Source organism: Triturus cristatus, chromosome 2_2, assembly GCF_964204655.1.
Source record: "Triturus cristatus chromosome 2_2, aTriCri1.1, whole genome shotgun sequence".
NCBI lineage: Eukaryota > Metazoa > Chordata > Amphibia > Caudata > Salamandridae > Triturus > Triturus cristatus.
The window spans coordinates 942,034,762-942,178,940 of NC_140582.1; the positions used below are offsets into that span (position 1 = coordinate 942,034,762).

Below are 144,179 nucleotides of genomic sequence, written 5' to 3' on the forward strand. Positions count from 1 at the left end.
AGGAATTGTTTGAAATTAAAAATCAAATTGCCTTCTGTTCCGTGAGTGCGAGGGGCAACCCGGTGCGGGAAAAGATGAATGAATATATATATATATATATATATTACCTACTGGCAGTCGCCAGTAGGTAGTTATAGTTAGGACCACGTTTCCATAGGAAAACCTCAACATTCTATTTTGAATAACTTTGGCGCCGGTCGACGAATCCTCGCGAATTTTTCAAAATAGGTGGGGCGCTACGCTCCGCTCCTACCCTGAAAGTCTCGGGGGGATTCGTCAAGCGGGGGCTGAGAAAAAAGGGGGGTCCCAAAACGCGTTTTCCCCATGCATTTTTCCATAGGACCTTTAGACAGGGCTACAGCCCGAACGGCTGAACAGAATTACTAGAAATTTGGCAGAGAGGTAGTCCCCAGGTCAAGGAAGTGCCTTTTGTAGGTTTGGTGTAAATCTGTTCAGTAGATTATGAGAAAATAGCCTTTAAATCAATATATATATATCTAAGCGCGCTCCGTGCGCGCTGGGTGCGCGCACCTCGCCGTGCGCGAGCGCAATTCTGATTGGTTGTTAGATCTTAGTAAACATTCGAATCGGTGGAAATCAGGAAGCGGCGGCCGCCATTTTGTCTATCGCATAAAGAGGGGGTGATAAACAAAGGGGGAGAACTTGAAAAGGGGGCAGAGTGGGTAGAAATAGACCCAGTAGGCATTGTAAGGGGGTCAAAGTAGGACCTTGTAGGGCAAAAAAAAAGATTAATATTTTGTTAAAAAATATCGCCGAGTGCGCGCACCCAGCGCGCACCCGAAAAAAAACTTAATAAAACAAATTAAAAATATATATATATATATTCACTGAAAAAACCATAGGTTTCACACACGTTATAGTTAGGAATTAGCATTTAAAAAACCTTGCAAATTCACTGAAAAAACCATAGGTTTCACACATGTTATAGTTAGCGGAAATTTTACTGATAAAAAACCAATGAAATTCCCCCGTTATAGTTAGTGCAGGCAACTATAACTCACGCGACCGCAATCCTCTGCTGATGCTAATACTGTATTTAGACACTTATTTGCCCATGTCTTCTTCCATACATTTTTAGCTATACATATATTACAAATATTTTTTTTTCATAAAGACACATATGTCATCAGCAGAAGATTGCGGTCGCGTGAGTTATAGTTGCCTGCACTAACTATAACGGGGGAATTTCATTGGTTTTTTATCAGTAAAATTTCCGCTAACTATAACATGTGTGAAACCTATGGTTTTTTCAGTGAATATATATATATATATATATATATATATATATTACCTACTGGCAGTCGCCAGTAGGTAGTTATAGTTAGGACCCTCTTACCATAGGAAATCTGCAACATTCTATTTTGAATAACTTTGGCGCCGGTCGACGAATCCTCGCGAAATTTTCAAAATAGGTGGGGCGTTGAGCTCCGCTCCTACCCTGAAAGTCTCGGGGGGATTCGTCAAGCGGGGGCTGAGACAAAAGGGGGGTCCCAAAACGCGTTTTTCCCATGCATTTTTCCATAGGACCTTTAGACAGAGCTACAGCCCGAACGGCTGAACAGAATTTAATGAAATTTGGCAGAGAGGTAGTCCTCAGGTCAAGGAAGTGCCTTTTGTAGGTTTGGTGTAAATCTGTTCAGTAGATTCTGAGAAAATAGCCTTTAAATCAATATATATATCTGAGCCAGCTTACGGTGCGCTTACCGTACGCGTACGGTGACGTGCGCGAGCGCGATTCTGATTGGCTCTTAGATCTTAGTAAACATTCGAATCGGTCGAAACCAGGAAGCGGCGGCCGCCATTTTGTGTGTTTCACTCAGGAAAAAAAGGGTGATAACTTGAAAAGGGGGCAAGGAATAGAGTTACAGACCCCATAACATTTAAAAGGGGGTCAAAGAAGGACAGAAAAGTACAAAAAAAACATTTATTAATTTTAAAAAAAATCGCGGGGTACGCGTACGGTAAGCTCAACGTACGCGTATGGTAAAAAAAAAAAAAAAAGAAATGAAATGCAGATTTAAGTGTTTAGATATTAGGGGGCTCTAAAAAGAGCCGTTGTGTTTATGAAGTGATTTTTTATTGGTACCTACAAGTAAGTACCGATGCAGAGTCTAAGGTTCAAGAGGAAGACTCTGTTCCCTTCATTATTGAAGTGCACACCATCTCCTCTATAAATGTCTTGCATGTCGTAACGCAAGTTGTTGTGGTAAATGGAACCCATACCATAGTCTCAGAGGAAAGCAGAAACAGATTTGTTGACGTGCTTTCTTGCTTTGTCAATCTGTGGACAGAAATGATTGGACCAGTTCCATTTTTGCCTTTGGCATATGTTAGAAAACACAAAGGCAGTTTTAGGGAAAAGTGAAAACAGTTGTGCAAAGGTCTCCTTCATAAGCATTTCCAGACCTACCCCAGTCAAAGTGCCTAGGTCATTGCCACCACAGTGCACTATTATGAGGTCAGGGTGTTGGATTTGCATGAAGGATTTCACCAATGGCATCAATTGGTGCCACTTTAACCCTCTCTGACCAATCCATTTAATGTCTACATTTGGCAAAGCAAGGTCTCTCACCATACCTGTTTTCTCTGCATACTTTTCACTCCAGAAGACATAGCTGTGCCCTACAATCCACACTGTGAACATCTTCAAAGGAGAACTGGATGCACTCAGGAGGTGTAATTCAGTAGAATGGTAAAAAGAAATGAAAGACAGTTTGGAAATGGAGGCATACATATTTTTTTTTTTTTTAAATGATTGGCTGTTTCATACCATTCTAGAATAAAAACTAGGCTGTATGTGTAAATTTATAGAAGCATGTTTTGTATTGGTACAGAAAAATGTGTTACCAAAGAACAGTACTATGGATTTGCTGTTAGGTTTGAAAAGTCAAGCACTCCTGCTCTTTGGAAATGAAACATTGTTTGGTGAACTTCTGACCTAACTCTGCACAGCAGTGTTTCAAGAGCTGTTGCTATGGTAGCAGGCAGAAGTCAAGTTGGGGGAAGGGTACTAGGCAGAAGTCAAGTTGGGGGAAGGGTACTTTTGGAAAAGGGTTGGTTTTCAACCAATAGAAATGTGTGATTACATTTGAAAAAAAGGGGGAAGCACTGAGATTTGAAACTTACATGTATATGTGTGGAAAAAGAGAGGGAAAGTTTGCCATTATCTGGTTCTGCTGAGAGGAGAGAGGTGTACAGAACAGAGATCCTGGCTCTGATAATCTGCTGTTTGAGTGCCACATTTCTTTCACAACTAACTAATTTTAAAGGTGAGTTTAGAGTTTGAGAGGGGATGTATATGGTAAATTAAGAAATTAATAATAGAATTGGAATTCGTTTTGTTGAAGTTGTGTTTATCATTTTCTGTTTTGGGAGAAATTTAAATGTGAGGAACATGTAAAATAATATGGACTATGTTTTCACGATAAATTAAGGTGTACTGGTATAAATAAGGAATACTTTAAGGGTTTGAGGTTGCACTCAGTAATGCAAATACATTCAGCATCAGTAAGGCTGGTTGCCCTTGCTGGAGTGTAGTCAGTCACCCAGGCTACACATGTTGTTGGTCTCAGAAAGCTGTTTGGTATTGCTCTGGTGATTTTACATTTGCATTAGATGGAAAGGGGGAGGTATTTTTTTCTGCAGAAGCAGACTCTTAGCACACAGCCAGCTGAATATCCTGTGGAATCATGCATAGTATTCACAACCGAGTGGGGTTTGAGGTTTCAGTCAGTAATGCAAATACATTCAGCATCACTAAGGCTGGTTGCCCTTGCTGGAGTGTAGTCAGTCACCCAGGTTACACATGTTGCTGGTCTGAAAATGTTGTTTGGACATGTTGTTTTTTAAGAATCTGAAAAGTGGATTCATAATGTGTCAGACTGTAAAAGTACTTATCACTTGCCAAAAAAAAGAGTAGTAAGTGTGGTTTCAAATTGGCAAAGAAATTACGTTTTCAGACTAATATGAAAACATGACTCTGTGTGCAAATAGGAATTATAGGCAGAGATTTATTGCGTATTGCTCTGGTGATTTTACATTTGCATTAGATGTAAAGGGGGAGCATTTTTTTATGCAGTAGCAGACTCTTAGCACACACCCAGCTGCTTATCCTGTGGAATCATGCACAGTATTCACAACCGAGTGGGGTTTGAGGTTGCACTTAGTAATGCAAATACATTCAGCATCACTAAGGCTGGTTGCCCTTGCTGGAGTGTACTCAGTCACCCAGGTTACACATGTTGCTGGTCTGAAAAAGCAGTTTGGACATGTGCTTTTTTAAGAATCTGAAAAGTGGATTTAAAATGTGTCAGACTGTAAAAGTATTTATCACTTGCCAAAAAAAAGAGTAGTAAGTGTGGTTTCAAATTGGTAAAGAAATTACGTTTTCAGACTAATATGAAAACATGACTCTGTGTGGAAAGAGGAATTACAGGCTGAGATTTATTGCGTTATGCTCTGGTGATTTAACATTTGCATTAGATGTTAAGGGGGAGCTATTTTTTTGTGCAGAAGCAGACTCTTAGCACACAGCCAGCTGCTTATCCTGTGGAATCATGCCAGTATTCACAACCGAGTGGGGTTTGAGGTTGCAGTCAGTAATGCAAATACATTCAGCATCACTAAGGCTGGTTGCCCTTGCTGGAGTGTACTCAGTCACCCAGGTTACACATGTTGCTGGTCTCAGAAAGCTGTTTGGTATTGCTCTGGTGATTTTACATTTGCATTAGATGGAAAGGGGGTGTTATTTTTTTATGCAGAAGCAGACTCTTAGCACACAACCAGCTGCTTATCCTATGGAATCATGCACAGTATTCACAACCGAGTGGGGTTTGAGGTTGCAGTCAGTAATGCAAATACATTCAGCTTCACTAAGGCTGGTTGCCCTTGCTGGAGTGTACTCAGTCACCCAGGTTACACATGTTGCTGGTCTGAAAATGTTGTTTGGACATGTGCTTTTTTTAAAATCTAAAAAGTGGATTCATAATGTGTCAGACTGTAAAAGTACTTATCATTTGCCAAAAAAAAGAGTAGTAAGTGTGCTTTCAAATTGGCAAAGAAATTACGTTTTCAGACTAATATGAAAACATGACTCTGTGTGCAAAGAGGAATTACAGGCAGAGATTTATTGCATTATGGTCTGGTAATTTTACAGTTGCATTAGTAGGAAAGGGGGAGCTATTTTTTTATGCAGAAGCAGACTTTTAGCACACACCCAGCTGCTTATCCTGTGGAATTATGCACAGTATTCATAACTGAGTGGGGTTTGAGGTTGCACTTAATAATGCAAATAAAAACATGTAAAATAATATGGACTATGTTTTCACCATAAATTAAGGTGTAGTGGTATAAATGAGGAATACTTTTAGGGTTTGAGGTTGCACTTAGTAATGCAAATACATTTAGCATCACTAAGGCTGGTTGCCCTTGCTGGAGTGTAGTCAGTCACCCAGGTTACACATGGTGCTGGTCTCAAAAAGCAGTTTGGACATGTGCTTTTATCAGAATCTGAAAAGTGGATTCAAAATGTGTCAGACTGTAAAAGTACTTATTACTTGCCAAAAAAGTAGTAGAATGTGTGCTTTCCAATTGGCAAAGAAATTTCGTTTTTTGCCTAATTTCAAAGCATGACTCTGTGTGCACACAGGAATTGTTTTTAGATATTTAATTTGTGAATGTGTTATTGTGATTTTCACTTCTAGTAAAGGGGTACTTAGTATTTTAAGATTTGAAAAGATCATAAAAAATGTAGTAATATATTTAAATATAAAAAAGGAATTTTTTTAAAGTTTTTTTCAGGTATTGCTGAAGAGCAGTGAACAAAATTTAAGATGCCTACAAAATCCAGAGTAACGAAAAACCACAAAAAAAAAACTATATTTGAAGACAACTGGAGGACCTAAGTTAGTTGGAGATGCTCATGTTGGGAAAAAGAGAAAGTCTTCTGGTAAGCAGACAAAAGATTTTTTAAAGAACATCTTCAAAAAAAGGAAAAATGTACAAAATGTCTGTACTGGAAAGAATGTTTTCAAAAGAAAAGAACAGGAAAAAATTGAGAATTTAGTTAATGCAAATATACCTTCTGCAATAACAAAGATTAACTTAAACAGAAAATTAGCGTTTAAAGAGATACGTAGAAAAATGTTTCAGAGAAAAGTTATGTCCAATTTGATAAAGGATGTGAAGAAATATAAGAAAAAGGCAAAATATTACAAGAGAAAAAAAGAAATTGAAGCCATTGCAGCAAAGGCATTAGAATTAAAAAGGAAACTATTCATTTTAATTTTGAATAGGATGCGTACATTAGATAAAATGGTTAATGTACTGAAATCACAAAGCAAAAGGAAAAGAGTAGTGAAAAGAACAAACTTTTGTAAAGTGTTTTTAGGAAAATGGATGCATAGTTCAAGTAGTGAACCTTTTTTTAATGAAGAGAGTTATTTTCAAAGTAATAGTTTGCTGCATGCAGTTGACACCAGAGGTCGTGCTTATGAAGTGAAAAATGGTTGCATAATGGAGAAGGAGATAATGGTTCCAAGAGATGAGGTACAAGTGATGGCGGATGAGGCTATGGGGAGACGTCATAAAGCCCCAGTGTACACTTGGAATTGTGGTAGTATTTGCACTGTGTGTCAGGAATCTATTGATAAATTTCGTGAGTTTCTAAGAGAATATAGTAAAAAAAAGTGTAAAACAGAAGATTAAGGTGCTTCAAAGTCTAGATCCATGCAGAGTGAGAGAGAATACTGGTTTGCAGGGTCATTCTCTGGCTTGTCTATTTAGAAAAGTGTGTAATAGTGTTTTCCATCATTTTAGGATGCTGGCTGTTCATCATACTGAAATGAGAAAGTTTGTGAGACGGTTGTATTTTGCTAAAAGTCCAGCAATAAAGTTAGAAGAATTGAATAGGGCTCTGTTCCGTGGATCGGTATCAGATGTAGAGAAGGTTTTTGATGAAATTCAGTTTTGTTACTTTGGTCCTGAACAAGACAGTGCAGAAAAGGACACAGTAAATGAGGAAGAAGTGGAAGAGAATGTAGAACCCTCTGTAAGTAAAACATTTAATGATCACATAACAAAATTTGCAATAATCTCTAATGAAAGACCAAATATAACTTGTATTTGTTGCCGCAGAACTCATTATAGAAAACAAACTAGGAATGTTGATCTCTACAGAAAGAGTGAAAATGAAGATAATTATAAGTGGAAGGATTTTGCCACATATATATTTCTTGAAAATTGTTTTGAATTGGGTGAAGATCAGAGTATTTTTAAATACTGTTACAACAAGTTAGAGGAAAATAGAATGCCAACCAGATCTGTACATAATAATTTAGAATTGGATGCTATTCCTGCCGAACTTTCTGAATTAAATACATATGAGTCTATACTTATTCAATGTGTTCATCCGTTCCAGACCATAGTACGTATGGAGCCCAAAACTGGTAAATTACCTCCTTCAGATTTACTGAGAGGTTTAAAAGGTAGAGTGGTGTATTTGCCCTTGGATTTGAAAAAAAATATGGAAACTATTGATGCAGATACTTTGGAAACTGAACCATTAGTTATTCTGGTTAATGGTGTACCTACAAAGAATAAGAAGATTTGGCAGGAGCTGGTAGATGTACGGAAAGTACAAAGAGCAAATTTGTATTTGAAAAGGAATAACAAATGGTATGAATCAATTTATATAGAAGAAGAAGAAGAAGAAGATTTACAAGAAGACACAGAAACACCAACTGGACAAATTGAAAAAGTGGACAAGTCAAAGGAAGAAGAAATTTATGAACATTTTAGCATACATCCTCTACATTCAAAAGAAGTTTTGGGAGACAATATTGATGTGTTTCAGATGAAGAAAGCAAAAGGAACGCCCGTGAGTGTATGGGAGGAGAGCTTGGAAGCTCGATGTTTTCCCCAGCTGTTTCCTAAAGGAAAAGGAGGACGATACGATGAACGTCCAGAACAGATTCCAGCTTCTGAGTATCGGACCACAAGACTATATGCAGAAGATCCCAGATTTCGACAAAGTATTCCTTATTTGTTCCATCTTTTATTTGAAAGCGACTTGTCTGCACTATCTTATGCAGTAAATCACATTTTAAAAAGTGGAGTACATTTACAAAATGTGTCTGCTAAGGTTTGTATGGAGAAAGTGCAGCACCGAGATGATCATTTGGAAACACAACTGATCAATCTGATGGCTTGTCAGCGTGGGACAAATGAATATTGGTACCGACGCCATGGTGAATTAAAATGCATGTTACGGAATTTAGGAACACCAACATGGTTCCTTACCCTAAGCTGTGCTGAGTACGCTTGGGATGATTTACTGGATTTTCTACGAGAGGCAAATTCAAACATTAAAAACATTGAATACAAGACAGCAGGAGAACTGTGCTCATTGGATCCGGTTAATGTTTGCAGATATTTCAATCATAGATTTGAGGCTATGATGTCCTTCATCTGCAATAAAAAAAATCCACCCCTTGGAGAAGTAGTGGATTTCTTTTGGAGAAAAGAGTACCAGACAAGAGGTGCTCCTCATATTCATATGCTGTTGTGGATCAAGGATGCCCCAAAGTTTGGAACAGATACTGATGAAGCAGTGTTATCTTACATTGAAGAATATGCAACATGTGCTATACCAAAAAGCACAGAAGAGAAAAAGTTAAAGAGCAAGTTTTACATTTCCAAAGTCATCGGTGTGGAAAATACTGTCGACGGAAATACAAGAGCAAAGATAAATACTACACTAAATGTCGATTTGGATTTCCTAGACCTGTTCTTTCAAATGGAAGAGTAAACAGTTTTATGTCATCTGTCAGACATACTATCACAAGAAAATCACCTAAGAATACCTACAACCTTAAAAGAAAAGAAGAATCAAAAAATATAAATGACTACAACCCAGTCATTTTATCCATGTGGAATGCTAACATGGATATACAGTATGTAGCTGACAATTTCATTGCTGTTGCTCGATATGTAACGTCTTACATTACTAAATCTGAAAAAACTGAATTGAAAGAAATGTGGGAAGAGATTTCTCACGAGAAGACTGTCAGTAAGAAGCTGTACAGTTTCAGTTTAAATATGTTATCGCATCGAGAAATTGGATCCTACGAATGTTCAGATAGGTTATCTTCTGCAAGTCTCTACTCGAAATCAAGAAGAATAATTTGGGCAAGTTTAGGCCTTGCAGCAATGAGAAATCGAGTACTGAAATCTGTTGGAGAAATTGAATATTTGGCCGAGAATGACCCAGAAAGTACAGATATTTTGAAATCAAACATGTTGGACACATATTATCCAAAAAGAAGTCATCATCTGGAGAACATGTGTCTCTATGAAGTGCTGCAGAACTACATTTATTCACGGAAAGCCGCAGAAGACATCAACAATGGAAAATATAAAGTCATTGGTGAGGAAGGATGTTTGGTGAAGCAAACAAAAGGAAGTTTGATAAATCACAGGAAGCTGAGTTGCGACACAACTGACAAAAAGGAATTTTACTACTTGGCTCTTTTACAGCTGTTTAAACCATGGCGTACAGAGGATGAACTACTGGGAGAATTTCAAAGCTATGAAGATTCTTTTAATGCTTGCAAAGACAGCATACAATGCAGTACATTCTCAACTTATCTGCAAATGTTAAATGAAGAAATTGAACAGGAAACTACAATTGCAGCTGAAGTAGCTAGAGACAGTTCTCAAGACAGCCAAAGTTCAGGAACACTCAGTCAAGATCCCCTAGGACAACCAATCGTTGAAAATGAAGCATCAATAGCCATGAATGAAGTGGAAACGGCTATGAATCAAGCTCAAGAAGAATTTATAGACTTACAAAATTTGGAAAGACAACTGAATGAAGAGCAGCAACAAATTTATGAAGAGATCAGAAGCAAAATTGATCACGGATTTCTACATGAAAAAAAAGAGTGCTCATGCACATCATTTCATCCAATCAGGATGTATGTAAGCGGACAAGCTGGAACTGGAAAAAGTTTCCTAATAAAAGTCATCAGAAGCTACCTACAGCAAAAAACGGATTCTACTTTGTCTTGTGTGGTTACTGCTCCAACTGGGTTAGCAGCATATAACATTAAAGGAATCACCTTACATCGTTTGCTAATGTTACCAGTGGAGCATGAGAACAAAATACAATACAACAAGCTAACTGGAGAAGCATGCTTGGAAGTTTCAAGAGTATTGAAGAAGATGCAAGTTCTCATTATTGATGAGTTGAGCATGGTATCAAACTTAATGCTTGCCTTTGTGCATTTAAGAATGCAGCAAATTCTAAGGACAGACTATGACGTGTTATTTGGTGGAAAACATGTCATAGTTTTTGGAGATCTTCTACAACTTACTCCAGTTAAAGGACAACCAGTGTTTAATACTGTGACACATGAAGACACAAAGAAGTCATTGGGAAGCATCGGTAATGCAAATATTTGGTCTTTCTTTGAGTACAAGGAACTTACTACTAATATGAGGCAAGCAAACGATGAAGAATATGGAAGTATTCTGAAAGATATCAGAATTGGACTACTCACAGAAGTTGGCAAAAAAGCATTACAGAGTCGGCTGCTACATAATTTATTTCCAAAGGAAGAAATAGTTGCAGAGAAGATATACAAGAACATTGCAGAAAAGAAAAGTGTCATCTGCTTAATGCCAACTCTACGTGAATGCTCAATATTCAATGAGGAGCTTTTAAAATTGGAAAAGGAAGATATCAGGAAATTGGAAGCAGTGGACAAAATTGAGGATGGAAGAATTACTATCACATTAACAGGCACACTGAAAAATAAATTGGATTCACTAGAGAAGAACATTTCCAAAACAGCTGGATTAGAAAAAAATCTATATGTTTGCATGAACTGTAGAGTATTTTTAAGGAGAAATTTGGATGTTGAAAAAGGTTTAGTTAATGGAGCTATGGGAAGAGTTGTGGGTTTTATTAATTATCAGAAAAAAGATGGAATTGAATGTTTAAAAATAAAATTTGATCAGATAGAAGAAGTTAAAGACATTTGTCGTTGTTCAGTTCGTTTCATGCTTGTGAAAGACTTATATGTACGTAGGAAGCAGTTTCCGTTTTCTCTAGCATATGCTGTAACTATTCACAAGTCTCAAGGATTGACTGTAGATTGTGCTTTTATAAACATTGGTTCAACTGTGTTCAAAGAAGGTATGGCTTATGTAGCTTTGTCACGAGTGAAAACATTATCTGGTTTATTCATGATAGACTTTGATGACTCAAAAGTTAGTGCTGATACAAATTGTGTAAAGGAGTATAATAGATTAAGAAGAACCTATGCTCCTCATTTAGGTCAGTATCCTGTGTTGGAGAAACGTGTAGTTTCTCGTAAAAGGAGAAATGAGAATATCTGTAATGAAGATGTAGAGAGGAGGAAAAAAAAGAGGAGTGATGTAATTGCAAGCAAAAAGAAAAAGGAAAATGTTGAAGAGGTTGTAGGTTGTCATTTTGAAAATAGCTCTGGTGTCAACTGCTACGCTAATGTAGTGCTGAATGTTGCATTTTATCTGGAAAGTGTGCAAGAGCAGATAATAGTAAATCAGAGAAAAAGATTCTGTTCTGAGTTGAGTCTCCTTTTTCAAAAGCTGAGTAATGATAAAACTCAAATAGAAAGTGCTGCTGAAATTAGAAAACTTTTAGATGTATGTTCAGGACGAACACAGTTTTCTCAAAATGTACAGCAAGACGCACAGGAATTCTTGATGTTTTTTCTTCAGATACTGGAAGAAGAAGGGGTTCCCATTGAAAATATGTTTGGTGTCTCTTATAAATGGGAACATAGTTGTGAAAATGGTTACAATACATGTGGCTCTAATGTTGATTCTGAAAGGTTTATTTATTTAACATTGCCAGAAAGTAAAACAGTTACTTTTGCTAAATTAGTTAAAGATGCTAATCATAGCATGGAATGCGGTGAATGTCAATCTGAAATGTTTTCAACGTTAATTTTAAAGGAATACGGACAGTATGTAATTTTAATGATGCAACGATGTAAAGCTGATGGTTCAAAATTGGATACTTTAATAAAGAAGTTTACAGTACAGCAATTATCAATTTCAGGGAAAACTTTTGTAACAGTTGCAATAATTTTCCATGAAGGACCTACTGTTACTTCTGGACATTACACAGTTTATCTTAAATGTGAAAAAGGCTGGACACTGTGTAATGATTCAAAATTGATTTTCAAGCAACGTTTGCCTTTTGATTTAGCAAATTCCTATCTAATCTTCCTGAAACCAAAATTTTAGAGAGACTTGGCAAGATCTGTACAAAACAATTTTATCATTTTTTTGGATTAGCATTGGAATTTTCAAAAAAAAAGATTTTTCAAATTATCATTTGGCCTAAGGGAAAGGTAACCAATTGTAATGTGGACTTTTTTAATTTTTAATGAAACTTTCGAAAACCAAAAATTTAGAGAAAATCGGTAACATCTGCACAATTTAAATTTTGGAATGTTATTGGATTACCATTGGAAATTTATTCAAAAAAGATTTTTTAAATTACTATTTGGCCATGAGGAAAGGTAAACAATTGTATTGTGGACTTATTTAATTATTAATTAATCTTTCGGAAACCAAAATGTTACAGAGAATCGGTGAGATTTGTACAATTTAAATTTTGGAATTTTATTGGAATAACATTGGAAATTTAATCAAAAAAGAATTTTAAAATTACTATTTGGCATAAAGGAAATGGAACCAGATGTATTGTGGAGTTATTTGAGATATATTTTTGTGATTATACTTCTGAAACAAAAATGTCAGACGGTATTTTAAAGAAATAAGTATTGATATTAGATGATATTTTTTTAGAATATTATGGATTTCTATAATGTTATGTTTAAGTGAGAAGAGATTCTGGGCTTTTTTAAAACAATCTTTGAGATTGCTATTTTTTTTTTGCCCGCTGTTAAATGATGAATGCAATTGCTTTCACAATTTATAGTGAAATGCAATATATTCTGAAAACAGCAAAAAAAAGGCAAAAAATTTTTTGGGGAAAATATGTAAATATGTGTACTGTATTATAAAATGTTTTATTAAATATTAATACTTTTTTCTTTTTTTTCAGATTGAGATAGAAAATTTTCGAAAACTTGAACCATTTTTAAAGCAATAAAAATTAAATTTTAATTAATAAATAATTTTTTGAGTGGGTATGGTAAGTCAAAAATTTCATGGTCCCTTTTTTCTACTTCTCCACAATCACATTTTCAGTTTATCATTGTAGTCTCTCAAGGACCTTGTAATGTGATAATTGATTTTTAGTGTTTTTTAAAAAAAATAATAATAAATTACGCGTACGGTAAAAAAAAAAAAAAAAAAAGTTTTAAAAAATATATAAAAAAAAGTTAAAAGGTAAGGTTGGCTCTTAAAAGAGCCGTTGTGTTCATGCAGGGACAGAGGAAAGAAAGAATGGGAATTTTAGTCGGTACGACAAATGTGCTGATCTATTAAATTGTTCACTAGGGCAACACTGGTCTCCCTATGACAAATTAGATCATGACAAGTGGCGCACCGAATTAAAACCCTCGCAAACCGATGGTTGGTTTCCAGAGGACGAGAAAAAGGAGATGCTCCCCCCACAGATGAAGGGCTCAGCTGACCTACCGAAGATGGACTCGGCCCTGCAGATGATGGACCAGGCTGAGCTGCTGTGGATGTGCTTGGTTGACTTACTGAAGGGTTACCTTCAGTATGTCGAGCATGTGTCCTACCATGTACATCTTGAAGGTGTCTCAACATGGTGTGATTCCCGAAGGAATACTTCTTGTTGGGATTCCCTCTTGAAAGTACACGGCCACAAAGCTTACAAGTCACTAAGGGTGCATTTACCTTTTTCTTGCCCTCTGGAAAAGAAAAATACTCCCATATGAAAGAGCTCTTTTGTTTCCTCCTTCTCTGCCTCAAGGTAGTGCTGCTAGCCTCACTCTCAGAAGAGTTCTGCTGTTCTGCCATCGTATCACAAAGACAACTCAGCTCCTTCTCCTAAGGGATCACAAGCAGAAATGAGGGGAATGGGTGTGGTGTAGGAGAGTTCTAGAACTGAAAGTAGTTTCAACCAATCAAAAGTTGTGTTTCTTGATCACATGACCCACCGTGCTCGTACGTTACGCTTACGGTGCGCTTACGGAGCGCTTACGGCAAAAGTACGCTTGCGCGTAAAAAAGACACGCGCACGCACGCATGCGCAAAACAGGCACGCCCCTTCACTTCCGCGTAACATGCGCGTGCAGCGTACGCGTTACGCACTGCGCGCGCGTGACTTACGTCTACGCAAATTGCGTAAATGAACGCAAACAGCGTAGAAATCTAACGTTATAAAAGCAAGACGTGCGCTTACCGTACGCGCACGTTAAAAAAATAATTAAAAAAAAAAAAAAAAAAGGGAAAAAAAAACCACTATGTTATACTAATAAATCTTACCTGTTTAGTTTAAAAAAATGGAAAAAATAAAAAATATATTGTAGAATTTTTAAAATTTAACCATAGTCTTTAAAAAAGGATAGAAAACTAAAATAAAAATATATTAAAAAAATTGAAAAAAAAAAGGAAAAAAAAGAATTAGCATTTAAAAAACCTTGCAAATTCACTGAAAAAAACATGGGTTTCACACACGTTATAGTTAGGAATTAGCATTTGATAAACCTTAGAAATTCAATGAAAAAACCAAAGGTTTCACACATGTTATAGTTAGCTGGACATTTCACTCGTAAAAAAACAATGAAATTCCCCCGTTATAGTTAGTTCAGCTAACTATAACTCGCGCGCCTGCAATGCACTACTGATGACGTCACATATTACATCACTCATGACATGGTCACTGACATCACTCATGACATCACTGATGACATCTCAAATGACATCACTGATGACATCACTGATGACATCATCCAGTGAATGTGTGTTTTTCTGAAAATTAAATATGTTTTATATATGTATATCTCAAGGTCAATGGAAGAATAAATGGGTATATAAGTGTCTAAATGGATGCTTTGTTTTTGAAAAATTTATTGTGTAACTGACTGATTAAGTGTATCATAGTGAATACATGGCTTACTGAGTAATGTTTAAATATGAAAATATCTGTATCAGTCTCTCACTTTGTGTATAAGTGGCTGCATGGGTTGGTGATTAGCTTCATGGGTGTCTATATAGGTTATTAGTTGTTTTTTTGAGTATCAGTCTGAGTGTCTGTATGGTTCGGTGGGGGGTATTACGTAGTGCATAGGTGCATGAATGAGTGATTCACTCTTTGTATGTGTTGAAGACAGCATGTGTGCAGGACTGTATGGGTGGATGAGTGTGTGTATGGGTGTGTTAGTGAGTGAATGACTGTCTCAATAGTGTCTTTATGAGTAACTACATATCTATTAAACTAGTATATGTGACTATTGGTGTATATAAGTGAGTATATGTGAGAGTGAGAGATTGAAGGAGTTCCTGTATGAATAAGTATGTGTTTCTATAAGTGATTGTTTTAAAGACTAAGTATGTGTAAGTTTCTGTAGAAGTAAGTGTGGTGGTGTGTGTATAACTGTATATGCAAGTAAATGTATGTTTGATTCTTTATTAGCATGAGTGACTATGTGTGTGAGTAACTCTATGGATGAGGGGCATTGTGTAACAGGATGTATAGGTGTATGAGTACATATGATGAGTGAGTACATGTATGAGTGACTGTATAGGACTGTTGGTGAATGAGTGGATGTGTATGTGGATCTTAGAATTACTGAAGAGGTTGTTGTAACTGGTATTGGTATGTCCATTGTTTTGAAAATTTTAGTCTCTATTTTTGAATGTGTGTATCAAAGGTTATATTAGGGGAAGAGGAGGTCTGCCACTCTGTCACAAGGAAGATGTCATCAGTGATGTCATCAGTGATTTCATTTGAGATGTCATCAGTGATGTCATGAGTGATGTCAGTGACCATGTCATAAGTGATGTAATATGTGACGTCATCAGTAGTGCATTGCGGGCGCGCGAGGTATAGTTAGCTGAACTAACTATAACGGGGGAATTTCATTGGTTTTTTACGAGTGAAATGTCCAGCTAACTATAACATGTGTGAAACCTTTGGTTTTTTCATTGAATTTCTAAGGTTTTTTAAATGCTAATTCCTAACTATAACGTGTGTGAAACCCATGGTTTTTTCAGTGAATATATATATATATATATATATATATATATATATATATATATATAGTCCACAAATGGATGGGAACACCCGTTGCCTCCAGAACGAAGGGCGCGTCGATGAAGAGACCTCCCAAACGCGGTCACAAATATTATCCAAAACTTCTCCAAGTTGAAGAAAAGCAATCGACGCCGTGTCTGTGCTGAAAGTTATTTATTGCCAGCCGAAAAAGCTAGACGCGTTTCGCCTGTCCTGCAGGCTTGTTCACTAGCAGTTTGGTAAAGTTTTCAAAGGCAATTTAAAACAGTGAGTGACGATCAACGCACGTGATGGACTACAAGTATAGAAATAAACAAAAGACTCGTAGTTCACTAAACTGCAATAGATAAACAGTCCAGGCAAGTGCCACAAAGTGTAAGACCAATTCATTACGGTCAGTCAAACATAATATGAACTCATAAATTATTTGATAACATTCATCAAATTAGGAATGACAGTGAATGCACGGTACCTATGAAGTACTGCCCAAGTGGGCTAATGCAAACATCAACAGAGAGTCAATTACAGTTAAAGCTATCCCGTGGCCCGGCATTTTGACAGATGTCACAACAAAGACCCTGAAGGTCTTCTCTATAATGTAATTGATGCAGTTCCATCTGGCAGCCGAGGTGGAAACCGGGAAAAGAAGCTCCGCAAACTAGAGTCCTGCTATATTATTAGACTCAATACCAAGACACCACATGGTCTTAATATGGAAGAAGACTTACACACGCATTTATAGAATCCTCCCGTCCTTTTTCTACTTGGTTTTATCTGCATTTTGTTTATTGTGCGATCTGGTCACTGTTTTGGACTAAAAACAGGTATTTTTAACTGTAATTGACTCTCTGTTGATGTTTGCATTAGCCCACTTGGGCAGTACTTCATAGGTACCGTGCATTCACTGTCATTCCTAATTTGATCTGCTAAATCATGTTTTGACACAATGGCTGAAATTATATTCAGCGCGACTGATCACTTGATCTAATCACCCATGTAATGCATTAACCTTGCCAGCTAAATAGTGACTTGGTTTTCTATGTTTCATGATAGGACCACTTGGTTAAACAATTGTGTCATAATTGATGAATGTTATCAAATAATTTATGAGTTCATATTATGTTTGACTGACCGTAATGAATTGGTCTTACACTTTGTGGCACTTGCCTGGACTGTTTATCTATTGCAGTTTAGTGAACTACGAGTCTTTTGTTTATTTCTATACTTGTAGTCCATCACGTGCGTTGATCGTCACTCACTGTTTTAAATTGCCTTTGAAAACTTTACCAAACTGCTAGTGAACAAGCCTGCAGGACAGGCGAAACGCGTCTAGCTTTTTCGGCTGGCAATAAATAACTTTCAACACAGACACGGCGTCGATTGCTTTTCTTCAACTTGGAGAAGTTTTGGATAATATATATATATATATATATATATTATCTACTGGCGGTCGCCAGTAGATAGTTATAGTTAGGATCGTGTTTCCATAGGAAATCTGAAAATTCTATTTTGAATAACTTTGGCGCCGGTTGACGAATCCTCGCAAAATTTTCAAAACTAATGGGGCACTCCGCTCAGCTCCTACCCTGAAAGTCTCGGGGTGATTCGTCAAGCGGGGGCCGAGAAAAAAGGGGGGTCCCAAAACGCGTTTTCCCCATGCATTTTCCCATAGGACCTTTAGTCGAAGGTACAGCTCGAACGGCTGAACAGAATTACTTGAAATTTGGCAAAGAGGTAGTCCTCAGGTCAGGGAAGTGCCTTTTGCATATATGGAGTCAATCTGTTCAGTATTTCCTGAGAAAATTGCATTTAAAAGCATATAAATATCTATTGGCGCGCACCGTGCGCGCATGGTGCGCGCACCGTGCCGTGCGCGAGCGTAAATCTTATTGGTGGTTAGATGTCAGTCAACGTTCAAATCGGTTGAAATCAGGAAGTGTCGGCCGCCATTTTGTCTGTGACTTGTGTGAGAGAGAAAAACAAAGGTGGAGAACGTGAAAAGGGGGCAGGGTAGAGAGTTCCTGACCCCCTAGCCTTTGTCAGGGGGTCCCTGAAGGACCCCGAAGGGTTAAAAAAACATTTTATTTTTTTTTCAAAAAATCGCGGGGTGCGCGCACCCTGCGCACACCGTGCGAGCACCGTGCGCGCACGGTGAAAAACCTTAAAAAAAAGAAAAAAAACATTTTAGACGAGCCATTCCATATTAAAGGATACAGTCAATCTATAACTATATACTTAGGTAGTTTATTGTAAAATCACCATATACAAAATATAATAATACATACATAACTTAGCATTTAAACACCTTACAAATTCACTTAAAAAACCATAGGTTTGACACACGTTATAGTTAGGAATTAGCATTTAAAAAACCTTGCAAATTCACTTAAAAAACCATAGGTTTCACACATGTTATAGTTAGCTGGACATTTCACTCGTAAAAAACCATTGAAATTCCCCCGTTATAGTTAATTCAGATAACTATAACTCGCGCGACCGCCACTCTATCACAAGGATGATGTCATCAGTGATGTCATGAGTGATGCCACTGACCATGTCATGAGTGATGTAATATGTGACGTCATGAGCAGTGGATTGCGGGCGTTATCTGAATTAACTATAACGGGGGAATTTCAATGGCTTTTTACGAGTGAAATGTCCAGCTAACTATAACATGTGTGAAACCTATGGTTTTTTAAGTGAATATATATATATATATATATATATACTGGAGGCCTTGTGACCAAGGCCTCCAGTAGGTCGAAACGCGTCATGGCGGTGGTGCAGGTTACGGAGTAAAATAAAAAATTAAGAGCACCTATTCCTGGGTCCGTGTTCGTCTCTGGCGTTTTCATGCAGCGCATCCTGTGAGGCGATTCCTTGTGGCATATATATATATATATATATATATATATATATATATATATATTATCTACTGGCGGTCGCCAGTAGATCGTTATAGTTAGGATCGTGTTTCCATAGGAAATCTCAAAATTCTATTTTGAATAACTTTGGCGCCGGTTGACGAATCCTCGCAAAATTTTCAAAACAAATGGGGCGCTCCGTTCAGCTCCTACCCTGAAAGTCTGGGGTTGATTCGTCAAGCGGGGGCCGAGAAAAAAGGGGGGTCCCAAAACGCGTTTTCCCCATGCATTTTTCCATAGGACCTTTAGTCGAAAGTACAGCCCGAACGGCTGAACAGAATTACTTGAAATTTGGCAGAGAAGTAGTCCCCAGGTCAGGGAAGTGCCTTTTGAAGGTCTGGTGTCAAACTGTTCAGTAGTTCCTGAGAAAATTGCATTTAAAAGCATATAAATATCTATAAGCGCGTACCATGCGCGCACCGTAAGTGCACGCTGCGCGCACCCTAATGTGCGCGAGCGAAATTCTGATTTGTTGTTACATGTCTGTAAACATTCGAATCGGTCAAAATCAGGAAGTGTCGGCCACCATTTTGTCTGTCACACTGAAAAGGAAAGGTGGAAAACGTGAACAGGGAGCAGGGTAGGGAGTTCCTGACCCCCTAGCGTTTGTCAGGGGGTCACAGTGGGACCCCGAAGGGCCAAACAAAATATTTTAATTTTTTTTTAAATTCGCGAGGTGTGCGCACCGTGCGCGCACGGCAAAAAATTAAAAAAAAAGTTTAAAAAAAGAAGATTAAGTGTTTGGATGTTGGTTGGCTCTAAAAAGAGCCGTTGTGTTTATTGAGTGTTTTTTTGTACCTACAAGTAAGTACCGATGCAGAGTCTAAAGTTCAAGAGGAAGACTCTGTTCCCTTCCTCATTGAAATGTACACCGTCTCCTCTATAAATGCCTTGCATGTTGTAACACAAGTTGTTGTGGTATATAGAACCCATACCATAGTCTCTAAAGGAAAGCAGAAACAAACTTATTGACGTGCTTTCTTGCTTTGTCAATCTGCGGACAATGTTGGTTGGACCAGTTCCACTTTTGCCTTTGGCATATATTAGAATATACAAAGGCAGTTTGTGGAAAAAGTGAAATCAATTGCACAAAGGTGTCCTTAATAAGCATTTCCAGACCTACGCCAGTTAAAGTGCCTAGGTCATTTCCACCACAGTGCACAATAATAAGGTTAGGCTGTGGGAGATGTAGAAAGGTTTTCACCAAAGGCATTAATTGGTGCCACTTTAACCCTCTCTGACCAATCCATTTAATGTCTACATTTGGCAAAGCAAGATCTTTCACAATACCTCTTTTTTCTGCAAATCTTTCACTCCAGAAGACATAGCTGTGACCTATAATCCACACTGTGAGCATCTTCCAAGGAGATCTGGATGCGCTCAGAAGGTGTCTTTCAGTAGAATGGCAATATGAAAAGAAAGATAGTTGTAAAATGGAGGCTTACATACTTTTTTTAAAATAAAAAGAAATCATTGGCTGTTTCAGACCATTCAACAGTAAAAACTAGGCTGTATGTTTAAATTATTAAAAGCATGTTTTGTATTGGTTCTTAAAAATGTGTTCCCACAGAACATTAGTTTGGATTTGCTGTTAGGTTTGAAAAGTCAAGCACTCTTGCTATTTCGATTTGAAACATTGTGTGCTGAACTTCTGACCTCTCTGCTCACACCAGTGTTCCATGACCTGTTGCTATGGTAGCAGGCAGAAGTCATGTTGGGGGAAGGGATCATTTGGAAAGGGTTGAAATTTGCAACCAATAGAAATGTGTGATTGCATTTGAAAAAATGTGGGAAACACTGTGATTTGAAGTTAACATGTATATGTGTGAAAAAAGAGAGGGAAACATTGCCATTTACTGGTTCTGCTGAGAGGTGTACAGTTCAGAGGTTCTGGCTCTGATAATCTGCTGTGTGAGGGGCACATTTCTTTCTCAACTAACTACTTTTAAAAGGTGAGTTATGAATTTGAGAGGGGATGTATGTGGTGTATTTGGATAAAAATAATAGAAATGTGATTCTTCTTTTAAAGTTGTGTTTTACATTTTCTGAAAAGGAAGATATTTAACTACCTTGAACATGTCAGATATTATGGAGTATGTCTTCACCATAAGTTAAGGTGTATTGGTATCACCCAGAAATACTGTTTTGTGTCTAGAATCACACCATGAGTCTGTGTGCACACATGAATTCTTCTCAGAGATTTAATTTGTGTTGCTCTTGCTCTGTTAGACTTGCACTCGCAGGAAAGGGGCAGCTTGTTTTCAAGAACTGTGATGGTTAGCTTTCAGCAGAAATCACTTTCTCACAAATGAGAGGCAAATGCTAACACATTTGAAATTAACATAGTACATTTTCCTTCCACTTTTAAAATTGTGTTTTACATTTTATGTAAAGGAAGATATTTGAGTGCCTTGAACTTGAAAGATATTATGGAGTATGTCTTCACCATAAGTTAAGGTGTACTAGTATCACCCAGGAATACTGGTTTGTGCCTAGAATCATATCATGAGTCTGTGTGCACACAGGAATTCTTTTCAGAGATTTAATTTGTGTTGCTCTTGCTCTGTTAGCCTTGCACTCGCAGGAAAGGGGCAGCTTGTTTTCTTGAACTGTGATGGTTAGCATTCAGCAGAAATCACTTTTTCACAAATGAGAGGCAAATGCTAACACATTTGAAATTAACATGGTACATTTTCCTTCCACTTTTAAAATTGTGTTTTACATTTTATGAAAAGGAAGATATTTAACTGCCTTAAACAGGTCAGATAGTATGGAGTATGTCTTCACCATAAGTTAAGGTGTATTGGTATCACCCAGGAATACTGTTTTGTGCCTAGAATCACACCATGAGTCTGTGTGCACACATGAATTCTTATCAGAGATTTAATTTGTGTTGCTCTTGCTCTGTTAGCCTTGCACTCACAGGAAAGGGGCAGCTTGTTTTCAAGAACTGTGATGGTTAGCATTCAGCAGAAAACACTTTCTCACAAATGGGAGGCAAATGCTAACACATTTGAAATTAGCATGGTACATTTTCCTTCCACTTTTAAAGTTGTGTTTTACATTTTATGTAAAGGAAGATATTTGAGTGCCTTGAACTTGAAAGATATTATGGAGTATATCTTCACCATAAGTTAAGGTGTACTGGTATCACCCAGAGATACTGTTTGTGTCTAGAATCACACCATGAGTCTGTGTGCACACAGGAATTCTTATCAGAGACTTAATTCATGTTGCTCTTGCTCTGTTAGCCTTGCACTCGTAGGAAAAGGGCAGCTTGTTTTCTTGAACTGTGATGGTTAGCATTCAGCAGAAATCACTTTCTCACAATTGAGAGGCAAATGCTAACACATTTGAAATTAACATGGTACATTTTCCTTCCACTTTTAAAATTGTGTTTTACATTTTATGTTAAGGAAGATATTTGACTGCTTTGAACATGTCAGATATTATGGAGTATGTCTTCACCATAAGTTAAGGTGTACTGGTATCACCGAGGAATACTGTGTTGTGCCTAGAATCACACCATGAGTCTGTGTGCACACAGGAACTGTTATCAGAGATTTAATTTGTGTTGCTCTTGCTCTGTTAGCCTTGCACTTGCAGGAAAGGGGCAGCTTGTTTTCTTGAACTGTGATGGTTAGCATTTAGCAGAAATCACTTTGTCACAAATGAGAGGCAAATGCTAACACATTTGAAATTAGCATGGTACATTTTCCTTCCACTTTTAAAGTTGTGTTTTACATTTTATGTTAAGGAAGATATTTAACTGCCTTGAACATGTCAGATATTATGGAGTATGTTTTCACCATAAGGTAAGGTGTACTGGTATCACCCAGGAATACTGTTTTGTGCCTAGAATCACACTATGAGTCTGTGTGCACACAGGAATTCTTCTCAGAGATTTAATCCATGTTGCTCTTGCTCTGTTAGCCTTGCACTCGCAGGAAAGGGACAGCTTGTTTTCTTGAACTGTGATGGTTAGCATTCAGCAGAAATCACTTTCTTACAAATGAGAGGCAAATGCTAACACATTTGAAATTAGCATGGTACATTTTCCTTCCACTTTTAAAGTTGTGTTTTACATTTTGTGTAAAGGAAGATATTTGAGTGCCTTGAACTTGAAAGATATTATGGAGTATATCTTCACCATAAGTTAAGGTGTACTGGTATCACCCAGAGATACTGTTTTGTGTCTAGAATCACACCATGAGTCTGTGTGCACACAGGAATTCTTATCAGAGATTTAATTCGTGTTGCTCTTGCTCTGTTAGCCTTGCACTCGCAGGAAAAGGGCAGCTTGTTTTCTTGAACTGTGATGGTTAGCATTCAGCAGAAATCACTTTCTCACAAATGAGAGTCAAATGCTAACACATTTGAAATTAACATGGTACATTTTCCTTCCACTTTTAAAATTGTGTTTTACATTTTATGTTAAGGAAGATATTTAACTGCTTTGAACATGTCAGATATTATGGAGTATGTCTTCACCATAAGTTAAGGTGTACTGGTATCACCCAGGAATACTGTGTTGTGCCTAGAATCACACCATGAGTCTGTGTGCACACAGGAACTGTTATCAGAGATTTAATTTGTGTTGCTCTTGCTCTGTTAGCCTTGCACTCGCAGAAAAGGGGCAGCTTGTTTTCTTGAACTGTGATGGTTTGCATTCAGCAGAAATCACTTTGTCACAAATGAGAGGCAAATGCTAACACATTTGAAATCAGCATGGTACATTTTCCTTCCACTTTTAAAGTTGTGTTTTACATTTTATGTTAAGGAAGATATTTAACTGCCTTGAACATGTCAGATATTATGGAGTATGTCTTCACCATAAGTTAAGGTGTACTGGTATCACCCAGGAATACTGTTTTGTGTCTAGAATCACACTATGAGTCTGTGTGCACACAGGAATTCTTCTCAGAGATTTAATCCATGTTGCTCTTGCTCTGTTAGCCTTGCACTCGCAGGAAAGGGGCAGCTTGTTTTCTTGAACTGTGATGGTTAGCATTCAGCAGAAATCACTTTGTCACAAATGAGAGGCAAATGCTAACACATTTGAAATTAGCATGGTACATTTTCCTTCCACTTTTAAAGTTGTGTTTTACATTTTATGTTAAGGAAGATATTTAACTGCCTTGAACTTGTCAGATATTATGGAGTATGTTTTCACCATAAGTTAAGGTGTACTGGTATCACCCAGGAATACTGTTTTGTGCCTAGAATCACACCTTGAGTCTGTGTGCACACAGGAATTGTTCTCAGAGATTTACTTTGTGTTGCTGTTTTTGTGTAAGATTTGCACTCGCAGGAAAGGGCCAGCTTGTTTTCTTCAACTGTGATGGATAGTATTGAGCAGAAATCACTATCTCAAAAATGAGAGGCAAATGCTAACACATTTGAAATCAACATGGTAGATTTTACTTCCACTCCCGCAATGGGTGAGGTAGTTTTTACATGTTGACAATTCCAATTAACCTTTACCACACATGTACTCTTACATACATCTGTGCAGTCTTTATGCAGTTGTGCAAGTGTCCATGCAGATCTGCCTTGCACCAGACAATAATCGGTCTCCAGAAGCACGCTCTTAGCACACAGACAGGTGCTTATCCTGCACTCCCATGCTTACTACTCAGCTCTGTGCGGTATTTTAGATAGCAGTGTGTAATGCTAATACATTCAACGTCACCAAGGCTCATTTCCTTTGCTCTACTCTAATCATTCACTCTGTAACACATGCTGATGGTCTCAAGTACCTGTTAGGACATGTGCTCTTTTCTGCCTCTCTAAAATATAAGAAAAATGTGTCAGGCTGCCATAGTATTTATCACTTACTCTACCACAGTAGTAAATGTGCTTTGAAATTGCCAAACAAAAATTGTTGTGTGCCCAGAATCACACCATGAGTCTGTGTGCACACAGGAATTGTTCTCAGAGATTTAATTTGTGTTGCTGTTGTTTTGTTAGATTTGCACTCGCAGGAAAGGGCCAGCTTGTTTTCTTCAACTGTGATGGATAGCATTGAGCAGAAATCACTATCTCACAAATGAGAGTCAAATGCTAACACATTTGAAATCAACATGGTAGATTTTACTTCCACTCCCCCAATTGGTGAGTTAGTTTTTACATGTTCAAAATTCCAATTAACCTTTACCACACATGTACTCTTACATACATCTGTGCAGTCTTCATGCAGTTGTGCAAGCGTCCATGCAGATCTGTCTTGCACCAGACAATAATCGGTCTCCAGAAGCACGCTCTTAGCACACAGACAGGTGCTTCTCCTGGACTCCCATGCTTACTACTCAGCTCTGTGTGGTATTTTAGATAGCAGTGTGTAATGCTAATACATTCAACGTCACCAAGGCTCATTTCCTTTGCTCTACTCTAATCATTCACCCTGTAACACATGCTGATGGTCTCAAGTACCTGTTAGGACATGTGCTCTTTTCTGCCTCTCTAAAATATAAGGAAAATGTGTCAGGCTGCCATAGTAATTATCACGTACTCTACCACAGTAGTAAATGTGCTTTGAAATTGCCAAACAAAAATTGTTGTGTGCCTAGAATCACACCATGAATCTGTGTGCACACAGGAATTGATGTTAGAGATTTAATATGTGTTGGTATTGTTCTGTCAGACTTGCAGTTGTAGGAAAGGGACAGCTCATATGATAGGATTTGAAAAGCTCAAATAAAAAATCATAATGTATTAAAATTACATAAAGGTATTTTTTTTTTAGTGTCGTTCAGGTATTGCTGAACAACAGTGAAATTAATTAAAGATGTCTATAAAGTCAAGAAAGAGAAAAGAACAGCAACAACATCTACATTTGAAGAAAACTGGACAAAAAAAACTAGTTGAAGAACCTCATGTTGGAAAAAAGAAAAAACCTTCTGGTAAGCAGACTAAGGATTTTTTTTAAAATATCTTCAAACAAAGAAAAAATGTTAAAAATATACCCACTGCAAATAGTGTTTCAAGTACAAAAGAACAAAAGAGTCGACAGAAAATACTAAAAGCTAATGTCGAATCAGAAGTAAGAGTGATTTAACACGAAAAATAGATTTTAAAAACATTCGTTGAAAAATGTTTCAGAGAAGAGTGATGTTAAATTTGCTAAAGGATGTGAAAAAATATAAGAAGAAAACCAAATTTTATAAAAAAAAAAGAAATACATTGAAACAATTGTTGCAAAGGCTTTGGAAATAAAAAGAAAACTATTCATTTTAATTTTGAACAGGATGCGTAGATTAGAAAAATTAGTTAAAGCAATGAAGTCGCAAAGCAAAAGGAAAAGAGTACTGAAAAAAAATAACTTTTGTAAAGTGTTCTTAGGAGAATGGAAGCATAGTTCAAGCACTAAACCATTTTTTAATGAAGAGAGTTATCTTCAAAGTAATAGTTTTTTGCATGCAGTTGACACCAATGGTCGAGCTTATGAAGTTAAAGATGGTTGTATAATGGAAAAGGAGAAAATGGTTCCAAGAAATGAGGAAGAAGTGTTAGCTGATGAGGTTATGGGGAGACGTCCTAAAGCCCCAGTGTACACTTGGAATTGTAGTAGTATTTGCACTGTGCGACAGGAATCTATTGATAAATTACGTGACATTCTAAGAGAATATAGTAAAAAGAGTGTTAAACAGAAGATTAAGGTGCTTCAAAGACTAGACCCATGCAGAGTGAGAGAGAATACTGGTTTGCAAGGACATTCTCTTGCTTGTCTATCTAGGAAAGTTTGCCAAAGTGTTTTTCACCATTTTAGGATGCTGGCTGTTCATCATACTGGAATGAGAAAGTTTGTGAGAAGATTGTATTTTGCGAAAAGTCCAGCACTAAAGATAAATGAGTTGAATAATGCTCTGTTCCGTGGATCTGTATCAGATGTAGTGAAGGTTACTGATGATATTCAGTTTTGTTACTTTGGTCCAGAGCAAGAAACTGCAGGAAATGACACAGTTATGGAGGAAAATGTGGAAGAGAATGTAGAACTCACTGTTAGTAAAAATTTGAAGATGAAATGACAAAATTTACTATCATGTCTAATGAAAGACCAAATATTACTTGTAATTGTTGCCGGAGAAGCCATTACAAAATTCAAACAAGGAATGTTGATCTCTATAAAAAAAGTGAAAATGAAGATAATTATAAGTGGAAGGATTTTGCAACATATATACTTCTGGAAAATTGTTTTGATTTGGGTGAAGATCAGCGTATTTGTAAATACTGTTATAACAAGTTAGAAGAAAATAGAATGCCAGCTAGAGCTGTACATAATAATTTAGAATTGGTTGATATTCCTGCAGAACTTTCTGATTTAAATACCTATGAGTCTATACTCATTCAATGGATCCATCCATTTCAGACCATAGTGCGTATGGAGCCCAAAACAGGTAAATTACCTCCTTCGGATTTACAAAGAGGTTTAAAAGGAAGAGTGGTGTATTTGCCCTTGGATTTGAAAAAAAATATGGAAACAATTGATGCAGATAGATTGGAAACTGAACCATTAGTTATTCTGGTTAATGGTGTACCAACAAAGAATAAGAACATTTGGCAGGAGCTGATAGATGTACGAAAACTACAAAGAGCAAATTTATATTTGAAAAGAAATAATAAATGGTATGAAACAATTTATATGGATGAAGATGAAGAAGAATTACTAGCAGACACAGGAATACCAACTGGGCAAATTGAAAAAGTGGATAAGTCAAAAGAAGAAGAAATTTATGAACATTTCAGCATACATCCTCTTCATTCTAAAGAAGTTATGGGAAACACTATTGATCTGTTTCAGATGAAAAAAGCACAAGGAACTCCCGTGAGTGTATGGGAGGAGACCTTGGAAGCTCATTGTTTTCCCCAGCTGTTTCCTACAGGAAAAGGTGGACGATATGATGAACGTCCAGTACAGATTCCTGCTTCTGAGTATCGGACTACAAGACTATATGCAGAAGATCCGAGATTCCGTCAAAGTATTCCTTATTTGTTCCATCTTTTATTTGAAAGTGACTTGTCTGCACTATTTTATGCAGTAAATCACATTTTGAAAACTGGAGTACATCTACATAATGTGTCTGCAAAGGATTTTATGAACAAAGTGCAACAGCGAGATGATCATTTGGAATCTCAATTGATTAATTTAATGGCTTGTCAGCGTGGGACTAATGAATATTGGTACCGACGCCATGGAGAATTGAAATGTATGTTACGGAATTTAGGAACTCCTACATGGTTCCTTACCCTAAGCTGTGCAGAGTACGCTTGGGATGATTTACTGGATTTTCTTCGAGAGGCAAATTCAAATATTGAAAACATCCAATACAAGACAGCAGGAGAATTGTGCTCATTGGATCCAGGAAATGTTTGCAGATATTTCAATCATAGATTTCTTTTGGAGAAAAGAGTACCAAGCAAGAGGTGCTCCACATATTCATATGCTGTTGTGGATCAAGGATGCACCCAAATTTGGAACAGATGCTGATGAAGCAGTTTTATCTTTCATTGAAGAATATGCAACATGTGATATACCTAAAAGCACAGAAGAAAAAAACTTAAAAGAGCAAGTTTTACGTTTCCAAAGTCATCGGTGTGGAAAATACTGTCGACGAAAGTACAAAAGTAAAGATAAATTCTACACAAAATATCGATTTGGATTTCCACGACCTGTTCCTTCAAAAGGAAGAGTAAACAGTTTTATGTCAGCTGTGCGACATACTATTACAAGAAAATCGCCTAAGAATACCTACAACCTTAGAAGAAAAGAAGAGTCAAAATATATAAATGACTACAACCCAGTCATTTTATCCATGTGGAATGCTAACATGGATATACAGTATGTTGCTGACAATTCTATTGCTGTTGCTCGGTATGTCACATCTTACATCACTAAATCTGAGAAAACGGAATCGAAAGAAATGTGGGAAGAGATTTCTCATGAGAAGACTGTCAGTAAAAAGCTATACAGTTTCAGTTTAAAGATGTTATCGCATCGAGAAATTGGATCCTACGAATGCTCAGATAGGTTATCATCTGCAAGTCTGTACTCCAAATCCAGAAGAATAATTTGGGTAAGTTTAGGCCTTGCAGGAATGAGAAATCGGGTACTGAAATCTATTCGAGAAATTGAATATTTAGCAGAGTACGAACCAGAAAATACAGACATTTTAAGAACAAACATGTTGGACACATATTACCCACAAAGAAGTCATCATCTTGAGAACATGTGTCTCTATGAAGTGCTGCAGAACTACATTTATAAACTGAATGCCACAGAAGACATCAACAATGGAAAATATAAAGTCACTGGTGAGGAAGGATGTTTGGTAAAATAAACAAAAGGAAGTTTGATTAATCATCGGAAGCTGAGTTGCGACACTACTGACAAAAAGGAATTTTATTACTTGGCACTTTTACAGCTCTTTAAACCATGGCGTTCAGAGGACGAACTACTTGGAGATTTTCAGAGCTATGAAGATTCCTTTAATGCTTGCAAAGATAGCATAGAATGCAGTACTTTCACAACTTATGTTCAAATGTTAAATGAAGAAATTGAACAAGAAGCAACAATTGCATCTGAAGTAGCTAGAGACAGTTCTCAAGACAGTCAAAGTTCTGGGACATTCAGTCAAGATCCTCTAGGACAACCAATCGTAGAAAATGAAGCTGCAATAGCCATGACTGAAGTGGAAACAGCTATGAATCAAGCTCAGGAAGATTTAATAAACTTACCAAATATGGAACAACAACTGAATGATGAACAACAACAAATTTATGAGGAAGTCAGAAAAACAATTGATCACGGATTACTACATGAAAATAAAGAGTGCTCATGCACATCTTTTAAACCAATCAGAAAGTATGTGAGTGGACAAGCAGGAACTGGAAAAAGTTTCTTAATTAAAGTAATTAGAAGCTACCTACAGAACAAAAAGGATTCAACTTTGTCTTGTGTTGTTACTGCTCCAACTGGGTTAGCAGCATATAACATAAAAGGAGTTACCTGACATCATTTGCTAATGTTACCAGTAGAGCATGAGAACAAAATACAATACCATAAGCTAACAGGAGAAGCATGTTTTGAAGTTTCAAGAGTATTGAAGAAAATGAAAGTGCTCATTATTGATGAGGTAAGCATGGTATCAAACTTAATGCTTGCCTTTGTGCATTTAAGAATGCAGCAAATTCTAAAGACAGACTATGACGTGTTATTCGGAGGAAAACACGTCATAGTTTTTGGGGATCTTTTGCAGCTCACTCCAGTTAAAGGACAACCAGTATCCCATACACTTACACATGAAGACACGAAAAAGATGTTAGGAAGTATAGGTAATGTGAATATTTGGACATACTTTGAGTATAAAGAACTCATTACCAATATGAGACAAGCCAATGATGAGGATTATGCAAGTATTCTCAAAGATATCAGAATTGGACTACTCACAGAACATGGCAGAAAAGCTTTACAGAGTTGATTGCTATGTAATGTGTTTCCAACAGAACAAACAGTTCCAGAGAAAATATACAAGAAAATTGCTGAAAAAAATACTGTAATCTGCTTAATGCCAACACTACATGAATGCTCTATATTCAATCAAGAACTTTTGAAATTGGAAAATGAAGAGATTATAAAACTGGAAGCTGTGGATAAAATACAGCCTGAAGGAATAACTATTATATTGACAAGCAAATTGACAAGTAAATTGGATTCTCTAGAGAAAAACATATCAAAAACAGCTGGTTTGGAAAAGAATCTTTATGTATGTATGAACTGTCGAGTAATTTTAAGATGTAATTTGGATGTAGAAAAAGGTTTAGTGAACGGAGCTATGGGTAAAGTTGTGGGTTTTGTAAAGTACCAGAAAAAAGATGGAATTGAATTCTTAAAAATAAACTTTGATCAGATTGAAGAGGTTAAAGACATTTGTCGTTGTTCAGTTCGTTTCTTGCTTGTGAAAGACTTATATGTACGTAGGAAGCAGTTTCCGTTTTCTCTAGCATATGCTGTAACTATTCACAAATCTCAAGGATTAACTGTAGATAGTGCTTTTGTAAATATTGGATCTAGTGTGTTTAAAGAAGGTATGGCATATGTTGCTTTGTCACGCGTGAAAAAAATATCTGGTTTATTCATGATAGACTTTGATGACTCAAAAGTTAGTGCTGATGCAAACTGTGTAAAGGAGTATAATAGATTAAGAAGAAGCTATGCTCCTCATTTAGGTCAGTATCCTGTGTTTGAAAAACGTGTTGTTTGTCGGAAAAGGAGAATTGAGAATATCTGTAATGAGGATGTACAGAAGGGAAAACAAAAGGAGAGTGATGTGATTCCAAGCAAAAAGAAAAAGGACAGAGTTGAAGAGGTTGTTGGTTGTCATTTTGAAAATAGCTCTGGTGTCAACTGCTATGCAAATGTAGTGCTGAATGTTTTTTTTTTTTTTTTTTTTGTCCTCATTTTGCCCTCGGAAGGTCACATAAGAGCATTAGGAGAGAGAAAATGAACCGTACTGTCACAGATGAACTGGTAGTGCCATCATGAACCAGAATGGTACTCAATATAGTTCATACTCTCCAAGGATGCGCCTCAAGACACCAACCATAGAAAGCAATATAGCTGCTAATAAATGCCCAATACAAAATCTGGAAAATCCTGATTTTGAGTAAGTTTAGGGAGGAGAGCCGACCAAGCAGCGTTAATCATTGGACAGTGGAAAAAAAAAAAAAAAAAAAAAGGGGACACCTAGGCCCAATTCAAAAGGCGCCAAAAGTCTCGTTTTTCAGGGTTACCCGATCTTGCTAGGTCAATTTTTGAGGTTTGCAGAACTGACATACGCTAATCTAGCAAGGTGGGAGGTAAAGGATCCTTCAATTTTCTACAGATCTCTCTCCTTGCTAATAAAATGCAATAAAAGAGGAGTTTTTTAACCGGACCTTGGACTTCCAGTGATGTTCCGAATATAGCAAGCAATGCGTTAATTGAGATTTGATACCCCAAAGATGTTGACAACAGAGTACTAATGGAGTCCCAAAAAGGTAGCAAAAATGAACATTCATAGAACATGTGTAAGTCCGAGGCTGCAAGCAGCCCACACTTAGGGCATGCCACAGTGGAGTCAGTCGAAAATTTCGATAAACGCTGTGGGGAATAATACGCCCTGTGTAGCGTAAAAAGATGGTTCCTACGCAGCCATGCCGGCTTCACTATGTCCCACAAGATCTTAAAAGAGGAATACCAAATATTCTCAAGGTCTTTTCCGGAAAAGGAGGAGCTCCATAAAAACTCAGGTAAGACAAACTCCCCATCAACCTCTTCTAATAGCATATTATACCAGAGCAAAATCTCCTTAGGTGCTGGGGGTTTGTCCATCATCAGGGTTAGCATGCTGCTGTCTCCTCCCAATTGGAATCTACTCCTAATCAAGCTCTCAGTATGGGCCCAACTCGCTATCTGTAGGTATTTAAATCTCGAAAGACCCCACCCCACTCTGGCTGATAGATTGTTCCAAGATAACAAAATACCATCGAAAAAAAGATCGCCCCATACCTCCAGTCCAGCCTCTCTCAAGGGTGTTGCCAAGCTGTCGAGGAGCCATGCCGGACTACCCGGCGAGTCCCACAGTGGCGACCTACTTGTGAAATAACCTACTTTTATGGCTCCTCTTAATTTGACCCATGTCTTTATGAAACCCAACAAGATCTTTAGCTTAATTTTTTGTAAAAACTTAGGATCCCCAAATTTAAACAAAAAACCCTGCTGGCCTACTCCCTCTCCTCTCAGTAAGGCAGCAAACATGCTACCTACTCCCACATTTGTCGGCATCCTGAGCAGCATCCTTGAATGGGAGAGTTGGAAAGCCCATGCGTATAGTTGTAGGTCAGGTGCTGCCAGACCCCCCTTTTCTCTACGGTGCCTAATTTTTTTCCATGCTATCCGAGGTATGTGATCGTTCCAAATAAAAGAACTAATGTGGCCTTGCAACTTTGTTAGGATAGAGGGCTCAAAGTATAATGGAACAGTATTGAACAGAAAGGAGATTTTAGGTAAAATAAACATCTTGATCAGATTAGCCGTACCCAGGATGGAGAGAGGGAGTAGAGACCAAGACCTCATGAGCTTTCTACAATCTTTCGCCACGATGTCAAGGTTCAACTGCACAATTTTATCTATATCCTTAACTATGGTGAGTCCTAGAAAACGCATAGAGTGGCTTAGCCGAGCCCCTGCCACTGGCTCAGCCCCATTCCACATCATCATCTCCGTTTTTGATGCATTAATCTGGTATCCAGAGATCCTACCATAGTCATGAGCTAGTGTGATGACCGCGGGGAGTGCCGTGCCCAGATCTGATGAAAAAACGAGAATATCATCCGCGTACAGGGCTACTTTCCTCTCCCATCCCCCATACATAAAGGGCTTGATATTAACATTGTCCCTCAACCGCTGAGCAAAGGGCTCAATATATAAATCAAATAGGAGAGGGGAGAGGGGGCAGCCCTGCCTGGTACCCCGAGTGATGTTAAAAGGGTCTGACAATTCGCCATTGACCAACAAAGAAGCCGTGGGGTTCCGATACAATAAGCCCACGGCTCCACGGAATCTCTCACCTATATTAAACTTCCCCAAGACCTCTGACAGGAATATCCAATTCACCCTGTCGAAGGCCTTGGTGGCGTCCAACGTAATGACAGCTAGAGGCAAAGAGTCCGCTGTCGCCATGTCAATGGCTCCTAATAGGTCGTAAGTCAACTCAAAGAGCTGGCGGCCCTTCACAAAACCTCGTTGGTCCTGGTGTAAAATAGAAGGTGCCACCTCCCCCAATCTTCTAGCAAGGATGGATGTGAAAAGCTTATAGTCCGAATTTAGAATGGAAATCGGTCTATATGAACCGCAACTATCAGCTGGTTTGCCAGGCTTCAATATCAAAGTAATGGAGGTATCATTCCAAGAGTCAGGAGGGTACAACCCCTCCTGAAAAATCTGATTGAACTGCTGGGTTAAAAAGGGGACTATTATTGATAATAGGGCCCGATAGACCTCTGAAGGGAGGCCGTCGGGGCCTGATGCCTTACCCTTCTTACTATCTAAGATAGCTCTAGTAACCTCATCGTTCGTTATCTGTCTATCTAAGATAGCTTTCTGATCGAACGAAAGAGAAGGGAGAGTTACTCCATTCAGCCAGTCCTCAACTTGCCTCGCCTCAATGTTCTTATCTTCATGATAGATGTCCTTAAAGAAGTCGCGAAAAGCACTTCTGATGTCTCTATCTGCCGAATAAGCCACTCCTTCTACCGTAATATGGTCTATGTTATTTCTAAGACGGTCTGTTTTAGCTTTCCAGGCCAGGAGCTTCCCTGCACCCTCTCCATACTCGAAATGGGCCATCTTACTGGCCTCCCATCTCTGGAGAACTCGTAGGTTCAAAATCGAGCCCAGTTCCCCTTTTAATGTAATTAACTTGTTTTGCCAATCTTTTAGAATTTCTGGTGAAGCGGCAGGATGTAACGAAATACTCTCCTGTACACTAGCCATGTCAGCTTCCAACGAGGTAACCGAATTTCTATAGATCTTCCTTCTATACGATACCCTGTTGGTAATTAGGCCCCGCAGAAAAGCCTTAAATGTATCCCATACACAGCCTGAGGAAGCCGACCCGAAGTTATTGTCGAAGAAACTCTGTACTTCAGTTTTTAAAAAGGAAATATCGTCTGGAGCATTAAGGAGTGAGCGATCAAAAGACCATGTTCTAGATATGGGTTTTGATAATCCGGCCAGTTCCATGCACAAAGCAGCATGGTCAGAAAGATGGAAAGGAAGATAATAAACGTTTTGTACCAATTTAACTAATTCCTGACTGACCAGCGCTAAGTCTATCCTTGACTGATGGTGGTATTTATAATTGCGGAAAGAGATGCCTTGTTTTAACCCAGATTTAAATCTCCATATGTCCACATAGCTATACTCCTTCATTCTTTCAAGTAGAAAGACCCTAGTTTTGGATACAGGTATAGGTCTATTCGATGGTGATTTGTCGAGAATACGGTCCAAAACCACATTGAAGTCTCCGGCCAAAACAATTGGTTCAGGGTATAAAAGGAGGTGGGAGAACACAGAACTTAAAGCTGACGGATCGTCCTGGTTAGGCCCATAGTAGCCTGATATCGTGATTGGGGCCCCGGCTATAACTACCGAGACAATAAGCCATCTGCCCCCTGAGTCTACAAGTTTGTCAACTAGCCTTGCTTTTAATGATTTTTTAAAGAGAATCGCGACCCCTCTAGTACTAGAAGTTTGTGTGGTGGAAACGCAAAAGTCAACCCAGTCGGAGGGAAACATTGCGGCAGCTAGGTGAGCTGTCGCGGTGCTCTGTGCTGAGTTCCTGTCCGTGCACTGCAGTGAGGCGGGGCGAGAGATTGGGCGTTCTGCGGCTATGCGGACCTGACCCGGTCTGGTAGCATCACAAGTATTTTTGCTTTTTTGGCTCCCGATGTGCGGGGACGAGGTGCGTCCTTACGGTCCGAGAGACGTTGCCGGTACTGTTGCTTCGTGGCAAGACTGTGCCAGAGTTTCTGCCACCAGGTGTTCAGATGGGCTTGCGTCTCCCCTTAACCCGAAGTCGACTGAGACTGTGACGGAGAGGCGGCCAGGGCTGCTGCTCGATTGTCGAAGTCCGCGGCAGGCTGTTCCTGTTCCTGGCTTGCAGCTCTGGGGTCTGGCCGCGCTGGAGCTCCGCCGCAGCAGGAAGATTCGTAGCCTTCTTCTGGGTCAAAGAAGCTTGGAGGGATCCCGTTTCAGCACCCCCCTGGTTACTGGTAGGAGGTGTAGGGGGGGTGAGGAGAAGGGAGAAGATATTAAGGGCGCTCTGAGACATTTAAAGTCTGCTGCAGAGATCACCGCTGAAGCTGTTGAAACACCCCGGGGGGCTCACAGTAGGCTGGGCGATTTTGGGGGACAGAAAACAATACCTGTGGTAGCTGTGCCTGTGACTCTGGAGGTCCCAGATAGTAGCCCTGTTCCCGGTCTGCCGCAGCCTCCACAAGGCAGAGTGCGAAATCCAGCCGTTAATCGGAAACATGGAGGCAGAGGAGGGGGGAGAAGTGCTCTAAGTAAAGCTAAAGCCGCTGGAGGGTCCATTGATCTGGGTGAGGGAATTGAGGTAGATTTGAGCCCACAGGGGTTACCGGATATAAGTCGGGGGGTCCTCCTAAAAAAAAAGGTCTCCTCATATCTATCCGGCGAGGTTAAAGCAAAGCGTGCTTTTACATGTAAAGGCTCCAAAGCTACAAAAAACGTAAAAGCGGCTAATAACACAGGGTCAAGGATAGTGCCGTCCCTGCGGTCTTATTTTAAGGTTGCTCCACAAATTCTCCTTCTTCCTGATCAACAACTATTGGAAGGCACTTCTTTGGCAATGACATCGATATCGCTGGAACATAATGAACTTACTGTATCAGACCCAGCTATTCCATTCTCAGGATCTGCTTCTACTAAATCAAGCACCTTGCAGTTCCCGGCAGAGGGAGTGGTCGCAAATACACACAGATTCAAAGCCGGGGCTGAGGTTGAAGTTGGGTTAAAGGCTAGTATGGATAGCCTTCCAGCTCTTTCAGTTCAGAATGTTAGGTCTCTGGGATTACCGACTGCCCCCCTGCCTGATACCCTAGCACAAAATTTAAGTCTTGTTTCATCTCATATGGTACCTTCAATGGTCGTCTCATCGGCTACCCCTCTACAAAATTTAACAGATCTAATACACCCCACTGAGCTGTTAACTCCTTTGTTACCCTCAACGGGCCTGGCTACAGAGTCATTGGTACTGTCATCAGGGATACAGGAGAAGGAAGTGCAGGGGCCTATGGCCTCCGATACAAATCCGGGCAATGGGGTTGATCCACTTTTAGCTTCATATCTCCAGTCGATGTTTTCCTCTCTATCGGCAGACATCAAGAAAGGCTTTGAGGCTTCGGCGATTATCCAATCCGAAATTCGGAACGTCTGTGAGTCCTTAGATAGTAAAGTGGATAGCCTAGCCACAAGAACGGAAAGATTAGAGGATAAAGTGACAGGCATGTCTTTATATCTGGACGAAGCTAAACTGGATATTGTCAAACTCAAAAAAGAAGACCTGTTGTTGGCTGAGAGAATGGAGTCTTTGGAAAATAATGCCCGTCGCAGTAACCTCCGAATTCTTAATATCCCGGAAGGCAGTGAGGGGTCGAATATTAAGAACTATATTATCCAACTACTAAAGGAATCCCTGAGACTGGATCAATCGGTCGAGGAGTTATCTCTGGATATCCAACGTATCCATAGAGACCCTCTCAGAAGGAACCCCCAAAGAACAAAGCCGAGAAAAATATTAGTAAATTTCCATACTTACACTCTAAAAGAGTCCATCCTGAATTTGGCCCTAAAGCAGAAATCATTGAGTGGGAGGGGCTTCAATTTTCAAATCAGATCAGATCTCTCAAGGGCCACGCTGGACAAACAGTGGGAACTTGGGAGTAGGCTTGAAGCCTTTAGGAGCCTAGGGGCAGTAGCCCAGTTAGTTTTCCCAGCTGCCCTGAAAGTCATGCATAATAATACAATGCACAATATTCGGTCAGTGCAGGCAGCGGATGAACTTCTAATTTCTTTGGGGAGAAGCAAGGATAAGGCTGGCCCAACTTGAGTAGCAGAGTAGGATCTCCTTATGAAGAGGAGGAGGGTTGGGAAAGGGTTGGGAAAGGAGAGGATGGAATGGGGAAGAGAAGGAAGAGATCTAGATAAATGCCACGAGTAGAATTAGAGGGGACGTGGGAGGGACGTCGATTCTCAGAATAATTCTCAGAACAATTTCTAGACTATTTAGTGAAGCGACATAATGAGATCTTCGTCCTGAATTAGGATATCATAAAAAGGAAGGAATAAAAAAAAAGGGAAAAAAAAAAAAAGTGGGAAAGAGTTAAATGAATAGGGGAGGGGGAGAGGAGGGGGGAAAGGAAAAAAAAAAAGAGGAAAAAAAGGGAAGGGGAAAGGGGAAAAAAGTGAAAAGGATAAAGGAGAGAAACTAAGGAAGAAAAAGAATACTTTATAATCAATGCCCTGTTCCTCTTCTTGGAATAATTATTATTATTATTATTATTTTTTTTTTTTTCTCTCCCATCTCTTTCCTACCTGTTTCTCAACCCTCCTTTTCTTTTTCACTTTCACTTATGTAAATGTAAAAGGTGATGGTTAGTTGGGACAGGAACTCAGCAGGAGTGCCATCTACTGGTATTTCCAGATAGATAGAGCAAGGGTTTCCCATGGGGTGGTGGGTGGTTTAGGGGGGCACGTGGGGGGGGGGTGTTAGTAATAATTGAAAAAAAAGTCCTCTTTTTTTGCCTATTTTTATTATCTTTGGTAATGGAGAGTTATAGGTCTGGAGGTAAAAGCTGGCATGACCGATATAGATCTTTTTTTTGTTTATGTGGTGATTATTTGGACGATAGGGAGTGGAAATTGTTTCCATGGATAATTTGAAAATTCTTTCATGGAATGTTAACGGCCTGCGTACTAGTCCAAGAAAGTGGAATATCATGCAGTACCTTCGTGATTCTGACGCCCAGGTACTCATAATACAAGAGACCCATCTCACAGAAAACGAGATTTTTTCCCTAGTTAAAAATAACAGCTGGGTTGACTTTTGCGTTTCCACCACACAAACTTCTAGTACTATGTAGTGCTGAATGTTGTATTTTATCTTGAAATTTTGCAAGAGCAGATAATAGTAAATCATGAAAAAAGATTCTGTTCTCTGCTGAGTCTCCTTTATGAGAAGCTGAGTAATGATAAAACTAAAATAGAAAGTGCTTCTGATGTTAGAAATCTTTTAGATGTATGTTCAGGATGTACACAGTTTACTCAAAATGTCCGGCAAGATGCACAGGAATTCTTAATGTATATGCTTATGGTACTGGAAGATGAAGGGGTCGAAATAGAAAACATATTTTGTGTCTCATATAAATGGGAACATTGTTGTGAAAACTGTATGAACACATGCAGCAGTAATGTTGATTCTGAAAGGTTTATATATTTAACATTACCAGAGAGTAAATCAGTGACTTTTAGTAAATTAGTTAAAGATGCTAATCACAATATGGAATGTTCTCAATGTAAATCAGACATGTTATCAACGTTATTTTTTAAGAAATATGGACAGTATATAATTTTAATGATACAACGTTGTAGAGCAGATGGAAGTAAATTGCAAACTTTACTAAAGAAGTTTATAGCAAATCAATGATCAATATCAGTTAAAACTTTTGTTGCAGTTGCAATAATTTTTCATGATGGACCTTCTATAACTTCTGGTCATTACACACTTTATCTGAAATGTGAAAAAGGATGGACACTCTATAATGATTCTCAATTGATTTTCAAGCACTGTTTGCCTTATGATTTACCAAATTGTTACTTATTTTTTCTGAAACCAAAATTTTAGATACAAATTTCAGCATCTGAAGAAACCATTATTTCAATTTTATAGGATTAACATTGGATATTTCACTTAAAAAGGATTTTAAAATTACCATTTGGCCTCATGGAAAGGTAAAGGTAACAATTGTGGACTTCTTTGACAGATATTATTTTGGTGTACGTGCTTAAGCAGCAAGATTTTCAGACGTTATTTATTGCAAATAGTTATTGTTGTTAGAAGGTATTTTTAATATATTTGTGACATTTCTATCAAGGTCTGTTTTAGTGAGAAGAGTTTCAGTGATGTCATTTGAGATGTCATCAGTGATGTCATGAGTGATGTCACTGACCATGTCATGAGTGATGTAATATGTGACGTCATCAGCAGTGCATTGCGGGCGTGCGAGTTATAGTTAGCTGAACTAACTATAACGGGGGAATTTCATTGGTTTTGTATGAGAGAAATGTCCAGCTAACTATAACATGTGTGAAACCTATGGTTTTTTCAGTGAATTTGCAAGGTTTTTTAAATGCTAATTCCTAACTATAACGTGTGTGAAACCTTTGGTTTTTTCAGTGAATTTGTACAGTTTTTTAAATGCTAATTTTTGAATTATTTAATTAAATATTTTTTTTTTTTATAATAAAAATAAAATTCCTATGTATTCATTTATACATTATCTGTATCCTTTTATTTGTTTTTGCTCTTTTTGTTAAATTTCAATTAGGATAAAGTTGAAAAGTTTATTTAATTTTTGCAATTAATTTTTCTCCACTTTTTTTTTTATATATAAATTCCTGGGGTGCGCGCTCTGAGCGCGCTCCTAGTACAATTTCGTGAGTTTTTTATGAATACCGTCGTACGTTATTTACGTACGCATATATACGTCATAGTGCGCGCTGGGAGTGCGCACCCAGTACGTATGCGTACGTACGTACGCATGCGTGCGTGCGTCCTACGCGCTCCACGCGGTTCACTTCCGCATACGCTTAAATTAAGCGCAATAACGTTCGCGTATACGCGTGTTCAACGTATGCGCGTTACGTACGCGCATATGACGTATGCACATGCGCTCCTACGCGTTCGCGCATGCGTAATCACAAGGTGCGCGCTCGGAGCTTGCGCAGTGCGCGCACCTCGGGTTATATGCTTAATAAAACAACACTTCTTATTGGTTATCATTACTTTCAGTTTCTGATTGTTTCAACACCACACCCAATCCCCTCATGGCAAGTCATGTGATCAAGAATCATCACTTTTGATTGGTTTGAAGTACTTTCAGTTCCAGATTCTTCCCAAACCACACCTACTCCCCTCATTATTAGTTCTCACTCCTTTGGAGAAGGAGCTATTCTGTTGTTGAGAGACAATGGCTGAACAGCAACCATCTTCAGACAGTGACCAGGACACTCTTGAGAGGCAGAGGAGCAGGAAGCAGAAAGACAGCTTTATATGGCAGTTTTTCACTTTTCCAGAGGGACAAAAAAAGGTAAATGCACCTAAAGTTACTTGTGTACTTTGTCAAAAAGTCTTGTCACGTGGGAATCCTAACAAGAAGTATTCTTTTAGCATTCACACTAAGTTGAGGCATGTTGACAAAATGCATCATCCAGTGACTTTTCGTCGAGCTTCTGGAGCAAACCCTCCACCTGCTCAACCGACGACATCTGCAGCAGCTCAGCCGAGCACATCTTCGGCAGCTCAGGCGAGCACTTCTTCTGCAGTGGTGCCTTTGCCTTCTTCCACACCTCGTTTTGGACCACCTTGTTTTGCGAGGTTGTCCACATGCTGCACTGATTGCGGTCGACTTATTTCTGTGTGTGAGACCAGTCTTGATCTCATTCAGAGAAAATTTGATGCGCATGAGTGCAGTAGGCCATAGATGTTTTTTCTTTTTTTTCGTTTTTCTCTTCCTGTTTCCCTCCATTAACTCAAGGGCTCTTTTAAGAACCACTTAAAAACTAAACCCCAAAAATATTTGGGGGGATTTATTTATTTATTCTTTTTTTTGGGTGCGCGCACCCTGCGCGCACCCAAGGATGTTTTTTAAATGTTTTTTTTTTTTTTTTTTAAATTTAATGTACAAAAAGAGGTGAAGAAATGGAAGCATGAAAAGGGAGGATTGAGAAATACAAATATTTTTCACTTATTTTTTTAAAAAAATAAATTATTTTGAAAAATTTTTTTTTTAGTATTTTGCAAGGGAACAGATTTTTTTTTTTTTTCTTTCTAGTTCTGCAAAACAAGAAAAAAAGTATTAATATTCAATCATACATTACAAAAAGCATTACATGTTTTTACATATTTTACAAAGCAATTTTTTGCCCTTTTTTTGCTGTTCTCAGAATTTTTTAATTTTCACTTAAAATAGTGAAAACAATTGTATTCATCATTTAACAGCGGGCAAAAAAAAAACAATCTGAAAGATTGTTTAAAAAAAGCCCAAAAACTATCCTCACTAAAATATACCTTGTTAGAAATATTACATATATATTACAAGTACTTTTCTAGATGAATAAAATTTTTCTAGATAAACCGTCTTTAAACCTTGTCGCAAAAGCACACATGCCAAAATAATTTCTGTCAAAGGAGTCCACAATTGTTTTTATTACTTTTCCTTTAGGCCAAATAGTAATTTCAAAATCCTTTTTAAGTGATATCTTCAATTATAATCCTTTAAAATTACAAAAAATGCTTTCTTCAGATGCAGTTTTTAGTTTTCAAAATTTAGGTTTCAGAAAAATTAAATAAGAATTGGGTAAATCATAAGGCAAACGTTGCTTGAAAATCAATTGGGAATCATTACACAGTGTCCAGCCTTTTTCACATTTAAGATAAACTGTGTAATGTCCAGAAGTTACAGTAGGTCCTTCATGAAAAATTATTGCAACTGTAACAAAAGTTTTTCCAGAAATTGATAATTGTTGTCCTGTAAACTTCTTTATTAAAGTATCCAATTTTGAACCATCAGCTCTACAACGTTGCATCATTAAAATTACATACTGACCATATTTCTGTAAAAATAACGTGGAAAACATGTCAGATTTACATTCAGAAAATTCCATGTTGTGATTGGCATCTTTAACTAATTTACTAAAAGTCACTGATTTACTTTGTGGTAATGGTAAAAATATGAACCTTTCTGAATCAACATTACTACTACATGTGTTCATACAGTTTTCACAGCAATGTTCCCATTTGTAAGAGACACCAAATACGTTTTCTACTTCTACTCCTTCATCTTCAAGTACACTCAAAATATATATTAAGAATTCCTGTGCATCTTGCTGGACATTTTCTTTAAACTGTGTAGAACCACAACATACATCTAAAAGATTTCTAACATCAGTAGCACTTTCTATTTCAGTTTTATCATTACTCAGCTTCTCATAAAGGAGACTCAGCAGAGAACACAATCTTTTTCCGTGATTTACTATTATCTGTTCTAGCAACTTTTCAAGATAAAATACAACATTCAGCACTACTTTTGCATAGCAGTTGACACCAGAGCTATATTCAAAATGGCAACCAACAACCTCTTCAACACTGTCCTTTTTCTTTTTCCTTGCTGTCACATCACTGTCCTTTTTTTGTTGTTCTGTTCATCCACATTACAGATATTTTCAAATCTCCTTTTCCGAGAAACAACATGTTTTTCAATCACAGGATACTGACCTAAATGAGGAGCATAGGTTCTTCTTAATCTATTTTACTCCTTTACACAGTTTGTATCAGCACTAACTTTTGAGTCATCAAAGTCTATCATAAATAAACCAGATAATGTTTTCACTCGTGACAAAGCAACATATGCCATACCTTCTTTGAACACAGTAGAACCAATGTTTACAAAAGCACTATCTATAGTCAATCCTTGAGACTTGTGAATAGTTACAGCATATGCTAGAGAAAATGGAAACTGCTTCCTACGTACATATAAGTCTTTCACAAGCATGAAACGAACTGAACAACGACAAATGTCTTTAACTTCTTCTATCTGATCAAATTTTAATTTTTAGACATTCAATTCCTTCTTTTTTCTGATAATTAATAAAACCCACAACTCTTCCCATAGCTCCATTCACTAAACCTTTTTCTACATCCAAATTTCTCCTTAAAATCACTCAACAATTCATGCAAACATATAGATTTTTTTCTAATCCAGCTGTTTTGGAAATGTTCTTCTCTAGTGAATCCAATTTATTTTTCAGTTTGCCTGTTAATGTAAAAGTAATTCTTTCATGCTGAATTTTGTCCTCTGCTTCCATTTTCTTAATCTCTTCCTTTTCCAATTTCAAAAGTTCCTCATTGAATATTGAGCACTCACGTAGTGTTGGCATTAAGCAGATTACAGTATTTTTTCAGCAATGTTCTTGTATATTTTCTCTGCAACTATTTCTTCATTTGGAAATAAATTATGTAGCAATCGACTCTGTAATGCTTTTTTGCCAACTTCTGTGAGTAGTCCAATTCTGATATCTTTCAGATTACTTGCATAATCTTCGTCGTTTGCTTGTCTCATATTGGTAGTGAGTTCTTTGTACTCAAAGAACGACCAAATATTCGCATTACCAATGCTTCCTAATGACTTCTTCGTGTCTTCATGTGTCACAGTATTAAACACTGGTTGTCCTTTAACTGGAGTGAGCTGTAAAAGATCTCTAAAAACTAGGATGTGTTTACCTCCAAATAACACGTCATAGTCTCTCTTAAGAATTTGTTGCATTCTTAAATGCACAAAGGCAAGCATTAAGTTTGAAACCATGCTTACCTCATCAATAATGAGAACTTGCATCTTCTTCAACACTCTTGAAACTTCGAAGCATGCTTCTCCAATTAGCTTGTGGTATTCTATTTTGTTCTCATGCTCCACTGGTAACATTAGCAAGCGATGTAAGGTAATTCCTTTTATGTTATAGGCTGCTAACCCAGTTGGAGCAGTTACCACACAAGACAAATTTGAAGCTGTTTTTTGCTGTAGGTAGCTTCTGATGACTTTTATTAAGAAACTTTTACCAGTTCCAGCTTGTCCACTCACATACATCCTGATTGGTTCAAATGATGTGCATGAGCACTCTTTCTTTTCATGTAGTAATCCATGATCAATTTGTTTTGTGACTTCTTCATAAATTTGTTTTTGTTCTTCATTCAGTTGTTGTTCCAGATTTAGTAAGTCGATTGAATCTTCCTGTGCTTGATTCATAGCAGTTTCTACTTCAGTCATGGCTACTGCAGCTTCATTTTCTATAATTGGTTGTCCTAGGGGATCTTGACTAAGTGTTCCTGAACTTTGGCTGTCTTGAGAACTGTCTCTAGCTACTTCAGCTGCAATTTTTGCTTCCTGTTCATTTTCTTCATTTAACATTTGGACATAAGTTGTGAAAGTACTGCATTCTATGCTTACTTTGCTAGCATTAAAAGAATCTTCATAGCTTTGAAATTCTCCCAGTAGTTCGTCCTCTGAACGCCATGGTTTAAACAGCTGTAAAAGAGCCAAGTAGTAAAATTCCTTTTTGTCAGTAGTGTCGCAACTCAGCTTCCTGTGATTTATCAAACTTCCTTTTGTTTGCTTCACCAAACATCCATCCTCACCAATGACTTTATATTTTCCATTGTTGATGTCTTCTGTGGCTTTCCGTGAAAAAATGTAGTTCTGCAGCACTTCATAGAGACACATGTTCTAAAGATGATGACTTCTTTTTGGGTAATATGTGTCCAACATGTTTGTTTTCAAAATATCTGTACTTTCTGGGTCATTCTCGGCAAAATATTCAATTTCTCCAACAGATTTCAGTACCCGATTTCTCATTCCTGCAAGGCCTAAGCTTACCCAAATTATTCTTCTGGATTTCAAGTAAAGACTTGCAGATGATAACCTATCTGAGCATTCGTAGGATCGAATTTCTCGATGCGATAACATCTTTAAACTGAAACTGTACAGCTTCTTACTGACAGTCTTCTCGTGAGAAATCTCTTCCCACATTTCCTTCAATTCTGTTTTCTCAGATTTAGTGATGTAAGATGTGACATACCGAGCAACAGCAATAGAATTGTCTGCCACATAGTGAATATCCATGTTAGCATTCCACATGGATAAAACGACTGGGTTGAAGTCATTTATACATTTTGACTCTTCTTTTCTTTTTAGGTTGTATGTATTTTTGGGAGATTTTCTGGTTATAGTATGTCGCACAGCTGACATAAAACTGTTGACTCTTCCTTTTGAAAGAACAGGTCTAGGAAATCCAAATCGACACTTTGTGTAGAATTTATCTTTGGTCTTGTACTTCCGTCGACAGTATTTTCCACACCGATGACTTTGGAAACGTAAAACTTGTTCTTTTAACTTTTTCTCTTCTGTGCTATTAGGTATAGCACATGTTGCATATTCTTCAATGAAAGATAACACTGCTTCATCAGCATCTGTTCCAAATTTTGGGGCATCCTTGATCCACAACAGCATATGAATATGAGGAGCACCTCTTGCCTGGTACTCTTTTCTCCAAAAGAAATCCACTACTTCTCCAAGAGGTGGATTTTTTTAATTGCAGATGAAGGACATCATAGCCTCAAATCTATGATTGAAATATCTGCAAACATTAACCGGATCCAATGAGCACAGTTCTCCTGCTGTCTTGTATTCAATGTTTTTAATGTTTGAATATGCCTCTCGTAGAAAATCCAATAAATCATCCCAAGCGTACTCGGCACAGCTTAGGGTTACAAACCATGTAGGAGTTCCTAAATTCCGTAACATGCATTTTAATTCACCCTGGCGTCGGCACCAATATTCATTTGTCCCACGCTGATAAGCCATCAGATTGATCAGTTGTGTTTCCAAATGATCATCTCGGTGCTGCACTTTCTCCATAAAATCCTTAGCAGACACATTTTGTAAATGTACTCCACTTTTTAAAATGTGATTTACTGCATAAGATAATGCAGACAAGTCGCTTTCAAATAAAAGATGAAACAAATAAGGAATACTTTGACGAAATCTTGAATCTTCAGCATATAGTCTTGTAGTCCGATACTCAGAGGCTGGAATCTGTTCTGGGCGTTCATCGTATCGTCCACCTTTTCCTGTAGGAAACAGCTGAGGAAAACATCGAGCTTCCAAGCTCTTCTCCCATACACTCACGGGAGTTCCTTTTTCTTTCTTCATCTGAAACAGATCAATAGTGTCTCCCATAACTTCTTTTGAATGAAGAGGATGTATGCTAAAATGTTCATAAATTTCTTCTTCCTTTGACTTGTCCACTTTTTCAATTTGACCAGTTGGTGTTTCTGTGTCTTCTTGTAAATCTTCTTCTTCTTCATCTATATAAATTGATTCATACCATTTAATATTCCTTTTCAAATATAAATTTGCTCTTTGTACTTTCCGTACATCTACCAGCTCCTGCCAAATCTTCTTATTCTTTGTAGGTACACCATTAACCAGAATAACTAATGGTTCAGTTTCCAAAGTATCTGCATCAATAGTTTCCAGATTTTTTTTCAAATCCAAGGGCAAATACACCACTCTTCCTTTTAAACCTCTCAGTAAATCTGAAGGAGGTAATTTACCAGTTTTGGGCTCCATACGTACTGTGGTCTGGAACGGATGAACACATTGAATGAGTATAGACTCATATGTATTTAAATCAGAAAGTTCGGCAGGAATAGCATCCAATTCTAAATTATTATGTACAGCTCTGGTCGGCATTCTATTTTCTTCTAACTTGTTATAACAGTATTTACAAATACGCTGATCTTCACCCAATTCAAAACAATTTTCAAGAAATATATATGTTGCAAAATCTTTCCACTTATAATTATCTTCATTTTCACTTTTTTTATACAGATCAACATTCCTTGTTTGAATTTTATAATGGCTTCTGCGGCAACAAATACAAGTAATATTTGGTCTTTCATTAGAGATGATAGTAAATTTTGTCATTTCATCCTCAAAATTTTTAGTAATAATGAGTTCTACATTCTGTTCCTCATTTTCCTCATTAACTGTGTCCTTTTCTGCACTTTCTTGTGCTGGACCAAAGTAACAAAACTGAATCTCATCAGTAACCTTCACTACATCTGATTCAGATCCACGGAACAGAGCATTATTCAACTCATTTAACTTTACTGCTGGACTTTTAGCAAAATACAATGTTCTCACAAACTTTCTCATTTCAGTATGATGAACAGCCAGCATCCTAAAATGATGAAAAACACTTTTACACACTTTTCTAGATAGACAAGCCAGAGAATGTCCCTGCAAACCAGTATTCTCTCTCACTCTGCATGGATCTAGTGTTTGAAGCACCTTTATCTTCTGTTTTACACTCTTTTTACTATATTCTCTTAGAAAGTCACGTAATGTATCAATAGATTCCTGACGCACAGTACAAATACTACTACAGTTCCAAGTGTACACTGGGGCTTTTGGACGTCTCCCTATAGCCTCAGCAGCCATTACTTCTTCCTCATTTCTTGGGACCATTTTCTCTTTTTCCATCACACAACCATCCTTAACTTCATATGCTCTACCATTGGTGTCAACTGCATGCAACAAACTATTACTTTGAAGATAACTCTCTTCATTAAAAAATGGTTCAGTACTTGAACTGTGTTTCCATTCTCCCATGAACACTTTACAAAAGTTACTTTTTTTCACTTCTCTTTTCCTTTTGCTTTGTGACTTCATTGCATTGACTAATTTATCTAATCTATGCATCCTATTCAAAATTAGAATAAAAAGTTTTCTTTTTATTTCCAAAGCCTTACTTACAATATTTTCTATAAAAAAAAATTTCTTAATAAATTTTGATTTTTTCTTATATTTTTTCACATCCTTTAGCAAATTTAACATCACTCTTCTCTGAAACATTTTTCGACGAATGTTTTTAAAATCTAATTTTCGTGTTAAATCAGTTTTACATTCTTCTGATTGTACATTAGCTTTTGTTTTTTGCTGTTGACTCTGTTGTTGCTTTGTACATAAAACACTGTTTGTTTTACATTTATTTTTGTCATTTTCTTTTTTTTTGAAGATATTTTTAAAGAAGACTTTAGTTTTCTTACCAGTAGAGTTTTTCTTTTTTCCATCACATGCTTCTCCTCCTATTTTTTTTTCCCAGTTTTGTCCAGATATACTTGTTGTTGCTTTTCTTTCCTCTTTCTTGTCCTTAAAGGCATTTTTTAATGTTTACACTGTTGCTCAGCAATACCTGCAAGAAACTTAAAAAAAAATCTTTTTTGTAATTATAATTCATTATAATATTTTTTAAGCTTTTCATTAATTTCAAATATTTTACCATTTGCCTCTCATTTGTAATTTACTAATTTGTGCAGAGTGCTAACCACCACAGTTGAAAAAAAACAAGCTGCCCCTTTCCTGCAACTGCAAGTCTTTCAGAACAACTGCAACATACTTTAAATCTCTGCCCACAATTCCTGTGTGCACACAGCCTCAAGGTGTGATTCTAGGCAGAAAACAATATTTGATTGGCAATTTAAATGCACATTTACTACTGTGGTAGAGCAACTGATAATTGCTGTTACAGCCTGACACATTTTCCTTATAGTTTACAGAGACAGAAAAGAGCACATTTCCTAACAGCTACTTCATACCATAAGCATCTGCAACCTGGGTGAGTGTTTAGAGTAGAGCAAAGAAAATGAGGCCTTGATGATGTTTTTATGTGTTTGCGTTATACACTGCTTTCTGAAACATCACACAGAGCTAAGTACTACGCATGGGAGTGTTGGAGAAGCTGCTGCATGTGTGCCAAGAGTGTGTTTCTGCAGACTATGTATTGTCAGCTGCAAGAGAGATGAGCAAGGAGACTTCCAGAACTGCATGAAGACTGCAGGGATGTATGTAACAGTGCATGTGTGCTAAGGGATAATTTGTGTAAAGACAACAGGCTGCCCCTTTCCTGGGACTGCAATTCTTACTGAACAACAACTTCACAAATTTAATCTCTGCCCACAATTCCTGTGCGCACACAGACTCATGCCATCATTTTAGGAACATAACACAGGCTGCCCCTTTCCTGGGACTGCAATTCTTACTGAACAACAACTTCACAAATTAAATCTCTGCCCACAATTCCTGTGCACACACAGACTCATGCCATCATTTTAGGAACATAACACAGGCTGCCCCTTTCCTGGGACTGCAATTCTTACTGAACAACAACTTCATAAATTAAATCTCTGCCCACAATTCCTGTGTGCACACAGACTCATATCGTCATTTTAGGCACATAACACAGGCTGCCCCTTTCCTGGGACTGCATTTCTTTCAGAACAACAACTTCACAAATTAAATCTCTGCCCACAATTCCTGTATACACACAGACTAATGCTATGTTTTTTGGAACAAAACAGTGTTCCTGAATAGTACCAAATTACTGTTACAGCCTGACACATTTCCCTTATCATTTACAGAGGCAGAAAACAGCACATGTCCTAACAGCTCCTTGAGACCATGACCATGTGTTACAGGGTGAGTGATTAGACTAGATCAAAGAAAATGAGGCCTTGGTGACGTTGAATGTGTTTGCATTACACAATGCTATCTGAAACATCACACAGAGCTGAGTGCTACACATGAGAGTGTTGGAGAAGCTGCTGCGTGTGTGCCAAGAGTGTGTTTCTGGAGACTATGTATTGTCAGCTGCAAGAGAGATGAGCAAGGAGACTTCCAGAACTGCATGAAGACTGCAGGGATGTATGTAACATTGCATGTGTGCTAAGGGATAATTTGTGTAAAGACAACAGGCTGCCCCTTTCCTGGGACTGCAATTCTTACTGAACAACAACTTCACAAATTAAATCTCTGCCCACAATTCCTGTGCGCACACAGACTCATGCCATCATTTTAGGCACATAACACAGGCTGCCCCTTTCCTGGGACTGCAATTCTTACTGAACAACAACTTCACAAATTAAATCTCTGCCCACAATTCCTGTGCGCACACAGACTCATGCCATCATTTTAGGCACATAACACAGGCTGCCCCTTTCCTGGGACTGCAATTCTTACTGAACAACAACTTCATAAATTAAATCTCTGCCCACAATTCCTGTGTGCACACAGACTCATATCGTCATTTTAGGCACATAACACAGGCTGCCCCTTTCCTGGGACTGCATTTCTTTCAGAACAACAACTTCACAAATTAAATCTCTGCCCACAATTCCTGTATACACACAGACTCATGCTATGTTTTTTGGAACAAAACAGTGTTCCTGAATAGTACCAAATTACTGTTACAGCCTGACACATTTTCCTTATCATTTACAGAGGCAGAAAACAGCACATGTGCTAACAGCTCCTTGAGACCATGACCATGTGTTACAGGGTGAGTGATTAGACTAGATCAAAGAAAATGAGCCTTGGTGACGTTGAATGTGTTTGCGTTACACGGTGCTATCTGAAACACCACACAGACCTGAGTACTACACATGGGAGTGTTGGAGAAGCTGCTGCGTGTGTGCCAAGAGTGTGTTTCTGGAGACTGTGTATTGTCTGGTGCAAGACAGATGAGCAAAGAGACTTCCAAAACTGTATGAAGACTGCTGGAATGTATGTAACAGTGCATGTGTGCTAAGGGTTATTTTCAGTTTTGAACATATGGCAACTACCTGTGCCTTTGCTATTTTGAAAGGGAAATCTACCCTGTTGGTTTCAAATGTTTTAGCTTTTGCCTCTCATTTGCGATTAAGTGATTTCTGCTGAGTGCTAACCACCACATTTGAAGAAAACAAGCTGTCCCTTTCCTGCAAGTGCATGTTTTACAGAACAACTGCAACACAAATTACATCTCTGGCCACAATTCCTGTGCGCACACAGCCTCATAGTGTGCGTCTAAGCAGAAAACAGAATTTGATTTGCAATTTCAAAGCACATTTACTACTGTGGTAGAACAAGTGATAATTACTGTTACAGCCTGACACATTTTCCTTCTAGATCACAGAGGCAGAAAAGACCACATGTCCTAACAGCTACATCATACCATGAGCATGTGCAATCTGGGTGAGTGACTACACTAGAGCAAACGAAATGTGCCTTGATGACGTTGAATGTGTTTGCGTTACACAGTGCTATCTGAAACACCACACAGACCTGAGTACTACACATGGGAGTGTGAGAGAAGCTGCTGCGTGTGTGCCAAGAGTGTGTTTCTTGAGACTGTGTATTGTCTGGTACAAGACAGATGAGCAAAGAGACTTCCAAAACTGCATGAAGACTGCTGGGATGTATGTAACAGTGCATGTGTGCTAAGGGTTATTTTCAGTTTTGAACATATGGCAACTACCTGTGCCTTTGCTATTTTGAATGGAAAATCTACCCTATTGGTTTCAAATGTTTTAGCTTTTGCCTCTCATTTCAGATTAAGTGATTTCTGTTGACTGCTAACCACCACATTTGAAGAAAACAAGCTGTCCCTTTCCTGCAAGTGCATGTTTTACAGAACAACTGCAACACAAAATATATCTCTGGCCACAATTCCTATATGCACACAGACTCATGCTGTGTTGGTAGGCACAAAACACAGGCTGCCCCTTTCCTGGGTCTACAATCCTTACAGAACAACAACTTCACAAATTAAATCTCAGACAACAATTCCTATATGCACACAGACTCATGCTGTGTTGGTAGGCACAAAACACAGGCTGCCCCTTTCCTGGGTCTGCAATTCTTACAGAACTAATGCTAATTTCAAATGTGCTGCCATTTTCCTCTCTTTTCTTTCAAAGTGATTTCTGCTAAATCCTAACCATCACAATTAAAAACCAGCTGTCCTTTCCTTTCAACTGCAAGTCTTACTTTTCAACAGCAACGCAAATTAAATCTCTGTCAACAATTCTTCTCTGCACACAGACTCATGGTTTGATGGTAGGCACAAAACAGTATTCCTCATTCTTACCAGTACACATTAACTTATTGTGAAAACATACTCCATAATATCTTACAAGTTCAAAACAGTTAAATATCTCGCAAACCTCAAAATGTAAAACATAACTTTTGAAGAAGATTCACAATTCTAATATTTATCTCAAAAATCACCACATACATCCCCTCTCAAACTCATAACTCACCTTTTAAAATAGTTAGTTGAGAAAGAAATGTACCACTCAAACAGCAGACTATCAGAGTCAGAATATCAGAGCTCCACACCTCTCTCCTCTCGCCAGAACCAGTAAATGGCAATGTTTCCCTCTCTTTTTTCACACATATACATGTTAATTTCAAATCTCAGTGCTTCCCACTTTTTTTCAAATGAAATCACACATTTCTATTGGTTGAAAACTTCAACCCCTTTCCAAATGTACCCTTCCCCCAACTTGTCTCCTGCCTGCTACCATAGCAAGAGGTCATGGAACACTGCTGTGAGGAGAGAGGTCAGAAGTTCAGCAAACAATGTTTCATATCCAAAGAGCAAGAGTGCTTGACTTTTGAAACCTAACAGCAAATCCATAGTAATGTTCTTTGGTAACACATTTTTCTGAACCAATACAAAACATGCTTTTTAAAATTTAAACATACAGCCTTGTTTTTAGTGTAGAATGGTTTGAAACAGCCAATGAGTACTTTTTATTAAAAAAACTATGTGGGCCCCCATTTTTCTACTGTCTTTCATTTCATATTGACTTTCTACTGAAAGACACCTCCTGAGAGCATCCAGATCTCCTTGGAAGATGTTCACTGTGTGGATTGTAGGTCACAGCTATGTCTTCTGGAGTGAAAAATTTGCAGAAAAAAGAGGTATGGTGAGACACCTTGCTTTGCCAAATGTAGACATTAAATGGATTGGTCAGAGAGGGTTAAAGTGGCACCAATTAATGCCTTTGGTGAAAACCTTTCTACATCTCCCACAGCCTAACCTTATTATTGTGCACTGTGGTGGTAACGACCTAGGCACTTTAACTGGGGTAGGTCTGGAAATGCTTATTAAGGACACCTTTGTGCAATTGATGTCGCTTTTTCCACAAACTGCCTTTGTATATTCTAACATATGCCAAAGGCAAAAGTGGAACTGGTCCAACCAATTTTGTCTGCAGATTGACAAAGCAAGGAAGCACGTCAACAAATCTATTTCTGCTTTCCTCAGAGACTATGGTATGGGTTCTATATACCACAACAACTTGCGTTACAACATGCAAGACATTTATAGAGGAGATGGTGTACACTTCACTGATGAAGGCAACAGAGTCTTCCTCTTGAACTTTAGACTCTGCATCGGTACTTACTTGTAGGTACCAAAAAACACACAATAAACACAAGGGCTCTTTTTAGAGCCACCTTATATCTTTTTACTTAATTGTGAATTTTTATTATTTTCAAAATATAAATCTTTTTTTTTGCCCTACAAGGTCCTACTGTGACCCCCTTACAATGCCTAGTTGGTCAATATCTCCCCACTCTGCCCCCTTTTCACGTTCTCCCCCTTTGTTTATCACCCCCTCTTTATGCGAGAGACAAAATGACGGCCGCCGCTTCCTGATTTCCACCGATTCGAATGTTTACTGACATCTAACAACCAATCAGAAGTGCGCTCGCGCACGGCAGGGTGCGCGCACAGGACTTGCTCAGTGCGCGCACGCTGCGCGCTTACAGATATATATATTGATTTAAATGCTAATTTCTCAGGAAATACTGAACAGATTTACACCAAACCTGCAAAAGGCACTTCATGGACCTTATGGCTACCTCTCTGCCAAATTTCACATAATTCTGTTCAGCCGTTCGGGCTGTAGCTGCGACTAAAGTCCCTATGGAAAAATGCATGGGGAAAACGCGTTTTGGGACCCCCCTTTTTTCTCGGCCCCCGCTTGACGAATCACCCCGAAACTTTCAGGGTAGGAGCTGAGCGGAGCGCCCCATTAGTTTTGAAAATTTCACGTGGATTCGTCAACCGGCGCCAAAGTTATTCAAAATAGAATTTTGAGATTTCCTATGGAAACACGGTCCTAACTATAACTACCTACTGGCGACCGCCAGTAGGTAATATATATATATATATATATATATATATATTCCAAAACCCAGGTTTCTCACTTCCCAGGAACCTCTTTCAATAGAGCGCACTCAAAGCCATCAGCGTTAAGTAAGCAATTTTCCATTTATTTTCGTCTCAACTGCTTGCAAGTAGACAAACGCGTTTCGGCGAGACCGCCTTCGTCAGTGTCTATTCAACAGTTACATAATGAGTTTTTTTAAATAAAGTTTTCATACAATTCATGAAAATAGAAAATAATGTTTTTAAATAAACATAGAAGAAGGTACAGTGGAGGGCTAGAATAGAAATTCAAAATGGATGAATAGTAATCACATGAAATGTAAATAAGTGATATATACAAGTATATCCAAGCAATGAACTCATAACATGAATGTAATGTAATGATTGTTCAAAGATGGCCGCTGCAGTAATGATACCGATGTCTGCACCACTGTACCTTCTTCTATGTTTATTTAAAAACGTTATTTTCTATTTTCATGAATTGTATGAAAACTTTATTTAAAAAAACTCATTATGTAACTGTTGAATAGACACTGACGAAGGCGGTCTCGCCGAAACGCGTTTGTCTACTTGCAAGCAGTTGAGACGAAAATAAATGGAAAATTGCTTACTTAACGCTGATGGCTTTGAGTGCGCTCTATTGAAAGAGGTTCCTGGGAAGTGAGAAACCTGGGTTTTGGAATTGATTTGCGCGTCCTCCAAGCGCTGAGCAGCACCCGTGATGCTGAGGTGCAACGGCTGGTGGACTTGTGTTGGTGATATATATATATATATATATATATATATATATATATTACCTACTGGCAGTTGCCAGTAGGTAGTTATAGTTATATATATATATATATATATATATATTACCTACTGGCGGTCGCCAGTAGGTAGTTATAGTTAGGACCCTGTTTCCATAGGAAATCCGCAACATTCTATTTTGAATAACTTTGGCGCCGGTCGACGAATCCTCGCAAATTTTTTAAAATAGGTGGGGCGCTACGCTCCGCTCCTACCCTGAAAGTCTCGGGGGGATTCGTCAAGCGGGGGCTGAGATAAAAGGGGGGTCCCAAAACGCGTTTTTACCATGCATTTTTCCATAGGACCTTTAGACACAGCTACAGCCCGAACGACTGAACAGAATTACTTGAAATTTGGCAGAGAGCTAGTCCTCAGGTCAAGGAAGTGCCTTTTGTAGGTTTGGTGTAAATCTGTTCAGTAGATTGAGAAAATAGCCTTTAAATCAATATATATATCTGAGCCAGCTTACGGTGCGCTTACGGTGCGCTTACCGTACGCGTACGGTGGCGTGCGCGAGCGCGATTCTGATTGGCTCTTAGATCTTAGTAAACATTCGAATCGGTCGAAACCAGGAAGCGGCGGCCGCCATTTTCTCTCTCGCTCTCTGAGTTGGGCAGCAAAAACGAAGCCAAAAAATGGCTAAAGAGGCAGTTTTGTCACATCCTAACCACCCAGCATTGATATAGGGGTCCCCAAACAACCCTCAAGCCCAAAAAAAAAAATTCTTTTTTTTCGGAAATTCGCCGATTACGCTTACCGTACGCGTACGGTAAAAATTATAAAAAAAAGAAAATTATCCACATTCTCCCCACCATTTGTGCATGGCATATTACACATATCAAATTAACAAAGAATACATTTCAAAAAGATGCGCATAATATGTCCCCCATGTGCGCACGGTGCCACCCCGTGTGCAAATGGTGCCCGAAGGGCACCATTTGTGCATGGCATATAACAACAATAAAATTAACAAAGAATACATTTCAAAAAGATGCGCATAATATGTCCCCCATGTGCGTATGGTGCGCGAAGCGCATCGTGCGTACATGGCCCATCCCGCATAATGTGGGCACGCGTGACCACCGTGTGTGCACGGCACTAACTGCGTAAAGTGGGCGCACTGTGCCTGCGCGCACGGAACGAACTGCGTTAACTGGGCGCGCAACGCCACGAATGGCGTAAAGTAACTTAGCATTTAAAAAAACGTACAAATTCACTGAAAAAACCATAGGTTTCACACACGTTATAGTTAGGAATTAGCATTTAAAAAACCTTGCAAATTCACTGAAAAAACCATAGGTTTCACACATGTTATAGTTAGCTGGACATTTTACTGGCGACTGCCAGTAGGTAATATATATATATATATATATATATATATATATATATATATATATATATATATATATATATATTCACTGAAAAAACCATAGGTTTCACACATGTTATAGTTAGCGGAAATTTTACTGATAAAAAACCAATGAAATTCCCCCGTTATAGTTAGTGCAGGCAACTATAACTCACGCGACCGCAATCTTCTGCTGATGACATATGTGTCTTTATGAAAAAAAAATATTTGTAATATATGTATAGCTAAAAATTAATGGAAGAAGACATGGGCAAATAAGTGTCTAAATACAGTATTAGCATCAGCAGAGGATTGCGGTCGCGTGAGTTATAGTTGCCTGCACTAACTATAACGGGGGAATTTCATTGGTTTTTTATCAGTAAAATGTCCAGCTAACTATAACATGTGTGAAACCTATGGTTTTTTCAGTGACTTTGCAAGGTTTTTTAAATGCTAATTCCTAACTATAACGTGTGTGAAACCTATGGTTTTTTCAGTGAATATATATATATATATATATATATATATATATATACCAGCGAGAAACCTCCGATTAGGGAGCCCTTAACCCTTCAGGGCGGCCTCATGCTGGCTCGGAGCAGCCCGGTAATTTCACCAAAGACACACGAGTGAGGTCCACTTCTAGAAAGGAACGTATGTATTTTCAGGAATTGCCATATTCAAGCCCTCCATAATCCAACATGTTTCAGCATATTCAGTCTTGGTCACGGACAGAGGGCAGTCGTTAGATGCGTGCATGCTGGCAAATTTAAATACTTTTAGTCACGTGACTGTATGGAACTGCTTCTCCCATAAAGCACCATGTTCATCAGGTAAGTGCTACATTTCAGCCCGTGACTGTTATTTCCATTTGGATGCCATACAAATCAAAAGCATCGTGGGTTGTAAGAACTTTTTTGAACTTTTCGAATAATCTCATGAAATGTAGCACTTACCTGATGAACATGGTGCTTTATGGGAGAAGCAGTTCCATACAGTCACGTGACTAAAAGTATTTAAATTTGCCAGCATGCACTCATCTAACGACTGCCCTCTGTCCGTGACCAAGGGTGAATATGCTGAAACATGTTGGATTATGGAGGGCAATTCCTGAAAATATATATATATATATATATATATATATATATATATATATATATATATATATATATATATATATATATATATATCTTACCTACTGGCAGTTGCCAGTAGGTAGTTATAGTTAGGACCTAGTTTCCATAGAAAACTCATTTTTTGTTTTCCCAATAACTTTGGCGCCGGTTGACGAATCTTCACGAAACTTTTAAAACTAATGGCCTGCTCCAGTCAGCTCCTATCTTGAACGTTTCGGGGTGATTCGCCAAGCGGGGGCCGAGAAAAAAGGGGGTTCCCAAAACATGTTTTCTCCATCCTATTTTTTATAGGAAATTGTAGACACAGCTACAGCCCGAACTGCTGAACGGAATTACACCAAATTTGGCAAAAAGGTAGCCCTTGGTTCAGAAAGAGCCTTTTTTGTTAAATGGTGTAAATCCGTTCAGTAGTTCCTGTGAAATAAAAAAAAAAGTGGCCGAAAATGCATTTCCCATAGGAAAGTTTAGACACTGCTACAGCTTGAACTGCTGAATGGAATTACACCAAATTTGGCAAAAAGGTAGTGCTTGCTTCAGAAAGCATCCTTTATTTTAAATGATATAAATCCGTGCAGTAGTTTTTGAGATATTAAAGGAAAAAAACCATTATATATGTGGGCGGAGCCTAGTTTCCATAGGAAACTAATTATTTTTTTCCCAATAACTTTGGCGCCGGTTGACGAATCTTCACGAAACTTTTAAAACTAATGGCCTGCTCCAGTCAGCTCCTATCTTGAACGTTTCGGGGTGATTCGCCAAGCGGGGGCCGAGAAAAAAGGGGGTTCCCAAAACATGTTTTCTCCATCCTATTTTTTATAGGAAATTGTAGACACAGCTACAGCCCGAACTGCTGAACGGAATTACACCAAATTTGGCAAAAAGGTAGCCCTTGGTTCAGAAAGAGCCTTTTTTGTTAAATGGTGTAAATCCGTTCAGTAGTTCCTGTGAAATAAAAAAAAAAGTGGCCGAAAATGCATTTCCCATAGGAAAGTTTAGACACTGCTACAGCTGGAACTGCTGAATGGAATTACACCAAATTTGGCAAAAAGGTAGTGCTTGCTTCAGAAAGCATCCTTTATTTTAAATGATATAAATCCGTGCAGTAGTTTTTGAGATATTAAAGGAAAAAAAACATTATATATGTGGGCGGAGCCTAGTTTCCATAGGAAACTAATTTTTTTTTTCCCCAATAACTTTGGCGTCGGTTGACGAATCTACGCGAAATTCTCAAAACTCATAGCCCACTCTGGTCAGCTCCTATCTTGAAAGTTTTGGGGTGATTCGCCAAGCGGGGGCTGAGAAAAAAGGGGGGTCCCAAAACTGTTTTCTCCATGTTATTTTCTATAGGAAACTTAAGATACGGTTGTACGGAATTACACCAAATTTGGAAAAGAGGTAGCCCTTGCTTCAGAAAGAGCTGTGGCAAGTCATGAGGTATAAAACGAACATTTCTTTCAAGCAATTTGTCAAAAGTGAAAGGAAGCCCAGCCCCAACTGTAGTGTGAGTACTACCCCTTTAAGGTCACTGAATGCTTCGGTACGATGTGGGGCCGGGACAGCTGGGCTATGGCTATCTGACTAACTCAGGCCTGACGTCTGGGGGCTCACTGGTGTGCGGCACGCAAATCGCTTGATGTCGCTATTTAGATGCAAATGTGTGGGGGATCATTGAAGCCTCAGCCCGTAAATCCACACAAAAGGAACTGTGCGCTCCTCGCGAGGAGGAGGGCCGCGGCTTCAGGAGGTCCGGCCGGCACATGCAAATCACATTCAGGCCTGCACCCCTTCTGCATGACTAACTCTGTCGAGGGCAAATCTTGGTGCCGGCCGTGGAGACTGTTGCTGCTCCCCAGCCACAGGGCCGGGTGAAGGGACCCGGGTCCCCTTCATTCACAGGGCCTCTCTACTGGGGCAAAGCAACGGTGAGAAGGCCTGCTCTCACTTTCAAAATCCAAACCACATTGCTTTGCCATACGGGGAGCTGCATGTCAGCAGCTCCCCATGTGGAAAAGCAATGCCGCCTCCCGCAGGATGCGGGGAGCCGGCAGGGACCGCAGGGGCATTGGGGCTCCCCCCACGGTCCCCAAAGGAGAGGGCCAGCCCCGGGAGATGGGGCCCCCAGGGCTAGAAGTGGCCTGGGAGGGGGGCCATGCAGCCCCCCTCCCCAGTCTATTTTTTATTTTTAAAGGAGAGCCCAGGACCTGGGGGATGGGGTCTCCGGGGTCTGAAGTGGCCCAGGACGGGGGGCCATTCCACCCCCTCCCCCCAAAAAATTATAATAAATAAAGGTGGGCCCCAGGGGATTGGGTCACCAGGACCAATAGAGGCCTTAGGAGGGGGGGCCATGCAGCCTCCCTTCCTATAAAAAAAGAATATGTTTGGCCATGCGCTGGGGATGGGGTCCGGAATCGGCCACGGGTGGGGAACCCACGCGGCCCCCCTCCCATTTAAATTTTTTAAAAACTAGCACATGAGGTACCTCCAATAAGTGCCACAGAGCTGCGTTGCAGAGAGGTGTATAAAAGGGGCGTGGCCTGGACCACCACTCTGCAACGCAGGCCTGTGGTGCTTACTGGAGATACCTGGTGGGCTAAGTGGCCCCCAGGCGCCCTCAGGATTGAAGGGGAATTAATTCCCCAACTTAAAACACACCACAGGGCGTGTTTGCACACATGTTACCTCAGGCCCCGCCCCACCCTTCACCACTGTGCAAACGCACCCCTTGGCGCTCATTACGTTGGGGGATAAAGTCCCCTTGAATTCTGAGGGTCCCTGGGGTCCAACTAGCCCACCAAGTACCTCCAGTAAGCGCCACAGAGCTGCGTTGCAGAGAGGTGTAAAAAGGGGCATGGCCTGGACCACCTCTCTACAACGCAGCCCTGTGGCGCTTACTGGAAGTACCTGATGGGCTAGTTGGCCCCCAGGGACCCCCAGTATTGAAGGAGAATTAATTCCCCAACTTAAAACGCGCAACATGGCGCGTCTGCAGAGTGTTACTGGGAGGGAGCGGGGCCTCCGGCACAATCAAATTTGTTGTTTTTTTTGGAAGGGGGCTGTGTGCCCCACCTTCTTTTTACTTTTTGGTGCCCTGGGGACCCCATCCCCCAGGGCCTGACCCACATTTAAAAAAAAAAAAAAGAATGTTAACGGGAAGGGGGCCGTGTGGCCCCCCTTCTCAGGCTTATTATGGCCCCGGGGACTCCATCCCTCGGGCCGGCATGCCTTTTTAAAAAAGTTTGTAGGGGAGGGCGGCTGCGTGGCCCCCCTCCTGGGCCACTTCTGGCCCAGGGGCCCCATCCCTTGCGGCCGGCCCAATCCGTTGGGGACCGTGGGGGTTCCCCAATCCCCCTACGGTCCTGCCGACTCCCCACATCCTGCAGGAGCCGGCATTGCTTTTCCACAAGGGGAGCTGCTCACATGCAGCTCCCCTTATGGAAAAGCAATTCTGCTTTGCTTCATTGAAGCGAGAGCAGGTTTCCCTGTTCTTGCTTCAATGAAGCAAAGCAGAGTTTGCAATGACAAGGCTTGGGGGCCGGGGTGTGGCGGTCCCTGGGGCTGTGGGGGGGGGGCTGTGAGCCCCCGCAAATATTTATGAAAAGCCCCCGATCTGCGGGGGCCTCCCTGGGCCCCCGCTATTACATTTTCACTTGCCCCCGGGACATGGCCCACCCGCAGGCTACATAATAACAAAGCGCGGGAGCCCGCGCTTCGTTTTTTTTTATTTTCTCGCCTGGATTCATGCACCCAGCACGAATTCGGCCTGTTTAAAAAAACATAAATGATTTTTTTGGCCCTAGGGGGTCAGGGTGTTTCTACTCTGCCCCCTTTTCTTGTTTTGCGCATTTCTTTTTCTCTTTTCTTGTGCCTCAGTTGTACCGAGGCACAAGTTGGCTGCCAACACTTCCTGGTTTGAAGTGTTGACAGCCAATTAGAATGCAGCTCGTGATCAGCAGGGTGCGTGGATCCACCGCAGCCATAGATATCGAAACTTTTAGTTTTTGATTTTCTTAGCAACTACTGAACGGATTTACACCATTTAAAAAAAAAAGGCCGCTTTTTTAACCAAGCACAACCTTTTTGCCAAATTTGGTATAATTCTGCTCAGCAGTTTGGGCTGTAGCCATGTCTAAATTTTCCTGTGGAAATAACATAAAGAAAACACATTTTAGGACCCCCTTTTTTCTCAGCCCCCGCTTGCCGAATCACCCTGAAACGTTCAAGATAGGAGCTGACCGTAATGGGCCATAAGCTTTAAAAATTTCGCAAAGATTTGTCAACCGGCGCCAAAGTTATTGCGAAAACAAAAAACGAGTTTCCTATGAAAACTAGGTCCAAACTATATATATATATATTACCTACTGGCGGTCGCCAGTAGGTAGTTATAGTTAGGACCTATTTTCCATAGGAAATCCGCAACATTCTATTCCCAATAAGTCTGGCACCAGTTGACGAATTGCAAAATTTTCCAAACTTTTGGCCAGCTCCGGTCTGCTCCTATCCTGAAACTTTTGGGGTGATTTGTCAAGCGGGGCTGAGAAAAAAGGGGGGTCCCAAAATGCGTTTTCCCCATGCATTTTCCCATAGGACCTTTAGACGCAGCTACAGCCCGAACTGCTGAACGGAATTATACCAAATTTGGCAAAAATGTAGTCCTCAGTTCAGACTCATGTCTTTTACTTAAATGGTGTATATCCGTTCAGTAGTTCCTGAGAAAATTAGAGTTAAAAGTACATATATATCTATGGCCTCGGAGGATCCGCGCACCCTATGCGCACCCTGAGCGCACCCTCTGCGAACCGTGCGCGCACCCTCCCGATCACGCGCTAAATGCTAATTGGCTGTCAAGTGTCTGTCAACATTCAAAAGCAGGAACTGTTGGCAGCCTTTTTGTGCCTCGGTAGTAGCGAGGCTGAAGAAGTAAGGGAAATAAGTGTGTGAAAGATATAAAGGGGGCAGGGTAGAAATACTCTGACCCTCTAGAGTTGCTTGGGGGGTCCCAGAACGACTCCCAGGGCCACTTTTTTTTTTTTTTTTTTTTAAATGGCAAAATGCGCGCAGGGTGCGCGGATCCGGCCGTAAAAAAAAAAAACACAGAGCGGGCTTTCGCGCTTCCTTAATAATTAGCCCCCGGGGGGGCAAATCCTGGGGCAAAATTCATAAAAAATTAATGGGGGGCCCAAGGGCGCCCCCCAACTCTGGGGACCGCTACCCCCCGGGGCTAGAAAATAAATAGGGTGGGGGGGCTGAACGGGCCCCCCATCCCCGGGGATCACCACCCCAGGGCTTTATTTATTGAGGGAGGGGGGCTGCGTGGTCCCCCTCCTGGAGCCTTCGAGGGCCCTGAGGACCGCCTCCCCCTAGTGCCAGCTCCTACAGTGTCCTGGGGTGCCCACCCCCAGGACACTGTTGTTTGCTGTGAGAGGGCGGGAGTCTCCCGCCCTCCCATAACAAACTTTGTTTGGATTTTGAAAGAGAGAGCAGGGACACCTGCTCTCTCTTTCAAAATCCAAACCATATTGCTTTTCCACATGGGGAGCTGCATGTCAGCAGCTCCCCATGTGGAAAAGCAATGCCGGCTCCTGAAGGACGCGGGGAGTCGGGTGGGACCGTGGGGGCCTTGGGGCTCCCCCCACAGTCCCCAACGTTTTTTATAAGCCCCGGGGGATGGGGTCCCCGGGGATAATAAAAATTAGTGATAGGGGCTATTTCTTTTTTTAACGGTAAAATTAGGAGTCACGCATCCTAACGCGTCGGGTGCACAATATCTCTTGTGTAGGGTGCGCGGTTCCTAGCGCGTTGGGTGCGCGACTCCAAGGAAAAAAAACTTACATTTTTGGGAGATAAACATCAATCTTAAGTGTTTTGTTCTTGAGTGGCTCTAAAAAGAGCTGTTGTGTTCATTGAGAGTTTTTGGTACTTATAAGTCAGTACCTATACAGAGTCTAAAGTTGTTGAGGAAGACTCTGTTTCCATCATCAGTAAAGTGTACTCCATTTCTCCTATACATCTCTTGCATATGAAAGTGCAGATTGTTATTGTAAATGGACCCCATTCTATAGTTTCGGAGAAAAGCAGAAACAGATTTATTCACATGTTTCCTAGCTTTCTCAATCTGTGGACAAAAATGATTGGACCAGTTCCATTTCTGCCTTTGGCATATGTTAGAATACACAAAGGCAGTTTTGGGAAAAAGTGAAATCAATTCTGCAAAGGTGTCCTTCATAAGCATTTCCAGACCTACCCCAGTCAAAGTTCCTAGGTCATTGCCACCACAGTGCACTATTATGAGGTCAGGGTGTTAGAGATGCATTAAGGAATTTACCAATGGCATCAATTGATGCCACTTTAACCCTCTCTGTCCAATCCATTTAATGTCTACATTTGGCAAACCTAGGTCTTTGTGAATGCCTTTGTATTCTGCATACCTTTGGCTCCAGAAAATATAGCTGTGTCCCACAATCCACACTCTAAGCATCTTGAAGGGAGGTGTGGAAATGTGGATTTTCCTGATCAGTTATGTCCCCTATCTTGGACCCCAACGGTTCTATGTGCATGTCACAAGTACATGTATGTTCCCTCCAGTTCCAGTTTCCAAGACGCAAACATATGTGCGTCCACCGTCAACATGTTCTCTGTCAGATCCGCCATCAATGGGCTGGATATTCGATTCCTAAGTATGAAAGGCCACCGACTTTATATGGCTAAGTTACTCCATTTTTACAGTTCAGGCAAGTAGGCCCGATTCTGTCCTCAAAGCCTTCCCTGCTCTCTGTCTCTGACAGCTTCAGCTTGAGCTCGCATCTGTATCCATGAACTTTGTCCTACTCCCTGTGCAGCTAACGGTGCCTGCCTCGGCCAGTTTTGCCTGCCTGCCACGAAGCTGTATTTCACCTTCGAATTATCTACTTTGCTCTTCAGCCGATGCATTCCTGTCTAGTGATTTAGGTAAACATTTCCTTTAGCTCACAAGCAAAGGACTCGGCCTTTCCGTCCTCCTGCAAGTAATTCATAGCCCTGTTGCCATGGAAAGTTTTCTGCCCCTCGCATCTCATATAGACACTTAGACGCTTGTACACGCACACACAGTCAGTATAGAATAGATTCTGTCCGAGAGTCTTTTCTTGTGGATAACATAGTTCTCTAAACATAGGATGTTAGATATGATTTGGGATTAGGTTGACTTGACCCCCCAGACTTCTCGTCTCCACATGTAGAGCTAAATGTCAAGTCCCCTTCACCCCCTAGTTGCACGTCAATCACACGTCATGCTGCTGCGCGCGCATCTATGTTAAGTATTATCTTATAGATCCACCTATGTATGATAATCAGAGCCAATCATGTTTCTTTCTGCTCCTTATTACGCCTAGTTTCGATTACGTACCACTATGTCATTTCTCTTATCAATTGTTACGCCTTTTGCATTCGTTTCATTGTAATGTATGACCTATAAAAGTTACTTCTTGTCAATAAAGTATTGTACTTCACTTCCTGAACCCTCGTGGTGACGGAACCTGAAGGCCGCCACTCGAGTCGGCCATTTTGGAATAAAGCCCATTCAGAAAATCTCTTATACCACGGATTCTGCCTCTTGTTATTCTGAGCTATTTTACTTTATTTTAGATTCCGTATGAAATTCAGTCAAGGTAAAAAGAATATTTACCACATAATGGCGCCCGAACAGGGACACTTTCTCATCTCACGCGCCGGCGGTGCGTTGCAGGCCCGGTCTCCTGCCACAGCTGGACGGACCATAAACGCGTACCAGCAGGATTTCCTGTAAGCTCCCTCCGGTCAAACGGGGGCGACTGAGGCTGCGATCAACCCAGACGAGGCGGTGAGAAGTGCGAAGTATCCCGACCAGAGCCTAGCTGAGAGAGCAAGATCCGAGGTATACAGAGGCCCACCAGGTTTTCGAAATCCCGATGTCCAGAGGGTCCGCCATCCGCAGTCATCGAGTCCCGTTCATTCTCTGAGGCCTTCCGTTTCAAGGAGCTACTCGGTGAGTACCATCGCCGGGGAGGCGTGTTGACAGCACATAGGTTGTGCCGGTCAAGACGGATTTGGGTACACAAATCCGGTCTGCACTGTTTAGCAGTGTATATGTACTGTTTAGCAGTATATCAAGTATTCCGAAGTATCTAGTTTTGTCAAGAATTCTGCTTGGTGATTAGTTATGCAGACTGTCATCATTGTTGGTCATTTTTAAAGGTTAAAATGTTTAATGTTTAATGTTTAATGTGTTAAAATGTCCTGCATATTGTGGTATGAATGATTGTTCATTGTTGTGTTTTTTTTGTATTAAGTGTGTTCAAGATTAAGTATCAGATCAGTTGTCAATATGCCGCTCTTCTCGAAGTTAAGACAGATTACTACCAGAAAAGAGGTGCTTGAAGAAGCAGTTCCTATTCCTCCCAGGGACACTCCGGGGCATTTTATGTATCACAAGCATGGCTTAGATGCCATATTGTTTCTTGATTTATGGGTAGATTATACCAAGGGATTGCCGGAAAGTCAAAGGTGGCCCGCAGCGGGAACCTGGGATGCAGAGTGCATCATGAAAGTGGAGGAAGAGTTATGGAAAAGAAAAGTCAGACAGTCACAGAAAGACGCTGTTGAGTTATGGCGTAAAGAATCTCATAGACGTACAGAAAAAGCACGTAGACAAGAAGAGAGGAGTAAAGAGAGTTCAAAGGAAGTTCAAGAAAATATATTAATTGAGGAAGGTATCCGAGTGAAATCAGAACAAGTAGATAGACAAAGAAACGCTCTTATGAGTGGTATGTATCCCCTCCTAGCCGAAGGACTACCTAAGGCTGTTCCAGAGATGCCAAAAGACTTGCCACCCCCATTATTTCCAATTAAGGTACATCCAAAAGGGCATCCCAGAACCGCAGAAGATGTTTTTCTTTCCTCATATCTAGATGACGCAGCTCCCGAGTATGCTAATCCCACACCACATAGACCGTCTGGCGGAGGGGTTCAACGTCAGGATCAGGTATCTGTCCCCGTGCAACAGCAAGTCCCGACACAAGCTCCGGCAAGCAAATCTGTTTCATCTGTCCCCGCAATCGATCCGACAGTGGTATCGACACTAGGCCTGGGCAAAAATTTCGTTCCGTTCGCGGAAATTGCGATAATTTGACATTTTTGCGTTCCGCGGAGAGCGCGAAAATGTCAAAAATTCCGGTTTCCGCAGCTTGGCGATAATTTGTTTCTTGCTCGCGCTGTAAAATGATACATTCTCGCGTGCGCGCGATCGCCTTACCTGAATCCCTGCGTTCGCTGACAAGTTTTCTTGATCCGGTCGCGTTCTCCATGAGATGTTGTATTGTTTTTAGCCATTTGCGCTGTCTCGCGACAGTTCGCGCCCGCAGTGACGTCATGCGTCGCGCGATCACGTCTTTCTTCTCGCGATCATGCACCGCGAGAACAACTCAAAACAAGATGGCCGCGCCCGCAAGCAACCACATGGGTAAGTTGGCGACCCGCAACCATGCAGAAAATCTCGCGAACGTGCCGGAAAAAAACTTCCGCATCTTCGCGATATTTCTGCTTGTTTGCGATAATTTTAAACATTCTCGCGATAATTTGCGAAGGTTAATTCCGCAAATTCCGCCCACCCCTAATCGACACCTATAGTTGCTGTGTCACGTTCAACGAATCCATTCACACCCGACACCCCAGATGGGGCCACGGGAGGTGCTAGCAATACCTTTACACCACCTAGAATAAATAAACTTGTTTTTCAAGAGTCAGCGCATTCACGTACACCCAAATTCGTAAGTGAACGTACGCTTAAGGAACTCCTTATAGATTGTAGATATGACCCGGTGGTCGGTAAAGAGGACGAAATGGTCCTGGCATCATTACGTATCAAACGAGCCGCAGAGTATTTAGCGAGGTTACCAGGAATGATTACGCATCTAGATAAAATATATCATTTTGTCCAAACAGGGCGAGACCCAGAATGTATTAACAGAGCTATGGAATTCCAGAAAGTAGAGATACAGGGGGAACTGTTACGTTTCCTCATAAACTGTGTGATCAGAAATCAAGACCGTCCGGGGGTAGACCCGAATACAATGCTTATTCTTACAAGATGGAGCCAGAATATATCAGAAGGGAGACACGATAAGAAAAACTGTATAATAGCCATGTGCCGAAAAATCCGTAGAGAAATAGAACGTATTCATGAAGAAAGATTGGAAACAGACGAGTTCGAGCAAGATGAAGTATCCGAATCAGGGAATTCCGCAAGACAGTCAGAAACCATAGCATACGTGGGCAGAGGAAGATCCTGTGATAATACTAGATGCTTTTCCGATCCCATACACTCTGTATGTCCAAATAATAGCAGAACGTATCCGATGCCTGTAATAAATCTGAAGTCTCCTGAACATTTGTTTCAAGCCGCAGATAAAATACTACGAGAACGAAGGGGTTACCACCTCCTCGATTCCATGGATGAGCAAGAATTAGCCAGATCAGCCGTTCACTGGATTGACAGTCCTGAAAATTACGGTGATGAGACCGTAGCACACACGTTTTTTTAACCTCAGTGCAGATGAACAACGTTTAGCTGGAATCTATATGATTCAGCAACTCCTTATATTATATAAGAGCCAACATGCTGACCCTGGTCCTTTACCTGATATATTAACGGAACTACTCACGAACAGATGGAGAGGTTCTAGTAATAAGTTAATTAAAGAAATATTAGTGTCACGTAAACAGTATGTCCTTTTTGTAAGTCCGGATTCTTTCCCGCTGCCCCGCAGAGAAAGAACGCCGTATTGTATGGATAGACAAAATCCCTTACGAGAAGTGCACCCAATAAAAGGCGAAGACAATCAGTTTCACCGTGTATTTGTATACACACCCATATCAAAAATTGAATTGTTAGAAATGAAGAAAGTAGTACCAAGTCATGACAAAGACCCAGCGGGTTTCCACCGAGAAATTAAGGACATGTTACTGATGGGAGAGTATACCTATCCTGATATTATGACGATATTAAAGGTACTCTTACCTGCTGGCATTTATGAAAAACTGAAAGAGAAAGAGTGGGAAGTGGGAGACCAAAAGATAGATTGGACAGCATTAGAAACGGAAGAAAAGGCCCGAGCTGCAGGTTCAGGGCTCGGGGATAAAGTTAAAGCATTACCAGGTTTACTAGTACAAGTACTGCCACGTTTATTAACTACGAAAAAGGAAGATTGGGGTGCAATCACGGCCTGTAAACAAAAGCATGATGAAGACACAAGTGATTATTATGCCCGATTTGAAAAATGTTTTGGAATAAATAGTGGTATAAAAACAAGTAGTGAGTCGTATCCACATTTATTTGTGACAAAATTAGTAGAAAATGCATTACCTCCAGTAAAGAATAGAATATTGAAATTCGAGAGTACCTGGCAAAGTAACACTCCGTCACAAATGCTACAAATGTTACAGTATCATCACAATAGAATTAGAGATGAACAAGAGCACGAACAAAGACGCATGAAAGATACAAAAATGAAAATGCTAGTGTCTCAGACAGTACCAGCTGAAGGACATAAAAAGGGTATGACACAGTCCGATTCAGCAGGACCGGTAAAAGGGACATGCAATTATTGCAAAAAGCCAGGTCATTACGTACACGATTGTCCAGTTTTAAAGCATAATATCGCCATAGGTAAAACACAAGAAAGATCACGGCCACTCAGACAAGATCAGAATGAACAAGGAGCTATGCCGCATTCCCAGGCCATGCCAGCCGCACAACAGCCAATACAGTTTGTGCCAGCTGCACCACCGTTGCCTGCTACTGCCACACAAACCACAACACGACAAATGTATCAGACTGCACAGTATGAATATCCTGAGTATCAGCGTTACGCATGAACCAGCCTAGAGAGGGAAGTTGACTTACCCCTTATCGAGATTCCTGTAGATCAAGAAGGACCTTATGTACATAGTGAATTATTAGGTCAAGATAGAAAATTCTTACTCGATACAGGGGCAAGTCGAACAACTATAAAACGTAGTGAAGTTCCAGGGGCACCCCTCTCAGGCTCTCAAAATGTTTCCCTTGGTTTTTCAGGAAAACCTATTGTTAATGAAGTATCACAGCCTCTTCCACTTACGATAGGACCTTTGACACGAACTACAGATTTATTGCTTACTAAATCATGCCCAGAAAATCTGTTAGGAATTAAAACTCTGAAAGCCCTAGGAGCCATAATATGTTGTTCTCCGGGAGGAATAAGGTTGTTTTTACGTGATTTTAAAGGTCACTATGTGTCTAGAGACATGGATCCCCGACTACAGACTTTACCAGTGCATCTATGGGCACAAGGCCCTACTGATGTTGGTTACATGAACATTACACCATACCGAGTTACACTCAAGGCAGGAGTGGTATTACCACGAATGCGACAATACAAGTTACCGCAAGATGCTGTAGTGGTTTTGTTGAAAATCATTGATGAGCTAATTGCCCAAGGAGTAGTTGTAGAAACAGACTCCAATGTATGTAATTCACCGATAATTCCGATTCTTAAACGAACTGACCCTACTGCTCCGCCAGTATACCGATTGGTTATTGATTTGCGTGAACTAAACAAGTGCATTGTGCCACAATTTCCTGTGGTCCCCGATATATCATCATTATTGACAGCAATTGATTCCGAAGCAACATTCTTTACTGTAATTGATCTCAAGAATGCCTTTTTCAGCGTCCCAATAGATCCGGAAAGCCAATATTTGTTCGGATTCAGTTTAAATGGGCGCAGCTTTAAATTCTCACGCGCTCCCCAAGGATTCACAGAAAGCCCCAGCATCTACAGCCAAGCACTGAAACGAGAACTTGACAGTATCCACATGCCAGTCAATACTGCACTGCTTCAATATGTCGATGATCTGCTGATCACCGCGAGAAGCGAACCTGAATGTGAAAAGGCTTCTCTGACAGTTTTACATTTTCTAGCCGACAAGGGGCACAAGGTGTCTCCTTCTAAGCTGCAATTCTGTGTCCAGCGAGTTATTTATCTTGGTCACTCGCTGTCCAAGGAGGGAAGGCAGCTTACACCAGATCGCATCCAGTTAATTGCTAACATGTCAATACCCCAGACACAAAAGGAGGTGCGGGCTTTCATAGGCCTCACTTCATATTGTAGGCAGTGGATCCCTCAGTACGCATTTCTAGCAAAACCACTCATTCAGTTAACCACACAGGAGGCAGCCACATCGACTGTTCTCCCTTGGACTCAGGAACATACACAAGCTTTTGAAAGCCTAAAGGAAGCTTTATGCCAAGCACCTGTTTTAGCAACACCATGTTATAGCAAACATTTTACACTCTTTGTTACAGAACGCGAAGGTACTGCTTTGTCAGTACTCACTCAGGATCAAGCAGGATCACGCAAGCCATGTGCTTATTTTTCCAGTACATTAGATCCCGTAGCTCAGGCTTTGCCCGCGTGCCTGAAATCAGTGGCAGCAACAGCTTTAGCAATCAGACAAAGCGATGCCATAGTGTTAGGACATCCATTGACAGTACAAGTACCACATGCAGTAGAAGTTCTTGTGAACCGAACACAAACACAACACTTGACCATAGCAAGACTTACCGGTTATGAACTGACATTGTTTCAGCCACACATAGAGATCCGACGGTGTAATACATTGAATCCTGCTACACTATTACCTGTAATTGGAACAGACCCACTAGCTCATGATTGTGTTGAAATTATTGAAATAAAGACGAAACCTAGACAAGACTTGACAGACGTTCCATTGTTAGATCCAGACCTGACGTTGTATGTAGACGGATCGTGCATGAGAGCAAGTACAGGAGACTTAGTGGCCGCGTATGCAGTCACAACAGACACTGAAGTTATTGAGACAAATTGTATAGATACTTTGTCAGCCCAAGCAGCAGAACTTATTGCTCTAACACAAGCCTGTATTCAAGCTACAAACAAGAAAGTTAATGTATACACTGACTCACGTTATGCATTCGGAGTTGTACACGACTTCGGCGTGCTGTGGCGAGAGAGAGATTATTTAACCTCCCATGGTGCCCACATTCAGCACGGAACCCTCATTCATGCCTTGTTAGACGCAATACATCTACCAACTGCCATATCGATTATGAAATGTAAAGCACACACGAAGGTTACTGATATCATTTCTCAAGGCAATGATTTAGCTGACAGAACAGCTAAACAGACTGCTCAGAATCGCACATTAGACATGACAAAGCCAATAGTTCAGACACCAACACAGTGTATGACAATTAAGGATCCCGCACTTGACGTAATTGACATACAGACACATGCTACTGCAGAAGAATTAAAGAAATGGACTGAACTAGGAGGGATCCAGACAGATCAGGGATGGATGACGAAGGAGAAATCTGTATGGTTTCTTCCTGACTCTATGGTCCAAGCCATTATAGCTACAATTCACAGCCCAGCGCATTTAGGAGAGAAAGCTATGCTAGATAGCATTCAACACATTTGGTTCAACAAACATTTACGAGCAGCAGCTAAACAAAAAGTCCGTACCTGTATGATATGTTGTCAGTTCAACCCAGGAAAAAGTGTTCCCGTAGAACAGGGTGGATTCCAGACTCCTGATCATCCTTTTGAAGTGCTCCAAATGGATTATATCCAGATGGAACGATGTCGAGGATTCAAATATGTTCTTGTAGTTGTCTGCGCTCTCTCCCGATGGACTGAGGCGTACCCAGTATCAGATTACACGGCCCCGACTACTGCCAAACAGTTAGTTCGAGAATTCTTCCCATGGTACGGTTTACCACGTGTTGTATATTCAGATAACGGCCAGCCTTTCTCATCCGAATTAATGAAACATGTCTCACTTTTGTTGGGATATCAGTGGAAATTCCACTGTGTCCGACACCCCGAGGCAGCAGGTCTCGTGGAACGACATAATCAAATTTTGAAAATCAGATTGTCTAAAATATGTAAGGAGAAAGGTGTTGACTGGATAGTAGCCTTACCAGTTGCACTATTTTACATAAGAATGGTAGCACACTCTCGAACAGGGCTATCCCCGTATGAGGTGATCTTCGGAAGACCACCAAATATGTGGGGGACGCCAATACCACGTAAAATAACTGATGTTAATTGTGATATGCTAACAGATTACTTGGCTTCCTTGATGTCTGCACTACAATCTTGTCGTTCACAGGTAACTGCAGCCTTTCCTGACAACACTGAGGTGAAACCCCATGACGTTGTTCCGGGTGATCTGGTGTTTGTGAGGAATTTCGATCGCAAGACCCAGTTGGAGCCCAGGTGGAAAGCACCGAAGCTAGTCCTGCTGACCACAAGAACAGCCGTGAAAGTTGAGGGCCGCAAGGGCTGGATACATTCCAGCCACATTAAGAAATTTCATGGACTATCCTCGGATATAGACACTGTGCCCTGCACTCCCTCACAGACTGATTCAAAACTTCCTTTTGTTGAACAGAATGACTCTCAGTGCTATAAATTAAAGCTTAGGCCCAAACAGTCGAGCAATTTGATTGTTTAAGTCCTCTCCAAGGTGAAGCGGTTGAATTGTCTCCGACATGTACCCCTTGGACCTGAGTAGAGAAAATACCCGAGAAATGTTGAAACGACAGGCGTATTGTAAATCACTGCGCAGCTACTGTATGAGGACATTATTAATTTTGTTTTTATTGAGTGTTTTAATAATTATTACGAGTGTGATTTTGCACATATATCATCCTATTTCTAGACATGTTTATAATGTTGCTGCTGAACATTCTTTTAGTGACCTACCGCCACATGAATTATCTTATAGACTTGCGCTGCGCAATAACACCTTCATTAGTATGTTACATCATTCCCATCAGACTAGTAATGCCACCAATTGTTGGGTGTGTGGCCGACTCCCTCCCTATCAGAATAACAAAGGAGTTCTGCCTTTCTTTCCACATCCGTTCACACACAATGGCTCCTGTGGAGCATGGTTTAGTTTACTAAATTCCATAGACCCAGACACAGCCGTTTATCAACAACATTGGATATGGGGAAATCTGAATCTAGTTTTATTCAAAGTCTGTCATCCTAATAAGGAGGGTCGCCCCAGTAGAACAGGAACTGATCTAGAAAATGAAGTGTATAAATTAGGTAATTTTACACCTAATCTTATGATTCTGAATGTCAAATCCGAAGTTGAACTAATTCTGCCCACTATGTCAGTATTTCCAGTTAAGGGTGAATTATGTGTAAGAAAAGTTGGTTCCATACATATGGGCCATAGCCAATGCATTACTACAGTAGAATATAGTGATCAAGGTAAATCTTCATTTAGAGCTTCTCGCCATTCTTACTTTATATGTGGTCAGACGGCATATATGCGTCTGCCTCTAGATTGGGATGGTACCTGTTACATAGCATTCCTTCTGCCACCTGTTTTCCTAGCTCCCCCTGATTATTATCGGAATGTTCATTTAGTACACAATAGAGAGCGAAGAGATCTCCCAGTTGTCGATTATACTGAAACGGCATGGGACAAGTATGTAGATTTCAATAAAGGTATCTTTCCCTATATAGGTACAATATCAAATAGTAAGCTGATACGCAGACTAACCAAGACTCTTGAAGCCGTAGTAAACGAGACTATAGCCGCCCTAGGCAATCTGACAGAGGAACAATCAGTGATGAGAATTGTTGTTCTCCAGAATCGTCTTGTCCTTGACGTCATCCTGGCCGATAGGGGCGGAGCTTGCAGGGTCATCGGATCCAGCTGCTGCATATTCATACCAGAAAATTCGCCATCTGTATATAAAGCTATAACACGCCTTCATAAGATTGTGAGCCAGATACACGAGAATCCAGGCACTTGGACGTGGTCCGGGTGGTTTTGGAGTGTGATATCAGCCTGGGGATGGAGAGTTCTATCCTTCCTAGGTATTGGCCTTCTTATGCTCTTCAGTTGTTGTTTATGCCTGCAATGTGGACCAGCGATTTGTGGTCTGTGTGCCACATCATGCATTCCATATCAAAGTTCTCGTTCAAAATGCCGGAAGAAGAAGGAAGAAGAAATGATGCTCCATGAGCAAATCGATGGAATGATGAAGATTGATATCTCTTGAAGGGCAAGTAGGGGACAAGGAGGGAATGTGGAAATGTGGATTTTCCTGATCAGTTATGTCCCCTATCTTGGACCCCAACGGTTCTATGTGCATGTCACAAGTACATGTATGTTCCCTCCAGTTCCAGTTTCCAAGACGCAAACATATGTGCGTCCACCGTCAACATGTTCTCTGTCAGATCCGCCATCAATGGGCTGGATATTCGATTCCTAAGTATGAAAGGCCACCGACTTTATATGGCTAAGTTACTCCATTTTTACAGTTCAGGCAAGTAGGCCCGATTCTGTCCTCAAAGCCTTCCCTGCTCTCTGTCTCTGACAGCTTCAGCTTGAGCTCGCATCTGTATCCATGAACTTTGTCCTACTCCCTGTGCAGCTAACGGTGCCTGCCTCGGCCAGTTTTGCCTGCCTGCCAAGAAGCTGTATTTCACCTTCGAATTATCTACTTTGCTCTTCAGCCGATGCATTCCTGTCTAGTGATTTAGGTAAACATTTCCTTTAGCTCACAAGCAAAGGACTCGGCCTTTCCGTCCTCCTGCAAGTAATTCATAGCCCTGTTGCCATGGAAAGTTTTCTGCCCCTCGCATCTCATATAGACACTTAGACGCTTGTACACGCACACACAGTCAGTATAGAATAGATTCTGTCCGAGAGTCTTTTCTTGTGGATAACATAGTTCTCTAAACATAGGATGTTAGATATGATTTGGGATTAGGTTGACTTGACCCCCCAGACTTCTCGTCTCCACATGTAGAGCTAAATGTCAAGTCCCCTTCACCCCCTAGTTGCACGTCAATCACACGTCATGCTGCTGCGCGCGCATCTATGTTAAGTATTATCTTATAGATCCACCTATGTATGATAATCAGAGCCAATCATGTTTCTTTCTGCTCCTTATTACGCCTAGTTTCGATTACGTACCACTATGTCATTTCTCTTATCAATTGTTACGCCTTTTGCATTCGTTTCATTGTAATGTATGACCTATAAAAGTTACTTCTTGTCAATAAAGTATTGTACTTCACTTCCTGAACCCTCGTGGTGACGGAACCTGAAGGCCGCCACTCGAGTCGGCCATTTTGGAATAAAGCCCATTCAGAAAATCTCTTATACCACGGATTCTGCCTCTTGTTATTCTGAGCTATTTTACTTTATTTTAGATTCCGTATGAAATTCAGTCAAGGTAAAAAGAATATTTACCACAGAGGTCTGGATGCACTCAGATGGTCTCTGTAAATGAAATGGCAGTTTGAAATGTAAGATTTTTCTAAAATGGTGGCTAAGATGCAGTTTTGACAAAAAAGATAAGAAATCATTGGTTGTTTGACAACCTTCTACACTGAAAACTAGGGTGCATGTTTCTGTTTTTTAAACGCATGATTCTTATTGGTTAACAAAAACTGATTGAAAGGAACATTATATATGATAAGCTGATATGTTGAAAAGTCAAGCACACTTGCTATTTTGATTAGCAACATTGTGTGCTGAACTTGTGACCTGTGTGCTCAGTTCAGTGTTCCATGAACTGTTTCTATGGTAACAGGCAGAAGGTAGATTGGGGGTAGGGTTCAAATTTATGTCATTTGGAAAGGGTTGAATTGTTTAACCAATAGAAATGTGTGTTAGCTTTTGAATTAATGTGGGAAGGAATGTGATTTGATGTTTACATGTATATGTGTGCAAAATGAGAGGGAAACTTTGCCATTCTTTGGTTTTGCTGACAGGTGCACAGTGCAGAGATTCTGTAAAAGAAAATCTGGTGTGTGACTGACATACTTCTTAATCTACCAAACAACTTGAAAGGTGAGTTATTTAATTGTGAGGGGATGTATGTGGTGTATTTTGATTTTAATCAGACTAAGTTATTTCTCATGCTAAAGGGCATGGAGTACTTTTTTTGTCTACAAACTTATTGTCAGTGTGTGTGCATGTAGAAACCATTCTGTGATAAGCATTTGTGTTTTTCATGTGTTTGCATACAGATAACTGTGCAGTTATTATGTTTTGGTAGAATTAGAAACCAGTCATTGTTTATATATTTGCTTAATGAGTCACGTTTCAACACTAAAATGTAGTACTCCTTCTAGATTAAGAAATGTGTTTTGGTACAGTGCAAGGGATAGTGTTGTTTAGAATCACACAGTGAGTCTGTGTGCATTTAGGAATCATTTTGAGAGAAACATTTTGGTACTAATGTGTAGTAGAAGTTTTTCTCCAATGTGTGCAGTCACCTTACATCTTGTAGATTAGTAAATGTATTTTGTAAAAGGGATAGTTGGCTGTCTACAATCACACTGTGAGTCTGTGTGCATTTGGGCAATTATTGTGAGAAAAGCATTTGGTAACATCATGTATTTGCTGGCTGATTACTGCTTTAACTCTGTTTTGTTGTCAAGTTTGAGTAGCATAGAGGCCAGTCATTGCTTATGCAATTGCAAAATGAGCCAAGCTTTCACAGAAGTGTGCAGTATTGAAATATGTAGAATGTGTGCATTCACCTTAACCCTTCCAGAGTAGTGAATTACTTTTGGTAAACTCATAGGGATAGTGTTGCTTGTCTAGAATCACACTGTGAGTCTGTGTGCATTTGGGTAACCATTGTGAGAGAAGCATTTTGTAACATCATGTATTTGCTGACAGATAACGGTTTTAAAACCTGTCATGTTGTCAAGTTTTAGTAGGATTAGAAGCCAGTCATTGCTTATGTATTTATAAAATGAGTCAGGCTTTGACACTAAAGTGCAGTAATGAAATATGTAGATTGTGTGCAGTCCCCTTACCCCTTCCAGAGTAGTGAATGAGTTTTGGTAAACTCCAAGGGATAGTGTTGCTTGTCTAGAATCACACTGTGAGTCTGTGTGCATTTGGGTAACCATTGTGAGAGAAGCATTTGGTAATATTGTGTATTTGCTGACAGATAACTGTTTGAAAACCTGTCATGTTGACAAGTTTTAGTAGCATTAGAAGCCAGTCATTGCTTATGCATTCATAAAACGAGTCAGGCTTTGACACTAAAGTGCAGTACTGAAATATGTAGATTGTGTGCAGTCCCCTTACCCCTTCCAGAGTAGTGAATGACTTTTGGTAAACTCCTAGGGATAGTGTTGCTTGTCTAGAATCACACTGTGAGTCTGTGTGCATTTGGGTAACCATGGTGAGAGAAGCATTTGGTAACATTGTGTATTTGCTGACAGATAACTGTTTTACAACCTGTCATGTTGTCAAGTTTTAGTAGCATTAGAAGCCAGTCATTGCTTATGTATTTATAAAATGAGTCAGGCTTTGACACTAAAGTGCAGTAATGAAATATGTAGATTGTGTGCAGTCCCCTTACCCCTTCCAGAGTAGTGAATGAGTTTTGGTAAACTCCAAGGGATAGTGTTGCTTGTCTAGAATCACACTGTTAGTCTGTGTGCATTTGGGTAACCATTGTGAGAGAAGCATTTGGTAATATTGTGTATTTGCTGACAGATAACTGTTTGAAAACCTGTCATGTTGTCAAGTTTTAGTAGCATTAGAAGCCAGTCATTGCTTATGCATTCATAAAACGAGTAAGGCTTTGACACTATAGTGCAGTACTGAAATATGTAGATTGTGTGCAGTCCCCATACCCCTTCCAGAGTAGTGAATGACTTTTGGTAAACTCCTAGGGATAGTGTTGCTTGTCTAGAATCACACTGTGAGTCTGTGTGCATTTGGGTAACCATTGTGAGAGAAGCATTTGGTAATATCGTGTATTTGCTGACAGATAACTGTTTGAAAACCTGTCATGTTGACAAGTTTTAGTAGCATTAGAAGCGAGTCATTGCTTATGCATGCATAAAACGAGTCAGGCTTTGACACTAAAGTACAGTACTGAAATATGTAGATTGTGTGCAGTCCCCTTACACCTTCCAGAGTAGAGAATGACTTTTGGTAAACTCCTAGGGATAGTGTTGCTTGTCTAGAATCACACTGTGAGTCTGTGTGCATTTGGGTAATCATGGTGAGAGAAGCATTTGGTAACATCGTGTATTTGCTGACAGATAACTGTTTTAAAACCTGTCATGTTGTCAAGTTTTAGTAGCATTAGAAGCCAGTCATTGCTTATGCATTCATAAAATGAGTCAGGCTTTTACACTAAAGTGCAGTACTGAAATATGTAGATTGTGTGCAGTCCCCTTACCCCTTCCAGAGTAGTGAATGAGTTTTGGTAAACTCCAAGGGATAGTGTTGCTTGTCTAGAATCACATTTAGTTAATACCCAAGTAGTAATGGAGTGAGGCTTTAGCACATGGATTGATTCAAACACAAATCCACTATGCATGCAGACCTGCACATTTGTCTTTCACATCTTCAATACCCCAGACAGTATTCATACAGTTCCTACAAACACCCTGTCACTCCTCTTACACTCTTTTAGTGACTCATTCAGCATCATGTAGTAATCCATTTACTGCGCCAAAACCTAAACACTTATAAATTCACACAGGAACTCTCCGTGCAATACTGTATACATTCAGTTAATATCCAATTAGTAATGGAGTTAGGCAGGCCTTAGCACATGGATTGATTCAAATGCGTATCCACTATGCATGGAGGCCTCTAACCACCTACACAACTGTCTTTCAGACCTTCAATTTCCCAGTCAGTATCTATAAACTCCAGTAAACACTCTTTCAGTCCACTTGCACACCTCTAGTGACTCATCTGGCACTATGTACTAATCTATTCACTGCGCCAAAACACAAAAACTTAAAAAGATTAACCCAGGCACTCTCCTTGCAGTACTGTAATGATTCAGCCAGTACCCAGGTAATCATGCAGTGACCGAGGCCTTAGCTCATGGACTGTTTAAACGTCTATCCACTATTCATGCAGGCCTCTAGTCACCTACACACTTGTCTTTCACACCTTCAATACCCCAGACAGTATTCATACAGTTCTTGCAAACACCCTGTCAATCCCTTTCCACTTGTCCAGTGATTTATTCAGTTCCATGAAGTAATCCATTAACTATGCCAAAAAAGAAACAGTTCTAAATTCATGCAGGCACTCTCCTTGCAATACTCTAAACATTCAGTCAGTACCCAAGTACTAATGGAGTGAGGCAGGTCTTAGCACATGCATTGATTCAAACGCCTATCCACTATGCATGCAGGCCTCTAACCACCTACACACTTGTCTTTCACTTCTTCAATGAACTAGTCAGTATCTATATACTTCAATAAACACCCTGTCACTCATCTTGCACTCCTCCAGTGACTGATCCAGTACCATGTACTAATCTATTCACTGCGCCAAAACTGAAAAACTTAAAAGTTTCACCCAGGCACTCTCCTAGCAGTAGTCTAATGATTCAGTCAGTACCCAGGTACTTATGCAGTGAACCATGCATTACCACATGGACTGCTTCAAATTTCTATCCAGTATGCATGCAGGCTTCTAACCTACTATACACTTGTCTTTAACAGCTTGAATTGCCCAGTCAGTATCCATGTACTTCCAGCAAACATCCTGTCACTCCCCTCGCACTCTTCCAGTGACTTATTCAGCACCATGTAGTAATGCATTCACTGCGCCAAAACCCAAACACTTATAAATTCACCCAGGCACTCTCCTTGCAATACTCTAATCATTCAGTCAGTACCCAAGTACTAATGGAGTGAGGCAGGCCTTAGCACATGGATTGATTCAAACGCGTATCCACTATGCATGGAGGCCTCTAGCCACCTACACAATTGTCTTTCAGACCTTCAATTTCCCAGTCTGTATCTATAAACTCCAATAAACACCCTGTCACTCCAATTGCACACCTCCACTGACTCCTTTGGCACTATGTACTAATCTATTCACTGCACCAAAAACCTAAAAAGATTCACCCAGGCACTCTCCTTGCAGTACTCTAATGATTCAGTCAGTACCCAGGTAGTTATGCAGTGACCCAGGTGTTAGTCCATGGACTGTTTCAAACGTCTATCCACTATGCATGCATGTGTCTAGCCACCTACACACTTGTCTTTCACACCTTCAATTCCCCTGTCAGTATCCATACAGTTCCAGCAAACACCCTGTCACTCCCCTTACACTCCTCCAGTGACTCATTCAGCACCATGTACTAATGTATTTACTGCGCCAAAAAACAAATACTTATAAATTCATCCAGGCACTCTCCTTGCAATATTCAAAACATTCAGTCAATACCCAAGTACTAATGGAGTGAGGCAGGCCTTAGCACATGGATTGATTCAAACGCCTATCCACTATGCATGTAGGTCTCTAACCACCTACACACTTGTCTTTCACACCATCAATATCCCAGTCAGTATTCATACAGTTCTTGCAAACACCCTTTCACTCCCTTTGCACTTCTCCAGTGATTTTTTCAGTAACATGAAGTAATCCATTAATTGTGCCAAGAAACAAACACTTATAAATTCATGCTGGCACTCTCCTTGCAATACTCTAAACATTCAGTCAGTACCCAAGTACTAATGAAGGGAGGCAGGCCTTAGCACATGGATTGATTCAAACGCCTATCCACTATGCATGTAGGCCTCTAACCACGTACACAATTGTCTTTCACACCTTCAATTCGCCAGTCAGTATCCATACACTTCCAGCAGACACCCTGTCAATCCCCTTGCTCTCCTCTAGTGACTCATCCGGCACCATGTAGTAATCTTTACTGCACAAAAACCCAAACCCTTAAAAGATTCGTTAAGGTACTATCCTTGCATTACTCTAATGTTCCAGTCAGTATTCAGGTACTCATGCAGCGAAGCATGCCTTTTGACAAGGGCTGCTTGAAGTAACTATCCACTATGTATGTAGTGGTCTAACCAGTTTTACACTTGTGCATCAGGCCTACTTTTCCACAGTTACTATGCATACACTCCAGCAAACACACTGTGACTGCTGTTGCAAACCCATAGTGAGTCTTTTAGTAGCATGTAGTGATCTATTCAATGAAGTAAAATTCAAACAACTGTGATATCACCCATTGTCTCTCCTTATAGTACTGTAATCATTCAGTCAGTTAGCATGTAGTCTTTCAGTGAGGCAGGCTTTAGGGCATGAACTGCTTCAAAGTAGTATGCACTATGAATGTAGTGTTTTAACCATCGTCACACTTGTGCTTCAGGGCTATAATTTCTTAGTAAGTATTTATATAAAATGTGTTTGTATAGTAATAGAAAAGTATAAATTATAAAGTTTTTAATATACATTTATTTGTGATTATTTTTTACAGATACTGTTTTTCGCCATAAAAATAGAGAAATCATGCCGGAAAAAGAAAGAAAAAGAAAAGAACAGAAAAAGGACTGTTACTTGAAGAAAAATCAACCACAAGTGTTGAATGAACAACATAGGGGCCGATTCCAATCCTGGAAAAAGGCAGTACGAATCGTTGTACGGAGCGTTTTCTCCGTACAACTCGTACCCGGTAAACTGTCCCTACAACCTAGGAAGTACGATTCGTACAGAAAGCCTATTTCCGTACGAATCGTACAAAAGAGCGTACGTGGAAAAAATACCTACGATTCTGATCCAGAACAGCTTGTACGCAACGTCTGGACGTATTCAGGCAGCGGTTTCTGGCCCAGCAAGTACGATTCGTCCCTACGTCACTCCGTACGGCTCTTTTTTACGGGAGTCAAACACAGCTGGAAAAGCAGAGTTCGACGCGAACCGCCACGCAACTGAGCCCCGGTACGCGACGTACACGCCATGAACCCCATCGTACGTGTCATCCCGGTCCTCCTAGCCTACGACCTGGTGCACCAGACCTGACACACATGTCGCAGAAGGTGAGAACAACACCCAGGGGCCAGGGTGGGGGTTAGGGGCAGGAAACATACCCCATACCCCATACCCAAATCCAAACCTATAATATGAAGCCCATACATTACCACCAGGGTCTGGTCACTTGGGGCGGCGTGTCCAGCAACCCCTGCATACCACAACAACGGAAGTGGACGTGTACGGTGCATACCACGCATACCCCTACGACACCATTAGAACAGTGATACGGACGATACACACGCAATGAATGCGTGGGTACGGTGCGTACCACACGTACCCCTACGGCACCGTTAGAACAGAGATACGGACCGTACACACGCAATGAATGCGTGGGTATGGTGCGTGTCACACGTACCCCTACAACACAGTAGAACAGAGATACGGACCGTACACACGCAATGAATGCGTGGGTACGGTGCGTGTCACATGTACCCCTACGACACAGTAGAACAGTGATACGGACTGTACACACACAATGAATGCGTGGGTACGGTGCGTACCACACATACCCCTACGGCACAGTAGAACTGTGATACGGACCATACACACGCAATGAATGCGTGTGTACGGTGCGTGTCGCATGTACCCCTACGACACAGTAGAACAGAGATACGGACCGTACACACGCAATGAATGCGTGGGTATGGTGCATACCACATGTAGCCCAAATGCACCATTAGAACAGTGATACGGACCGTACACATGCAATACATGCATGGGTACGGTGTGTACCACACGTACCCCTACAGCACAGTAGAGCTGTGATACGGACCGTATACACGCAATGAATGCGTGGGTACGGTGTGTGTCACACGTACCCCTACGACACAGTAGAACAGAGATACGGACCGTACACACGCAATGAATGCGTGGGTACGGTGCGTGTCACACATACCCCTATGACACAGTAGAACAGTGATACGGACTGTACACACGCAATGAATGCGTGGGTACGGTGCGCTTCACACATACCCCTACGACACAGTAGAACAGAGATACGGACCGTACACACGCAATGAATGCGTGGGTATGGTGCGTACCACACGTACCCCTACGGCACCATTAGAACAGTGATACAGACCGTACACACGCAATGAATGCGTGGGTACGGTGCGTACCCCACATACCCCTACGGCACCATTAGAACAGAGATACGGACCGTACACACGTAATGAATGCGTGGGTACGGTGCGTGTCACACGTACCCCTATGACACAATAGAACAGTGATACGGACCGTACACACGAAATGAATACATGGGTACGGTGCGTGTCACACGTACCCCTATGACACAGTAGAACAGTGATACGGACCGTACACACGCAATGAATGCGTGGGTATGGTGCGTGTCACACGTACCCAGTTAATGTGAGGCATACACACGCCAGGAATGTGGGCGTAGAGGACTGGCCCAGCATGTTACCTTCATATTGGTGTATGTAGGTCTAGGCCAGCAGTGTACTGCTCCAAGGGGGTGCATGGGTGGGTGCAGAGGACTCCCAGCAGTGTCCACACATATGAGGGGTGGGTGCATATGACTCCTAGCAGTGGTCAGACATATGAGTGTGGGTGCATATGACTCCTAGCAGTGTCCAGACATATGAGGGGTGGGTGCATATGACTCCCAGCAGTGGCCTGCAAAATGAGGGGTGGGTACATATGACTACCAGCAGTGGACAGATATATGAGGGGTGGGTGCATATGACTCCTAGCAGTGTACAGACATATGAGGGGTGGGTGCATATGACTCCTAGCAGTGGACAGAGATATGAGGGGTGGGTGCATATGACTACCAGCAGTGTCCAGACATATGAGGGGTGGGTGCCTATGACTACCAGCAGTGGACAGAGATATGAGGCGTGGGTGCATATGACTACCAGCGGTGGACAGAGATATGAGGGGTGGGTGCATATGACTCCTAGCAGTGCCCAGACATATGAGGGGTGGGTGCATATGACTCCTAGCAGTGGCCTGCAATATGAGGGGTGGGTGCATATGACTACCAGCAGTGGACAGAGATATGGGGGGGTGTACACCATCATCAGATGACCACACCTACATGGTGGTAAGGACGCATCCCTAACTTTGGACTATGATTTTAGTGCCATTACAACACATCACTGACAGCAGGGTGCCACTCCCAGGACGATGGATGTCTGTCACATACTGCATGACATACCACATGTGGGTGTGAGGACATATAACACATGCATACCCACCCATGGCGGATGCAGCACAATACACACCCTGATTTCAGACTGTATAGTCATGTAACTGCATACAAAACTAAGATAGGCAAAGGGAACACACACTGTCACGCACATCCCAGGAGTGTAAGGAATGTACAGGTGCTGGTCCGGCCACCAAGATGTTGTCTCTCATGGAAGGAATAGGGTTCAATTCCACCACATACAATGCCCACAATTGTGAGTCATGTGCCCAAATACCCTACATAACAAGTACCATTTGTGTGGTAGGCCGTGATTGCACACATGCATAGTGCTGAAAAGGGCCAATTTGTCCCTGAAGGCATTCCTACATACCCAAAACACAAGTACAGTGACTAGCAAAGATGGCACAGATGATTCAGCAGGAGATATCAGTGAGCAGGCATGGCCATTGTTGAAGGGATCCGTCACCAACAAAGGAAATGTGGACACAGGTCAGCACAACAATTGTGCAACGGTTTGCAGGGAAGATTTCAGGTGCCACAGAGAAAGGAATACTCCTTGGGACAATGTCTCCAAACTAAATTAACACACACTACCAATGAATCTTTGCAGGGACATTGTGATGGCACACAGATACCATGGTCCACCTCATGACCATCTTACAAAAACATTTCTCAGAACCCTAACCCATTACCAGAACACCAACTCCCGGAGCCTCATCACCAACATCAAGTACCTGAAATGCAATAGTGTTGAAAGTAAAAGAAAAGGCTTTATTCAGCACCAAAATAAAATAATGTAAAAGATACTATGTACAAAGGCCAATGGCCAGTCCATTTTTCAAGTCCAAGGGTGGACGTAGGGGACTGCGTCCACCCCTACCTTGCCTGCACTAAGGAACCTCAAGGTTTGTTGACCGGGGGGGCATCATCTGTGGCAGGACCAGGCACCGCAGGGACATGAGGGGGAGGGGTAGGTGTGGTGGGTGCAGGGGTGGACGTCTCCACCACACGGGGGCAGCGACAAAGGTGGAGGTGAACACGGCGCTGCACACTGCTGCTAGGGCCTCCATCCTAACCCCTGCACCTGAAGATACCCCAGGGCCAACGGAGGGTGTGGTGGCTGAGGGATGGGGTGCAACGCTCTTGGGGAAAGGTGGACATGGTGGGGGACTCAACTCCCGTGCCCGGGGACTTCCTCGCCCGCTTGTGGGGTAGTGGCTCAGTGGGGGCGAGGCCCAGCTCAAACATACAGGTCTCCTTAGGTGACAGTTTGGCAGGGGAGCTAAGGGGAGTGGTTTTGGAGGAACAGGGTTGTGAGGACTGCGGACTGCGACTGTGGCTGCGTGTATGTCATCTGCCCCCAGCCCCTGTGGGTGTGCCTACATCCCCCTGAGTGTGCGTGCCAGGAGGTGTACGCTGTGCCTTACTTGGGGGTGTGCTGGATGTGTCTGGTGGGGTGCGTGCCTGTGACTGTCTGGGTGTGCGTTGGGCAGGCATGGGAGAGGGCAGTGTGGATAGGTCCGGGGTAGGGGGGGACGGAGCGCTGCAGGAGAGAAACTGCTGCTGTCAGGGAAGAGTCCATGGACCACAGAAACCTGCATTGGTCAGACATGGTTGCTGACATGCCCTCCATGAACGACATGATCTGTGTGAGCAGTTTAATGTGTCCATGGAGGACAGTCAGCACCGATGCCTGCCCAACCTGCAACTGCCGCAGTATGTCCACAGACTCTTCACTGAGGGCAGCAGGGGTGACAGGGGCAGGGGGTGCGGTGCCTGTGATGAAGGAGACATGGTGGGACTCTGCACGGACAGAAGGGACGGGAGCAACTGGGAGGGCGAAGATGGTAATGGAGGAGACGGGGACAGATGTGGGGATGCTGCCAGTTGGTGTTGCAGCCTTCTCCTCCTCAGGGAGGTCAGCCTTGGACCCGTCGGCGTCGTAGCTGGTATCGTGTCCAGACAGGTCCTCCGACTGACTCCCCTCGCCCTCCGTGCCACTGGGTGCTTCTGATTCCACAGCACTGGTGGCACTGCCACTGGGTCCCTCCTCCAGGTCCATGCAGGTGTCTCCCTCGGTTGCGGATGATGATGCTGTGGGCAAGGAGAAGAAACCGAAATGCATCAGTCACCTGTATACATCTGACACATGAGCCTAAGAACAATTGGTCACAGTGCATATCAGGCAATGCATCATGAGTAACAGCTAGATAACTCCGCACATATGTAAGCCCTGTACTGCCCAGTTGGTAGACCCACTATGCCACTTGGACACCAGGAGAAAAAGAACACAAAAGGCCACAACTTGACTGAGAAATACACTAAGAAGCTAGTGTCTGTGAACTGGTGAGCACAACAATACAATGAAGTCATGCCACCTCTTGTTTAACCTGAAAGAAACAGTAGTTGTGCACCCATTGTAAACTGACCCACCTCAATACTCAAGGTGTCACCACACTCAGAGACCTGTAAGTACCTTGGAACACAAAACCAAAAAATGTCGCTACCTTGGGACTCACAATACTTTACACAATCTACATGTTTTGAATGTGCCAATTCGCCATTTCATGAAAAGAACACTCATGTCCCTGCATGAAATATGTCGCACAAGGCAGTGCACACAAAAGTACATTTACACTGTCATTGAAGAAGCTGGCACCTTTTCAAAGAAGCCACTGTTAGAAATTAATGGTGTTGCAGACAGTACATATTCATGGGCCCACGGAGGTCTGGATGTCTTGAGACTCGTCAGTTTGTATCACCAACAAAGGAGTCTCACAAAATGAAGAGCACTGTGGGAACATATATATGGAGAATCGGCAACACCGTTTAATTCTAACAGTGGCTTCTTAGAAAATGTGCCAGTGTGTTCCATGAAAGTAGAAATGTATTTTGGTGTGCACTTCCTTGGGCGACTTTTTCCATGCAGGCACATCAGTGTTCTCAACACAAATCATCAAATTCCCACATTTAAAACATGAAGAACTGTCGATAAGTGCTGTGAGTGCCAAGGTATAATTTTGTAAGAGTAACAACTTGAATTATGTCAGTTGGCACATGGCCATCTGTCACCTGATTACACAGTTGGCTACACATATGACCAACTGCCTGTCATCTGGAGTGGCACACATGTCCACACCCAGGACAATGCATTAGCTAATGGGCCTGCAATTGGGTAGAAAAAAAGCCTAGCTGTACAGTTGGGACACCCTCATGGCAAGCCAGAATGTACACACAGATGTCATCACACAAAGTCCAAACAGTGTTTCATCTGAACCACACACAGGTGCTAAAAATATATGAGCAGGAATCATGTTTATAACAAACTGACACAGGCTGCAAAGCAGGTAAATTAAGCACTGGCCAGCATCACAGGGGCACTGCACGGTGATTCTTTGTACAGCCAAGTATCACACACAAGTCAGACCTGGCAATGAAAAATCAGGGTTGCACATGTATGCCTCTCCTGCACACCCCACCCCATGCCTGAGTCAATGTGATTGATACAGATCAAGAAGTGACACCTCTTATTCAGGGTTACAATAACTTTGCTGGAAAAATAGCTTCATTTACACAACATCACCTTGTGGGGCTGGCAACACATATTTGTGACAAACAACCATCAACATATTCTTGTGAATAGCCACACAGGCACTGCCCAGTGTGAGTATGCACAAGCAAAATGGTGTATCCCTTTCCAGTGGACACATGTAGCACACATTTGCGAAATACTAACTAGGCCAGGGAACAATGCCACAGAGGCAGACCAATGCTGAACACACAGAGAATGTGCACAGTGTTGGATGACACACATGATTATGAGGCCAGGGTGTCTCAGGGGACTGTAGTGGGCACACTGCTCCGTGGTCCTGGAATGAGCTGACTGTACCATGTTCAACCGTCATGGCAATATGCATATCTCCCACTCATGCACATCATGTCTGAGGCCACAACATTGGTCATGCATGCTGCAAGGGTGTTCATTTTAAAGCTCACACTCCTATGTTGATAATCATCATCAGTGCCAACAAATATGGACCCCCAACATAGTGAACAGGTCATGGCACAGGCAAGGTACCAACACAAGTCATAGACCACCCTCCCACATGATGCAGAAAGCAATATGCACTTAGATTTACTGGCACCCTAGATGACCATGTGCAAATGTGATTACACACACACCAGGAGACACATGTCAAGGTGGGGAAGGGATGAAAAAGAGCACCAGGTGACATTGGGGAACAGAAAATGCACTGCACATATTAACTCTGGGAGTGTATCCAGGCTGCAGAGCACTTCCAAAAGCGAGCGATCCGCCGGGTCCAGCACCGGATGTCCTGCCACCTCTTGCGCACCTGGGGCAGCTGGCGACGATGATCCCCCTCAGATCTCACGGCCCTGACGATGTCTTTCCAGATCACCCCTTCTCGTAGGCAGTTACCTGTCAGGATAACAAAGTGACACAACATCAATACACCTGCTCCACGTCCCAGAGACACACATTTGAACATCATTGAAATGTTGCACAGGGCATAGGATGCAGACAGGAATTACATCATACACAATAAGAAATTGGCCTGTGTGCAAGCCCCAATGCACTACATGGCATTGAAAGTCAACATGTTGCCATGAGGGGTGCGACACACTCACTGATCATGCCACACACTGTGCAGCACATGCAACAGCAGGCTGAAGGCCAGCACGTGCCAAGCAGTCACATGCCCCACTCCACTGACGTACCATCAGCATACTAGACTGACACACCCAAGCACAGATCACTTGCCTGTCATTGACAACAGCGGATACAACCCACACTCTGCGTATGTGCCACTTGCCAGTGGGGTGTCACAGGTGTCATGCTAGCTCTGCAAGTCAGACACACAGCACGGCTTACTTGTCACATCAGATGGGTTGATCTGTTGCCTCCTCCATGCAGCTGTGTTGCAACACTTCACATAGACTCTCACCCACATCACAAGGAACATTCACACACATCAATGTCCATGAGGTTGTACACATCATTTGGACACTCTCACCACAGGGCCACTCAACTCATACACATCTGTGGGTACAGTCACCTGTCACACCAGGGGGACCACTGAATCCCCTCAGGACAATAGGAAAAAAAGCCACCAAGGATTTGCCAGGCTGAAAGTGTCATGCACTATGCAGTGAAAGTCACAGTAAGCACAATGCAAGTGAGGAGTGCACACAGGAACTACATCATGCTCTGCATGAGAGACATCAGCATGTCCCCCCCCTGGGACCCACTCTAAACAACATTGCATGTCTGTCCCACCTGGACACAATATTGACACTCACACAACAGGTGCATAGGCAAAGTTAGTGGACTCAGCACTCACCTGCTCCCCTGGTCTCCCATAAAGCTTGGTGTACTGTGGGAGGAGGACGTCCAGCAAGGCCTGATTCTCCTCCACAGTGAATGGCTGGGCCCTCTCCACAGTACGTGATATGGTCCAGAGGAAGCAGAGACAGCAGCAGTGTGGTCGACAGGAAAGTTGTGCAGGCAAGTGCCCTCTCATGGGTTCTGGCTGCCTTATATCTGTCTTGCTGAGGGGCATTCATTTAGAGGAGTACATAGTGATTGGTCAGACTCATTTGCATCCTACGTTTATTCCAATCCCTTTAAACATACACCAATGACTTTAAACATACACCAATGACAGCATTCGCATCGTTGAAATTTTGAGCATCATGTCAAGTCAACAACCACTTTGCAACATTGTATTTTGTGGCCAACTGACTGTTCCAGGACACATGATCGACACTTTTCAACTGAAAACTCTGTCTCCATGACAACCAGCATGCATTTAGGGCCTAATACTTGTCCCTTATGTGTCCCCTATGTAATGTTGAAATCCACACACAGGTATGGTGCATTTCACACGTACCCCTACGGCACAAGTGCAATGGTGAAACGAAGCGTACACATGCAATGATAGCGGGAGTACGGTGCGTTTCACACGTACGGGTACGCACTAGTAGTACAGTGCGTTAGACACCTATGGGTACGCACTAGTTCACACGTATGGGTACGCACTAGTAGTACAGTGCGTTAGACACCTATGGGTATGCACTAGTAGTAAAGTGCATTAGACACGTACGGGTACGCACTAGTAGAAAAGTGTGTTAGACACGTACGGGTACGCACTAGTAGTACAGTGCGTTAGACACGTACGGGTACGCACTAGTAGTAAAGTGCGTTAGACACATACGGGTACGCACTAGTAGTACAGTACGTTAGACACCTATGGGTACGCACCAGTAGTAAAGTACGTTAGACATGTACGGGTACGGACTAGTAGTACGGTGCGTTTCACGGGTATGCACTAGTAATACAGTGCGTTAGACACCTACGGGTACGCACTAGTTCACACGTATGGGTACGCACCAGTAGTACAGTGCGTTAGACACCTACGGGTATGCACTAGTTCACACGTATGGGTACGCACTAGTAGTACAGTGCCTTAGACACCTATGGGTACGCACTAGTAGTTAAGTGCGTTAGACACGTACGGGTACGCACTAGTAGTACAGTGCGTTAGACACCTATGGGTACGCACTAGTTCACACGTACGGGTACACACTAGTAGTACAGTGCATTAGACATGTATGGGTACGCACTAGTAGTACAGTGCGTTAGACAAATACGGGTACGCACTAGTAATTAAGTGCGTAGACACGTACGGGTACGCACTAGTAGTACAGTGCGTTAGACACCTACGGGTACGCACTAGTAGTACAGTGCGTTAGACACATACGGGTACGCACTAGTAGTACAGTGCGCTAGACACCTACGGGTACGCACTAGTTCACACATACGGGTACGCACCAGTAGTACAGTGCGTTAGACACGCACGGATACGCACTAGTAGTACAGTGCGTTAGACACGTATGGGTACGCACTAGTAGTAAAGTGCGTTATACACGTACGGGTACGCACTAGTAGTACAGTGCGTTAGACACCTACGGGTACGCACTAGTAGTACAGTGCGTTAGACACGTACGGGTACGCACTAGTAGTAACGTGCGTTATACACGTACGGGTACGCACTAGTAGTACAGTGCGTTAGACACCTACGGGTACGCATTTCACACGCTTACAATGGTAATACAGGCGCACACATGCCAGGAATGGAGGGCTACGAGTCGCACAAGGATGTCCATCACGTACTTGTCATTGCATGCTGTTATGTGCAAGCCCTAGGTGTGGCAGCCAGTGATATTGCACAGGTCATCTCATCTAGTTGCACAATTGATATGTGATGACCTGTGGACACATGTCATGTGTGATGGGGCACTATGTGGCACACATCACATTGCCACTTGCCACGGGTGTCTGTAGTCCAACTGTGTCATGCACAGAAGCAGTGGGATGGCACAGTCATCACCACCCGCAACTGTATCCCGATGCCAGGGACAGGGACACTCTATCAACTGACATGTCATGATCGGCGTGCCCCTTTGTGACTATGTCAGGTGTGTGTCATGTGTTCCCATGAGCTTGATGTCAGTGTTCCGTCATCTGCATCTGCTGTTGGTGCATCCAACATGGGTCTGTGTGGAGATGGGCATGGGACACATCTACGCCCACCATGCCACATGTGGATTCCCACCGCTGTAGGGTCTGTGTGCATCGGACATCATATTTTCCCAGTCATACATGTCTGCGTTGTCTCAATGGCTGTGTCTTTCTCTTGTCACATGTACCCCTTCATCGCAATATGTTTGATATGTACATTTGACATTCCTTGCGACCTGTGCGTGTGCCTTGCAGTCAGCTGTGTGGATGAGATGACATCCTTCCAATGCAGCTATGTGGTTGTGTGTCACTCCGGTGATATCGGTGGCTCTTCACTCAGACTGGCCACCAACTCATTTCAGGGCGTGTCATGTAGACTTGACAATCAACAGGTGTATCTGGCCTTTTGTAGGAGTGCCAGCAAGTTGGCATATGTGTCCTTTATGTATTGCACACACCGACTCCATAGTTACCTGATGTGTATTAGCAGTGTAGCATGTGCTATGTTCATTGACATTGATATTGGCAGACTCTCAATCTTCATTCTTACAAACAATGTCTTGCAGGGCACCGCCTGTCCCAAGACCCATGCCAGACTTGGCTTCCATGAGGGAACGTGCTTGCATCCGACGTTACAGATTCACTCAACAGTTGATTTAGGACTTGACCGACAAGCTGGCACCACACCTCCAACTGCCTTTCTTTAATGAAGAGAGTTATTTACAGAGCAATAATTTATTGTATGCAGTTGACACCAGTGGTCGAGGTTATGAGGTTAGAAATGGTTGTCCAATTGACAAAGAGAAAATGGTTGAAAGAAATGCAGAAGAAGTGATAGCTGATGAAGTTCTAGGGAGACGTCCTAAACACCCTGTGTACACTTGGGATTGCAGTAGTATTTATAGTGTACGACAAGAATCTATTAATAAACTATGTAGTTTCTTACGAGCATATAGTAAAAAAAGTGTTAAACAAAAGATTAAGGTGTTGCAAGGACTAGACCCTTGCAGAGTGAGAATAAATACTGGTTTGCAAGGTTATTCTCTGGCTTGTCTTTCTAGGAAAGTTTGTCTAAGTGTTTTTCACCATTTCAGGATGTTGGCAGTACATCATACTCAAATGTGGAAGTTAGTGAAAAGATTGTATTATGCAAAAAGTCCAGCACTAAAGTTAAATGAGTTGAACAGTGCTCTTTTGCGTGGGTCAGTATCAGATGTGAAGAAGATTTGTGATGATATTGAGTTTTGTTACTTTGGTCGTCAGCAAGAGAGTGCAGAAACTGACACATTAGTAGAACAAAATGTTGAAGACAATGTAGAACCCATGATTACAAAAAATTTTGAAGATCAAATCACAAAGTTTAAGGTAATTTCAGGTGAAAGACCAAATGTTTTTTGTATTTGTTGTTGGCGAAGTCAGTATAAAAATCAGACTAGGAGTGTCAATCTGTATTTAAAAAGTGAAACAGAAAATAATGATAAGTGGAAGGAATTTGCAACTTATTTGTTGGTAGAGGATTGTTTTGATTTTGGATCTGAGCAGCGTATTTGCAAATATTGTTATAACAAATTAGATGAGAATAAAATGCCTGCTAGTGCTGTTCATAATAATCTAGAGTTGGTTGCTATTCCTCCAGAGCTGATAGATTTAAATACCTATGAGTCTTTTCTCATTCAATGTGTGCACCCGTTTCAGGCTATTGTTCGTATGGTGCCTAAAACAGGTAAATTGCCTCCATCAGAGTTACAAAGAGGATTGAAAGGAAGAGTTGTGTATTTACCGTTAGATTTAAAGAAAAACATTGAAACTATTGGTGTAGACCATGCAGAAAATGAACCACTAGTCATTGTAGTTAATGGTGTTCCTACTAAGAATAAGAAAATCTGGCAAGAGTTAGTGGATGTTAGAAAAGTGCAAAAGGCATCATTGTATCTGATAAAAAATAATGAGTACTATAGAAATGTGTTTGTAGGAGAAGAAGAAATAGATTTAGCAGAAGATAATGAAACATTAAGTGGACAAATTGAAAAAGTGGACATGTCCAGATGTGAAGAAATCTATGAACATTACAGTGTACATCCACTTCATTCCAAAGAGGTGATGGGGAATCCGAATATCGGACAACAAGATTATATGCAGAAGATCCAAGATTTCGACAATGTATCCCTTATATGTTTCATCTTCTGTTTGAAAGTGACTTGTCTGGACTTTCATATGCAGTAAATCACATTTTAAAAACTGGAATGCATCTTCAAAATGTAACTGCAAAGGATTTTATGGATAAAGTGCATCAGAGAGATGTTCATTTAGAATCTCAGTTGATTAATCTGATGGCATGTCAGCGTGGGACTAATGAATATTGGTACCGTCGACATGGAGAACTGAAATGTATGCTACGGAACTTGGGAAGTCCTACATGGTTTGTTACACTAAGCTGTGCTGAGTATGCTTGGGATGATTTACTTGAATTTCTTCGAGAGGCAAATTCAAATATAAAAAATATTGAATACAAGACACCTGGAGAATTGTGCTCTTTGGATCCTGTCAATGTATGCAGATATTTCAATCATAGATTTGAAACTATGATGTCTTTCATCTGCAATAAAAAGAATCCTCCTCTTGGTGAAGTTGTAGATTTCTTTTGGAGAAAGGAGTATCAAGCAAGAGGTGCTCCTCATATACATATGTTGTTATGGATCAAGGACGCCCCCAAATTTGGAACAGATTCAGATGAAACTGTATTGTCTTTCATTGAAGGTTATGCAACATGTGCTGTACCCAATAGCAGAGAAGATAAAAACTTAAAACAACAAGTCTTACGATTCCAAAGCCACAGGTGTGGAAAATACTGTCGACGAAAGTACAAGTCAAAGGATAAGTTCTATACTAAATGTCGTTTTGGATTTCAACGTCCTGTATTATCCAAAGGAAGAGTGAACAGTTTTATGTCAGCTATGCGACATACCATCACAAGAAAGTCTCCGAAAAATACCTACAACTTAAGAAGAAGCGAAGGATCGAAATACATAAATGACTACAATCCAGTTATTTTATCCATGTGGAACGCTAACATGGATATTCAGTGTGTTGCGGACAATTCCATTGCTGTTGCTCGATATGTAACGTCCAACAATACTAAATCAGAAGAGACTGAATTGAAAAAAATATGGGAAGCGATTTCTCGCGAGAAGACTCTTAGTAAGAAATTATACAGTTTTAGTTTGAAGATGTTATCGCATCGTGAAATTGGAGCATATGAATGTTCATATCGGTTATCATATGCAAGTCTATATTCCAAAAGTAGAAGAATCATTTGGGTGAGTCTAGGTCTTGCAGGAATGCGAAATCGGGTACTGAAATCTGTTCAAGAAATTGAATATTTAGCAGAAAAAGAACCAGAAAGTACAGATATTTTGAAAACGAATATGTTGGACACATTCTACCCAAATAGAAGTCATCATCTTGAGAACATGTGTCTCTATGAAGTGCTGCAAAACTACACTTTTAAACGGAATGCTACAGAGAACATCAACGATGGAAAATATGCAGTGATTGGTTCCAAAGGATGTCTGGTGAAACAAAGGAAAGGAAATGTAATTAATCACAGGAAACTGAGTTGCGACACTGCTGACAAAAGGGAATTTTACTATTTAGCCCTTTTGCAAATGTTCAAACCATGGCGTTCAGAACTGGAATTACTTGGAGATTTTCACAGCTATGAAGATTTACTTAATGCTTCTGAAGATAGGATACAATGCAGTGGTTTTTCAAATTATGTGAAAATGTTGAATGATGAAATTCATCAAGAAGCTACCATTGCAGCTGAGATTGCTAGAGACAGTTCTCAAGACAGTCAAAGTTCTGCTGCACTGAGTCAAGATCCACTAGGACAACCAATTGTTGAAAATGAAGCAGCAATTGCAATGAATGAGGTGGAAACAGCAATGTATCAAGCTCAAGAAGATGTAATATAGTTAGGAAACTTGGAAGAACAACTAAATGTTGAACAGAAACAAATATATCAGCAAGTGAAAGAGCAGATTGACCATGGATTACTTCTTGAAAAGAGAGGGCGCTCATGTACATCATTTCAACCTATCTGAATGTATATGAGTGGTCAAGCTGGAACAGGAAAAGGTTTCTTAATTAAAGTAATTACAAGTTATCTGCAGAAAACAACTGAGTCACATTTGTCATGTGTTGTCACTGGTCCAACTGGGTTGGCTGCACATAACATTAAAGGAATTACTTTACATCATTTACTAATGCTGCCAGTAGAGCATGAGAACAAATTGTAATACCACAAGCTATCTGGAGAAGCTTATTTTGAAGTTTCAAGAGTCCTGAAGAAAATGAAACTTCTCATTATTGAGGAGGTGAGCATGGTTTCAAACTTGATGCTTGCCTTTGTGCATTTAAGAATGCAGCAAATTCTTAAAACAGAGTTTGGCGTGTTATTTGGAGGAAAACGCGTCATAGTTTTTTGAGATCTACTGCAACTGACTCTGGTAAAAGGACAACTGGTATTTAAAACACTTGCCCATGAAGATACCAGAAAGTCTCTTGGCAGTGTTGGTAATGTGAACATTTGGAGTAAGTTTGAATACAAAGAACCGACAACAAATATGCGACAGGCAAATGATGCTGAATATGGAAGTATTCTTCAAGATATAAGAATTGGAATTCTTTCAAAATAAGGCAAACAAGCTTTGGAGAGTCGATTACTTTGCAATGTGTTTCCAAATGAAAATGCAGTTCCTGCAAAAGTGTACATGAAAATTGCTAAAAATAAATCAGTGATTTGCTTAATGCCAACATTGCGCGAGTGTACCATATTCAACAAAGAACTATTGAAACTGGAAAATGAAGAAACTATAAAAATGGAAGCCATCGATAAAATACAGCATGAAGGAATCACTATTATTTTGATGGAAAAGTTGAAAACAAAACTGTATTGTTTAGAAAAAAAAATATCTAAAACAGTTGGTTTAAAAAAGACACTATATGCGTGTGTAACGGGTAATTTTAAGGCGTAATTTGGATGTAGAGAAAGGTTTAGTTAATGGCGCAATGGGTAAAGTGGTGGATTTTGTTAATTATCAGACAAAAGAAGGAATTGAATTTTTAAAAATTAAATTTGATCAGATTGAAGAATTTAAAGAAATTGGTCGTTGTTCAGTTCGTTTTTTGCTTGTTAAAGATTTATATGTCCGTAGGAAACAATTTCCATTTTTTCTGGCATATGCAGTGACTATTCATAAATCTCAAGGATTAAGTGTAGACTGTGCTTTGGTGAACATTGGATCTACCGTATTTAAAGAGGGTATGGCATATGTTGCTTTGTCGCGAGTTAGAACATTATCTGGTTTGTTTTTGATTGATTTTGATGAGACAAAGGTTACTGCAGATGCAAACTGTGTAAAAGAGTATAATAGGTTAAGAAGGGTGTATGCTCCAAATTTAGGTCAATATCCTGTATTTGAAAAGCGTGTGGTTGATCAAAAAAGAAGGTTTGAGAATATCTGTTCTGAAGGTGTCGAGAAGGGAAAAGAACAAGATAATGTTGTGATTGCAAGTAAAAAGAAATTGGACAATGTTGAAGAGATTGTTATCCACATAATTTTTAACAAAATATGGCAAATATATCATTTTAATGATGCAACGTTGTACAGCTGACGGAAGAAAATTGGATACTTTAATAAAGCAATTTGTAGCAGCACAACTATCAATATCAGGAAGGACTTTTGTAGCAATTGCTATAATTTTCCATGATGGTCCTTCCACCACGTCTGGACATTACACTGCCTATCTAAAATGTGACAAAGGCTGGACACTTCGTAACGATTCCCAGTTGGTTTTCAAACAACGTTTGCCTAGGCAATTACAAAATTCCTACCTAATATTTTTAAAGTCAAAGTTTTAGGAAGATAATTCATTCTCTGAGGAATTTATTATTATAATTTAATAGGACTACCATTGGACAATTTACATAAAAAAGGAGTGCAAAAATACCATTTGGCCTCAAGGAAAGGTATATGTTTGAATTATGGACTTTTTGGTGATCATTGATTCCGTGAATATTTTAAAGCGACAACATTTACAGTTTTTATAAGTTAAAGTTATAAAATTTTGTTAGCCGTAAGCATTTCATATACGTGTGATTTGTATTTTCTGGTATTTTACTGAGAATAGCATGTTGGTTTTTTTTTAACAATCTTTCTGAATGTTTTTTTTTTGCCTGCTGTTAAGTGATGAGAACGATTGAAATCACTATTTCTAGTGAAATTCAATACATTCTGAGAACAGCAAAAAAGGCAAACAAATTACTTTGTGGAAATTATGCTGTGTTGTAAAAAATTTATTATTACATGTTATAACTATTTTTTTCTTTTCTTTCACAGATCCTAATTTTAAAATAAGCAATTTACATCAAATTAGATTGCAAAGAAAATCTGAAAAAAATGTATACCATTTTTTATTTCTATTACTGTGAAGGTAAGTTTAACTAAGTATCAATATGCAGATTGGAGAGATCTGCAAGAAGCTACAAAGTTTAAACATGTTTTTAACAACACTCTGTTTATACCTATGAGGTTTTGAAATCTGACCGTAATCGGATATCATGTGATATGCAAAAAAAGAGATTTGAGGGGTTCATAATATTTGCCATTCTACCTATTGAAGGACGCAATCATTTCAATCATTCTTCTTTGAACATCTTTGCAGACAAAACTCTGTGCTTACCTTCTATCATTCGCAAGCAATTTTAAAAACAGAAATATGTCACTTTTTGTAACATAGTTATTGCGCAAGACACTCTTTCATTTTTACAAAGAGAGTAAAAGGCACTTTTTCTACTCCATGTAAATACAACCTCATCATACACACCACTTTGCGTTGAAAGGGTGTTCTATAAGTGTTGTTGTGCATGATTGCACTGAATAGTCATAGAACAAGACACATCTCTAGATTTATCAGAAATCGTGAATCTCGATATGTTTGTGAATGCTGCACCATTCTAAAATTGGTGAAGGAAAGCACAACAAGGAGAATTGTTTTCATTTCTCCACATTTTTATATCTTCAATGCATGCTAAAATGTTCAGCATACATTGAAGGAGAAAAATGTGTTTTCTCATTGTTTTTGTGCAGGAAGGTGTGTCTTCCTGCACAAAAACAAACAGCACATGACACAGATATCCTTGCACTATGGTGCAAGGGTGCCTGTGTCACCACATGGCTGCAGCTTAAGCAGCCGTGCAGAGAAAAGCATAGATTTGCAACATATTTATGTACATATGTTGCATCCCTGTGCTTCGGAAGTACTACAGCACACTGCAGTTAAAGAGGTTACTGTGTGATGCTGCAGCCCTTCCTCATAGTTCTGCACTTATACATTCACCATACGCTACTAATGCATTAATTCAGTCAATTACGTACTACACATACATTCATCTAAACTTTCACACACTAACAAAGAAATTTAGCTCTTTTTTTAAACCAGGAAAGTTAGTTCTTAGAGGAACTTTTTTTTTTCTTCTTTCTTCTTTTATATTTTTTGGGGGGGTTTTCTGAACAATTTTTAATTTTTTTGGGTTTTTCTGGAGAAAAAAAGGGAAAAAACAGAACAGGAGGAACAAAACAATGAACTTCAGGGAAAAAAAAAAGAAACTAGCAATGGTGACTTTCTTGCCTGCGGCAGATCAGATTGATAGACTGCTCCCCGTAGCATAAAGTCGCATTGCAGAACACTTTAAAAAATTTGAATTTTGGACGGATGTCCAAATTTTGTGCTGAAGGATGCACTCATGAAGTGCTCGGCTGCAATGAGTCGGAAGGAGCAGGAGCGACTCTCATCCTTCAGCTTTCCTCCCGAGCAAGATTTACCGAATGAAGGGTCCTTAGATGTTTCATCATGCTAGCTGTTCCGCATGAATATTTTTTGTTAGGATCCCCTCGACACAGCACTCTCTGGCAGATCTTGCACGTCACCAAGGTGGCATTGGTCTTTGTTTGCCCCTCAGGATATGTAAAAAATGTCCACACCACAGATGAAAAACATGGTGGGCGTGGTGGCTCTTCCAAAAAATCATCCTCAGATGTATGAGGAGATGCAGGAGATGCCTGCTGCCTGCTGCCGTGAAGCCAATGTTTGTTCTGAAAAAAGTTTGAGCTAAGTAAAAACTTAGTCAAAAAAGCTTCTTCTCTGCAAAGAGATGCTCTTCCAAAGAAGGTCAAAGAAGAATGATTGAAATGGGTGGGGTCTTTCAATAGTTAGAACAGGAAGTGTAATGAACCAATCAAATCTCTTTTTTTGCAGGTCACATGGGATCCGCGCACCCTGCGCTTATGCAGCACGCACCCAGCGCGCATCCGCGAAATTGAATTTAAAAGGAATATAGGATTAGATGTAAAAATATATTACTTTTAAGAGTAGTTTAGAGTTTGTCTTCAATTTATATTCACATGAAATACATATATATATGGTTTTTTAAATGTTAAATATTTTGTGGGATCCGCGCACCCACCGCGTCATACACGCATATGACGCATCGCAAAAGCGTGCAAGCGTCGCATAACGTACATCGTACGTGTCGCGTATAGGCTTGGAGTCGCGTACTGGTCGCATTGCAAACGCGCATCAAACACATACCCAACGCATACCGTGCGCGGATGCTTTAGCGTAGGGATCGAGAATGGTGCGAATAGGGTGCGTGGATCCCAAATAAATGGAAAAATAAATAAAAAATAAAGTTTTGAAAATATAGTTTAAAAAATATTTTTCCAAATATAAAAAATATTTTTAAAAACCCAATAAGAAAAAATATTTTTTAATTTTTAAAAGAATTAATTGAAAAAATAAGTTAAAAAAATGGTGATAAAAAAGAATTCTCATAAAAGATAATTAATGAAATTGACACACTGAAATTGAAAAATATAGAAATCCAATGAAAATCATTAAACATGATATCTTTAGAGGTAAGTTATAGATAGGAATTAGCATTTAAAAAACCTTTAAAATTCAATGAAAAAACCATAGGTTTCATGCACGTTATAGTTAGGAATTGGCATTTAAAAAAAACCTTTGAAATTCACTGAAAAAACCATAGGTTTCAGGGGCGTTATAGTTAGGAATTGGCATTTAAAAAACCTTAGAAATTCACTGAAAAACAACAGGTTTCAGGGGCGTTATAGTTAGCTGGACATTTCCCTTGTACAAAATCCTAGAAATTCCCCTGTTATAGTTAGTTCAGCTAACTATAACTCGCGCCCCTGCAATGCACGGCTGGTGACGTCGCATATTACATCACTCATGACATGGTCAGTGACATCACTGATGACACCACTGATGACATCTCAAATGACATCACTGATGACATCACTGATGACGTCATCCATGTGATAAATTAGCGCATCTTCTCACACCCTTTGATATACCCAATGAAAATTTCAGACGTACATTCTCAAAACCATAGATACTCCAATACCAATAACTACATACCCACTCATAGACTCTTAGGTCTACACACACATCCACTCACTCACCTGTACAGTCACTCATACTTACAGTCACTCAGTACAGGACTATCATATGCATTTATACACCTATATAGACACTCACACACCACCAATCATCCATAGAGGTACTCACACACCTAGTCAGTCATGCAAATAATTAATCACACTCCCATTTACTCATCTATCCAGTTATACTCACACAAGTTCACTTACTCATAAAAATACTACCACATTCTTACGTTCTTATACAATCACTGATACAAGCACACACTCATCCATACAGCCACTCTCACAATCACACACTCTCACATATACGCACTTATATAATCTTACAGACATATATACTGCCTGTCACAGATGTAGTTACTCAGACATGTACCACTGAGATATACATTCAATCACTAACACACCCATACATACACTCACCTTACCATACAGTCTATCGCAGATGCACTCTTAAAACCATGCACCCATAGAATCACCCACTCACACATCAATGCACAGAGTCACACACACACCACCCACACAAACACTCAGGCACCCATACAGATACTCAGACAACCAATCAATAACCCATATAGACACTCATGTAACTATTCAGAAAACCATACAGCCACACACACAGCAACAGACAGACAGATACAGACATTCACACAGTTTAGTCACTAGTCTGCAGTAACATACGTTTAATGACTCATTTATAGAGTCAGTCACGCACCTACTAAATCATCCATTCACACACTTATACACCCACTCCTTCTTCCATAGGCCTTTCCCTATATATATTAAACTTATTTAAACTTCACAGAAACACACAGTCACTGGATGACATCATCAGTGATGTCATCAGTGATGTCATTTGAGATGTCATCAGTGATGTCATCAGTAATGTCACTGACCATGTCATATGCGACGTCATCAGCAGTGCATTGCGGGGGCGCGAGTTATAGTTAGCTGAACTAACTATAACGGGGGAATTGCTAGGGTTTTGTACGAGTGAAAAGTCCAGCTAATTATAACGCCCCTGAAACCTATGTTTTTTTCAGTGAATTTATAAGGTTTTTTAAATGCTAATTCCTAACTATATCAGGTCTGAAACCTATGGTTTTTTTCAGTGAATATATATATATATATATATATATATATATATATATATATATATATATATATATATATATATTCAATGAAAAAACCATAGGTTTCACACATGTTACAGTTAGCTGGACATTTCACTCGTAAAAAACCATTGAAATTCCCCCGTTATAGTTAGTGCAGGCAACTATAACTCACGCGACCGCAATCCTCTGCTGATGCTAATACTGTATTTAGACACTTATTTGCCCATGTCTTCTTCCATTAAATTTTAGCTATACATATATTACAAATATTTTTTTTTCATAAAGACACATATGTCATCAGCAGAGGATTGCGGTCGCGTGAGTTATAGTTGCCTGCACTAACTATAACGGGGGAATTTCAATGGTTTTTTACGAGTGAAATGTCCAGCTAACTGTAACATGTGTGAAACCTATGGTTTTTTCATTGAATTTGCAAGGTTTTTTAAATGCTAATTCCTAACTATAACGTGTGTGAAACCTATGGTTTTTTCAGTGAATTTGTACGGTTTTTTTAATGCTAAGTTACTTTACGCTGTTCGTGGCGTGCGCGCCCACTTTACGCAGTTAGTGCCATGCACGCACGGTGGGCACGCGGTGCGCTACGCGCACCGCGTGCCCACGTTACGCTACATGGGCCATGTACGCACGATGCGCTTCACGCATCGTGCGCACACGGAGGACATATTATGCGCTTCGTTGTGAAAGGTTATCTATTATTTGGTCTACAATAACACAGGCACCGTTTGCACACGGGGTGGGGCAATTGTGGATAGTGTTTTTTTTATTTTTTATTTTTTACCGGTAAGCGCAATCGGCGTTTTTTAAAAAAAAAAAATGATTTTTTGGCCTTGGGGGTTCTTTTGGGACACCCTAACCATGGCTATGTGGTTAGGAGCTGTCTAGCCTGCCCCTTTTCCTGTTATCCAGCTTTGTTTTTCCTCCCCCCCTCAGAGTGCGAGAGAGAAAATGGCGGCCGACACTTCCTGGTTTCAACCGATTCGAATGTTTACTAAGATGTAACAGCCAATCAGAATCGCGCTCGCGCACATCACCGTATGCGTACGGTAAGCTTACCGTAAGCGCACGGTAAGCGCACCGTAAGCTGTCACAGATATATATATTGATTTAAATGCTATTTTCTCAGGAACTACTGAACAGATTTACACCAGACCTACAAAAGGCACTTCCTTGACCTGTAGACTACCTCTCTGCCAAATTTCAAGTAACTCTGTTCAGCCGTTCGGGCTGTAGCTGTGTCTAAAGGTCCTATGGAAAAATGCATGGGGAAAACGCGTTTTGGGACCCCCTTTTTTCTCAGCCCCCGCTTGACGAATCCCCCCGAGACTTTCAGGGTAGGAGCGGACCGTAGCGCCCCATTAGTTTTGAAAATTTCGCGAGGATTCGTCGACCGGCGCCAAAGTTATTCAAAATAGAATGTTGCGGTTTTCCTATGGAAACAGGGTCCTAACTATAACTATCTACTGGCGACCGCCAGTAGATAATATATATATATATATTCACTGAAAAAACCATAGGTTTCACACACGTTATAGTTAGGAATTAGCATTTAAAAAACCTTAGAAATTCAGTGAAAAAACCATAGGTTTCACACATGTTATAGTTAGCTGGACATTTTACTCGTAAAAAACCAATGAAATTGCCCCGTTATAGTTAGTTCAGCTAACTATAACTCGCGCGCCCGCAATGCACTGCTGATGACGTCACATATTACATCACTCATGACATGGTCAGTGACATCACTCATGACATCACTGATGACATCTCAAATGACATCACTGATGACATCACTGATGACATCATCCAGTGAATGTGTGTTTTTCTGAAAATTAAATATGTTTTATATATGTATATCTCAAGGTCGATGGAAGAATAAATGGGTATATAAGTGTCTAAATGGATGATTTGTTTTTGAAAAATTGATTGTGTAACTGACTGATTAAGTGTATCTCTCACTTTGTGTATAAGTGGCTGCATGGGTTGGTGAGTAGCTACATGGGTGTCTATATAGGTTATTAGTTGTTTTTTTGAGTATCAGTCTGAGTGTCTGTATGGTACGGTGGGGGTATTACGTAGTGCATAGGTGCATGAATGAGTGACTCACTGTTTGTATGTGTTGAAGACAGCATGTGTGCAGGACTGTATGGGTGGATGAGTGTGTGTATGGGTGTGTTAGTGAGTGAATGACTGTCCCAATAGTGTCTTCAGGAGTAACTACATATGTTTTAAACTAGTATATGTGACTATTGGTGTATATATGTGAGTATATGTGAGAGGGAGAGATTGAAAGAGTTCCTGTATGAATAAGTATGTGTTTCTATAAGTGATTGTTTAAAAGACTAAGTATGTGTAAGTTTCCGTAGAAGTAAGTATGGTGGTGTGTGTATTACTGTATATGCAAGTAAATGTATGTTTTATTCTTTATTAGCATGAGTGACTATGTGTGTGAGTAACTCTATGGATGAGTGGCATTGTGTAACAGGATGTATAGATGTATGAGTACATATGATGAGTGAGTACATGTATGAGTGACTGTATAGGACTGTTGGTGAATGAGTGGATGTGTATGTGGATCTTAGAATTACTGAAGAGGTTGTTGTAACTGGTATTGGTATGTCCATTGTTTTGAAATTTTTAGTCTCTATTTTTGAATGTGTGTATCAAAGCTTATATTAAGGTGAGAGGAGGTCTGCCACTCTATCACAAGGATGATGTCATCAGTGATGTCATCAGTGATGTCATTTGAGATGTCATCAGTGATGTCATGAGTGATGTCACTGACCATGTCATGAGTGATGTAATATGTGACGTCATCAGCAGTGCATTGCGGGCGCGCGAGTTATAGTTAGCTGAACTAACTATAACGGGGCAATTTCATTGGTTTTTTACGAGTAAAATGTCCAGCTAACTATAACATGTGTGAAACCTATGGTTTTTTCACTGAATTTCTAAGGTTTTTTAAATGCTAATTCCTAACTATAACGTGTGTGAAACCTATGGTTTTTTCAGTGAATTTCTAAGGTTTTTTAAATGCTAATTCCTAACTATAACGTGTGTGAAACCCATGGTTTTTTCAGTGAATTTGCAAGGTTTTTTAAATGCTAATTCCTAAATATAACGTGTGTGAAACCCATGGTTTTTTCAGTGAATTTGCAAGGTTTTTTATATGCTATTTTTTTTTTTATTCTTCATTTTTTTCAAACATATTTTTAATTTAATTTTCTTATCTTTTATAAAGACTATGCTTAAATTTTTAAAATCCTTAAATATTTTTTTTATATATATTTTTTAAAATAAACATGTAAAATTTATTTCCAGTTTTTTTTTTTTTTTAATTATTTTTTTTTATAGTACGCGTACCGTAAGCTCACGGTAAGCGTACGGTTTACGCAACGCCCGTAATCTATCTACGCTGCTTGCGTATAGTTACGTACTTTGCGTAGCCGCGCGTACTGCGCGTGGGACGCGTGCGCGCTTACGCAACACGCGCACGTTACGCGGAAGTGCCGGGAAATGACTGTTATGCGCATGCGCGCAAGCGCGTGTCTTTTTTACGCGCACGCGTACTTTTTGCCGTAAGCGTACCGTAAGCGTACCGTAAGCGTACGGTAGGTCATGTGATCTTGAAACACAACTTTTGATTGGTTGAAACTACTTTCAGTTCTAGAACTCTCCTACACCACACCCATTCCCCTCATTTCTGCTTGTGATCCCTTGGGAGAAGGAGCTGGTTTGTCTTTGGGATACGATGGCAGAACAGCAGAGCTCTTCTGAGAGTGAGGCTAGCACCAGCAGCACTGTCTTGAGGCAGAGAGCGAGGAAAGTAAAGCCTTCTTACGTTTGGGAGTATTTTACTTTTCCAGAAGGCCAGCAAAAGGTGAATGCACCCTTAGTTACTTGCAAGCTGTGTAAGCGTGTACTTTCTAGAGGTAATCCTAACAGGAAGTATTCCTTTGGGAATCACACCATGAAGAGACACCTCCAGGAAGTACACAGAAGGACACATGGTCATCTTTTTGGAGGTAACTCTTCAGAAAGACGAGCCAGTACATCCACAGCAGCTCAGCCTGGACCATCATCTGCAGGGCAGACTCCTTCTTCTGCAGGTCAGGTGAGCCCTTCATCTGTGGGGGGAGAATCTCCTTTTGCTGGCCCTCTGGAAATTAACCCTCGGTTTGCGAGGGTTGAAGTACGGTGCGCCACTTGTCACGATCTAATTACTTATAGGGAGACCAGTGTTTCCCTGGTGAACAGTAAAATAGATCAGCACACTTGTCGTTCCGTCTAATATTCCCAATCTTTCTTTCCTCTGTCCCTGCATGAACACAACGGTTCTTTTAAGAGCCAACCTTATCTTTCATCTTTTTTTTTCTTTTTTTTTAAAAACTTTTTTTTTTTTTTTTTACCGTACGCGTACGGTAAGCGTACCTTTTTTTTATTTTTTAAAAAAAAACACTAAAAATCATTTATCTCATTACAAAGTCCTTGAGAGACTACAATTTTTATTTTTAACTTACCATACTCACTCAAAAAAATATTTATTCATTTGTTTTTTTTAAAAATAGTTTTTAAAATGGTTGTAGTTTCCGAAAATTTTCTATATCGATCTGAAAATAAAGAAAAAAGTATTAATATTTTTTATCCATTTTATAATACAATACACATATTTACATTTTTTTAAAAAAAATATTTTTGCCTTATTTTTGCTGTTTTCAGAATATATTGCATTTCACTATTAATTGTGAAAGCAATTGCATTCATCATTTTACAGCGGGCAAAAAAAATTAACAATCACAAAGATTGTATTAAAAAAGCCCAGAATGTCTTCTCACTTAAACTTATCATTACAGAAATGCATATTATTCTAAAAAAATATCATCTAAAAACAATACTTTTTTCTTTAAAATACCGTCTGATATGTTTGTTTCAGAAGTATAATCACAATATTATATCTCAAATAACTCCAAAATACATCTGATTTTATTTCCTTTAGGCCAAATAGTATTTTTTTTTTTTTCCTGGAATAAATTTCCAAGGGAAAACCATTAAAATTCCAAAGTTTAATCTGTCCAGATCTCACCAATTCTCTGTAACATTTTGGTTCACGAAAATTTTTTGAATAATTTATTTAGTCCACAATAGAATTGCTTACTTTTCCACATGGCCAAATAGTAATTTTTTAAATCATTTTTGAAAAAATTTCCAATGGCAGTCCAATAGCATTCCATAAATTAAAATGTGCAGAAGTTACCGATTATCTCTAAATTATTGGTTTTTGAAAATTGCATTAAAATTTAAAAAAGTCCACATTACAATTGGTTATCTTTCCTTTAGGCCAAATGATAATTTTAAAAATCTTTTTTCTACAAAATTGCAATGGTAATCCAGTAAAATGGTAAAATTATTTTGTCCAGATCTTGCCAAATCTCTCTAAAATTTAGGTTTCAGGAAGATTAGATAGGAATTTGCTAAATCAAAAGGCAAACGTTGTTTGAAAATCAATTTGGAATCATTACACAGTGTCCAGCCTTTTTCACATTTTAGATAAACTGTGTAATGTCCAGAAGTAACAGTAGGTCCATCATGGAAAATTATTGCAACAGTTACAAAAGTTTTTCCTGAAATTGATAATTGCTGTCCTGTAAACTTCTTTATTAAAGTATCCAATTTTGATCCATCAGCTCTACATCGTTGCATCATTAAAATTACATACTGTCCGTATTCCCTTAAAATTAATGTTGAAAACATGTCAGAATTACACTCACCACATTTCATGCTATGATTAGCATCTTTAACTAATTTTGCAAAAGTGACTGTTTTACTCTCTGGCAATGTCAAATAAATAAACCTTTCATTATCAACAATAGAGCCACATATATTATAACAATTATCACAACTATGTTCCCATTTATAAGAGAGACCAAAAAAAATGTCAATGGGAACTCCTTCTTCTTCCACTACCTGAAGAAAATACATCAAAAATTCGTGTGCATCTTGCTGTTCATTTTGAGAAAACTGTGTTCGTCCTGAACATACATCTAAAAGTTTTCTAATTTCAGTAGCACTTTCTATTTGAGTTTTATCTTTACTCAGCTTTTGAAAAAGGAGACTGAGCTCTGAACAGAATCTTTTTCCCTGATTTACTATTATCTGCTCTTGCAAACTTTCCAGATAAAATGCAACATTCAGCACTACATTAGCGTAGCAGTTGACACCAGAGCTATTTTCAAAATGACATCCTACAACCTGTTCTTCATTTTCCTTATTCTTTTTGCTTGCAATTACATCACTCCTCTTTTTTTTCCTCTTCTCTACATCTTCATTACAGATATTCTCATTTCTCCTTTTACGAGAAACTACACGTTTCTCCAACACAGGATACTGACCTAAATGAGGAGCATAGCTTCTTCTTAATCTATTATACTCCTTTACACAGTTTGTATCAGCACTAACTTTTGAGTCATCAAAGTCTATCATGAATAAACCTGATAATGTTTTGACTCGTGACAAAGCTACATATGCCATACCTTCTTTGAACACAGTTGAACCAATGTTCACAAATGCACAATCTACAGTCAATCCTTGAGACTTGTGGATAGTTACAGCATATGCTAGTGAAAACGGAAACTGCTTCCTACGTACATATAAGTCTTTCACAAGCATGAAACGAACTGAACAACGACAAATGTCTTTAACTTCCTCTATCTGATCAAATTTTATCTGTAAACATTCAATTCCTTCTTTTTTCTGATAATTAATAAAACCCACAACTCTTCCCATCGCTCCATTCACTAAGCCTTTCTCAACATCCAAATTTCTCCTTAAAAACACTCTACAGTTCATGCAAACATAAAGATTTTTTTCTAATCCTGCTGTTTTGGAGATGTTCTTCTCTAGTGAGTCCAATTTATTTTTCAGTTTGCCTGTTACTGTGACTGTAATTCTTCCATCCTCAATTTTGTCCACTGCTTCCAATTTCCTGATGTCTTCCTTTTCCAATTTCAAAAGCTCCTCATTAAATATTGAGCATTCACGTAGAGTTGGCATTAAGCAGATGACACTTTTGTTTTCTGCAATATTCTTGTATATTTTCTCTGCAACTATTTCTTCCTTTGGAAATAAATTATGTAGCAGCCGACTCTGTAATGCTTTTTTCCCAACATCTGTGAGTAGTCCAATCCTGATATCTTTCAGAATACTTCCATATTCTTCATCGTTTGCTTGCCTCATATTAGTTGTAAGTTCCTTGTACTCAAAGAAGGACCAAATATTTGTATTTCCAATGCTTCCCAATGACTTCTTCGTGTCTTCATGTGTCACAGTATTAAACACTGGTTGTCCTTTAACTGGAGTAAGTTGCAAAAGATCCCCAAAAACTATGACGTGTTTTCCACCAAATAACACGTCATAGCCTGTCTTCAAAATTTGCTGCATTCTTAAATGCACAAAGGCAAGCATTAAGTTTGATACCATGCTCACCTCATCAATAATGAGAACTTGCATCTTCTTCAATACTCGTGAAACTTCCAAGGATGCTTCTCCAGTTAGCTTGTTGAATTGTATTTTGTTCTCATGCTCCACTGGTAACATTAGCAAACGATGTAAGGTGATTCCTTTTATGTTATATGCTGCTAACCCAGTTGGAGCAGTAACCACACAAGACAAAGTAGAATCCGTTTTTTGCTTTAGGTAGCTTCTGATGACTTTAATTAGGAAACTTTTTCCAGTGCCAGCTTGTCCGCTTACATACATCCTGATTGGATGAAATGATGTGCATGAGCACTCTTTTTTGATATGTAGAAATCCGTGATCAATTTTGTTTCTGATCTCTTCATAAATTTGTTGCTGCTCTTGATTCAGTTGTCTTTCCAAATTTTCTAAGTCTATAAATTCTTCTTGAGCTAGATTCATAGCCGTTTCCACTTCATTCATGGCTATTGATGCTTCATTTTCAACGATTGGTTGTCCTAGGGGATCTTGACTGTGTGTTCCTGAACTTTGGCTGTCCTGAGAACTGTCTCTAGCTATTTCTGCTGCAATTGTAGTTTCCTGTTCAATTTCTTCATTTAACATTTGCAGATAAGTTGAGAATGTACTGCATTGTATGCTGTCTTTGCAAGCATTAAAAGAATCTTCATAGCTCTGGAATTCTCCCAGTAGTTCATCCTCTGTACGCCATGGTTTAAACAACTGTAAAAGAGCCAAGTAGTAAAATTCTTTCTTGTCGGTAGTGTCGCAACTCAGCTTCCGGTGATTTATCAAACTTCCTTTGGTTTGCTTCACCAAACATCCTTCTTCACCAACAACTTTATATTTTCCACTGTTGATGTCTTCTGCAGCTTTCCGTGAATAAATGTAGTTCTGCAGCACTTCATAGAGACACATGTTCTCCAGATGATGACTTCTCTTGGGATAATATGTGTCCAACATGTTTGTTTTCAATATGTCTGTACTTTCTGGGTCATTCTCGGCCAAATATTCAATTTCTCCAACAGATTTCAGTACCCGATTTCTCATTGCTGCAAGGCCTAAACTTGCCCAAATTATTCTTCTTGACTTCGAGTAGAGACTTGCAGAAGATAACCTATCTGAACATTCGTAGGATCCAATTTCTCGATGCGATAACATCTTCAAACTAAAACTGTACAGCTTCTTACTGACAGTCTTCTCGTGAGAAATCTCTTCCCACATTTCCTTCAATTCTGTTTTTTCTGATTTCGTAATGTAAGACGTTACATATCGAGCAACAGCAATGGAATTGTCAGCAACATACTGTATATCCATGTTAGCGTTCCACATGGATAAAATGACTGGGTTGTAGTCATTTATATTTTTTGATTCTTCTTTTCTTTTAAGGTTGTAGGTATTCTTAGGTGATTTTCTTGTGATAGTATGTCTCACAGCTGACATAAAACTGTTGACTCTTCCATTTGTAAGAACAGGTCTAGGAAATCCAAATCGACATTTAGTGTAGTATTTTTCTTTGCTCTTGTATTTCCGTCGACAGTATTTTCCACACCGATGACTTTGGAAACGTAGAACTTGCTCCTTTAACTTGTTCTCTTCTGTGTTTTTAGGTATAGCACATGTTGCATATTCTTCAATGTAAGATAACACTGCTTCATCAGTATCTGTTCCAAACTTTGGGGCATCCTTGATCCACAGCAGCATATGAATATGAGGAGCACCTCTTGCCTGGTACTCTTTTCTCCAAAAGAAATCCACTACTTCTCCAAGGGGTGGATTTTTTTTATTGCAGATGAAGGACATCATAGCCTCAAATCTATGATTGAAATATCTGCAAACATTAACCGGATCCAATGAGCACAGTTCTCCTGCTGTCTTGTATTCGATGTTTTCAATGTTTGAATTGGCCTCTCGTAGAAAATCCAGTAAATCATCCCAAGCGTACTCGGCGCAGCTTAGGGTAAGGAACCATGTTGGTGTTCCTAAGTTGCGTAACATGCATTTTAGTTCACCATGGCGTCGGTACCAATATTCATTTGTCCCACGCTGACAAGCCATCAGATTGATCAGTTGTGTTTCCAAATGATCATCTCGGTGCTGCACTTTCTCCATAAAATCCTTAGCAGACACATTTTGTAAATGTACTCCACTTTTTAAAATGTGATTTACTGCATAAGACAGTGCAGACAAGTCGCTTTCAAATAAAAGATGGAACAAATAAGGGATACTTTGTCGAAATCTGGGATCTTCAGCATATAGTCTTGTAGTCCGATACTCAGAAGCTGGAATCTGTTCCGGACGTTCATCGTATCGTCCTCCTTTTCCTTTAGGAAACAGCTGGGGAAAACATCGAGCTTCCAAGCTCTCCTCCCATACACTCACAGGATTTCCTTTTGCTTTCTTCATCTGAAAGAGATCAATATTGTCTCCCATAACTTCTTTCGAATGGAGAGGATGTATGCTAAAATGTTCATAAATTTCTTCTTCCTTTGACTTGTCCACTTTTTCAATTTGTCCAGTTGGTGTTTCTGTGTCTCCTTGTAAATCTTCTTCTTCTTCTTCTTCTTCTATATAAATTGATTCATACCATTTGTTATTTTTTTTCAAATACAAATTTGCTCTTTGTACTTTCCGCACATCTACCAGCTCCTGCCAAATCTTCTTATTCTTTGTAGGGACACCATTAACCAGAATAATTAATGGTTCAGTTTCCAAAGTATCTGCATCAATAGTTTCCATATTTTTTTTCAAATCCAAGGGCAAATACACCACTCTACCTTTTAAACCTCTCAGTAAATCTGAAGGAGGTAATTTACCAGTTTTGGGCTCCATACGTACTATGGTCTGGAACGGATGAACACATTGAATGAGTATAGACTCATATGTATTTAATTCAGAAAGTTCAGCAGGAATAGCATCCAATTCTAAATTATTATGTACAGCTCTGGTCGGCATTCTATTTTCCTCTAACTTGTTGTAGCAGTATTTGCAAATACGCTGATCTTCACCCAATTCAAAACAATTTTCAAGAAATATATATGTGGCAAAATCCATCCACTTATAATTATCTTCATTTTCACTCTTTCTGTAGAGATCAACATTCCTAGTTTGTTTTCTATAATGAGTTCTGCGGCAACAAATACAAGTAACATTTGGTCTTTCATTAGAGACTATTGCAAATTTTGTTATGTGATCATTAAATGTGTTACTTACAGAGGGTTCTACATTCTCTTCCACTTCTGCCTCATTTATTGTGTCCTTCTCTGCACTGTTTTGTTCAGGACCAAAGTAACAAAACTGAATTTCATCAACAACCTTCTCTACATCTGATACCGTTCCTCGGAACAGAGCCCTATTCAATTCATTTAACTTTATTGCTGGACTTTTGGCAAAATACAACCGTCTCACAAACTTTCTTATTTCAGTATGATGAACAGCCAGCATCCTAAAATGATGGAAAACACTATTGCACACTTTTCTAGATAGACAAGCAAGAGAATGACCCTGCAAACCAGTATTCTCTCTCACTCTGCATGGATCCAGACTTTGAAGCACCTTAATCTTTTGTTTTACACTTTTTTTACTATATTCTCTTAGAAACTCTCGAAATCTGTCAATAGATTCCTGACGCACAGTGCAAATACTACTACAATTCCAAGTGTACACTGGGGCTTTAGGACGTCTCCCCATTGCCTCATCTGCCATCACTTGTACCTCATCTCTTGGAACCATTATCTCCTTCTCCATTATGCAACCGTTTTTTACTTCGTATGAACGACCTCTGGTGTCAACTGCATGCAGCAAACTATTGCTTTGAAAATAGCTTTCTTCATTAAAAAAAGGTTCACTACTTGAACTATGCATCCACTTTCCTAAAAACACTTTACAAAAGTTTGTTCTGTTCACTACTCTTTTGCTTTTGCTTTGTGATTTCAGTACATTAACCATTTTATCTAATGTACGCATCCTATTCAAAATTAATATGAATAGTTTCCTTTTTAATTCTAATGCTTTTGCTGCAATGGCTTCAATTTCTTTTTTTCTCTTATAATATTTAGCCTTCTGCTTATATTTCTTTATATCCTTTATCAAATTGGACATAACTCTTCTCTGAAACATTTTTCTACGTATCTCTTTAAATGCTGTTTTTCTGTTTATGTTAAACTTTTCAATTGCAGAAGGTATATTTGCATTAACTAAATCCTCAATTTTTTGCTGTTCTGTAGGTTTTGTTACATTTTTCCGAGAACAGACATTTTGTACATTTTTGTTTGTTTTCAATATTTTGTTTAGGAATTGTCTTTTTTGCTTACCAGAAGATTTTTTCTTTTTCCCAACATCAGCATCTTCTACTAACTTTGGTCCTCCAGTTGTCCTCAAATATAGTTTTTTTTTTAGAGTTTTTTGAACTCGAGATTTTGTAGGCATCTTAAATTTTGTTCACTGTTCTTCAGCAATACCTGAAAAAAACTAAAAAAAAAATCCTTTATTGTATTTAAATATATTACTACATTTCTTTTCACAATAGTCACAAAACGAAATTTCTTTGCCATTTTCAATGCACACAAACTGCTCTTTTTTTAAAATTTATTTAAATGCACATGTCCAAGCTTTTTTTTTTTTCAGATCACCACCGTGTGTATTCTCTGTGACTGCCTACACTCCAGCAGGGGCCACCAGCCTTAGTGATGCTGAATGTATTTGCATTACAGACTTAAACCTGAAAACCCCACTCGCTTCTAATTACTGTGCATGACTATACATGGCAAGCACATGGGTGTGTGCTAAGCCTCTGCTTCTTCCCCCAAAAATTCGCTCCTCTTTTCCATCTACTGCAACTGTGAAATCACCAGAGCAAGACGCAATAAATTTCTGCCTATAATTCTTCTATGCACACAGAGTCATGTTTTCACATTAGTGCCAAAACGAAATTTCTTTGCCAATTTGAAAGCACACTTACTGCTCTTTTTTTTTCGGGCCAAGTGAAAATCTCTTTTTACACTTTGAAATCACTTTTACAGACTGACACATTCTGAAACCTTTTTTTTAAATTTATTTAAATGCACATGTCCAAGCTGTTTTTTTTTCAGACCACCACCGTGTGTATTCTCTGTGACTGCCTACACTCCAGCAGGAGCAACCAGCCTTAGTGATGCTGAATGTATTTGCATTACAGACTTAAACCTGAAAACCCCACTCGCTTCTAATTACTGTGCATGACTATACATGGCAAGCACATGGGTGTGTGCTAAGCCTCTGCTTCTTCCCCCAAAAATTCGCTCCTCTTTTCCATCTACTGCAACTGTGAAATCACCAGAGCAAGACGCAATACATTTCTGCCTATAATTCTTCTATGCACACAGAGTCATGTTTTCACATAAGTGCCAAAACGAAATTTCTATGCCAATTTGAAAGCACACTTACTGCTCTTTTTTTTTTGGGCCAAGTGAAAATCTCTTTTTACACTTTGAAATCACTTTTACAGACTGACACATTCTGAAACCTTTTTTTTTAAATTTATTTAAATGCACATGTCCAAGCTGTTTTTTTTTCAGACCACCACCGTGTGTATTCTCTGTGACTGCCTACACTCCAGCAGGGGCAACCAGCCTTAGTGATGCTGAATGTATTTGCATTACAGACTTAAACCTGAAAACCCCACTCGCTTCTAATTACTGTGCATGACTATACATGGCAAGCACATGGGTGTGTGCTAAGCCTCTGCTTCTTCCCCCAAAAATTCGCTCCTCTTTTCCATCTACTGCAACTGTGAAATCACCAGAGCAAGACGCAATACATTTCTGCCTATAATTCTTCTATGCACACAGAGTCATGTTTTCACATAAGTGCCAAAACGAAATTTCTTTGCCAATTTGAAAGCACACTTACTGCTCCTTTTTTTTTCGGGCCAAGTGAAAATCTCTTTTTACACTTTGGAATCACTTTTACAGACTGACACATTCTGAAACCTTTTTTTTAAAATTTATTTAAATGCACATGTCGAAGCTGTTTTTTTTTCAGACCACCACCGTGTGTATTCTCTGTGACTGCCTACACTCCAGCAGGGGCAACCAGCCTTAGTGATGCTGAATGTATTTGCATTACAGACTTAAACCTGAAAACCCCACTCGCTTCTAATTACTGTGCATGACTATACATGGCAAGCACATGGGTGTGTGCTAAGCCTCTGCTTCTTCCCCCAAAAATTCGCTCCTCTTTTCCATCTACTGCAACTGTGAAATCACCAGAGCAAGACGCAATACATTTCTGCCTATAATTCTTCTATGCACACAGAGTCATGTTTTCACATTAGTGCCAAAACGAAATTTCTTTGCCAAATTGAAAGCACACTTACTGCTCTTTTTTTTTTGGGCCAAGTAAAAATCTCTTTTTACACTTTGAAATCACTTTTACAGACTGACACATTCTGAAACCTTTTTTTTTAAATTTATTTAAATGCACATGTCCAAGCTGTTTTTTTTTCAGACCACCACCGTGTGTATTCTCTGTGACTGCCTACACTCCAGCAGGAGCAACCAGCCTTAGTGATGCTGAATGTATTTGCATTACAGACTTAAACCTGAAAACCCCACTCGCTTCTAATTACTGTGCATGACTATACATGGCAAGCACATGGGTGTGTGCTAAGCCTCTGCTTCTTCCCCCAAAAATTCGCTCCTCTTTTCCATCTACTGCAACTGTGAAATCACCAGAGCAAGACGCAATACATTTCTGCCTATAATTCTTCTATGGACACAGAGTCATGTTTTCACATTAGTGCCAAAACGAAATTTCTTTGCCAAATTGAAAGCACACTTACTGCTCCTTTTTTTTTCGGGCCAAGTGAAAATCTCTTTTTACACTTTGAAATCACTTTTACAGACTGACACATTCTGAAACCTTTTTTTTAAATTTATTTAAATGCACATGTCCAAGCTGTTTTTTTTTCAGACCACCACCGTGTGTATTCTCTGTGACTGCCTACACTCCAGCAGGGGCAACCAGCCTTAGTGATGCTGAATGTATTTGCATTACAGACTTAAACCTGAAAACCCCACTCGCTTCTAATTACTGTGCATGACTATACATGGCAAGCACATGGGTGTGTGCTAAGCCTCTGCTTCTTCCCCCAAAAATTCGCTCCTCTTTTCCATCTACTGCAACTGTGAAATCACCAGAGCAAGACGCAATAAATTTCTGCCTATAATTCTTCTATGCACACAGAGTCATGTTTTCACATAAGTGCCAAAACGAAATTTCTTTGCCAATTTGAAAGCACACTTACTGCTCCTTTTTTTTTCGGGCCAAGTGAAAATCTCTTTTTACACTTTGAAATCACTTTTACAGACTGACACATTCTGAAACCTTTTTTTTAAATTTATTTAAATGCACATGTCCAAGCTGTTTTTTTTTCAGACCACCACCGTGTGTATTCTCTGTGACTGCCTACACTCCAGCAGGGGCAACCAGCCTTAGTGATGCTGAATGTATTTGCATTACAGACTTAAACCTGAAAACCCCACCCGCTTCTAATTACTGTGCATGACTATACATGGCAAGCACATGGGTGTGTGCTAAGCCTCTGCTTCTTCCCCCAAAAATTCGCTCCTTTTTTCCATCTACTGCAACTGTGAAATCACCAGAGCAAGACGCAATAAATTTCTGCCTATAATTCTTCTATGCACACAGAGTCATGTTTTCACATAAGTGCCAAAACGAAATTTCTTTGCCAATTTGAAAGCACACTTACTGCTCCTTTTTTTTTCGGGCCAAGTGAAAATCTCTTTTTACACTTTGAAATCACTTTTACAGACTGACACATTCTGAAACCTTTTTTTTAAATTTATTTAAATGCACATGTCCAAGCTGTTTTTTTTTCAGACCACCACCGTGTGTATTCTCTGTGACTGCCTACACTCCAGCAGGGGCAACCAGCCTTAGTGATGCTGAATGTATTTGCATTACAGACTTAAACCTGAAAACCCCACCCGCTTCTAATTACTGTGCATGACTATACATGGCAAGCACATGGGTGTGTGCTAAGCCTCTGCTTCTTCCCCCAAAAATTCGCTCCTCTTTTCCATCTACTGCAACTGTGAAATCACCAGAGCAAGACGCAATACATTTCTGCCTATAATTCTTCTATGCACACAGAGTCATGTTTTCACATAAGTGCCAAAACGAAATTTCTTTGCCAATTTGAAAGCACACTTACTGCTCTTTTTTTTTCGGGCCAAGTGAAAATCTCGTTTACAGACTGACACATTATGAATCCACCATGTGTAACTACAACAAAAACAATTCCCATTTCTATTATTCATTTCTTAAGTTACCACATACATCCCCTCTCAAACTGTAAACTCACCTTTAAATTTAGTTAGTTGTGAAAGAAATGTGTCACTCAAACAGCAGATTATCAGAGCCAGGATCTCTGTTCTGTACACCTCTCTCCTCTCAGCAGAACCAGATAATGGCAAACTTTCCCTCTATTTTTCCACACATATACATGTAAGTTTCAAATCTCAGTGCTTCCCCCTTTTTTTCAAATGTAATGACACATTTCTATTGGTTGAAAACCAACCCTTTTCCAAAAGTACCCTGCCCCCAACTTGACTTCTGCCTAGTACCCTTCCCCCAACTTGACTTCTGCCTGCTACCATAGCAACAGCTCATGGAACACTGCTGTGTGCAGTTAGGTCAGAAGTTCGACACACAATGTTTCAATTCCACAGAGCAAGAGTGCTTGACTTTTCAAACCTAACTGCAAATCCATAGTACTGTTCTTTGGTTACACATTTTTTTGTACCAATACAAAACATGCTTCTATTAATTTTCACATACAGCCTATTTTTTATTCTAGAATGGTATGAAACAGCCAATCAGTTCTTTTTGTTTTGTAAAAAATATGTATGCCTCCATTTCCAAACTGTCTTTATTTTCATATTGCCATTCTACTGAAAGACACCTCCTGAGTGCATCCAGTTCTCCTTTGAAGATGTTCACAGTGTGGATTGTAGGGCACAGCTATGTCTTCTGGAGTGAAAAGTTTGCAGAGAAAACAGATATGGTGAGAGACCTTGCTTTGCCAAATGTAGACATTAAATGGATTGGTCAGAGAGGGTTAAAGTGGCACCAATTGATGCCATTGGTGAAATCCTTCATGCAAATCCAACACCCTGACCTCATAATAGTGCACTGTGGTGGCAATGACCTAGGCACTTTGACTGGGGTAGGTCTGGAAATGCTTATGAAGGACACCTTTGCACAACTGTTTACACTTTTCCCTAAAACTGCCTTTGTGTTTTCCAACATATGCCAAAGGCAAAAATGGAACTGGTCCAATCATTTCTGTCCACAGATTGACAAAGCAAGAAAGCACGTCAACAAATCTGTTTCTGCTTTCCTCCGTGACTATGGTATGGGTGCCATTTACCACAACAACTTGCGTTACGACATGCAAGACATTTATAGAGGAGATGGTGTGCACTTCAATGATGAAGGGAACAGAGTCTTCCTCTTGAACCTTAGACTCTGCATCGGTACTTACTTGTATGTACCACTAAAAAAATGACTCCATAAACACAACAGCTCTTTTTAGAGCTCCCTAATTTCTAAACTCTTAAATCTGATTTTCATTTATTTATTTTTATTTTTTTTACCGTACGCTTACCGTGAGCTTACCGTACGCGTACCCCGTGATTTTTTTTAAAATCAATAAATGTTTTTTTTGTACTTTTCTGTCCTTCTTTGACCCCCTTACAATTGTTAGGGGGTCTGTAACTCTCCTCATTGCCCCCTTACTTTGTTTTCACTCTTTTTTTTCAGAGTGAAATACACAAAATGGCGGCCGCCGCTTCCTGGTTTCGGCCGATTCGAATGTTTACTAAGATCTAAGAGCCAATCAGAATCGCGCTCGCGCACGCCACCGTACGCTTACCGTAAGCGTACGGTAAGCGTACCGTAAGCGGGCTCAGATATATATATTGATTTAAAGGCTATTTTCTCAGAATCTACTGAACAGATTTACACCAAACCTACAAAAGGCACTTCCTTGACCTGAGGACTACCTCTCTGCCAAATTTTGAGTAATTCTGTTCAGCCGTTCGGGCTGTAGGTCGTTCTAAAGGTCCTATGGAAAAATGCATGGGAAAAACGCGTTTTGGGACCCCCCTTTTATCTCAGCCCCCGCTTGACGGATCCCCCCGAGACTTTCAGGGTAGGAGCGGAGCGTAGCGCCCCACCTATTTTGAGAAATTCGCGAGGATTCGTCGACCGGCGCCAAAGTTATTCAAAATAGAATGTTGAGGTTTTCCTATGGAAACGTGGTCCTAACTATAACTACCTACTGGCGACCGCCAGTAGGTAATATATATATATATATATATATATATTAGCTACTGGCAGTCGCCAGTAGATAGTTGTAGTTAGGACCTATTTTCCATAGGAAATCCGCAACATTCTATTTGGAATAACGTTGGCACCGATTGACGAATCTTCGTGACGTTTTCCAAACTTTTGGCCAGCTCCAGTCCGCTCCTATCCTGAAAATTTCACGGTGATTCGTCCAGGGGGGGGGGCCGAGAAAAAAGGGGGGTCCCAAAACACGCTTTCCCCATGCATTTTCCCATAGGACTTTTTACGCAGCTACAGCCCGAACTGCTGAACAGAATTACACCAAATTTGGCAAAGAGGTAGTCCTCAGTTCAGACTCGTGCCTTTTGCTGAAATGGTGTAAATCCTTTCAGTAGTTCCTGAGAAAATTAGAAGTAAAAGTACATATATATCTATGGCAGGGTAGAAACACCCTGACCCCCTTGGCCTGCTCAGGGGGTCCCACAAGGACCGCCAGGGCCAAAAAAAGAATTAAAAAAAATCGTCGAGATTCACGCACCCAATGCGAATTTCGGCCAAAAATAAAAAAAAACAGTGCGGGCTCCCGCGCTGAATATGCTAATTTGCCCCCAGGGGGCCAAATCCCGGGGGCATAATAAAAAAAAAGTGGGGGGTCCCAATTCCTCCCACACTGCCCCGGGGACTGCCACCCCCGGGGCTCGAAGATTCTAAATGTGGGGGGCTCACGGCCCCCCCGCAGCCCCACGGACCGCCACCCCGGGGCTTCATTAACATGGGTGGGGGGCTTGCAGCCCCCCCAGCCCCGGGGACCATAATCCCCCGGGGCTTAAAACAATTTGATGTGGGGGGCTCTTAGGCCCCCCCAGCCCCGGGGACCGCCACTCCCCGGGGCAACTTGTACATATGGAAGGAGGGCCATGCGGCCCCCCTCCTAGAGCCTTGTATTGGCCCTGGGGACCGCCACCCCCCAGGGCCGGCTCCTGCAGTGTCCCGGGGTGCCCACCCCTGGGACACTGCTGTTTGTAATGGCAGGGCGGGAGCCTCGTGGCTCCCACCCTGCCATTGCAAACTGCTTGGCTTCATTGAAGTGAGAGCAGGGAAACCTCAGGAGGCGGGGAGCTGGCTGGGACCATGGGGGGATTGGGAACCCCCCCATGGTCTCCAACGAGAGGCCAGGCCCTGGGAGATGGGGTCCCCGGGGCCAGAAGTGGCCCAGGAGGGGGGCCACGTGCACCCCTCCCCCATTAAATAAAATAAAAAAAAAATATAACAATGGCCGTCCCTGGGGGATGGGGTCCCCAGGGCCTTAAGTGGTCACAGGAGGGGGGCTACGCAGCTCCCCTCCATAAAAGTTTTTTTTTTTCAAACAAAAGGGCCATGCCCTGGGGGATGGGGTCCCCGGGGCAAATTATGGCCTCGGGAGGGGGGCCACGCGGCCCCCTTCCCTTTTTTTTTTGTTAATAAATAAATATTTGGGGCAGGCCCTGGGGGATGGGGTCCCCAGGGCCAAAAAAATTGAAAAAGAAGGGGGGCTACACAGCCCCCCTTCTAAAGCAAAGAAGAATTAAAAAAAATGGATCGGGCCAGAGGCCACGCCCCCTCCTTACACAACTCTGCAAACGCGTCCCCTGGTGCGTTTGCAGAGGGGGAACTAATTCCCCTTTAATACTGGGGGTCCCTGGGGGCCAACTAGCCCACCAGGAACCTCCAGTATGTACCAGGGGGCTGCGTTGCAGAGAGGTGTAATGAGGCCATGCCCCTTTTTACACCTCTCTGCAACGCAGCTCCGTGGCGCTTACTGGAGGTATCTGGTGGCCTAGTTGGCCGCCAGGGGACCTCAGGATTCAAGGGGACTTAATCCCCCAACTTAAAACGCGCCACGGGGCGTGTTTGCACAGTGGTGAAAGTGGGGGCGGGGCCTGAGGTGATATTGTGCAAACACGCCCTGTGGAGTGTTTTAAGTTGGGGAATTGATCCTCTTCAATCCAGAGGTCCCCTAGGGGCCAACTAGCCCACCAGGTACCTCCAGTAAGCGCCACGGAGCTGCATTGCAGATTGTTGTAAAAAGGGGCGTGGCCTCTGAACACCTCTCTGCAACGCAGCTCCCTGGCGCATACTGGAGGTACCTGGTGGGCTAGTTGGCCCCCAGGGGACCGCAGGATTGAAGAGGAATTAATTCTCCAACTTAAAACGCGCCACAGGGCGTGTTTGCATACGTCACCTCTGGTCCCGCCCCCTTCCTTCACCATTGTACAAATATTCCTCTAAAATCAGCTGAACTACGAATTTCGATTTACTCACCTGTTATCTGGAGAAAACCCAGGGCTGCATCTTTTAGCCCAGCACTGACCCTGAAAAGTTATTCTAAGGTGCCGATTCGGATCCTGGAAAAATTTCCCCCGTCCGAATTGAATCTGGACTTTTTTCCGTCCGAATCGTACAAGTAGCGTACAAACTGCCAAGTACGATTCGCATGGGAAAAACTCCATACGAATCACATCGGGAAAATTTCCCCACACGTCCTCGGGTCGGAAATTGTGTCCGACACATCCCCGGACGATTTACCGTACGAATCGGAAAAATGAAGTCCGACCGCACAAGTACGATCACTCCCCTCCTTACGATTTCACAACTGTATGGAAATAACACCGTATGGACCGAACTCCCATAACAAGCATGGAGACACGTGCCCGCACACGCGCCGAACACCCCACCACAGACCCCGCATGTACGCGCAAAACGCCCCCCAGCCGCGGATGCACGCGCTGAACCTTCAACAGTGTATGCATGGAGCGTACCCCCATCCATGTATGCATGGAGCGTACCAACTCCCCACCCGTGTATGTACGGACCGTACCCCCACCCCACCAGTGTATGTACGGACCGTACCCCCACCCCACCAGTGTATGTACGGACCGTACCCCCACCCCACCAGTGTATGTACGGACCGTACCCCCACCCGTGTATGTACGGACCGTACCCCCACCCCACCAGTGTATGTACGGACCGTACCCCCACCCCACCAATGTATGTATGGACCATACCCCCACCCGTGTATGTACGGACCGTACCCCCACCCCACCAGTGTATGTACGGACCATACCCCCACCCGTGTATGCATGGAGCATACCAACACCCCACCCGTGTATGTACGGACCGTACCCCCACCCCACCTGTGTATGTACGGACTGTACCCCCACCCCACCAGTGTATGTACGGACCGTACCCCCACCCCACCAGTGTATGTACGGACCATACCCCCACCCGTGTATGCATGGAGCGTACCAACTCCCCACCCGTGTATGTACGGACCGTACCCCCACCCGTGTATGTACGGACCATACCCCCACCCCACCAGTGCATGTACGGACCATACCCCCACCCCACCAGTGTATGTACGGATCGTTCCCCCACCCGTGTATGCATGAAGCGTACCAACTCCCCACCCGTGTATGTACGGACCGTACCCCCACCCCACCAGTGTATGTACGGACTGTACCCCCACCCCACCAGTGTATGTATGGACCATACCCCCACCCGTGTATGCATGGAGCATACCAACTCCCCACCCGTGTATGTACGGACCGTACCCCCACCTGTGTATGTACGGACCGTACCCCCACCCCACCCGTGTATGTACGGACCGTACCCCCACCCCACCAGTGCATGTACGGACCGTACCCCCACCCGTGTATGTACGGACCGTACCCCCACCCCACCAGTGTATGTACGAACCGTACCCCCACCCCACCCATGTATGTACGGACCGTTACCCCACCCGTGTATGCATGCAGCGTACCAACTCCCCACCCGTGTATGTACGGACCGTACCCCCACCCCACCAGTGCATGTACGGACCGTACCCCCACCCGTGTATGTACGGTCCGTACCCCCACCCCACCAGTGTATGTACGGACCGTACCCCCACCCCACCCGTGTATGTACGGACTGTAACCCCACCCATGTATTCATGCAGCGTACCAACTCCCCACCCGTGTATATACGGACCGTACCCCCACCCCACTAGTGTATGTACGGACCGTACCCCCACCCCACCAGTGTATATACAGACCGTACCCCCACCCGTGTATGTACGGATCGTACCCCCACCCCACCAGTGTATGTACGGACCGTACCCCCACCCGTGTATGCATGGAGCGTACCAACTCCCCACCCGTGTATGTATGGACTGTACCCCCACCCAAACCGTGTATGTACGGACTGTACCCCCACCCCACCAGTGTATGTACGGACCGTACCCCCACCCGTGTATGCATGCAGCGTACCAACTCCCCACCCGTGTATGTACGGACCCTACTCCCAGCCCCCCCTGTATGTACGGTGCGAAACACCACCACGATGGACGGTGCGGACCAACACCCTGCCCGTGTTTGTACGCACCCTACCCCAGGCCCACACACCAGCACCCTCACCCAACATCGGGCATGTACGAGTCGTACTAAGCCATAGCAAAGGATAGCACTGTACAACAACATGGCCCATGTACGCACCATACAGAGGCTAAAAACACTCCTACTGAACCAGGACAAACCAAAAAAACACAAGGACAGTCAATCCGAGGCACACAACACCACACAACATATCCAACAAGGCCAAATACATCCTATACACTGACCTGCAACTGACAAACAGATAAACAGAGGCCCAAATCACTACCACTCCTTATAACACACCCACCCAAAGTTCAAACACAGCCACACCCACAAATGGACCAATAAAAAGGCCCAACACACACAAACCATGATCCTTTGCAACAGATCCACTGCTGCCAGACCCCAGAGACAACGCACTGCACCATACTTCAACCATCAATACACCTTACACTTGCACTCCTTCACACAACCACCATCACAAACACACCCTCATCACATTCACACACACACACCTGCACACCCACAACCATCCACACCCACACCCATCCACACCCCCACCCCCACAACCATCCACACCCACACCCCACACCATGCCCACCAACAAGAATCCAAAGTTCACAAAGGACGAGCTGGAGTCCCTTGTCGACGAAATCATCAGAGTCGAGCTACAGCTCTTTGGAACATTGGTCAGACGGACCAGCATATCAGAAAAAACTGCCATGTGGGAGAGGATAGTCAATTCCGTGAATGCTGTTGGGGCCACCAGAAGGACCAGGCATGAGTGCCAAGCCAGGTGGTACGATCTGCGGAGGACGGTCCGCCGCAAAATGATGGACGAGCACAACCAGGCCAACATCACTGGAGGAGGGCCGCCCTGCAGACCGGTACACTACCATCCCTGGGAGGAGAAGGTGATGGCCACGCTGCCGCCGTTGGTAGTAGACGGACTAGAAGGAGTCCGAGAGCCTGGTGAGTACACAAACAGCTCACCTCACATGGGGGGAACGCCATATACAACCCAAATACCAATCATGCACGCAACCCCCCCAAAGCCAGCACCGGACACAACCACACTCCAAAAACACACACATGCCACTAGCGCCTCCATGCCCCATGCCCCAAGCAAGGCCATGCCAAGTCACAGGCCACACAAAATACCAACACAAGACAGGATGTCCCTGATGCCGGGAGGGTGGGCCTCAAAACTAACATAGAGCAACTCTGAAGCACACAACAATGCCCTCAGCCCATATGGCTTAGGGCACAGCCATACCAACAGTGTGTCCCCACACAGTACTGTTTTGCCTGCTAATGGTGGCCGCGTTGCAGGACGACATGGGTATGAAGGCACAATTTGCACATAACAGCAGCCAATGAAGACACAGATGTCAGCACACACCGCCACAGCAGCAGCGCAGACTCAGACACTCCGCCCAATGGGTGCCCGCAGAGAAGAAACAGACCCACATGAACAAGCCAATGGCCTTTGCAAGACCTGCAAACTGTGTGTGCCCAGGAAGCTGGGCTGAGGTGACAGAGGGTGACACACAGAGGGAGGGAGAGGGGCAGAGAGAGGGACAGAGACAGAGGTAGACACAGGGAGACAGACAGAGGGAGGGAGGAGGCTGACAGAGGGAGGGAGAAGGGGAGACAGAGGGAGACGGTCAGGGGGAGGAGGCTGATAGAGGGAGGGAGAAAGGGAGATAGAGGGAGACGGACAGAGGGAGGAGGCTGATAGAGGGAGGGAGAAAGGGAGACGGACAGAGGGAGGAGGCTGATAGAGGGAGGGAGAAAGGGAGATAGAGAGAGACGGACAGAGGGAGGAGGCTGATAGAGGGAGGGAGAAAGGGAGACGGACAGAGGGAGGAGGCTGACAGAGGGAGGGAGAAAGGGAGACAGAGGGAGACCAAATCACCCTTGGGTGGTGTGGCCATGTCCGCTCGTCAGCAGGTGGACTGTGTGCATGTAGACAAGGTTTGGCAGTGCCTTAACCTCCCCTTCAACCTTTGATAAACACTAGGCCATGTGTCAATCTGTGCATGAGTACATCCGTGCAGCAAGCACAATCAGAACCTTACACCCAGTATACCTACCCACTGTGTTCGTCAGAACCCTGTCACAAATAGTTAAGTTACCAACCTGCATTCTCAAATAGCATGGAATAAACTCCATTTGGCCACGTACAGTGCAACACGTAAGGCGGCTCTGCATGGCTTGCTACGCCCGCTCACTACACTGCTGACTGCGTTCCCAAAATATGCATCAACTAAGATTGTGTGACACATAGGTAAAGTGTCGAAAGCTGTGGCCAAGGGACATACCCATGCACAAGTGCACTGTGTGAGGAATGCTAGCCAAATCCAACCACCCAGAGGAACTGTGCCAAATCAAAAAAGAATGAAACATGGATGTCGCATGTAACACAATTAACACTGTCTCTCTCACACACAGGTCAACGTCATTGATCTCCCCCCAGCACTGGGGGGGAAGAATCACAGGACCAGGCTCTGCGTGAAGAGGACCCCACCAGCAGCGACTCTCACCACTCCGTCGATGACCCAGACCAACCTGGCCCCTCTGGTGTCCAACCACCTGCAGCACCTGCGTCAGGTACAACTGTGCCAACCACCACCCCCATTCCTGCCACATCCCAGGAGACACCCAGGAGCCCTGCCCGCACACAACAACACAGCCAGTCTGTCCAGGAGGGACAAGGTTCTCCGGGCACCCAGGAGGAGGCAGGCGACACCGCAAATGCCATCCCTGCAGACCCGATGTGCCCACAACGGCAGGCCAGAAGCAAGTGGGCAGGGGTGGTGGGAGTGGAGGACGACGGAGGCGCGAACCTGCCCAGTTGGCTCAGGACCCGGCTATGGCACACGTCAGAACCATCCTGGATGCATACCGGCATGACTCCAGAGGCAACGCCCAGGTAGTGGGGACCCTCAATGAGATGAAGACCCTGCAGGTTGAGCATCATGCCAGGATGGAGGCAAGACTGGCAGACCTCTTGGCGGTGCACAGGGACGTGAGCCAATCCCTCCGTCAGATCGCCCAAAGCCTGGAAAACCCTCCCTGTGACACCAGGCGTAGAGCAGCACCAGACACAGGGAGGGAGGAGGAGGAGGATTCATCTGACGGAGCGTCCCTTGCATCGTCAAGGCAGGCGTCTGAGGGTCCCCGCAGGAAGGTGGGTCGTCCACGAAAAAGACCGTGAGATTCAGTGGAACATCACCATCTCCCAGGTCACCTGGCCTGGCACCTGGCCCTCTGGCCCAACAGCAGCACAGCAGCAAAGGACATTCTCTGCCACATGGCCTTGCTGGTCACTGTCTGACCAATGTTGACAAAGACTGTGGCACAGACTCTGATGACTTTCAATGGCAAGGACACCAACTCCCCCTGTGAACTTTGGATTCTACACTCCCGCCAAGCACCTCTTGTCACCCCCCCAAACACGTACCCCAGCACTAATAAAATTCATCACAATCACAAGATGATGCCGTCATTTTGCATTATTCCACTACATGTGTGTGTTGTAAAGTCAAACCATGCCTGATTTCTGAATTAACTCCAAACATCCATACCCTGGGGTCTGAGTCTGGCACAGGACACACATGGGTCACAACGTACCATCCAAGACAGACATGGAGCACCATACTCACCCATGATGGGCCCAAACAGCTTAGGGGGTGCCCGCACAACTGTGCCTACAGACCTATTTAGAAGAGCAACAGTCATGCGCAGAGGTCAGGGATCATGTGGAGTGTCCTGGGGTGGGAGTCCCAGGTATGTGTAGACACGTGGCAGAACCATGTCCTGCATGCTTGAGTCAGGTGGATGTGGAGAATGGTGGGCCAGCCAAGGTTGGATGCATGGAGATGGCACAATTGGGTGTTGGATCACAGTGCCACAAGGTTGTGTTGTGCTTGTGGGCTGCATCCTGAGTTTGTGCGTGGATTGAGAAGGTCATCCTGCAGCTGGCAGTGATCCACTCCCCCATCTCTGTTGGACGTTGATGTGGCCTGGTCGCCAGATGTAGTAGCAGAGCTGTGCAGATGCACCCTGGATGTAGACTAGTATCATGGGATTTCTAACGCACATGTCCGTAGAGTGCAGGGTAGGATTGGACACGGATGTCGTAGTTGACCTGGGGGATGGTCTCCCTCTTGCCTTGAGGTGGATGGAACTGGGGATCTTGTGCATGATGCAGAGTGTGCTGCCACATGAGGCACAGATGCTGCTGATCAGCATAGCACATGTCAGCAAGCAATCCATGATGAACACCAGCTCGTTTGCGTGGACACTGGGTGCCCTTGCAGCAGGGCCTGCAGCAGCATGCGCCATGTCAAGGAAACAATGCCACAAGTAGCACACAAAGACAAGGATCTCAGGAAGGAACCAAGCAAAAGGTGTATGTCAAGGAAGGAATGTCTGGTTCAACATGGCACACACACACACAATGGATTCACATGCAGCACAGTGGCCGTCCTGGAGACTGACATGCCACAATACCTACACAGCCATGGACATCATGCACAATACAGAATCTAATCCCTGACAAACAGCTTGCATCTTGCTACTCTACACATAGACTCATATGCACCATCTCTGAGAACAATGCCAGACATGCCGCATGCACAGTGGCAACAGACCACCATTGACAGAGATGAGGCACCTTGGAGGCAGAGGGACACCTTTGTTACTCATGTGTGTCGGAATGCTAATGCAACTCTGTCAACACATACACAGGTCATGTGGATGAACACGTGGGACCAACACTGGCACCCCCCTTACTACCACAGATGCTGGAAATCTATGGCACTGGCACACAAGTGATGGGTTACAGCTAAACACCCCCTGCTGCTCACGGAGAGCCTGCTATACACCATTGAGCCCCTAATGGGGAATTCACACACCATGTCAACCCGGTGCAACGCGTATGTTTCCGAGGCCAGTGTTACACACATTGATGGCTCCATCACAATCCCATTACAGATGACTGTCACCAAGTCTGACCATCAATTCAGGTGAATTCTGCTCCAGGTCATGTGCCCCATGGTGAATCTACATGTATGTAAAGTATCCAATTATGAACAGGAGCAGTGCACACACATTCAAAACAAATACCACTCCCAAAAAGCCGTGCTGCATCCCTTACCCGAAGGAGATTTTCAAACTTGTCCGTGCATGTAACGCTGATTCAGCACATGTTGCTGTGTTCATGAGGAATAGCAGGAGCACAACAATGCCACCAGCAGACAGCATGCGCAAGTACCTGTGGATGGGAGACACACCAGAAGTCAGCCAAAAGAAGCACATCCGCATGCATGTGCATGTACTCGACACGTATTAGGTTGTCAACATGCGAGGTGACAATGATGACTCTGGAAAAACATTCTTCTATTGCACCATCACTCGAGTGACACATCCAAACACACCTCTGACTCACTTAGAAGACATGCAGATGGACACACACATTGCAACACATGCCACACACAGCCAAATGCGTGCACACTCAGACACTGGAACTCACCACTAAGCAAAGAAGTCGCGTATGAGCCGACTCCGCATGTCCTCTACCGCCTCCTCCTCCTCCACATCACTTGCCTCGTGCCCAAGCCCTTCATCCTCCACGGGTGGATGGTCCTGCTCATCTGGATCCAGGATGAGTGGCACAGCTTTCTCCACTGCCATGTTGTGCAGCATGCAGCACACGAGGAATATCTTGCAGACCTTCACCGGTGCATATGGGAGTGCGCCACCGGTCTTGTGGAGGCAACGGAATCGGCTCTTCAGGAGGCCAAACGTCCTCTCTATCACTCGCCTGGTCCGCCCATGGGCGTTGTTGTAGCGGTGATCGGCAGCCGTGCTGGGGTTGCGGAGAGGCGTGATCAGCCATGGCATGTTGGGATAGCCAGCGTCCCCTACATGGAAACATCATGGACAAGAGTGGGTCAGGAGTAGCAGTGAGACAGGAAGATGACATTAAATACAGGACTGCCAGAGTATACCCACCAACAATACATGCTCGTTCGTTGCGCAGCTGCAGCATCATTTCAGGCACCATGCTACGCCTCATGATGTACGCATCGTGTGCTGATCCTGGAAAACGAGCACAGACATGTGAAATCACCATGTTGGCAAGACACACCGCAAGGGCATTAATGGAGTGGTAATGCTTGCGGTTACAGAAGGCTACCTCCTGTGCCTGTGGTGGTACCAAAGCCACATGTGTCCCATCTATGGACCCAATGACATGGGGCATCCCTCCCAGGGCATAGAACTCATGCTTGACAGCTGTCAACTGCTCAGGAGTTGGATATTTATTGAACTCATCAAGGTGCTCCAACATAGCCTCTAAAAAATCATGCAGAACACGGCTGAACATGGTTTGGGACATCCCACCGACATGGGCAATGGTATGTTGAAAGGTACCCGTGGCCAAGAAATGTAGGGCTGCCATCACCTTCATCTTGGGTGTCAGTGCACCAGGATACCTGTGTAGCGGTTGGAGGTGTGCTGCCAGCCGTGTCGTCAAGTCCTCAATCAAACGTTGGGGGAAGCGGTAGCGGCGTATACAGTCATTTTCCCGCATGTCAGCCAAGTCCGGAATTGGTCGAAGGAGAGGCGGAGCCCTGCAGTGAATTAGAAGGGACAACGAAGAGTGAGTACAGTACACCACCAATGTCAATGTACAGAGTACATGCTCAACAGGCAATACACATATGCTACATACAGAGTCAGGTCTGTGCAATATGCCCTGGACACATATGCCAGGCATGTGACACTCCTACCAAGAGCCAGCTACAAATGTTGATTCTCAACCTCATTATGCCATGCCATGAAACTAGCTGTGGGCCAGTGTAAGTGAGCTGGCAGACGCATTACAGGAGTTACAGACATCCAAATATGTGCAGAAGAAGGATGTTTATTGTACAGACAGGTTGCGGAACACTAGAGGCACAGGTCACATGTCATAGAAAAAGGACAGACCACACACCTTGTCATGAAGGATTACATGTCAAGACTGATCACACATACATTGAGAGTATGCAGATATGTCCTTGTTTAGAAACTCCGTGTCGATGCATACATACACACCTTACGTCGGATTACACATGTGTGCGTAACAGTGTGCCATGCCCATCTACACACAGACACATGTTGGTTGCAGCAACAGAAGATGCATTTGACCAAACACCTACAGCAAACCTATGGGAACACATGACACACACATGACATAGCTACAGCGTGCAACGCGGGCATTCACTTGTCAGGGGTAACATTCCGTGTACCTGGCATCAGGGGACATTTGCGGGTGTCGGTGACTGTGCCATGCCAGTGACGCATGGCCCACCAAGCCAGTACTACATGCACACATGTCAAAGGAGTGAAGGGGATGTGTGGCACATAGGGCACCATCACACGTGACATGTGTACACAGCCCATCATACTGTAATTAGCTTCACACCTCAGGAGTATGGTGCCACATCACAGCCTGACCCACCTGTGCCTGACACATGTAGTACTGCACAGACGATGCCTTGATGTCCAGCCTTGGCCATGTATGACAGCTCAATTCATTCCTGTGTGCCGCCTGTCACCACTGTCAGGTGGGAATCCCACCGTACATACGCTCTGAGGGCGTGTGTGGGGTCCCTATCACTATGGTGGTGCTGGTGTATGCGTACGCCATAGTGATACGGACCGTACACACGCGTGTGTACGGTCCGGACTACTATGGGGGTGCTCGCGTACGTGTACGCCATAGTAGTCCGGACCGTACACACGCGTGTACGGTCCCTATCACTATGGCGTACGCATACGCCAGCACCCCCATAGTGATAGGGACCGTACACGCGTGTGTACGGTCTGGACTAATATGGCGTACACGTACGTGAGCACCCCCATAGTGATTGGGACCGTACACGCGTGTGTACGGTCTGGACTACTATGGCGTACACGTACGCGAGCACCCCCATAGTGATAGGGACCGTACACACATGTGTACGGTCCGGACTACTATGGCGTACACGTACGCGAGCACCCCCATAGTAGTCCGGACTGTGCACACGTGTGTACGGTCCCTATCATTATGGCGTACGCATACGCCAGCACCACCATAGTGATAGGAACCGTGCACACGCGTGTGTACGGTCCGGACTACTATGGCATTCACGTACGCGAGCACCCCCATAGTGATAGGGACCATACACACGTGTGTGTACGGTCCGGACTACTATGGCGTACATGTACGCGAGCACCCCCATAGTGATAGGGACCGTACACACGTGTGTGTACGGTCCGGACTACTAAGGCGTACGCATACGCCAGCACCACCATAGTGATAGGGACCGTACACACGCGTGTACGGTCCGTTGCAATGCATTTGGGGTGCCCTAGGGCTGTGGGACGCACCGTACCTGTGTTGTGACATAGGATTGCCATAGGGGACACATGAGGGACAAGTATAGGGGCCTAAATGCATGCTGGTTGTCATGGAGACCGAGTTTCAGGTTTGAATTTTGCATCATGTGGCCAGCAGAAGTCGGTTGGAGACAATTTACTTTGTTGCAATGTGGTTGTTGACATTACATCATGCTCAATTTTAAAACCATGCATAGCCTGTCACTGGGGTAGTTTTAAATTGATTGGAGGACACGTAGAATGCAAATGTGACTGAGCCAATCACTCTCTACTCCTGTAAATGAAACAGGCCAGCAAGGAAGATATAAGGCAGCCAGATCCCTTGATCGAGCACTTGCCTGCACATCCCTTCATTCCACAACACTGCTGCTGCTTGTCATTCCTCTGGCACCATGTCCAGGTCTGTGGAGAGGGCCCAGCCATTCACCATGGAGGAGAATATGGCGTTGCTGGATGTGAACCTCCCACAGTACACCATGCTGTATGGTCGACCAGGGGAGCAGGTGAGTGCAGACCCCACTAGCTTAAACTGTGCCCCTCATTTTTACTGTGGCTTCTGGCATTGTGTCCAGGTGTGACAGACATGCAGGGTTCTTCATAGTGGTTCCCGGGGGGGGGGAAGGGCTCATGTCTCCCATGCAGAGCATGCTGTAGTTCCTGTGTGCACAACGCACTAGCATGGTGCTTACTGTGATGATCACTGCATGGTGCATGGCGCTTTCGGACTGCCTAATCCTCCTGGAAATGTTGTTCCTACAGTCCTGATGTGAGTCTGTGCTCCCCCCAGGGTGACAGGTGCCAGGACCCACAGATGTGTGTCTGTTCAGTGTACCTGTGGTGAGAGTGTCCAAATGATGTGTCTGTCCCCAGGACATTGGTGTGTGTATGTGAGTCCCCTGTCATGTGGGTGTGTGCATATGTGGAGTGTTGCACCCCAGCTGCATGTGGGATGGATACACCCTGGCTATCTGATGTGAGCAGGGAGCTGTGCTGGATGTCTGCCGTGCTGAGACAGCCCCACATCTGTGACACCCCCAGTCTAGTGGCACATGTGCAGAGTGAGGTTTGTAGCGGCAGTTGCCAATGCCAGGTGATTGTTCAGTGCCTGTGTGTTTCTGTGTACTCTGCTGAGGTGGCGTAAGTGGGCTGGGGCATGTGACTGCTTAGGGGTACTGTTGGACTTGGCCCTTCTGGCAGGTTCACCCCTGAACTTTTTGCTTTTATTGGTGACCTGGTGGTAGTGATTTTTGGTTTCTGCGCACTTTCCCTGTGTCCCAGAGTAAAGTGCGTGTGCCCTCTGAGTGCATGTGGTGAGATAGGCCTGCCCTCCCATAGGAATGCATGGGGAATGTATGTGTCCCTGGTAGTTCCTGATGCGTGGGGTGTGCAGGCTCAAGTTTGGTATGTGCGGACTCGTGTGATCGAATGCTTCGCAATGATATATAATGCGTGATTATGTCATGTGCGGAAGTGCCACTTCTAGGAGTTGGCATATTAGTGTAAAATGTGCAGTGACTGCCTGTTGCGTGATTGGCTGGTTGAGGTCATGTGACGGGCTAGGAATCCCCAGAGTCAGAAGGAGTCACCCAGTGGTGAATAAGGAGATCAGCAGCTAGATGGGTGGGAGGAGTACACCTGGGTCCTGAATAGGGCTGGGTTTTCCCCACACAATGCTGGCTCCGCCCCCTGTGGTGCGACTGATGACCCTGGCCTGCTCTCTGAATAGGGAGAGGGGCTGAGCAAAACAAAGTGCTCAGGAACCAGTTGTAACTGGTTCGCCCCTTCCCTGCACCTTGAGACAAAGGAAAGCTATGTATAAAAATGGGGCTGTGTCCCCACAGAATCTGTTCTCTCTTCCAGGATCCTGCCTGAGGGGGCTGCTGCTGTTGCTGGGCCAGAGGACCGCCACTTGGACTACCTCCCTGCCTGGAGGCCCAGTGAGCTGGCTCTGGGCCCAGCTTTGCCCCCCCCTGCATTGCTGCATAACCCAGGAGAACTTTGCCAGGACTTTTGGTTGCTGGACTTGCTCTAAGCGCCTTGAAGCGCTTTTATTTCACTTATAGCGCTAGGAGGGCTTTATTTGTGCCCCCCTGCATCTAAGGACTGCGCCTGAAACTTGCCTTCAGTGCCTGGGAAGCGCGGTATCTCTAATTGCTGGTGAGCGCTTCTGATTACATTGGCAGTACGGAGCGGCGATCCGGTCAGGAGGGAATCTCCGGTGTGGAGACTCCCCCACAGGAACGCGAAACTGAGCGGGTGCCTACCCTGCGTTATCTGCCGCCCACTGGTTCTCAAAGCCAACCCGAGCGGGAGCCCACCCCACGACGGTGCCTTCGCGGCGGGTGCCAACCCCGCTTATCTCGAATTCTTGTCCCTGCGGGTGCCCACCCCGCTTGGGATCTATTTACAACGGGAGCCTTCCCCGTATTGCCTCTGCCTTCGAAAATTCACCGCCGCTGGCCCGGGGGCTTCGTTTCAAGTGCCGGGCTCTCCGGCGTCTGCAGCAGCCGCGCTGGGATTGGTCCCAGGCCTCGGGGATTCCCGCCGCGTCATCATTGGAGCTGCACCGGTATTGGTTCCCGTTCCGCCGTGTCATTGCAGCGGCCGCGCTGGGATTGGTTCCCACCGCGAGGGTCTCGAAGTGCCCGGGAGACACGGCATTGCAGCTGTGAGGACGAGAAGGGTCCCGGAGGTACTGCCTGCCCGAGCGGGGCTCTCGTGAGGAAGAGGAGAGCTCCGCCGCCACTGGAGACGTCAGCGCAGCCTCTGCTTCAGCCTGGTGAGTGGGGTTCTTGCCGGGAGGGTGCGCGAAGCAGCCTGGGTGGTTGCTGAGCGCTCGTGCGCTCCAACGGGGCCCCCCCCTATTCAAAGAGCCTGCGAGGCTCCAACGCGCCCCCCCAGCTATTTCAGAGCCTGCAAGGCTCAGGGGGCGCATCTGTTTCTTTAGAGAGTCCCCCGAGTGGGACCCCGCCGAAGGCAGTTGGCCGAGCTGAGGCTCCCCTGTAGAGGGGCATTCTTTCCTTGTGACAATCAGAGCGGCCCCGGAAGGCAGCGGGCCGCTCCAACGTTTTAGGGGCACCATTCCTTGCGAGCCCACGAGGCACTAACGGGGCACATTTGTTTATAGAACCTGTGAGGCTCAACGCCCGCCCCCCCTCATGTCTTTCAGAGTCCAGAGGGACTCCAACGACGGCGCATTGGTTGTTTAGAGCCCAGAGGGGCTCAGGGGGCCACGAGTGTTGGGTATTCAGAGCCCTGGAAGGCTCCAACGTCGGCCCCAGCCTCATTGTTTTACAGCTGCCCAGCACTTCGTGGGCAGCTGCTCCGTTTAGGCCCCTGACTCTGCTACACAGGGCGTCCTAGCCCCGACAAGGCCAGTTGGCCTAGGGACTGCCACAGGTGATGGCTTATGTGAGTTTTGCGCTATAGTTCCTAACCTGCACCTCTGAATGTGTTTTTATGCATCATGTGTTTTCCTTCCCTACACCTCTGAATGTGTTGCGATGCGTCATGTGTAATGTGCTTAGACCCCTACAGGTATTGTGATACTTAGGTGGTTGTTCTCTCCTAGTACAGGTGGTGCTAGTGAGGTCCTGGTTCCCTGCGCAATATTTTCCTAAGGTGGTTAGGGTTGCGTAGGTGGTGCTTACCGGTTACCAGTAGTTACTGGTTGTGTGCTACATTTTCTATTTTTGTGCTACAGTTATTATATACGCTATGTTCTAAAGTGATATTTCTACAACGTGCTATTTCCAAAAGTGCTTATTCCTGACAGTGGTCCAGGTGGCCCTGTCCTGTACATATAATCCCTTGTAAATTCTGCCCGTGCCTGTTGGCACATTGTAAAGTGTGTGTTTTTATGTAATGTGTTTTGGTATAATACAAAGGCTATTTTTATATAATACCTTGTGTGGAGTTTCCTTTGTGGTGGGCCTTGGGTGTTGTTGCTGGGTGCACGCGCAAACGCTTTCCACATTGTCTCCGAGATAAGCCTGACTGCTGGTGCCAAGCTACCAAGGGGGTGAGCAGGGGTTATCTTTGGCGTGTAACTCCCCAGCCCTGACTAGAGTGGTGGTTTCTGCCTGGATTTGGCGCAAGCCCTAGCCAACCAGAAATCCCATTTCTAACATTGGTGATCAGCGGTGAGATTTGGACTTGCGTTTGCGATGTACCGCAGCAGCAACTGGCTGCACCACAAAACTCTGCATTTAGATAGTCACATGGTATAGGGATTATTGTGCTAAGTTTGTTTTTGTCATTTCTTTGGAAATGTGTTTCTTGTGCACTGTGAATTAGGTGCCCCTAGCTTGGGAGGGTAGATCATCCCCCTAAGTGCATTGTGTTTTCTGGATTCACCAGAGGGTGGGATCCAGTGGTGGCAGCATAATAGTGTCCAGTACATTTGTCCCCCGCCCTGCGCCCAGAGTTTGGTACCTGTGTCACATATGGTCAGGTTGAGGAATCAGGGGTGGTAGAAACTGCCTTACCAGTCCAAGGGGAGGGTTGTGTGTGGATGAATGGTGTGTGGCACTAGGCAAGTGAGTGTGAGTTCTCTGGGATAGAGAGCTTGCTGAATCCTTTTTGTGAATTGTGTGCTCCTGTTAAGCTCAGACCCCTAGGTTCCCTGTGTAATCCTTTCACCAGAACGTCCGCCAGAATGGAGCCTGCTTTTGATCTGTTTAGGCACAGTAGGCAGGAGTTGGAAAGGTCCTGTAGAGAGAGAGGTATAGGGGTGAGAGAGTCAGACACTCTGTACGAACTTAGGGACCACCTGTTCCTATGGCAAAAGGGTCATTGGGATCCTGAGCGCAGTGCGGAAAGGGCCTGGGCCTCAAACCTGGAGGGTGGTGGGTCTGTAGGGAGCACTGAGGATTCAGAAGAGGAGGAAGAAGATGACAGTACCTGGACGCCAGTAGAGAGTGAGGACCCCATAGGTAGGGAGTCCCTTGCTGGGTCCAGCGTAGGAGGCAGCGCCTCATCCCTTTCCCTGTCCCCAGAGGAGTGGGAAGATAGGAGAAAAGAAAGGGAGCACCAGCTGACGTTAGAGAAGCTCAGGTTAGAGCATGCCCAGGCTATGGCGCAGCTGGAGGTCAAGAAGCAACAGCGAGAGACCCAGAGGATCTTAGCGCAGGAGAGGATAGCGGTGGCTGAGAGGGCCTTCACCAGGTAGAATTCAGCTCTGGAGGGTAGACTATCCCCTGCGTGCAGTTTTAATTTTCTGGGCTCCCCAGGGAGGGTTGAGTCCAGTGGTGGTAGCTATATAGATTTCAGTGTAGGAAATCCCAGTCCCAGTTCCCCTAGTCTGGTACCTGTTTCCCAGGAGGAGTTAAGGTTGAAATTCAGGGGCAGTAGGAAACTGTCTCACCGGTCTTGGGAGGAGTTTGTGGATGGATGTGAGGATGCACTGTTTGATTGGATTCCCGCAGAAAGTGATTTTGATAAACTGTGTAATCTGATTCTCAAAGAACACCTGCTCAGTTGTTGTGTGCCGGGGTTGCGCCAACACTTGTTGGGGTGTGGATTGTCTGAGCCCTTTGAGCTCGCGGAGGAAGCAGAGCGCTGGGAAAGTGCTAGAGGTTCTCTAGAGTCATTAGGGAGTGACTCCAAAAGTAGTGGGTCAGGTATCTTCCAGCCCAGCGTGGTGGAAGAGGCTCAGTGTAGCCCAGCTAGGTCCCAGGATAGCGAGGAGGGTGTAGGGGCTCACTGCCTGGCTCAGTGGAGCAGGAGTGAGAGGGTGACCGAGGGTCCCCAGACGCACAAAACCCTGCCTCAGGACTTGGATGGTTTCATGAGGGAACACCAAGTTGGGGACCTAGGCTGTCCTGTTACTCCACTTGAGGAAGATCTCTTAGTGAGTAGAGGACCTGGAGCGCCTGTAAACAGGGCTCCTGTGGTTCTAGAGTCTGGCAGTACCGCTCCGGTAGGGAGGGTACAGGAGTCCAGTGTGAGGAGTGATTGGGGGATGAGTTTCCCAGTGGAAGAGCCAGTGGGTCAGGGACTACCCAGTTGGGCTAGGATCCCGTGTAGTGACCATGGTGACACCACTTCTGTTCTGGGGGATCTCTGCGCACTGTCCGGTGGACAGGGGAAGGGAGATCTGCGCCAGACAGACAATCACCCGACTTATGTGTCTTTTGTTAGCCTCAGGGGGATGGAGTGTAGATCCCCAGAAGTCCTGGAGTGCCAGGCGATTATTCCACCAAAGGTTCTAGGCCGGAGGTTGGGAGGCCAGGTTCAGGATCAGCCTGACCTGAAGGGTGGGACGTCTGTAACCAGCGTCCCGACCGGCTCTTCTTCCAGAGGTACCGCCCCAGTTGGTAGGGAGCAGGGCTCTGGAAGGGGGTGCAGAGGGTGGAAGAGCCCACCTCTGACCCCGGTGCAACCTGAGGGATTAAACCCTGGGTTGGAATGGCGTTCTAGGTGTACCCCTCGCCAGAGGAGGAGGAACCCTAGGAGAAGAGGTAGGGGGAGGAGAGCCTTCCCTGAGACTCCTGGTCCGCCTGAGGGTGTAGACCCTAGGCTGGAGAACCAGTGGCAGTCTAGTCCTGTCTTGCAGAGAGGAAGAGTGGAGAATGGCCGTTATGTGCCCGGGGTTACTACCCCCCACTCTGTGATTGGGCAAGGACCAGTGGCACCTGGGTGGCCTAGGGCCTGGTCTTGGCCGCGGACAGCTTGGGAGTACCAGTGGGGTAGCCCAGTTGGTCCGGACAGTGGTTTTAGAAGGAATTCCATGGGTTCACCGTGGCGTAGAGCCAGAGGGTGTCCCTGCAGTTGCGGGCCCGCGTCCGTGTTCTATCGCCCCAAGCAGGGAAGTCCATCACGGTAGTGATTGGTCTGCCCTGCGTTTTGGCTGGAAGGGGGTTGTGTTGGACTTGGCCCTTCTGGCAGGTTCACCCCTGAACTTTTTGCTTTTATTGGTGACCTGGTGGTAGTGATTTTTGGTTTCTGCGCACTTTCCCTGTGTCCCAGAGTAAAGTGCGTGCGCCCTCTGAGTGCATGTGGTGAGATAGGCCTGCCCTCCCATAGGAATGCATGGGGAATGTATGTGTCCCTGGTAGTTCCTGATGCGTGGGGTGTGCAGGCTCGAGTTTGGTATGTGCGCACTCGTGTGATCGAATACTTTGCAATGATATATAATGCGTGATTATGTCATGTGCGGAAGTGCCGCTTCTAGGAGTTGGCATATTAGTGTAAAATGTGCAGTGACTGCCTGTCGCGTGATTGGCTGGCTGAGGTCATGTGACGGGCTAGGGATTCCCCAGAGTCAGGAGGAGTCACCCACTGGTGAATAGGGAGATCAGCAGCTAGATGGGTTGGAGGAGTACACCTGGGTCCTGAATAGGGCTGGGTTTTCCCCACACAATGCTGGCTCCGCCCCCTGTGGTGAGACTGATGACCCTGGCCTGCTCTCTGAATAGGGAGAGGGGCTGAGCAAAACAAAGTGCTCAGGAACCAGTTGTAAATGGTTCGCCCCTTCCCTGCACCTTGAGACAAAGGAAAGCTATGTATAAAAATGGGGCTGTGTCCCCACAGAATCTGTTCTCTCTTCCAGGATCCTGCTTGAGGGGGCTGCTGCTGTTGCTGGGCCAGAGGACCACCACTTGGACTACCTCCCTGCCTGGAGGCCCAGTGAGCTGGCTCTGGGCCCAGCCTTGCCCCCCCTGCATTGCTGCATAACCCAGGAGAACTTTGCCAGGACTTTTGGTTGCTGGACTTGCTCTAAGCGCCTGGAAGCGCTTTTATTTCACTTATAGCGCTAGGAGCGCTTTATTTGTGCCCCCCTGCATCTAAGGACTGCGCCTGAAACTTGCCTTCAGCGCCTGGGAAGCGCGGTATCTCTAATTGCTGGTGAGCGCTTCTGATTACATTGGCAGTACGGAGCGGAGATCAGGTCAGGAGGGAATCCCCTGCGTGGAGACTCCCCCACAGGACCGCAAAACCGAGCGGGTGCCTACCCCGCGTTATCTGCCGCCCACTGGTGCTCAAAGCCAACCCGAGCGGAAGCCCACCCCGCGACGGTGCCTTCGCGGCGGGTGCCAACCCCGCTTATCTCGAATTCTTGTCCCTGCGGGTGCCCACCCCGCTTGGGATCTATTTACAACGGGAGCCTACCCCGTATTGCCTCTGCCTTAGAAAATTCACCGCCGCTGGCCCGGGGGCTTCGTTTCAAGTGCCGGGCTCTCTGGCGTCCGCAGTAGCCGCGCTGGGATTGGTCCCAGGCCTCGGGGATTCCCACCGCGTCATCATTGGAGCTGCGTCAGGATTGGTTCCCGTTCTGCCGCGTCATTGCAGCGGCCGCGCTGGGATTGGTTCCCACCGCGAGGGTCTCGAAGTGCCCGGGAGACACGGCATTGTGGCCGTGAGGACGAGAAGGGTCCCGGAGGTACTGTCTGCCCGAGCGGGGCTCTCGTGAGGAAGAGGAGAGCCCCGCCACCACCGGAGACGTCAGCGCAGCCTCCGCTTCAGCCTGGTGAGTGGGGCTCTTGCCGGGAGGGTGCGCGAAGCAGCCTGGGTGGTTGCTGAGCGCTGGTGCGCTCCAACGGGGCCCCCCCTATTCAAAGAGCCTGCGAGGCTCCAACGCGCCCCCCCAGCTATTTCAGAGCCTGCAAGGCTCAGGGGGGGCATCTGTGTCTTTAGAGAGTCCCCCGAGTGGGACCCCGCCGAATGCAGTTGGCCGAGCCCCGCGAGGCTCCCCTGTAGAGGGGCATTCTTTCCTTGTGACAATCAGAGCGGCCCCGGAAGGCAGCAGGCCGCTCCAACGTTTTAGGGGCACCATTCCTTGCGAGCCCACGAGGCTCTAACGGGGCACATTTGTTTATAGAACCTGTGAGGCTCAACGCCCGGCCCCCCTCATGTCTTTCAGAGTCCAGAGGGACTCCAACGACGGCACATTTGTTGTTTAAAGCCCAGAGGGGCTCAGGGGGCCACGAGTGTTGGGTATTCAGAGCCCTGGAAGGCTCCAACGTCGGCCCCAGCCTCATTGTTTTACAGCTGCCCAGCACTTTGTGGGCAGCTGCTCCGTTTAGGCCCCTGACTCTGCTACACAGGGCGTCCTAGCCCCGACAAGGCCAGTTGGCCTAGGGACTGCCACAGGTGGTGGCTTATGTGAGTTTCGCGCTATTGTTCCTAACCTGCACCTCTGAATGTGTTTTTATGCATCATGTGTTTTCCTTCCCTACACCTCTGAATGTGTTGCGATGCATCATGTGTAATGTGCTTAGACCCCTACAGGTATTGTGATACTTAGGTGGTTGTTCTCTCCTAGTAAAGGTGGTGCTAGTGAGGTCCTGGTTCCCTGCGCAATATTTTCCTAAGGTGGTTAGGGTTGCGTAGGTGGTACTTACCGGTTACCAGTAGTTACTGGTTGTGTGCTACATTTTCTATTTTTGTGCTACAGTTATTATATACGCTATGTTCTAAAGTGATATTTCTACAACGTGCTATTTCCAAAAGTGCTTATTCCTGACAGTGGTCCAGGTGGCCCTGTCCTGTACATATAATCCCTTGTAAATTCTGCCCGTGCCTGTTGGCACAGTGTAAAGTGTGTGTTTTTATCTAATGTGTTTTGGTATAATACAAAGGCTATTTTTATATAATACCCTGTGTGGAGTTTCCTTTGTGGTGGGCCTTGGGTGTTGTTGCTGGGTGCGCGCGCAAACGCTTTACACATTGCCTCCGAGATAAGCCTGACTGCTCGTGCCAAGCTACCAAGGGGGTGAGCAGGGGTTATCTTTGGCGTGTAACTCTCCAGCCCTGACTAGAGTGGTGGTTTCTGCCTGGCTTTGGCGCAAGCCCTAGCCAACCAGAAATCCCATTTCTAACAGGTACTGTTCAGATTCCTGTTGTAGCTTGGGATGCACAGTGTGAGCCTGCATCATTGTTTGTGTTGCACCCCTCATGCCACCTGTGTACTTTCAATGGCACCTACTGCATTTGCCCATTCCCAGGAGGATGATGTCACTATGACAATGGTGCAATGAGTTGGCTGCATACTGTGGCCAGTTCAAATATGCCTGATTTGTAATATGTGTGTCTCTGTATCATTGATAAGGTGGATTGATGTATTGTCACTTTTGCATCCTCACAGGTAGGTGTCTGTGCCAAGGGGGAGATCTGGAAGCAAGCCGTCAGTGCCGTGAGGAGGACGGATGGTCGGAAGCGGCGCGTAGCCCAGGTGAGGAAACGCTGGAAGGACATCTGGTGCTGGACGCGGAGGATCGCACGGGTCCTGCTGGGGGACTCACCTGAGAGCCACAAAAACCGTGGGCGACGCCGTCTGACCCACATCCATAAGCATGTGCTGGCGGTGGTCTTCCCTGACTTGGATAGGCACCTAGCGGAGAAGCAGCGGCAGGAAGGGGGTAGGT

General features: G+C 42.5%; 1 protein-coding gene across 1 annotated transcript; it reads right to left on the reverse strand.

Moving 5' to 3' along the window:
* Positions 1-38,013: 38,013 nt before the first annotated feature.
* On the reverse strand, positions 38,014-119,812 carry LOC146862978 (uncharacterized). Its single transcript, XM_085643134.1, has 3 exons — positions 119,001-119,812; positions 111,015-115,105; positions 38,014-38,047 (listed from the first exon to the last, which is right to left on the reverse strand). The coding sequence occupies exons 2-3, from the start codon at positions 115,061-115,063 to the stop codon at positions 38,014-38,016; spliced, it is 4,083 nt and encodes a 1,360-aa protein (XP_085499260.1). The 5' UTR covers positions 115,064-115,105; positions 119,001-119,812.
* Between the last annotated feature and the right edge of the window lie 24,367 nt (positions 119,813-144,179).

What these genes read in the sequence shown, in the direction of transcription:
- LOC146862978 (XM_085643134.1), bottom strand. Translation starts at nt 115,063, where the DNA reads ATGCCTACAAAATCTCGAGTTCAAAAAACTCTAAAAAAAAAACTATAT. An exon ending in AGACAACTGAATCAAGAGCA is followed by an intron (nt 38,048 to 111,014) that starts GCAACAAATTTA and finishes ATCCTAATTCAG; the next exon opens with GACGAAGATCTCATTATGTC.